The sequence below is a fragment of the Schistocerca gregaria genome, chromosome 5, assembly GCF_023897955.1.
Source record: "Schistocerca gregaria isolate iqSchGreg1 chromosome 5, iqSchGreg1.2, whole genome shotgun sequence".
NCBI lineage: Eukaryota > Metazoa > Arthropoda > Insecta > Orthoptera > Acrididae > Schistocerca > Schistocerca gregaria.
The window spans coordinates 579,171,027-579,315,205 of NC_064924.1; the positions used below are offsets into that span (position 1 = coordinate 579,171,027).

At 41.2% G+C, this 144,179-nt stretch overlaps 1 protein-coding gene across 1 annotated transcript; it reads left to right on the forward strand.

Moving 5' to 3' along the window:
- Positions 1-21,163: 21,163 nt before the first annotated feature.
- Positions 21,164-93,773, forward strand: LOC126273416 (odorant receptor 4-like). The gene is made up of 7 exons (XM_049976967.1): positions 21,164-21,421; positions 49,364-49,642; positions 74,680-74,954; positions 79,670-79,769; positions 82,648-82,752; positions 86,797-86,952; positions 93,717-93,773. The coding sequence occupies exons 1-7, from the start codon at positions 21,164-21,166 to the stop codon at positions 93,771-93,773; spliced, it is 1,230 nt and encodes a 409-aa protein (XP_049832924.1).
- The last annotated feature ends 50,406 nt before the right edge of the window (positions 93,774-144,179 follow it).

Here is a 144,179-nt window from a genome sequence, read left to right on the forward strand (position 1 = left end):
ATATGTTTCTCTCTTAACTTAAATTCCTTCTCCAAATTTTTCCTTGTTACCCTCTACTGCAGTAAGAAATTAACTTACGGACGATGAAATAGTTTGAACGCAGTATGAGGCAGAAAAAACTCGTTCTTCCAAGACCCTTGCTGTCCCTGACAGAACTACAATGTCATCGACGTTCTCAAAGTTTTTATTTGTTCTCTCTGAATCCTAATTCTTCCTCCAACTATTTCCTTATTTCCCTCTACTGCAGTACGAAGTTATCTTATGGCTGATGAAACTGTATGAGGCAGAAATATCTCTTGCAAGACAATTTCTATTACCATAAAACATAAATCACAGGATGTAGGGAAGATGTAGATCGACATTTTCATTTATACTCCTTTAGCCGCCTTATGTATTGTGGGGACGGGTACTTTATGTAGCTATGTCACTGCCCTCTCCCATGTTCGATGTGCGAATGGTTCGCATGAAGAACAAATTCCGGTAAGCCTCTGTGTGGGCTCGAAACCCTGAAAACGTTTCTCTATGGCCTTTTCGCGAGATACGCGTAGGAGGGAGCAATATGCTGGTCGACTCTTCTAGGAATTTACACAACCGGAAATTTGATAGTATACCATAACGCGATGCAGAACGCCTCAATTGCCTCGTCTGCCACTGGAGTTGATTGAACATCTCCGTGGAGCTTTCGTGATTACTATTTTGTGAGCCCGTAACGAAACGAGTTCTTCTCCTTTGGTTCTCCTCTATTTCCTCTATCAGTCATGACAGGTACAGATAACATACTGACAAACAGTATTCAAGTATTTTTGATCGAACGAGAGCTTTGTGAGCAACATCTTTGTTGATGGGCTGCATCTCTTGAGGATTCTTCCAATGTCTCTCAGTCTGGTGACTGCCTTACTCGTTGTCAATTTTAAAAGAAGGAATGATGATTGGATGTAATGTCCCGTCGACAACGACGTCATTAGAGACGAAGCACAAGCTCGGATTGGTTAAATGACGGGGAAAGAAATACGCCATGTCTTTTCAAAGGAACTGTCCCACAATTTTCCTGGATTGATTTAGGGAAATCAAGGGAAACCTGAACCTGGATGGCCGGACGCTCATGTGAACTTCTCATCCTCCCGAATGCAATTCCAGTGTGCTAACCAATGCGCCACCTGGCTAAGACAAGATATGTTACAGAAGTAGCTGTTTGCAGTGATTGTTCCGAAATTGTGTAATCATACAGTAAAGAGTCTTGTTCTTGTATTCACAACCCGTTAAAGTTGTTTATGTTGATAGTGAAGTGCCACTCCCTGCACCCATCGTCTTTCCTCTACAGGTCTTTCCACGTTTTGTTAAATTCTCTGATGTCACGACTTCCCTCTATGCAACTGAACCACTCTCGAAAAGCCTCTTCGATGTTCACACTTTATCTACTTGCTCATTTACGTATATTGTTTGGAGTATTTGTGCCATAACACTTCCTTGGGGTATGCCCAAAATCATTTTTAAACGTGAAGGCTTCTCTCCATTCACATGACATGCTGTGCTCTGTTTCTTAGAAACTCTTCAGTCAGCCCACTCAGATTTTCTGATATTCCATACGCACCTATTTTGTTCATTAGGTGGGAGTGTAGAACTGCGTAAAATGCTTTTCGGAAGTCAGGGATCACGGTAACTACTTGGGCGCCTCAATTCTTTGTCTCGTGAACGGACGAAGCGAGCTCGGTGTACAGTATCCATTTCAATTTATAGTTGTACTCAACCAGTTAGTTTTCGAAGAATATTACCGAATGCGAGGAAGAAATTCCTTTACGAACGTCGTTCCGGCGAGGCGTCCTCTTTTGCCGCACCAGGGGACCGTTTAGGTGGGCACTCTGCAGGCAAGCGCTTCGCAACCTCACACTCCCACGAACTCCTGCCGGAGTCCACTTCGCGTACCGCCTTTGATCTTGCGCAATACGAGCCGCAGCACGCATTCCACTACGCACAGAAAGAATGTCTTGCTTTTGCATGCGGAGACGACTATCGCGAGAAATTTTTACTGTGTGAACGGGCAGCCAGACTGCATTTGGTATCACGCTTGACAGAGTCTGGGATACGAAGGGAAAGAAGTCTACACAAATCCACTTCGAAAATTAAGTAGATACCTTGCAAACATAGATGACATTAGTTTTTTTTTCTTGCGTTTATTTAATGTCTATGTGGTTTTATTATGCTGGTAAAATGGTTGTTTGTCCTCACTTGTCATTTCTTATGATTCTATTAGTGACTATGAAATCATTTGCTTCAGTTGAAAACGTAAGTTCTACCTATGTTGTCACACTCTTTTGAACGAATACATTTCTCTTTTTAACTCTGATAGTACCTCGTAACAGCCTTTTAGATGAAGGAATGCGCTATAAATATAAAATACTCCTATTTGAATTAAATATTTCTGAATGTACCTTTGTGAAATTGATGACTGATGTATTGGACCAGGAATTACAGACAAGGTGACTGTTTATGTAGACAATATACCACTGGCAACTCCCACGTGGGAAGAACTTACCGCTCTATTGGACGGGGTGCTATAGGAAAAGGAGGTATGCAATTGAAGTTAGAGAAGTCTGAGTGTGGTACAGACAAAATAAAATTCTTTGCAGGGAAAGTATGTTGCCTGATCCTTCAAAATTATGAGCCATGGAAAAGTTTGAATCACCCAGGAATAAAAAGCAGCTCAGGCAAATCAACGATTTATTAGCGTTTTAACGCCATTTTGTAAAGATCACTTGTTTAATACACCTTGTTAAAGACGAGCTTCCCCCCTGAGTTCGGACTGAACAGTGCTTGTCAGATTTTGAAGAATTAAAAGACTGTTTGACGCGTAGTCCGCTACTACATATTTCAAATTTTTCAAAATATTGTTTCATATCACTTGACGCAAATGGTTACGGGGTTGCAATAGAAGTGTTTCAGACTGAAACAAAAGGCCACCAAGAGGAACAGAAAACAACTGCGTCTACGAGTCGTTCACTCAAAATTACGGAATTTCTTTACCAGGGGCACTGACTGTTTAGCTTGGTATACAGAAGCATTATTTGTTAGGTCACAATGTGGTAATATATTGAGATCACAGGGTATCACATTCCTATTCATGGTAGATTAAGGATCATTTGTACCTGAAGTAGAACATTCTAATAATAGAACTCGACTACATTCATGATATAATATAGCTGTATCAAGTTTAGGAACTGTACTGTAAATAATAACTGTAATAATCTTAAAGAGGCACTTGAGAGGTCAAGTTCTACTGTTACTCCCATTCTAAAATTTCTAGCAGAAAAAGTTTAAATGCAGTGGAGCTAAAAGTTTTTCTGTAGCTGAACTCTATCTGTGTGAAAATGAGAAGATTGTAAACTGTTACACAACAGAGCCATTAATTATTACATGTCCGAAAAAGGAGCCATTCAAATACCTGTGCCTAGGGTGGTTGACGGCAGACGTTGTTTGGCGGTCCACTGCGCCCCTATGTAAATACAGCCAGAGAGACAGTGGTGGGACACACATTTTGCGCAGAGATAGCAAACTGTCCGCATCAGACAAACGCCCGCATGCGTTGTACCTCAGCTGACATCAGAGCTCGGCAGACAGGGATGAGTTTTCGTCAAAAGTAGGAAGAGAACTGTACACCTTCCTGGATCCCTTGGATTTCACGGAAGTAAGTGTATGTGTGCCACTCGTAATGGTGACAAAACAGAGTGGCAAGTGACTATATTATTTCCCACTTTTAAGGCGTGCAGTTAACGTTTGTCGATTAGAAGTCATTTTACTTGGAAATTTACATTAAAAGTGGTCTCTGAAGTTTTAATAGTGCTGTTTCTTGCTGGGATATCAGTTACAATACTAAGACCTATATCTTGTGTGTGTAAGCTCTTACAATATATTAGCAATGAGTTAAAACTCAAAACTTTTAAATATAGTCGTAGATCAGGACCTGCTGAGTAAGCAGCAAGTGGAAAGATTTTCCTTCAGTGATCACAAAGAGAAATGTGGACTTTCAGACTGGAAATTATGGTCAGTTTGCAATCCACCGCTTTCTGGCTCTTGTAGATTATAGAGGTAGGTGGAAAGGAAGTACTATCTTTTCATAATGACGTAATGCACTAACTACCATATGATTATTACCCACGATTTCACAATTTGGTCTGGCATTGCCTCATCTTTTTTAACTTTCGATTACCTATCCATAATGATAGAATGGGCTGTTGAAATTCGACAGACTTTTGTCAGGGGCTGTTCAGTCAAATAACAGGCCAACAAGTGGTGGTGCAAAAGGAGTCTCACCTGATAATGCCAATGAGAGGATTTTCAGTTTCGATCTTTTTCTTGCAACGGATGAACAGAGCATCTTAACTCTGGTACAATGAGCACTGTACTCATATCTGAGTCGACTGCAGAAAATACGAACGATGGCGACTGCTCCCACTTCACAAGAATGGCTGGTGCAGCTGTGGAGTGTGCAACTGCGGCAGCTATCCATGTATCATGTTGGCAGTCTTCCGTCCTTGGTAGCTTATTAATGCCCATTCAGGGCCAGTTTTCATCAAATTGAGTGTCTCAGGCTTAACAGACTTCCACCAACACCTTATACTTTAATGTCCGAATTACAAAGCTTATGTCAGTTATTGCATTCTGAATCGTTAAGTGTCTGTACCAGTTTCTATAGGGAAGACATTATCGCTAGCACTTAAATATTTGGCGGTCAATGGTTGCGTCAAAACATGCTAGGTGTCTAGGAATAAGCATTTCTTTGGGGGCTCCCATGTGGTTTGAGTCTACACCCTAAATTTCTACTGTCAACGTACATGACCAGTGAGATCAGTCAACAAATATGGAAAATAACTTACATGTAAACATTTCGTGGAGAGATAGACGAATGTGGTCAATGATCATGAAGATTGTAACTAAACGTATTTCAGTTAATTTCTTATCTTTAGTCTTTTGATCCTGTGCGTTCCACTTAGTGTTTCAGAGCGATCAACTCTCCTTTGTTGGCATTGCAGGTGCCGCCCTTTTGATGTGAATTACACTAAAGGGCGAAAGAAATTTGTAAACCTGCCTAATGTCGTGTAGGACGCCCGCGAGCACTCAGAAACGCCGCAACACGACGTGGCATGGACTCGACTAATGTCTGGGGTAGTGCTGGAGAGAACTGAAACCATAGATCGTGCAGGGCTGTCCGTAAATCCGTAAGAGTCAGGGAGGGTGGAGGTCTCTTCTGAACAGCACGATGCAAGCCATCCCTGATATGGTCAATAATGTTCGTGTCTGGGGAGTCTGGTGGCCAGCGGAGGTGTTTAAACTACGGAGAGTGTTTCTGTAGGTACTCTTTAGCAATTCTGGACGTGTGGGGGGTCACAATGTCCTACTAGAAACGCCCAATTCCGTCGAAATGCACAATGTACATGAATGGATGGAGGTGATCATTCAGGATGCTTACGTACGTCTCACCTTTAAGAATTGTATCTAGACGTACTCGGGGTCCCCTATCATACCAACTGCACAGAGCCTCCATCAACTTGAAAACTCCCCTGCTGACATTCAGGGTCCATGGATTCATGAAGTTTTTCTCCGTACCCGTACACGCCCATACGCTTAGTACAATTTGAAACGAGACTCGTCCGACTAGGCATATTTCCTGTCATCAAGAGGCTAATGTTGGTCTTGATGGGCCCAGACGAGGCATAAAACTTTGTGTCGTGCAGTCATCAAGGGCACACGAGCGGTCCTTCGGCTCCGAAAGCCATAACGATGATCTTTCTTTGAGTGGTTCGCACGCTGACACCTGTTGATGGACCCGCATAGAAACCTGGAGCAGTTTGCGGAAGGAATGCACTTCTGTCATACTGGACAATTCTCTTCAGCTGTAGATGGTCCCGTTCTTGCAATATCATTCTCCGGCCACAGCGATGCCGGTGATTTTATGTTTATCGGATTCGCATATCCCAACTTCATCGCTACCTCGGAGATGCTGTGCCCCATAGCTCGTGGCCCGACAATAACACATATAGTTCAAACTGACTTAAATCTTGATAACTGGTCGTTGTAGCAGAAGTAATCGGTCTAACAACTGCCCCTGACACTTGTTGCCTCATATAGGCTTTGCAGACCGTAGTGCTGTATTCTGCATGTTTAATTACTTTTGAATTTGAATACGCATGCCAGTACGAGTTTCTTTGGCGCTTGAGTGTAGAAGTGAGATGGGCGTCACAGTAATTCTGTCGGTAGTTGTTCGGCACGGTTTTGTACATACATTTGCTGTTATCATTGAACAAGTCACATAGAAACGCTGAGTCCTACACGCCGTTACCAACCCTGCAGGTGAGGAAACAGCCATAGTTCAACGAAGGTAACACACATAGGTCATACGGGCATTAGATTACGCGGAACAACACGAAAATCAAAATATCCACGGGTGTACTGCCGGTCTATAGTGTCCAACGGGCACAATATTTCGGCGATCAAACATGTCGTGAAGAAAAAGTACAATTTTTTACCACATGCTATTTATTTTGAAGATAACACTCGTAGAAAGAATGTAACGTTGCCACGAAATTACGCTACACATACCAGTAGTTTGAGAGGATATTCACTTACATAATCTTTGCTTATATATTTTGCAAGAAGCCGAACTATACAGTGAGCTCTTTATTACCTTCTGCTAAGCAGTGTTTTACTCAGTTTTGCTACGGACAGGAATCTCCTCTACTGGTTGTTACTTTAATACAGCTGAGCCGTAGTAAAAATTGGTGTTTTGAAGAGCGCGCCGGAGCGCCTAGTGTAAAGCAGTCGCCCTCCGTATCTGGCGGTGGCGCCGTCGCAACTTTAGTGTCTGCCTCTGGTGGAAAAGGGAAGAAGTTGCCTGTTCACGTGCATTTAAGGGTCCCTATCAGCTCGGCAGAGCGAGTCTGTCAGCCTGTGTTAGTCGTTCGGAGGCAGTTGGTCAGCCAAGGCAGTCTGTCAGTCTCGGCGAGTCGGTCAGTTGGTCAGCAGGGTCAGTGTGGGGCAGTCAGTGTCTGTCTGTCGTCCGGAGTGCTAGTATATGTGAGGCAGCCAGTCTGCTCGAGTTGTTCAGGCAATGGACATTGGTGATTGGATTGATGGGTAGGTCGGTTTCTTGCCGGGGCAGGGATGTCGGGTACCCTGAGGGCATGTTCCCTCTGCAGGGGTGGGTCCGACCGAGTGATCGTTTAGTCAATGTCGGTCTGCCGTCTGAAGTGCCGAGATGTCTGTCGTTCTGATAAACCTTTAAGCCGGTTGGATCGATCGGTTGGTCGGTCGCGCACTGAGACACAGTGACTTGTCCGTCGGTGCATGCGAGGTCGCCACATGGCAGACAGTGGGCCGCGTCGTATGGCAACTTTAGTGTCTGCCTCTGGTTGAAAAGGGAAAAAGTTGCCTGTTCACGTTCATTTAAGGGGCTCTATCTGCTCAGCAGAGCGAGTCCGACACGAGAGCAACAGGAGTCAACTCACGACATCGGTGTGGCAGGCGCGAGCTGCGACGCCGTGAGACGGGAGATCGGCGCGCCTTCCTGCGTCCGATGAAGCGGCTGCCAGCGGATGGTTCGGGAGGGCGTTTTGAGGGTGCTGCGCCAGGTCCTCGCCAGAAATCGCAGTTTATTAGAAGTGAAGTGACTGGAGACATGTGTGTCATTAACTTGTTGAATTCTACTTGTTTTCTTGATCAGTCTGTAATCCCCAGCTTGCTCGTCTGTCTCTCGTCCGCATTTGTTAGGCAGTCAGTGTCTGTCTATCTGTCTTTCTGTCTGCCGTACGTTAATAGCTGCCTCTGTCAGGTTTGTCGGATTCGGTGTTAACGAATTTAGAGAATTAAGATAAAGGCCGAATTGCTGAAATATGTTTTTATCTTGCCTATCATCTTGCGAGGCGGTATATGTGTAATGTAGAGCATGTTGTAAGGCTGAATTTCCTGGGGTTTTATTTAAATAGTCATTTTTATAATGTTGCTACCCTTCCAACGTAGGAGCCCTTTTAAAAACAAATTGCACTTTTAGTGGAAAAAAACTCTTAGTGTGAGTGTTTGTACCATTTCCATCCCTCTTTCGGGGTCCATAGTTTATGTGTTTGTGTGAGTTGTTAAAAATTTTTGTATAAAGTAATCTGGTGTGTTGCAGATTTCCACAAGTGTAGTTTGTAAGTGGTCGTTGTGAGCGGTCGTGACTGCGGCCGAGTTGAAAGGGAGCGGAAGCTTCTCAGATCGAAGGCCACCAATGTAAAATATATATATATATTTTATTCTGCCTCTGAATAATTGTAACTTGATATTTCGAGAGTGCTTTTCTGCTTATAATTTTAAAACTGTTTAGAAAAAGCTTTTAGGAATAAAATTCACATTTGTTAAGTTGTAACTTGATATTTCGAGGGTGCTTTTCTGCTTATAAATTTTAAATCTGTTTTTGAAAAGGCTTTATGAATAAAATTTCCATTGGTTGAAATCTAATTTCTTTACATCAGTTACTCCTGGGCAACTACTTCCACGCTCACATAGTGTGTTAATGTTCTTTATGAATCATTAGTAAACAAAGTAAATTCTGTAAGAAAAGATTTTGAAAGTTAATTTTCACGGTCAACAGCAACGTAAAGCTGTTATGCCATTTCGTTAAACATAATTACAAAATATCGCCGAATGTCGTTAGTTGGAATATTCACGCTAATCGTCTAACAAAACGGGGAAAAGATTCTTAATTGCACTGTACGGTGTCTTCTTGGTAACAATAGCCTATCGCATTCTGGTTTCGTTTCACTGCCGTGGACGCGATAATAATGCTGCTTCAGTTATGATGGGCGTGTAGTAGTTGAGGAGCCATTCCTTGCCGACGTTACACGATAATCACGTACTGCTGGCAGCGCTGAAGACAGGCTGTAATTACACGTTTCTGCGGAATGTCAGCACGTAGACTACTTCTGAATATTCGCAGAGAGATGTGAGGCTACGCGTGCTGTAATTGACATGTTGTATCTAACACAGAACGCCGTGCCGTATTCCACTGACGGTAATTACCACGGATACATTCGGCACCGATTCTTGGGTATATTTGCTGCTGTCATCGAACTGGGAGCATAGTAGCGGTGTATCGTAAGCTACGTTAGCAACCTCCAAGGTAGGGAATCAGCCATCTTTCTACCCATTTACGTATCTAAACTATTTTGGAATCGTGGAGTAAATAGTTGATTGGAATCTAAATTCTTATCTAAAGCGTTGTCAGTTACTTCACTAGGAGCAATCTAGATATCATAAAACTTAAAAATGGACGCAACAGAGTAGACAGTGATTTCGTCTTTGGTGTAGTATTAAATCTTCTGTCCTAACTTCACCATGTAGAGCATCACTTTCTGTCCTCAGTGAATTCAGGCAAATTACAGAACGTCTAAGAATAATGTATAACTCAAATCTACTGTTGTCTTGGACTTAGCTTCGTCCATAATCACGATGGGCTACTGAGCGCTGACTTCGAAATCAGGTTGAGAGAGGGAAGTAAGTGTGTTATGGTTTTTGAAATGAGGTACGTTTGTCGTACAACGAGTCTGAGACGCTAACGAGAATATTTAGTCGAATGTTTCTTGGATTATGGAAAGGATAGTGGACTACAGTGTTTGCGGATTATGATAATCGCAGTGTCTTTTAAATATGAAGTAAATACAAAAGATCTGCATATAGAAATTTTTTGTTTACTTAGAAGCTTCAATCAGGCCAACCACCTAATACATGTACTATGTGATCAAAATTATCAGGACAACTGCCAGGAATTTAAATTACAAGTTCGTGGCTCCCTCCATCGGTAATGCATTAAATCAATGTGGTGTTGGCCGACCCTTTGCCATGATGACAGTTCCACTCTAGCAGGCATACGTTCAGTCAGGTCCTGGAAGGTTTCTTTGGGAATGGCAGCCCATTCTTCACGGTGTGATACACTGAGAAGAAGTGTCGAAGTTGGTCGGTGAGGCCTGGCACGACGTCGGCGTTCCAAAACATCCCCGAGGTGTTCTATAGGATCCACGTCAGATCTCGGTGCACGCCAGTCCATTACAGGGATGTTACTGTCGTGTAACCACTCCGCCATAGGCTGTGCATTATGAACAGGTGTTCGATAGTGTTGAAAGATGCAATGGCAATCTCCGAATTGCTCTTCAACAGTGGGAAGCAGGAAGGTGCTCAAAACATCAATTGTATGCCTGTGCTCTGATAGTTAGAAGCAAAACAACAAGGGGGTTAAGAACCCTCCTAGAGAAACACGACCACACCATAACACCTCCGCCTCCGAATTTTACTGTTGGCACTACACACGCTGACAAATGACGTTCACCGGGCATTCGCCATACCCACACCCTGTCGTCTGATTGTCACACTGTGTAGCGTGACTCGTCACTCCACCCAACGTTTTTGCACTGTTCAATCGCCCAATGTTTACGCTCCTTACACCAAGAGATGCGTGTTTTGGCTTTACCAGGGTGGTGTGTGGCTTATGAGCAGCCACTCGACCATAAAATACAAATTTTCCTAACTCCCACCTAACTATCATAGTACTTGCAGTAGATCCTGATGCAGTTTGTAATTCCTGCCGAGCGGGATTAGCCGAGCGATCTAGGGCGCTGCAGTCATGGACTGTGCAGCTGGTCCTGGCGGAGGTTCGAGTCCTCCCTCGGGCATGGGTGTGTGTGTTTGTCCTTAGGATAATTTAGGTTAAGTAGTGCGTAAGCTTAGGGACTGATTACCTTAGCAGCTAAGTCCCACAAGATTTTACACATATTTGAACATTTGTTATTCCTGTGTGATGGCCTGGATTGATGTCTGCCTATTACACATTACGACCCTCTTCAACTGTCGGCGGTCTCTGTCAGTCCACAGACGAGGTCGGCCTGTACGCTTTTGTGCCGTACTTGTCCCTTCCCGTTTCCATGCTTTCTACCACATCGGAAACAGTGGGCATATGGATGTTTAAGAGTGTGAAAATCTCTCGTATAAACGTATTTTACAAGTGAATCTCAATCACCTGACCACGTGGTACCCGACAGCTGAGTAGTCAACGCGATGAAATGCCGTCAAAAGGGACCAGGGTTCTATTGCGGCTGGGTCGGAGATCGCTCAGGGCGTGGGTGTTCTCCTCATCATCCTATCATTCCCATCGACTCGCAAGTCGCCGAAGTGGCGTCAACTCTAAAGACATGCACCATGCGACTGGTCTACCCGACGGGAGGCCCTAGCCATACGACATTTCATTTCTACCTGACCACGTTCGAAGGCCTGCTGTGTCATCATGTCGAATGACTACTGACGTCACTGGAGTGTAGTACATGGCAGTAGGTTGCAACACAATCCACCTAATATGAATAAAGTATGTATTGGTGGTGTCCAGATACTTTTGATCACGTAGTGTAAGTATTGTGTGACAGAAGTATTCATAGAGTAATTAGTTTAAACTCACAAAAGAAATAAAGTACTGGCATGAATGTACTGCCTACATTATTAGTAAAATATAAACTTATTCCTAAGTTCCTTGATGGCTGACCTTCAGCTTTCAACGATGTGAGGAGTGGTTGGAATCTATGGTAAACTCTATTACCCCAATCCCAAAGATGGTGCGAAGCTGTTACAGTAAGGTGACACAATGGTAAGGCATCATAAAATATGAATTTCGGTGGAGGAATCTTCTTCAAAAAGCGGCTTTTATTCCTGATGGAAATTTTGCTTCATTTATTTTAGTAGGTATTTCTAGACAATGTAAGTAGTTAAGTACTGCTAGTTCTGGACGGGAGAGCAATATTATCTCAAGGTCATTGATAAGGGCTTCCAGTCTCCGGTTGCATACTTATATTAGTTATATTCAAGCCTAACCCCAGTCGCTTCCAACAGGAAATAATCACATATCCATGTGGCTCATCGAAAGTCATACCTACACACTTTAGATTATTTGCATTCAAAGTCATGACATGACATTATACCGATCATGTCGTCTTGTGCCATATAAAATTGGCGGGGAACCCCTCTTACCTGTCAGCCAATTAGAACAAACTAAAATGGCAGGAAAACCCTCCCATCTGATCTGGAACCAACAAGATTCGAGCTCCATAACCACTCCTCAGTCTTTATAAGTAGCTCAGTTGCATAGGCCTCTTCATTCGAGGTTTGTTATAAACATGTTTTAATAACAATAACTCCATAATAAAATAGTTTGGGAATAATTAGAATGATGTAATAAATTTACTAATGATTTATCAATAACAATAACTGTGGAATTCAGTTAGTTGACAATATTCTTAGATTTTTGTCAGCAGTTTCTTCTTTTGATGGTTTATTTACTGAGCTATCTCACTCTGATATCACATCTATAGCGGTTTATTTTCATTTTCTTGTGAATTTACAAAGCTTTTCGTTCCATATATGTATATGTTCCATATATACCATAATTTGCTAAACTGTTGTATAACTTACTTACATTGCTTTAATTATAAAGCCATTTTCTTTCTGAAAACTTGTATACAGTACTGTAAGGGATACTAAAAGCTTAAATTTTACGTTTCTTATTTTAACATGTTGTTCTTTATTCTATATTACAGCCACTTCCTGATCATTCTACATACAGTATTTACATCTTCATCATATGTCATTCTCTAAAAATTTTGTCATTTTCTTTCTGTAGGTGGGGAATGAGAACTAATAGCAACAGGTAAACAGAAACCATACATACGCACACATATACACACACATATTGTACAGTCAGGCAAGCATATTCACACATATGTAATTATCACAGGTACTTCATCCAAATATTCTTCTCACATATTCAACATTTTCAAATAAATAACCAGCTACACAATCGTTCAGTTACTACTGAGTGTACGGGAAGGATTAAATGTCTCCCCAACCCCCTCCGATGGACTATTGCCCATCATAACGTGTCAGTCCTGCTTCAGCTACAGCGCAGTACGTACCTCACGGATTTGCGATCGCAAAACTGCTTGGCGCGCAGTATGTGAAGCGGCGCCCGTATAGTTGGGAAGACCCATCTTTTATTCAGAAATGCCTGACGTACAACATTGAAGCAACGCCAGTATCCTGGAGCAGACCCATCTTGTATTCCTCAACTCCGTGAGCCTTTGACTCTGCACGATGCATTACCTCAGCCAACCTCTGGGTGTCACCTGCAGTAAAGCAATATGTATACATATTCGAGCTCAGCCCTACAAACTCCACAATCTTTTGTTGTGCAATTCCACAAGAATTATCAGTCACATATTGAGTTGTGTAGAATTTTTCCTGATTGTACTTAATTACTTAGTAAGGCTTGCAACCTTCCATACAGCGGATGGAGATCTCTGTAAAGGTACAAATTAACCTGGGATCGGTGAAGTTTTGCTTTGCAGACTTCTGCTTGAATCGATACTTATTGAGTGTGGAGAGGTTTGGAACATGTATACAAATACAGACAAGTTTCCTAAACTGCACTGAAACCTTGGCCGTCTCTACAGAGAACAGTCCTTCATTAAAGATGGTGGCCTTTGTGGAATTAGGCCTGACAATATAATATTTTACCCCAACACCCACTACCACACCCCCCCCCCCCCAGTAAAGTAAAATAATTTCGTTACATTCTATAATCTCTTCCATGTCTTCTTCTGAAAATTGAATTCTTCATTAAATAGGAGAAATCATTTTGGAAGTCAAGTGTCGCAGGAGCTCTTTGTTTTGTGTTTCCTTCGAACACTGATGCTGCTTGAAGAAGATGCTGCTGGTATTTCTAACACGTTTCATCCCCAAACTGAGACACAACTGGAGATTTCTGTTATGCAGAATATATCGCAGCTTATTTCCCGCCATTGTCAGCTGTTTTGGGTCAGAACCATTTCACAAGACTATATGCTACGGATCCAGTGAGAAGTCACCTTGCGGGTCATGCAAATGGGCAGGACGTGCCAGCTCTCCCTCCATAATCCATCACCAAACTCAAAGCCACATCATGGATCTTTTCCTAGAGTCCAATTATTTCCCTTTCGGACAATCATTGGAACACTCTCCAAATGGCAGACTTTTTCCATGGCATACACATCTACATGATGTTTACATTCAAGTGAAAGATGTTACTCAAATCGTCAGATGGCTTTTACTCCTTCTCAGTTATTCACCTCAGCTTACCTGTGCACACACTGCCCAAGTCCTCCATGAATCTCTCATCAAAGTAAAGCAACATGTCAACATTGGCTGAAACCTCCATATCCTTCTTAACATTGTGTCTCACGAAAGCCCTCTCATACAGTAATCTAAGGCAGGGTCTGTAGCATAAGTGCCAAGGCAAACATTGCAGAATTTCCCGAAACCGGCTGTAAGCAATCCCACATCGGTTATCATGTATAATCTTGCATATTCCGCAATATCAAAGATGTGTTACTTCTGCGAAACATTCACAACATGCTCAAACTGTACCTCAGTTACATCACTTAGGTTAGGTTAGGTTAGTGTTGTTGAACGTCCCGTCGACAACGAGGTCATTAGAGACGGGGCGCAAGCTCGGGTTAGGCAAGGATGGGGAAGGAAATCGGCCGTGCCCTTTCAAGGAAACCATCCTGGCATTTGTCTGAAACGATTTAGAGAAATCACGGAGAACCTTAATCAGGATGGCTGGAGACGGGATTGAACCGTCGTCCTCCTGAATGCGAGTCCACTGTGCTAACCACTGCGCCACCTCGCTCGGTAGTTACAGCAGTGCCTGCTACGTTAGAGGAGTATGTGGCTATGTCAGGTAATGTGGTTTCTTGGAGTAGCTCCAATGAATTCTAGTAATCATGTGGAAACACGCCTTTCTTTGTTACAAACATTTTTTTCGGAAGTGGTGTGTCCAAGAAGCACAGTGAATCGCGGAGTCAGCTTGTTATGTTTGGCGTGATTCACTTGGAAAATGAAATTTATATTCAAATAGTGTCAGGAATAAAACTGATCTTATCGTGTTTCAAGCGGAACTCCCTTAAAACTCTACGAGGAAGTGGGCATCATACCTGCTCAAATTATGGAAGCAGATGGGTATGTGTTCTAGTAGTTTGTACTAATATTGTAGTTGTGTGCATTGCGGACTGCAACACAGAACGTGCCCGTTAAATGAGAGTGGTCTATGCAAAGTGTTTGTGCTTATCTGTCCGATGGGAGTAAACAAGTAAGACATTATACTACCGGTTCATGTAAGGCATCATTCTCCCACCACTCAGTTACGGCAGTATCGTTGCGACAAATGAAGGCAGCTTCTAGTACAAGTTTCTTGAATGCACAGAACAATCATTTCACAGAAATATCATTGATGAATGACTCGCATTTGTTGCGACTGGAGTCATATTAGCACCCAAGTGGATGCCCTGCTGCACGCAGTACGTGCCATACCATAATGCGGTGTGAGAGGCATTGTTGTTGCCTTCAAAACGCACCACAGGAACTATGAGGCACTCTAACTCAACATATATAACTAAGGGGCATCGTTTTCAAATGGCGGTGGAATTTAGTTCAACACGGTTCAGAAAGTTTTCATGAATTATATGTAAGTTACGCACAAGAACCTTTCTCGTGAATGACATCAAAATCACATCAAAATAGTTACATTACTTCTTGAATCCACACTGAACGTGCAGACTCGAACGAGAACGGAAGTTCAATTTATATATTGAGAGATGTGTCGAAAGTTTGCAGTTCCCTCTGCCAGCTGTTGGAATTTTCTGGTTAGAGTATGTTCTAGTTCTATAGCAATTGTTTGCCATTACCTACCTTACTGACCTGCATACATTGGTATGGGTACTCAGTTATGCTTCACATAGGTATCTCTTGGTGTGTGTAGTTTATTTGTGTCTTCGAAATTCCTTCTCTCTCCCTCTCTCTCTCTCTCTCTCTCTCTCTCTCTCTCTCTCTCTCTCTCTCTCTCTCTCTCTCTCTCTCTCTCTCTCTCTCTCTCTCTCTCTCTCTCTCTCTCTCTCTCTCTCTCTCTCGCTGTGTGTGTGTGTGTGTGTATGTGTGTGTGTTCACTTCCATCTCACTTTAAGTATCACTGTCACTGCTGCCACTGCCACCACTGTCAGTGACAACAACCATCCATTGCCCATTAACTGCTCTCTCATCACTTCTGGCCCTCCGCCACAGTCATTCTGCCATCACAGTCTTTGTCACTATCGCTGTCATTTGTTTGCGATCAACACCACATCTGCTCTCTTCCCTGTTATCAGAGACATTTTGTTGCTGGCTGCCAAGATAATCATACAGGACTTCACCACAGCTTGCCACTGTCATTCTCAACGCCACTTTGGCATCCATCCATATAAGTCAGTTCCACCAGTGACAATCCACCATTATAGATCGACCCAAAACATCTGTCATCTATACCTCCCCATCTCCTGCTATCACTGTCACAACACGGAGCACATGATCCTACCAACACCCCTACATCTATCTTCCTCTGCCTAGAATATCCTCTCCCACCACCACAAGAATACTTGAAACTCTCTCCCTGTCTCACACCCCTACCTTTTTCCTTTCATCTACACATCACATGTCACCACATTTACCACTGGTGCCTATATCATAACCCAGGAAGCAACAATAACAACACATGATGTGTCAGTCAACCTTTCCATGTGTCTCACTGCACCAACCGATGTAAGCTCTGCTGAAGGGCATAACTCCCTGTTAACCTGCAGCAGTGGCATATCGCCTCACCCTCATCCTAAAACCAGCCTTCTCTCCAACAGCCAATAAGAAAACAACCATTAAGAAAACAACAAAATGCTAATATCATCTCCCCAATCCCCACTCATCCACACATAAGTTATTGAAAACTATGCCGGATGACATTCAGCACATGGACACCAGACTGTGCCTTCCAATATTTTCCCCTGTCATTCTTTTCGTCATCCTCTCCAGGCCAGATCTAACATTCCTCAAGCCAAAATTCATTGCTCTCAAAATAAAGAAATACCTTCCATACCTCCATGACCAAAAAATTACCCCAAAAGAAGATTCCATATGACTGACGTTGCTGAAGTGCAATTTTTAATGTGACGATTTCTACAAAATTCTTAGTGTCTCTGAACTTTCATAGTACCTCTCATCACCAGTCACCACACTCTGGGCCAAACAACCTCATCCTCCTCATTGCTCTACCATCCTAACTGCATAGATGGGCAAGATCGACCTCAAGATCACAGATGAGGAAGTGGCATCTGAAATGGAAAACCACCTAGATATATAAGTCCAGAAAGCCCCACAGTTCAATATCGACCTATGCCACATCTGCCTCATTCGTTTTTTTCCTGGATGTGTCTCCATTATGGATATTCTCCTTAAAGAGGGAATCCTTGTATGCCACCACTGCGATAAGATCGGACCTTCCAAGTACCTTCTTGAGTCCTACCGCTGCCAGAAACAATTCCATTCAAATTATTACATCACTGCAGTTTGTGGAAAACCACCCACTTGTTCACACTGTAGAGCATTCCATTTTCCTTAACAAAGCCTTACCTTTGCTTCCCCCCTTACGTGCAGCAACTGTGAAAACTCCCACCCAAACTATTCTGTGAAATGCAATGCCAAGCCGCAAACTACGAAACCTGATAAAGCCACTCACCCCAAAAACTTCCTCCACCTACTTCCCACTTCTAAAGATATCATAAAATTCATGAAAGTCACCCTCCAAAACATCCATCCAGTTTAACATCCACACACATTGAAACAGGTATCCCTTCGTGCCTGTTTCATCATTCATCTCAAACACACAAGCCACATACTGCAAGTATGAGGACCACTTCGTCTTCACCAGCCTCAACATCCTCGTGTAAGACTTTAAACCCCTGGAGTATTCACCCACACATTCTTATGCCTTATAATGGAGATAGAGAACTATAAATTCCAGTACCACAATGTCTGCTCTTTACCAAGCTATAGATGTCTTTAGATGCATACCCTGTCCCAGCACAATTTCCATGATTTCATTCTTAATGAAACGTTTCTCCAAAGCTGTGGCGCCAAAAGAGCTTCTCCCTATATCCTAACTGGCCAAACTTGGGGTCTACATCCTTCACCATCCACCTCGCTATATTATCTTGATATTACCAATCATCTCCTATGGAAATATAGCATAGATATCTGCCAGACCTAAGTTAATGTTCCTCCAAACCATGCTATTCATCTCGCTTTCCCCATCTGTCTATTCCCCCCCACTACCCCCCCCCCCCCCCCATCTTTCCCATACCAAGCCTCTTTCTATCTCCTGCATTATCCACACACCAGATAAGTGTGATCTCATTGTTTCACCTATCATCACCAACCCTTATATAGTGCCACAGCTTTATTAACAAATCCCACCATTCCTGCACATACACACACTTCATAACCTATCCCAACAGAAATTTAATTTACTCCCTCTTGCATTAAATTAATTTCAGTCCATTATTTATCTGTTCTACCAGCCACATCTTTACCAGCCACATCTTTCTCCACCTATTTCCACTCCACATCGGTCTCTCCCTCCCATCACCTCCTCTCCTTATATCTCGTCCTGTCAACCCATTCAACTCATTCTACCTTTCCCTCTTTTCCAGTACCGTCTCCCATTCCAAAAGCGTTAAAATTTTTGACTCTCAACTAACCTAACGTTTAATCATCCCACACCATATTTACTCAGGACAGCTCCTTCAGCTTTTTAGTCAAAGGGCATTGTTTCTTTCTAACGAAGTTCGCCATTCTGTTAGGTTTTGAATGCCTATTTTATCTTTTTTCTTTACCGGCCACATGTTTTATTTCCTTTTTAAGTTTGAAATGATGAAAACAGCATTGTATATTTGTAATCGCATCTACAGTATATCTCAGACCTATCAAGTTTTGCTTGCATAAATATCACTTGTAATGTCTTCATTTACTTCCTATAAATAGTCTAGGTTTGAAGAGCGGGATGTTGTACTGCTGACAACCCAATCAAGGAAAAGACAGTCCATCATACAGGCCATAGGTCTCATAGGTACTGATAAGACTACTGCCTGTGTTCAGAAACAACAGGTATCCGTCCATTGTGGTTGCACCTATGGTATCGCCCTCTGTGTTGTAAAGGTACATAAGCCACCCCACCTCGATAAGCTCCACAATTCAAGGGGCAATATCTATGTTACATGTGTAACCTATTTTGTTCCATCTGGTGCATAAGTAAATGTTGATGGCACACAAAGAAACGTATGGCCTCAGTTGGAGTGACCGTTAACTATCTGTATTTCTTTTGTGTTCTGTCATGTGATAACAGGATTTTCCTTTCTTATGGACTGCTAGATGATTGTTGAAGGCTATGTAAGTAAATAAAGAGTTATATCAACCAAGATATTATAGAAGTAAGAGTTACATTGAACGATAATTCTGTTGAAGGCTGTGGCACACTATATATACAGGTTTCTGGAACGTAGAACACTTAGTGAAATTCGGTAGTATTCAGCACCACCAGTTCGGCTATGTAAGAACATGAAATTTAATAGTCCATGAGGATTTCCAGAGAAATGCAGAAAGCAGAAACCAATTATTTTTTATCTGCTCACGATTAATCTGTATACTGGAGCTGTTATCAGTGTCAAACGTCTAGAAGTCAAACCCCTTTTGTAACTGAAGTGCCAAATGCAGATACAGCACACAGACACGTACTTAGAGTGTCTTGATGGTGAAAGATTTCTGACTCCCAATCTCCAGCTTGTGAGGAGAGGAGAGGCACTAATCCTCACTATCTGATTCCTAAACGTATTACCACAGCATCCAGCGTTAGTACATCTCTCCACAATGTCTCACGGAGTAGGAGGTTATAACAGTTTTGATTGTGGTAAGTTCGTCAAGCAGGGACGTGAAGCTCGGGAATTTTGATTTTGTTTGAGAGAAGTAGGTGGTCTCTCTTTGTCATGACTCTAAGCGCCGTTAATAGTGGTCAGACAAATTTGAGATACAACATTCCTTCTATACTAAAGAAGGAGGACAGGAGATGAAGGACGGAGAGACGAAAGGAGATGAGGGAATTCGAGTGAAGGGGATGGGGTAGGGAATGAGGAGAGGAGAGGAGAGGAGAGGAGAGGAGAGGAGAGGAGAGGAGAGGAGAGGAGAGGAGAGGAGAGGAGAGGAGAGGAGAGGAGAGGAGAGGAGAGGAGAGGAGAGGAGAGGAGAGGAGAGGAGAGGAGAGGAGAGGAGAGGAGAGGAGAGGAGAGGAGAGGAGAGGAGAGGAGAGGAGAGGAGAGGAGAGGAGAGGAGAGGAGAGGAGAGGAGAGGAGAGGAGAGGAGAGGAGAGGAGAGGAGAGGAGAGGAGAGGAGAGGAGAGGAGAGGAGAGGAGAGGAGAGGAGAGGAGAGGAGAGGAGAGGAGAGGAGAGGAGAGGAGAGGAGAGGAGAGGAGAGGAGAGGAGAGGAGAGGAGAGGAGAGGAGAGGAGAGGAGAGGAGAGGAGAGGAGAGGGGAGGGGAGGGGTGGGGAGGGGAGGGGAGGGGAGCTTGTGGAAAGCAGGAGGGAGAGGGCTTGGCAGGGAGCAGTGGAAGTACACCGGAGTGATGCAAGGGGAGTGTTGTGCAGGCATCTGGGAGAAAGGGTGAATGGGGCTAAATGAGCCAGCGGGATGGAGAAGGTATTGAGAGGGGGAAGGGAGAATACTTGGGGAGGAGGAGGGGTAGGGAGCAAGGGTGATGGGGCATGGCGAGGGGCCAGGGGAGCAAGAAATGGTGGTGTAGTGGAAATGGCGAAGGTAAGGGCTGTTATAGAGCTGGAGGAATGGTGGGGTAGCAGGAGAGGAAGTTGGTGGGAAAGCTGTAAGGTAGAATGGAGGGGTAGGGGAGAGAGAATGGGGAGAGCAGAAGAGGAGAAGTGATAGGGTATGAGAGAATAAAATAAGAGAGAAGAAAGCTTTTTCAAAGTAGGGTACATCCAGCAAACAATCCAACCCAACTTTATCATCCTCTACAAATGTCAATTATTTCGAAGTTATTTTGATACGTGTTTGGTTTTTTATTAACATTATGCATTATGGAATTTTGTTTGACTCTGTTTTGAATGTGAAAATAAAATGCATGGTATGGTATTTCTCCAGATCCATTTGCTGGAAGATCGCCCCAAACCTGTGTACTTCCAGCAGAGGTGAGGCATCATGAAGAGTGAAGAAGAAGATAACAGAAATGTGGCGATGGACTTCCTGGTCACCCTGATGCACGCGTGGGCCCTCGTGTCACGGTCGACCTCTGGGCCGTGGCTGCTTGTTCATCACTTCTATAAAGCCGTGGTATTCCTCTGTATGGGGTCGCTGCTCGTCTCTGAGCTCATCGCCATAGGAATCGGTGGCGACGACATGCTCACCCTGTCTCTGAACACCTGCGTCATGCTTTCAAACGCAGTCGCTATATACAAGGTAATGTGACTGTAAAATGGTGAAATTAATCTTTTATTAGAGATACAATGGGGTGCAGTAAAACATCTGAGTCGGTGTCCTACCATCCCATTTTGCTTTAGATTTTAAATTTGTCCTTCGATTATGCTTTGTAGCGAGGACAGATGTGTAAATGAATTTTTTATTTCTGAAACGAGTAATATTCAAGTAGACGTTGCTTCAGCACACTGCAGAATAATAACAAACTAGCTATATTAAGTACATTTACAGGTAAGAATTTACGTTTAAGTGAAACTTACAACAGAACAAAGTACATCCTATAACGGAGAACGAAGACCAGATAATTATAATTAAAGTGGACTGAAATTCTAACAGGGACGTACACTGTTAAGCCAAAACGTTATGGCTAGCACCCGCTGCGAAAATGAATGTGGCATAGTAATGTTGCGGGCATATGTTGCGATAAGGGCAGTATATAACGGAGCAGAGGCGGGTGAGGAAACATCATGGCGACATTACGAGTTGCAGATTGGGGAAATGTATGGCGTCCGCGATTATGAAAAAGGGCAGACCGTTATGGCGGAGCACATTGGAAACATCATCTTAGAAACGCCAGAACTGGTCGGCTGTTCGCATGCTGTGTAAGATGGTTGAAGGACGGTAAAAATCTCGAAAGTGAGACAAGTTGTTCGAAGTCCACGCCACAGCAAAGAAGCTGTAGATACAAGAAATGCCCTCTCTTTAAAGGAGGAAAGGAGGCGATCACTGGCATATCTGAAGAGAGTATACTAGTGGTGCAGGTACATACGTTTCGCAGCACGCTGCTCAACAAGGGTCTCCTCAGTGGGCAAAATCTACATGGTTCCATGTTAATCCAACGGGATTGCATTGGACACGACATCATCAAGATTCGAGGTACGGTCAATGGAATCGTGTTTCCGAGGTGGGTGAATCACTTTCCTCTTTACACATGGTGGACTTTCGTGCCCGGATATGCCGTACTACAGACGAACGGCTCCTCGAAACACATTATGGAAGCAACCCGGTGATAGCAGCAGCAATCTGTGTAGGACATTTACCTGGGCTTCCGTGAGACCTTGTGGCGATACGCCAAATAACATGATATTTAATAACTTTGCAAATATATAAAAATTGATTTCGCAACTGAGAAAAATTACAAAGAGTCAGTAATCAATCAATATGAACTGAAAATATAATAACAATCTGTTTATTGTGCCAAAATATCGCATGCTCTTCGTTTTTGTTTCTTCGTAGTGTAAGAAGCCATTTTGTGACAAGGAACTAAAACGTAAGTCTCATGTAACATGTAGCCTGAATATAATCAATTATTACTTAAAAGTGTTGCTAATGTTCATCTATACCAGCTCCTATATTCATGCAGTGGTAAATTTAAATTCTTTATGCAAATCTTTATAGGGGACTTTGGTGCAGCGGACAGTGCTATTGTTCTAAATGGTAACGGCCGAAAATCGTAATAGATATCTTAGTATACTCTAATTTTGACAAGAAAAAACAAATCTAACATGTAGATTTCTCTTGATAAGCGGTTCGATAAGCTGTCTTTCCTCTGAAACAATAACAGCATTCGATAATTCTAAATTCAGTATCTTTCTTTGATCCCCACCTTTGGACTTGCAAATATAATTGACAAATTGAACTTCTAAATATAAAAACACCATGCTGGGCTAAGTAACTGCTAGAAGTACCCCAACTGCGTCACTTACGAAAATAATTTTCACCTGTCAAATAGGGCCAATAACATTAACTCCAAATTTTCGTAATTTATAAATACCAATACATAAAGCACCACCATAATTTGTGGCAACATACTGACCCGCATGAGACTTGTGGACTACGTAAAATATTACTGTACACCAACTGCTCTCCCTTCATGCTTCCCTTCTTTCTTGACGACGGTGGAATCTTCCTGTAGAATAACGCTTAGTGTTTCAGAGCTAAACTTGTGGTGCAGTGATCTAAGGAACATGATAGTGAACGCACGATGTGCTGGGGAGACGGCCCATCCAGCCGGAGGTTCGAGTCCTCCCTCAGGCATGGGTGTGTGTTGTTCTTAGCATAGGTCAGTTTAAGTTAATTTAAGTAGCGTGTAAGTCTAGGGATCAATGACCTAAGCGGGGGACCAATGACCTAATCGGTTTGGGCCCTTAGCAATTCAGACACATTTCAGCATTTTTTTGGTGACGACAAAATTCATCTGTCGCCTGATGTCAACCGTATAGAGCTAATCCGTCATACTGTCGGATCACTGCTCTGAGCTCACTAATCACCGGACCATAATCTACCTGTATGTGAACTGCACTTTACGCCAGCGGAAATGTATTATGGTAAGAACTTGTAGAATCCCTGGAAGGGAGAATCACTGATGTGTGGAATTCCGAAGATGGACCAAATTGCTATTAAGCAAGGTCCTAATATTCTTGATAATTTGTGTATTTGCTTAACAACAAGAATTATGATGTGACAGTTTTGTTAATTACGTTGACAATTTGCATGGAGGTCTAATAAAGAATCCTGTATATAAGTTTTGGGATTGCGTCTCGTATTTCCGAAAATTTTTAAAAAAATTGCTGTGAGCACTATGGGACTTAATGAGGTCATTAGTATCCTAGAAATTCGAACTATTTAAACCTAACTAACCTAAGGACTTCACACAGATCAATGCTCGAGGCAGGATTCGAACCTGCTACCGTAGCGTTCGCGCGGTTCCAGACTGAAGCGCCTATACCCCCGCCGGCGAAACATTGCACTTGACAGTTCGCTTTTTTGTCTAGTTAGGTTGGCTATACTGTAATAGCGATGTTGCAACAGCAGCATCGATACACACAGCAGACGATACAGTTTTCCGTCCCGTCTCGTAAATGCAAGCGATTGAGCAATTACAATGTATATAAAAACTCGTTTTTAGTTGTACTACAATGACAGGAAGTAAACAACCGTATAATAATGCATGTAAAAGCATAACAATGCGCACCCATTCAATAACGGAGCAAAGAAATACAAAAAACAAGTATCTGACGACTGATACTTTAAAATCAATAGTGTACGTAGTTTACAACATAAATAATAACCGAATTTGCAATAAATAACCAATATTAGTAATTTTTCACTCACCAATTTACAGCGATAATGGCGCTATTCTATCCAGCTCGCCATCGTCACTGTTGTCCGATTCATCGCTAAAACCGTCTTCATCGTCGTCATCGGCAAGACTAATCATTAATTGTTCATGCCACTGATAATGCCTTCTATTGTCTCTGCTGCTCGTATAAGCTTCTCGACGTGCTCTACTTTTTTTCTCCTTGAGGCTGCATCCAGAGTCACAAGAGCTTCACGCAACAGCTTTTCCACCTCTGTTATTGTAAAGGACTTGTTGTTGTTCCTTACATACATGTTTACGTCACTCCATACTAACTCAGTAGAGTTGAAATGGCAGTGATATGGTGGCAGCCTTATTACAGTATGACCCTGCTCCTTGGCAGTTTCGTCTACTACGTATGTAGTTGTAGGCTTATTTTCTTTAACAAGAGAATATAACAGAACCTTTGTCATACCCATATCCGCTGCAATATTTCGAGCCTGTAACCTCTGCACCATAACTTCTTTCCGATCATTTGTAGTTGGGGCTTTGTTCTGTATCACCGAATGATATGGAGCATTGTCCATTACAATTGTTGTAGGGACAGGAAATTGTTTTAAAAGGTTCCTGAACCACTCAACAAATCGTGTGTGATCCATACCTTCATGGTAATCACCAGTCTTTTTTGATCTAAAAACTAAAAGTGCGTCAGGGACAAAACCACTGGAGGAGCCTGCATGGACCACAATTAATCTAGCTCCTCTTCCCGTCGGCTGATGGCCGCTACTGCTGGGTGTGTTATCCGTCCAACATTTACTGACAGCTTCCCCGGCATTAACCCACGTTTCGTCTAGCCAAATTATGGAATGAATGTCTCTGCCCACAATTTTGTGCAAGAAAATGCTACAAGCGGTAACAATATGTGCCCTCTCTAATAGTACTTTGCGTCCGTCTAGCGTTTTGTAACGGAAACCCATATTTTTAGCACAATTTTTAGTGATGTTTTACCACACCTGAAGAGTTCACTTTCTTTTAAAGAAATTAATAACTTAGCTACAGTCGGATACTCTTTTCTGCTCTAGTAAGCATAAACATGCCTACGAACTGCATCAGTCTGGAAAGAATCTAAATCTGTGATAGGACAAGGCCGCTTTTTCTTCTTTCCCGGGGTTGATAAAAATGTATTATTTGGTCCAGACAGCATGTATCATTACGGCTCACTTCAGTATCTTCCAAGTTTTGTAGTAATACTCCCTTACTTACTACCGTTCTTGCACTAATACCAAGAGTTTTCGACGTATGTTCCACCACTTTGTGGGCAGGAATTGATGGCTGTCCATGAATGCTTACGTAGTTTTTCTCCTGCTCGTAAAACTCACGAGTTCTGCGTAGCGACTCCAGTGCCTAGCTGTTTAGCGGCACCCCTCGACGCAAAGGATTGTCACTAGGTGAACGAAGTCTTTTCGGTGGCATTTTCCAAGTGCGTAAACTCACAACGTAAGAAATGTCACAACGATATAGCACCCAGTACAACGAAAACACGCGGTACACAACATACAACTCACGTTGTATACACATTCACTAAACAAAGCCGGCAACGCGGGAACTTTGACGTCACAGCATGTGAGTAACAGCAGTGCTCACTGCGCTGTGATTGGCTGGCGCCCCACGCTGAACGTCTAGCTCCTATCGTTCTTCACTTGTTACTCTGTTACGCTGCCAACTTCATACGCAAACGTCAAGTGCAATATTTCAGCGGCCCGGGTATAGAACCCTCTCGGTCACAACGGCCACTCGCATATTTTGAAGAAAATAATGAACTTAGTCCAGAATAACTGCAAGCAGACCTTTCTAGGAAGCAGAAATGCATAGTATGAAAAACAGAAAAAAACTATTATATTGGAATTGAAATACAAAATACGGATAAGATTTATTATATTTGGTAATCATATTTAAATACTGACATAATGAACAGATTCTTATTTAACAAAAATGTTACTAATTCCCTCGGATAGTAACACAATTAAGAGCAAAATTTTAGACAAATTGTACCGAAATATGCTGAGCTATTCTGAAACATTCGGCGTAGAATGACAGACACTACAGTTAAAATACTATAAACAATTATCAAGTAGAACACAATGTAACATTCGAAACCACTTGAAATACTTTAATTGCAACCTAAAATTCATCAAGCAGTAGATGTTAAAGTGCGTAGAGCTGTAGCCAGCCCGCGTCCCATTTTATTACTTAACTGTGTAGAAAAAGTAATATGATAGGCAGTTTTTGTTTTCTAGAAAGTAATGTATACGTAATATAGGGCTCAAGTCTCAATGGAATGTCCAGGTAAGGGCCAGAGATCGTTCAGCCATAGTCCTTTAGGCGAGTTGTCCGTTTCTCTGTTAAAGAGTATTAGCGCGCTAGGCCGTTGTGGCCGTGCGGTTCTAGGCGCCTCATTCTGGAACCGCGTGACCGCCACGGTCGCCGGTTGGAATCCTGCCTCGACGATGGATGTGTGTGATGTCCTTAGGTTAGTTAGGTTTAAGTAGTTCTATGTTCTAGGGGACTGATGACCACAGATGTTCACTCCCATAGTGCTCAGAGCCATTTGAACCAAGGATTAGCGCTTCTTCGAACTGACGGCCCTGGGCCAGTGTGGTCTGCCAGCCATGCCCCGCACATTGGTGAGACCACAATGTTTTCAACAGAGTATCTCAAATCTGCTGTTGGCTACCCGCTTATTGGGCAGGGGAAACTAGTCGGCAGGCGGCGAATGTGTACGACTCAGTGCACCTTGAGAAGATAAGATCGCTCCATAGCGTGAGAGAGGAAACTCCACCATTTCGACGAACTTTTCATCTTGCCGACGTCTCGCGTGGGGGCATTGTTAATAACAAAGTCCACGTTGAGTAGCGAAGAGAAAGGAAGGGATAAACGATTGATCGGCACTTGCAAACTATGGGATCGGTGGCTTACCATTCATTGGCAATCGCAGATTACCGAAAATGATCAGACTACTTAGCATAATGATCACACCAATTTTTACAAGAGAATTTACGTAGCCAGCGTCTGAGACGGTCGTTTAGGTTGATATACCACAAATTTTGATTAATTTAGGAGGGTACGGGCGGAGAGAACAAGTTGTTAGAGCGAAGAGAGTGAGGTTATTTGGACAAAGTGGCTGAAGGGACGCAAACTTGGCAGAGCATCGTTCCCTGTCATTGCATTTCACCTCTGCACTCTTTAACTTGTTTACAGTTTACATAGAAATGTGGTGCGCGAGCGACAATCTGCAGGGATTACGCACGCTCTGATATCACTTGATATTAGTCGGTCACGCGTTTTGGGCGTGGCTTTGTTGTTGGGCTTCATCGCATTCTTATTCACTACTATCACCAGATTCGCATGCTTAGCTGGGTGGTCGCCTTCAATGCAAGATTTTCTTCTTTCGGCGACTGGGTGTTGTGTTCTCCTCATTATCATTTCATCCCCATCACCGGCGCGCAATTTCCCAATGTGGCGTCGACTGAAATATTTCTTGCACTTTGCGGCCGAACTTCCCCGCCTCGGACCTCCCGACCAACGATGGCATATGCGCATTTCATTTGTTTTTTACCAAATAGTGGCAATTGCCACGATCAGAGCGACCCTGCAAATAATCCCGATTACACTCTGTGTGCAGCTGAGTTACCTGAGAAATTTTCTTTCCTTTATTACCTTCACTGCTCACCCTAACAGATTATCGTATCTATTTCCATCAACTCGGTTCTTACACTAGTTTCCCTTAAGAAAGAGAAAATGTTTACTTGTTTAGGTCTGGTGATAATCTCCACTCAACTCAGTTCTCAATAAGTCATAAGATTTGTAAACTCCTGTTTCATTACAGTAGACATTTATCCCCAATGCTGCTCTCATACTTACCATTTTCTTGTAAGACTCGCCGCTATGGTTCATATGTCAGCATCATCCATTTCTTCCTCGTCCTTGCGTTTACGACATTACCTTACATTTGCATCCTAGTGGGACGATTTGCATATCGAGTGGGGGTACTCGGTGCATATCAAAGGCTCGTTTAGTACAACATAGCCCTAGCCACAGAGGAGGCTTTTACTCTCACGTAAAGAGTGTTTCCTACAGGTCAAAACGAAGTAGCGGCTCAGCATGTTATGGTCTGAGGTGGAGATTTCAATTTACCAGATATAGACTGCGACACTCAAATGTTTAGGTCGGGAGATAGGGACAGAGCATCGAGTGACATTATACTGAGTCCGCTCTCCGAAAATTACCTCAAGCAATTAAACAGAGAACCGACTCGTGGAGGTAACATCTTGGACCTACTGACAACAAACAGCACCGAACTTTTCCATTCTGTAAGCGGAGAACAGGGAATCAGTGATCATAAACCGAGTGAGGTGGCGCAGTGGCTAGCACACTGGACTCGCATTCGGGAGGACGACGGTGCAATCCCGCGTCCGGCCATCCTGATTTAGGTTTTCCGTGATTTCCCTAAATCGCTCCAGGCAAATGCCGGGATGGTTCCTTTGAAAGGGCACTGCCGACTTCCTTCCCCGTCCTTCCCTATTCCGATGAGACCGATGACCTCGCTGTCTGGTCTCCTTCCCTAAGAAACAAGCCAAGTGATCATAAGGCCGTTGCAGCATCCCTTAATATGGAAGTAAACAGGAATATAAAAAAAGGGAGGAAGGTTTATCTGTTTAGCAACAGTAATAGAAGGCAGATTTCAGACTACCTACCAGATCACAACAAAAATTTCTGTTCCGACACTGACAATGTTGAGTGCTTATGGAAAAAGTTCAAGGCAATCGTAAAATGCGTTCTAGACAGGTACGTGCCGAGTAAAACTGTGAGGGACGGGAAAAACCCACCTTGGTTCAACAACAAAGTTAGGAAACTACTGCGAAAGCAAAGAGAGCTTCAGTGCATGTTTAAACGCAGCCAAAACCTCTCAAACAGAAGCTAAACGATGTCAGAATTAGCGTATGGAGGGTTGTGCGTAAAGCGTTCAGTGAATTCGAAAGTAGAATTCTATGTGCCGACTTGACTGAAAATCCTTGGAAGTTCTGGTCTTACGTGAAATCTGCAAGTGGCTCTAAAAAGCATATCCAGACACTCCGCGATGATGATTGCATTGAAACAGAGCATGACACTCATAAAGCTGAAATACTAAACACCTTTTTCCAAAGTGTTTCACTGAGGAAGACCGCACTACAGTTCCTTCTCAAAATCCTCGCACAAACGGAAAAATTACTGGCATCGAAATAACTGTCCAAGGAATAGAAAAGCAACTGAAATCACTCAACGGAGGAAAGTCCATTGGACCTGACGGGATACCAATTCGATTCTACACAGAGTACGGGAAAGAAATTGCCCCCCGTCTAACAGCTGTGTACCGCAAGTCTCTAGAGGAACGGAAGGTTCCAAATGATTGGAAAAGAGCACAGATAGTCCCAGTCTTCAAGAAGGGTCGTTGAGCAGATGTGCAAAACTATAGACATATCTGATGTCGATTTTTTGTAGAATCTTAGAACACGTTTTTTGCTTGCGTATCATGTCGTTTCTGGAAACCCAGAATCTACTCTGTAGGAATCAACATGGATTGCGGAAACAGCGATCGTGTGAGACTCAACTCGTTTTATTTGCTCATGAGACCCAGAAAATATTAGATGCAGGCTCCCAGGTAGGTGCCATTTTCATTGACATCCGGAAGGCGTTCGATACAGTTCCGCACTGTCACCTGAAGAACAAAGTAAGAGCCTACGGAATATCAGACCAGCTGTGTGGCTCGATTGAAGAGATTTTAGCAAACAGAACACAGCATGTTGTTCTCAATGGAGAGACGTCTACAGACGTTAAAGTAACCTCTGACGTGCCTCAGGGGAGTGTTATTGGACCACTGCTTTTCACAAATATATATATATATATATATATATATATATATATATATATATATATATATATATATGACCTAGTAGTGTCGGAAGTTGTATGCGGCTTTTCGCGGGTGATGCTGTAGTATACAGAGAAGTTACAGCATTAGAAAATTGTACCGAAATGCAGGAAGATCTGCAGCGAGATAGGCACTTGGTGCAGGGAGTGGCAACTGACCTTTAACATAGACAAATGTAATGTATGGCGAATACATAGAAAGAAGGATCCTTTATTGTGTGATTATATGATAGCGGCACAAACACTTGTAGCAGTTACTTATGTAAAATGTCTGGGAGTGAGCGTGCGGAACGATTTGAAGTGGAATGATCATATAAAATTAAAGGTTGGTAAGGCGGGTACCAGGTTGAGATTCATTGGGAGACTCCTTAGGAAATATAGTCCATCAACAAAGAAGGAGGCTTACAAAACACTCGTTAGACCTATACTCGAGTATTGCTCATCAGTGTGGGATCCTAACCAGGTCGGGTTGACGGAGGAGGTAGAGAAGATCCAAAGAAGAGCGGCGCGTTTCGTCACAGGGTTATTTGGTAAGCGTGATAGCGTTACGGAGATGGAGCAAACTCAAGTGGCAGACTTTGAAGGAGAGGTGCTCTGCATCGATGTAGCTTGCTGTCCAGGTTTCGAGGGTGTGTGTTTCTGGATGAAGTATCGAATCTCTTGCTTTCCCCTACTTATACCTCCCGAGGAGGTCACGAATGTAAAATTACAGAGACGTGAGCTCGCACGGAGGCTTTCCGTCAGTCGTTCTTCCCGCAAACCATACGCGACTGGAACAGGAAAGGCAGGTAATGACAGTGGCACGTAAAGTGCCCTCCGGCACACACCGATGGGTGGCTTGCAGAGTATAAATGTAGATGTAGATGTAGGTGTATGGATATTCATCTCGGTGAGTACTGTGTGATATTTAGTTTTGTAACACCTGCAAGTGCAAAGCAAATTCATTTTCACTAGAAGAACGGTGTACTAGGTAGCCAGTTGACGCTGATATCTCAGTGATCCATTTTCGCATCTATTCCGCCCCTGGTAGCCCCCGTTAAGTTACACATTTTTAGGATGTCTTTCAACCTTCTTTCTTAAATTACTAATATGCATCCGCGCATAGTTTTAGAATAGTACAAAAATTTGTATTGAGCTTCTTTGTATCAAATAAGACGGTATAATCTCATTTACACTGCTGGCAATTAAAATTGCTACACCATGAAGATGACGTGCTACAAACACGACACTTAACCGACAGGAAGAAGATGCTGTGATATGCAAATGATTAGCTTTTCAGAGCATTCACACAAGGTTGGCGCCGTTGGCGACACATACAACGTGCTCACAAGAGGAAAGTTTACAACCGATTTCTCATACACAAACAGCAGTTGACCGGTGTTGGCTGGTGAAATGTTGTGGTGATGCCTCGTGTAAGGAGAAGAAATGCGTACCATCACGTTTCCGACTTTAATAAATGTTGGATTGTAGCCTATCGTGATTGCGGTTTACCGTATTGCGACATTGCTGCACTTTGTTGGTCGAGATCCAATGACTATTAGCAGAATATGGAATCGGTGGGTTCAGGGAGGGTAATACGGAATTCCGTGCTGGCTCCCAACGGCGTCGTATGACTAGCACTCGAGATGACAGGCATTTTATCCGCATGGCTGTAACGGATCGTGCAGCCACGTCCCCATACCTGCGTCAACAGATGGGGACGTTTGCAAGACAAAAACCATCTGCACGAACAGATCGAGCGCGTTTGCAGCAGCATGGATTATCAGCTCGGAGAACATGGCTGCGGTTACCCTTGACGATGCATCACAGACTGGAGTGCCTGCGGTGGTGTACTCAACGACGAACCTGGGTGCACGAATGGCAAAACGTAATTACTTCGGATGAATCCAGGTTCTGTTTACAGCATCGTGATGGTCGCATCCGTGTTTGGCGACATCGCGGTGAACGCACATTGGAAGCGCGTATTCGTCATCGCCATCCTGGCGTATCACCCTGCTGTGCTGCTATGGGGTGTCATTGGTTACACGTCTCGTGATCGACGGCACTTTGAACAGTGGACGTTACATTCCAGATGTGTTACGACCCGTGGCTCTACCCTTAATTCGATACCTACGAAACCCTATGTTTCAGCAGGATATGCACGACCGCATGTTGCATTTCCTGTACGGGCCTTTCTGGATACAGAAACTGTTCGACTGCAGCCCTGGCAAGCACATTCTCCAGATCTGTCACCAATTGAAAACGTCTGGTCAAAAGTTGCCGAGCAACTGGCTCGTCACAATACGCCATTCACTACTCTTCATAAACTGTGGTGTCGCGAGTGAGCTGCGTGGACAACTTTATCTGTACACGCCATCCAAACTCTGTTTGACTGAATGTCCAGGCGTATCAAGGTCGTTCTTACGGACAGAGGTGGTTATTCTGGGTACTGATTTCTCAGGATCTATGCACCCACATTGCGTGAAAATGTAATCAAATGTCAGTTCTAGTATAATGTATTTGTCCAATGAATACCCGTTTATCTTCTGCATTTCTTCGTGGTGTTTCAATGTTATTGGCCATTAGTGTAGTAACATAGTAATAGTATAACAGTTTATGTAACAACATTAAAAATTTCTGGTTGAATTTGCCTCTTGTGATTTCCACCAATCATAGTCTTCTTCTCTGATATTAGTAAGGTTCGCCCCCATCATCTTTCCTTGCTGCGTAAGTCTCGAAGCAGTCCACTGTCACACCCTGCAAGAGTACTACGGCTTATGTGATAGCACTGAAGTGAAAATATTTTTTAAAAATGTAGTTCACCCACTACCATAAGTATAAAGTTCTGAAACAAACAGTAAAGTTTAACATGCATGCTCTTTTATCACATCAGCCAAACATTTGTCGATATTGTGTCAGCTATCGATGTGTCGGTACCAAAGTATAATGTGTACATTGTTCATTAAGACTTTCAGGTCAATGTCGTGTATGAATGAATCCAACTGGTACTGTATTTGTTCTCCGGGCATCCATAATTGTAGGTGGAAAAAGTGTAACGAGTCTTAAAGGAAAATTAGAGCTCTACGTACCATTATCAAGACGGTTCACCATTGACGCTTAAATTTGCCAATGATGCTGTCGTTTACCATCATATCAAGTCATCAGATGAACAATACAAATTGCAAACTATATGGTGCGATATACGGTAAAACACACAAATCTAAAGGCTGTAAATTCAACTACATAGTTATGGATTACAATTATGAAAAACTTAAGTTGGAACCATCACTTAGCTAATGTTATTGTCAAAATAAACGAAAAACTACCAGCACTGAGAAAATGATGAAGATCCATTAAAGGGACGGCCTACATTTCGACTGTACGTCCCCTCCGGGAGTACTACTAAGCGGTGTGTTTCAAATGGCTCTGAGCACTGTGGGACTTATCTTCTGAGGTCATCAGTCCCCTAGAGCTTACAACTACTTAAACCTAAGGACATAACACACATCCATGCCCGAGGCAGGATTCGAACCTGCGACCATAGCGGTTGCGAGGTTTTAGACTGTAGCGCCTATAAGCGCTCGGCCACTCCGGCCGGCGAGAGGTGTGGTGTGGGAACAGCATCGGATAGAATCAACAGAGGACATCCCAAAAGTTCAAAGAAGGGCACCTCATTTTCTACTATCGGGAAATAGGGGAACTGCAGCGAAGCCACACTGACTGTTAAACGATCAGTAGTTTCAAAATGTGAAAAAGTTTCTCAGACCCCGTTACGATTCCCAAATTTGTTTATTACCTCAATTATTTAATATTTCTACAAGTTTCGAAGTGTACACCTCAGTCTCAGTGCACGAAGATTTAACAAAGGTGCAAAGAGATGTTAAATTTATTCTGTACAGTCTTTTCATATGTAGTGGTCAACTTTGTTCATATGAAATGGCTGTCTTCTTTTGGAGTGTTCAGTTGCCATCATTGCTATGAAGATAAGTGAAAACCCCAAAAAAGACAGCCATTTCGTGTCAACAAGGATGACCACAACACATGAAGCACAGATAGAATAGAGCCAGTATCTACATGTAATTCTGTTAAAAGTTTTTATCTTGATTTTGTAACCTTAAGATGAGGTTTATATGTCGAAACATGTTGCATCTTTAAATAGTTTATGTTGTTAACAAAGTTAGCGACTTTGGAGGACACCGAAACACCTTTTTACACTCCTGCGAATCCTGGTTGGCTACAAGCATACATTTTAGAAAAAATAAGAAATTTCTTGACCGTCTAAAATTCAGACGAAATACCACGACATTTACATTCGTACAACAAAATTCAATTCGTGAATCCGTTTTCAAACCAGGAACCTCAAAAACAACAACAGACGCTCCTAATCACAAGATGAAATTTAGAAACTTTCCTTGCTTCACCTGGCTTCACTTTGCCGCATTCATGGATGATGGTGCAGATACTCCAGTCATAAAAACCCTACATCGGTTTATGAGAGTACTAAGGTTCCTACTTTGGTCGGTGGTAAAGTGACGAGACTACGACACTTGACACCTGATCGTAGTGCTTATACACTCCTGGAAATTGAAATAAGAACACCGTGAATTCATTGTCCCAGGAAGGGGAAACTTTGGGGTCAGATACATCACATGATCACACTGACAGAACCACAGGCACATAGACACAGGCAACAGAGCATGCACAATGTCGGCACTAGTACAGTGTATATCCACCTTTCGCAGCAATGCAGGCTGCTATTCTCCCATGGAGACGATCGTAGAGATGCTGGATGTAGTCCTGTGGAACGGCTTGCCATGCCATTTCCACCTGGCGCCTCAGTTGGACCAGCGTTCGTGCTGGACGTGCAGACCGCGTGAGACGACGCTTCATCCAGTCCCAAGCATGCTCAATGGGGGACAGATCCGGAGATCTTGCTGGCCAGGGTAGTTGACTTACACCTTCTAGAGCACGTTGGGTGGCACGGGATACATGCGGACGTGCATTGTCCTGTTGGAACAGCAAGTTCCCTTGCCGGTCTAGGAATGGTAGAACGATGGGTTCGATGACGGTTTGGATGTACCGTGCACTATTCAGTGTCCCCTCGACAGTCACCAGAGGTGTACGGCCAGTGTAGGAGATCGCTCCCCACACCATGATGCCGGGTGTTGGCCCTGTGTGCCTCGGTCGTATGCAGTCCTGATTGTGGCGCTCAGCTGCACGGCGCCAAACACGCATACGACCATCATTGGCACCAAGGCAGAAGCAACTCTCATCGCTGAAGACGACACGTCTCCATTCGTCCCTCCATTCACGCCTGTCGCGACACCACTGGAGACGGGCTGCACGATGTTGGGGCGTGAGCGGAAGACGGTCTAACGGTGTGCGGGACCGTAGCCCAGCTTCATGGAGACGGTTGCGAATGGTCCTCGCCGATACCCCAGGAGCAACAGTGTGCCTAATTTGCTGGGAAGTGGCGGTGCGGTCCCCTACGGCACTGCGTAGGATCCTACGGTCTTGGCGTGCATCCGTGCGTCGCTGCGGTCCGGTCCCAGGTCGACGGGCACGTGCACCTTCCGCCGACCACTGGCGACAACATCGATGTACTGTGGAGACCTCACGCCCCACGTGTTGAGCAATTCGGCGGTACGTCCACGCGGCCTCCCGCATGCCCACTATACGCCCTCGCTCAAAGTCCGTCAACTGCACATACGGTTCACGTCCACGCTGTCGCGGCATGCTACCAGTGTTAAAGACTGCGATGGAGCTCCGTATGCCACGGCAAACTGGCTGACACTGACGGCGGCGGTGCACAAATGCTGCGCAGCTAGCGCCATTCGACGGCCAACACCACGGTTCCTGGTGTGTCCGCTGTGCCGTGCGTGTGATCATTGCTTGTACAGCCCTCTCGCAGTGTCCGGAGCAAGTATGGTGGGTCTGACACACCGGTGTCAATGTGTTCTTTTTTCCATTTCCAGGAGTGTATTTGAACAGTCATCTTTCTCCGTGAGAGGATCACCAAAAAACCAGTGGAATGTGTTACGTTTTAATGCTCTGTGCTGCACAACACAATTTTAAAACATTTAATCGCGTGACCTACTACGCAAAGCAGACTCTCTGGAATGGCAGGTTAGCTAAGAGTTGTCACTTTCGTGGAATTAACCTCGAAAGATTTTGAATGATGTGTTGTGTATTGTTTGTGAATGCGTTGAGTACTATATCTATATTGGCGCATCAGAGGCTGAGTAACATCGTGGTGAAGGCCGGCACGGTAGCTCAGCGTGTTCTGTCAGAGAGCCCCTTGGCCTCTGTAATAAAAAACTGAGTGGAAGCATGAAAACACCGAACTTGAACAGGATGTCTTGCGACGTCCGTAACGACCGAACACAACGATCAATAACGAAAAAATGAAAAAAAAAGTATCCTTCCAAGACGCATGTGAGTAGCAAACGCGGAGTCGTTAATTGCCGAACAACTGAGCATCATAGAAACCTCCCATGCGTAGTTTGCGGGTGAAATTAGCGTTACCACAACGAGATAGGATCTTCTAGGTCGACTACCACCAAATCTCACTAACGAACAACAGAAGAATCTACTTGCCGTCCTTCAAGAGCTCTCTGAATGCTTCATTCAACACGTGAAAAGCAAATTAGACAAATCCACGGTGAAGCACCTGATTAGCAATGTAGACCATCAACCAATAAGCCAGACAGCATACCGTGTGTCAGCAACGGAACGTCGAATAATGCGCGACGAGGTAGAGAAGATGATGGAGAATGACATCATTCAGCCTTCGCAGAGCCCATGGTAATCACCAGTGGTCCTCATCACGAAGAAGGATGGCATTTGGTGCTTCTGTGTTGATTGCCAGAAGCTTAATATGATAACTAAAAAGGACATTTACCCTCTCCTACAAATTCACGATACACTAGATTGTCTGAAGTGGGCTACGTTTTTCTCAACCACGGACATGCACTAGGGACACTGGCAAATCGAAGTAGATGAGGCAGGTCGTGAGAAGACTGCATTCATCACCATGAGGGACTGTATGAGTTTCACGTAATGCCATTTGGTTTGTGTAATGCACTACCAACTTTCGAACGGATGGTGGATAGTCTTCTAAGGTACCTGAAGTGGACGATGTGTCTTTGTTATTTAGATAACATTATTCTGTTCTCAGAGACATTTGATGAACATACAAAAAGACTGATGGCCGTTCTTAAGCGTCTCCAGCAAGGCGGACTGAAACTTAATCCAAGAAAGTGTCTCATTGGAGCAAATGAAATCAAAGTACTTGGACACCCTGTGTCAAACAAATGTGTGCGGCCAGACGCAGAAAAGGTGAGATCTATATCGGAATTTCCTTTTACAATAAGTATTTGACATGTGAGAGACTTTCTCGGATTATGCTCTTATTACCGTCGTTTTATCAAAGACTTTTCTTTCAAATACAGGCCACTGCAAGAGAACAAGTGTTGATAAAAGCTGACGCTAAATTTATCTGGGGTGGTGTTCAACAAGATTCTTTCGAAGTGCTGCGAAAAGCCCTGTGCTTGGTCTGTGTGATGAGAAAGCATCTACAGAACTACACACAGATGCCAGCGGGTGTGGGATCTCTGCTGTTCTTGGTCCAAAATTTGGATTGAAAAGAGAAAATTATAGCCTAGGCTTCTAGGGAACTTACAAAAGCTGAGAGAAAGTACTCAACTACAGAAAGATAATGTCTTGGTGTGGTTTCGACTAGTTTCGACTGTATATCTATGGAAGAATATTCACAGTTTTTACAGACCATCATTCACTTTGTTGTTTGACAGGTCTTAAGGGTCCAACAGGACGATTCGCCAAGTGGGCACTATGCCAAGAGTTTGACATTACTGTAGTGGACAAAAGTGGAAGAAAACACCAAGATGCCCATTGTCTGTGCAATACCATCAAGACTTTGATGAACATAGTGACTGTCTCGCTGCCCTACAGGATCTCTCTGCTGAGCAGAAGAAGGACGCGAAGATTCTCAAATTATGCTTCCCTTTAATCGCTCAGATGCTGGGAAAGGACAATTTAAGGTAGTTAATGGATTACTATGCAAGAAAAGCTTTGATCCGTTTAGAAAGAGATGGCTACCAGTGATTCCTAAACGCATGCGCTTAGATGTTCCACAGAAATTCCATGACACATCTGAGACCGGACATTTGGGATTTATTAAGACGTATGATAGAATCCACAAGCGATTTTTCTGGTCGGGTTGATTTAGGAGAGTCCGTCACTATGTGACACTGTCTAGAGTGCCAGGGGAGAAAGGCAGTTCCTCAGAAACCACCTGGCCGACTTATACCAATTCCACCAGCCAAAAGGCCTTTCCAGCGTGTTGCGATTGACCTCCTCGGACGATTTTCAACGTCTGCTAGTGGCAATAGATGGATTACTGTTTGCACTGTTTAACTGACACGCTATGCCATTACCAAAGCCGTGATAACAGTCAAAGCATCTGAGGTAGCCAAATTTATCGTGGAAGACATTGTATTAAAACACGGTGCCCCAAGGTCATTAATTCCGGATGGAGGGAAAGTTTTTCAATCGAATCTTGTGACAGAGATAAATCGTCGGTGCAACAATACTCATCACATGACGACTGCCTGCCATCCGCCAATTAACGGGCTTACTGAACGCCTTAATAAGACCTTGGCCGACATGTTATCAATCTTCGTGATTGCTCAGCAGAGCAACTGGGATGAGGTGCTACCTTTACGACGTTTGCCTGCAACACCGCCAAACAAGACGCCGTATGATTTACGACATTTTTTCTGGTGCGTGGGCGTGAGGCCACTGCGACGATGGACACTGTGTTTCCGTTAGATCCTGATGACTTGGACAACGTCTGTATCGTCTAGGTGTTAACCAGAGCCGAGGAAGCTCGGCAGTTAGCTCGACTCCGCACGCTGCAGGCTCAAGAAAACGATCGCAGAAGGTATGAGGCGAACCACCGCCATTTGGTCTACCAGCCTTGTGACCTCGTTGTGATTTTCACTCCTGTTCAGAAGGTTGGTCTCTCTGAGAAACTCCTCAGGGGCTACTTTGGATCTTCTAAGGTTGTAAGACAGTTGTCTGGTGTTACTTATGAAGTTGAAGATTGCAACCCTGACACAAGACGACGAAAGATCAGTGATACGGTCCACGTTCTACGAATTAATTCCTATAAGGATCCATCAACCCTGCAAAGAAGATGACAAAGAGCGTAGCGGCAAAAGAAGTTTGTATGCACATAACCGTCAGGGTGAGAGTCGGAGTATGCAAGACCAATGACTCGTTCCCGGTCAAGTACGATGTAACACCGAGATGCTGTTCTCTTAAGCAGGGAGCAATGTTGCAGGAGGAAATGAGTAGTATCGTGGTGTGGTGGTTATGATATTAACTGTGGAATGGAGGGTCGTGAGTTCAAACCTCATATGAAGTACAAAATTTTAATTCATATATTCGGTTCGAGTACGTTCTACAAACATACGCAACTGTCAAGATTCATTGTACTGAAACGTTGTGCTCGGAGGTAGTTCGCCCCGATCTCTTGTATGTGCATATATATGTTAGCGAAGGTTTATTCCACACTTGCACATACAAGAGCTAGGGGCGACCTGCCTCCAGCCAGGACATACACACACACACACGCACACACACGCACACACACACACACACACACACACACACACACACATACCTGCATGTGTTCTGGCCGAAAGCAGTTCGCTCTGAGCTCTTGTATGTGCAAGTGCTGAATAAACCTTCATTAAGTGAAGTTAGTGTTCGTCATTCTTCTGATTACACCTACTTCTACGTGACAAAATTATCTCCTCTCTGCCCCGCATCGTGTGGACGTTTTTGTAAATACAGTACAGTATTAGCCATGTGTTGCTTCTGTGTTTATCAGAACGTCATTTCTGTTTTTGTTAAGACTGATATTCTACTTGTAATGTAATGTTCCTCAGTGACTTATGTACTTCTTTTATCAAGGCTTTTTTTGATTGGTGTGTTATGATCATTTTCCCTTGGTGTTTTCGGAGTCACTTTTAGTTCTTCCATGTGCTTGATTTAGTACAGGGAGTTGTTGTAAGACTGTATGGCATGTACGTGAATTTTGAAACTTTCTAGGAAAAGAAATAGGCGAGGGAGTAGCAAATAAAAAAAATCTTACTTCTTCTGCATCTGCAATATAACAGGAAAAATATATACTTACGTTAGTATGTATGTTGTTGTTGTTGTTGTGGTCTTCAGTCCTGAGACTGGTTTGATGCAGCTCTCCATGCTACTCTATCCTTTGCAAGCTTCTTCATCTCCCAGTACCTACTGAAACCTACATCCTTCTGAATCTGCTTAGTGTATTCATCTCTTGGTCTCCCTCGACGATTTTTACCTTCCACGCTGCCCTCCAATACTAAATTGGTGATCCCTTGATGCCTCAGAACATGTCCTACCTAACGATCCCTTCTTCTGGTCAAGTTGTGCCACAAACTTCTCTTCTCCCCAATCCTATTCAATACTTCCTCATTAGTTACGTGATCTACCCATCTAATCTTCAGCGTTCTTCTGTAGCACAACATTTCAAAAGCTTCTATTCTCTTCTTGTCCAAACTATTTATCGTCCATGTTTCACTCCCATACATGGCTACACTCCATACAAATACTATCAGAAATGACTTCCTGGCACTTAAATGTGTACTCGATGTTAACAAATTTATCATCTTCAGAAACGCTTTCCTTGCCATTGCCAGTCTACATTTTATATCCTCTCTACTTCGACCATCATCAGTTATTTTGCTCCCCAAATAGCAAAACTCATTTACTACTTTAAGTGTCTCGTTTCCTAATCTAATTCCCGCTACATCACTCGACTACATTCCATTATCCTCGTTTTGCTTTTGTTGATGTTCATCTTATATCCTCCTTTCAAGGCGCTGTCCATTCCGTTAAACTGCTCTTCCAAGTCCTTTGCTGTCTCTGACAGAATTAGAATGTCATCGGCAAACCTTACAGTTTTTATTTCTTCTCAACGGATTTTAATATCTACTCCGAATTTTTCTTTTGTTTCCTTCACTGCTTGCTCAATATACAGAATGAATAACATCGGGGAGAGGCTACAACCCTGTCTTACTCCCTTCCCAACCACTGCTTCCCTTTCATGTCTCTCGATTCTTATAACTGCCATCTGGTTTCTGTACAAATTGTAAATAGCTTTTCGCTCCCTGTATTTTACCCCAGCCACCTTCAGAATTTGAAAGAGAATATTTCAGTCAACATTGTCAAAAGTTTTCTCTAAGTCTACAAATGCTAGAAACGTAGGTTTGCCTTTCCTTAATCTTTGTTCTAGGATAAGTCGCAGGGTCAGTATTGTCTCACTTCTTCCCATATTTATACGGAATCCAAACTGATCTTCCCCGAGGGCAGCTTCTACCAGTTATTCCATTCGTCTGCAAAGAATTCGCGTTAGTATTTTGCAGCTGTGACTTATGAAACTGATAGTTCGGTAATTTTCACATCTGTCAACACCGGCTTTCTTTGGTATTGGAATTATTATATTTTTCTTGAAGTATGAGGATGTTTCGACTGTTTCATGCATCTTGCTCACCAGTTGGTAAAGATTTGTCAGGACTGGCTCTGCCAAGGCCGTCAATAGTTCCAAAGGAATGTCGTCTAATCCGGGGGCCTTGTTTCGACATAGGTCTTTCAGTGCTCTGTCAAACTCTTCACGCAGTATCGTATCTCACATTTCATCTTCATCTACATCCACTTCCATTTCCATAATATTGTCCTCAATTACATCGCCCTTATATAGACCCCCTTTATACTCCTTCCACCTTTCTGCTTCCCCTACTTTGTTAGAACTGGTTTTCCATCTAAGCTCTTGATGTTCATACAAGTGGTTCTCTTATCTCCAAAGGTCTCTTTAATTTTCCTGTAGGCAGTATCTATCTTACCCCTAGTGAGAGAAGCCTCTACATCCTTACATTTGTCCTCTCGCCATCTCTGCTTAGCCATTTTGCACTTCCTGTCGATCTCATTTTTGAGACGATTGTATTCCTTTTTGCCTGCTTCATTTATTGAATTTTTATATTTTCTCCTTTCATTAATTAAATTCAATATTTCTTCTGTTACCCAAGGATTTCTACTAGCCCTCGTCTTTTTACCTACTTGATCCTCTGCTGCCTTCACTACTTCATCCCTCAGAGCTACCCATTCTTCTTCTACTGTATTTCTTTCCCCCAATCCTGTCAATTGTTCCCTTATGCTCTCCCTTAAACTCTGTACAGCCTCTGGTTTAGTCAGTTTTTCCAGGTCCCATCTACTTAAATTCCCACCCTTTTGCAGTTTCTTCAGTTTTAATCTACAAGTCATAACCAATAGAATGTGGTCAGAGTCCACACCCCTTCCTAAATCTCTGTCTTACCATTATATAATCTATCGGAAACCTGTCAGTATCTCCAGGCTTCTTCCATGTATATAGCCTTCTTTTATAATTCTTGAACCAAGTGTTAGCTACGATTAAGTTATGCTCTGTGCAAAATTCTACCAGGCGGCTTCCTCTTTCATTTCTTAGCCCCAATCCGTATTCACCTACCACGTTTCCTCCTCTCCCTTTTCCTACTACCGAATTCCAGTCACCCATGAATATTAAATTTTCGTCAACCTTCACTATCTGAATAATTTCTCTTATTTCATCATACATTTCTTCAATATCTTCGTCATCTGCGGAGCTAGTTGGCATATAAACTTGTACTACTGTAGTAGGTGTGGGCATCGTATCTATCTTGGCCACAATAATGCGTTCACTATGCTGTTTGTAGTAGCTTACCCGCATTCCTATTTTCGTATTCATTATTAAACCTACTCCTGCATTACCCCTATCTGATTTTGTGTTTATAACCCTGTAGTCACCTGACCAGAAGTCTTGTTCCTCCTGCCAACGAACGTCACTAATTCATACTATATCTAACTTTAACCTATCCATTTCCCTTTTTAAATTTTCTAACCTACCTGCCCAATTAAGGGATCTGAAATTCCATGCTCCGATCCGTAAACTGCAGTTTTCTTTCTCCTTATAACGACATACTCTTGAGTAGTCCCCGCCCGGAGATCCGAATGGGGGACTGTTTTACCTCCGGAATATTTTACCCAAGAGGACGCCATCATCATTGAATCATACAGTAAAACTGCATGCCCTCGGGAAAAATTACTGCCGTAGTTTCCCCTTGCTTTCAGCTGTTCGCAGTACCAGCACAGCAAGGGCGTTTTGGTTATTGTTACAAGGCCAGATAAGTCAATCATCCAGACTGTTGCCCTTGCAACCACTGAAAAGGCTGCTGCCCCACTTCAGGAACCACACATTTGTCTGGCCTCTCAAGAGATAGCCCTCTGTTGTGGTGGCACCTACGGTACGGCTATCTGTATCGCTGAGGCACACAAGCCTCCCCACCAACCGTAAGGTCCATGGTTCATGGGGGGGGGGGGGGGCGGGAATATGTATGTATAGGGTATATAATTCTGTACACGGGTGCTATAGACCAATGTTGAAAATTAGGTGGACCGAGAAGGTAAGGAATGAGGAGGTTCTACGCAGAATCGGAGAGGAAACGAGTATGTGGAAAACACTGATAAGGAGAAGGGACAGGACGATAGGACATCTGCTAAGACATGAGGGAATGACTTCCATGGTACTAGAGGGAGCTGTAGAGGGCAAAAACTGTAGAGGAAGACAGAGATTGGAATACGTCAAGCAAATAATTGAGGACGTAGGTGGCAAGTGCTACTCTGAGATGAAGAGGTTAGCACAGGAAAGGAATTCATGGCGGGCCGCATCAAACCAGTCCGTAGACCGATGAAAAAAAAAAAGAGTTACCGTATCTTGCAGCAACAGTTGCTCCAATCTGGAGGAGGAGGAGATTAGCTTTTAACTTCCCGTCGACAACGAGATCTTTAGAGATGGACCACCACCTCAGATTATGGAAGGATGGGGAAGGGAATCGGCAGTGCCCTTTCTGAGGAACCATCCCGGCATTTGCCTGAAGCGATTTAGGCAAATCACGGAAAAATTAATCTGGACGGCCGGATGGGTGTGTGAACCGTCGTCCTCCAGAATGCGAGTCCAGTGTGCTAACCAGCACGCCACCTCGCTCGGTGTTCCAATCTGGTAGGCCAACCAGTCGAACTGTGCTAGGATGACAGAAACGATCTAGGTCATGTTGGGCCCTATAGCCGAGGTATTTAATGATTAATGATAACCACCGAATTTTGTAGCAACTGTTGCTCTTACCTGGTTGGACAACGAGTCGAACTGAGGTTGGATGTAAGAAATGATCTCGGTCATGTGGAGCACTACAGCCGATGCATTTTAACCGACAATAGTAACCATCTCAGCCGTATAATTAATCCACTGAGGTGATTTTCGTTAATCATTAAATTGACAGAAGCGCTTATGTCATTCGACGTTTCTTCCACTCCATGTCAGTGTTCGTCACTTGCACCGGCTGGAAAGTGGCGGTGAGGAAGTCTCTCTACAGCTCATGAGCAGACGTTTCCAAGTGGAGACATAGGCTATCCGGAAGACGTGCTGCCGATGCTAACAGTCGAACACCTCTGTATCGAGACAGGGCAGCTAATCTTGGACAACATGCGGTCTGCCGTTATCTTGTGGTAAGATAATGTCGCGGAGAATGGAACACCTACTGGCCTCAACCATAAATGCTGCGACTCTTGTCTACGTTAACCAGACGTGAAAGTGCTGTGCAGTCAGCGGCATCCCATATTCTTTCATGAGGTCCTGCTCCCAAATGAGGATGAAGCATGCGATCTGACAACGTCCATTCTCCTTGGAACTTCCACAGACAGTTACATCTATTGCGACGCTGTATCGGAACAGTTTCTCGTCTCTAAGAACTACATTCTGCCTCTCCTGAGTCCATTGTCTTTGTTGCTCCCATCATCGTAGGTGCGCTTCGCGAGGCGAAAAGCCACAGCAATTGTCCCTCTCCTGATAAACCATAGAACACCAAAAGTCGCCACGCTGCCAGTGATCATATCGTCTTTGTGTAAACGATGCAATTTCGTGACTCAGGGTAGAGGTGGTGGACAAAAGTATGAAAACATGGGAAGAAACGGATGCTTGAACATAGATGCAGATGGTGGCAAGAACAACAGGCTGCACTGATGCATTTGATTGTTAACGGCAACGTATAATGTCGCCTATATGTTGTGAGCGTCAGTAGTGGGCAGTGTTCTGTGTAGTTGTGAGTGACGTTGGAGCTAAGTGAATTCCAACGCCGGCAAATTGTTGCCTCTTACTCCGTGTGTGCTTCCATAAGCAAACTAGACGAAGTGTTCGGTGTTTGAACAGGCGCTCTGTGTAAGATATACGCCTTATACAAGGAAGGAGGAGAAAAATCATTCAATAAGTCACAACGGGGAAAATGTGTGTGTTCACTGTATTAAACATGGTTCAAAATGGTTGAAATGGCTCTGAGCACTATGGGGCTGAACGTCTGAGGTTATCAGTCCCCTAGACTTACATAAACCTAACTAACCTAAGGACTTCACACACACCCATGCCCGAGGCAGGATTAGAACTGGCGACCGTAGCAGCAGCGCAGTTCCGGACTGAAGTGCCTAGGACCACTCGGCCACAACGGCCGGCATTATACATGGGACGTGGAGCAATGGAAGAAAGTAATTTTGTCCGATGAATCTCGTTTCGCACTGTATACAACCTCTTGCAGATTTTGCATTGGAAGAGTGAAAGACGGAGAGGGTTTAGTGATTATTTCAACACCCATATCGTAGTCTTCCATTGTTACTCTTGGAGGTCGGAGTGCTGTCAAGAATTATGTGATCCTTTCGACTGACCAGATCCACTCCATGGTATAGTGGTTGTTACGCAATAGCAGTTCTGTATTCCAAGAAGCCAGGGCCCCTGTTCACATAGCTCGCATCGTCCAGGGAGGGTTTTTTGAACACAAGAATCAGTTTTCAGATTTTCTCGGCCCACCACAGCCACCAGATCTCCGTATCATTGTGTCTTTGTTTTCTAGTCTGGAGTGAACGACAAGTGATAGCTATCTATCTAGATTATAGTTACCTGTACTTTCCAATAGCTTGCAGGAAGAATGATATAAAAATAAGATTCCCTTGAAAACCATACAGGACGTGTGTTACCAAATGGTTAAAACGGCTCTAAGCACTATGCGACTTAACATCTGAGATCATCAGTCCCCTAGAACTTAGAAATACTTAAACCTAACTAACCTAAGGACATCACACACATCCATGCCCGAGGCAGGATTCGAACCTGCGACCGTAGCAGTAGCGCGGTTCCGGACTGAAGCGCCTAGAAACGCTCGGCACAGCGGCCGGTCATGTATTACCTATTCTGAAACGACTGGAAGCTGTTTTGAATGCCATCGGTTATCCCAGACCGTATTAGGCACGGTAATTCGTTGTGTTTGTGGTGTTTCCATACTTCAGGCCCCTCGTTTCCGCAGTACGTGACGCGTCTATAAGATCCCGCACGGTAAAGGAAACCTGGCGCCCCTCGCACGGTGCCATTGGAGCTCTGCAAATCGTTGAGTTTGGCTCTCCTGAACAAATCAATTCCATATTCATGAGATTCATGGGACGCTACTAATGTGAGCAACGATAACGTGAAACGATTACCTATATTCTCCACAGCGCACGATCTTGCCATGTCCGATGTAAAATGGCTGAGATTTCCTGGCTCTTGATGAGGCAGAACACGATCTTCTCACAGAAAAGTAACATTCAAAGACGATTTCAGAATGAGGAACACGGCTTGTAATACTTCGGCATATACGTATTGTTTATAGCTTTACTCATACGTACGTTATGCTTATGTTTTGAAATGCTAATTACTTACGGATACTAAGGCATGCTGAAGAGTAATATCTCCAAATCTTTAGTTCTTTTGTCTATATCGCTTGAGCTACTACATCTCATGTAGGCATATCGGTCTGCTTCCTCACGTCACTAGTGCATGCTATAACCATCTACCGATAGAGTCAGTGTTTGAGAAACAGCATGCTGTAGCCAAGTTTCGAATTCAAAGAGTTCGTCCGCTCATGAAAAACTCTCTCTTTTAGCATGACAGCACCAGACCACACATGACTGCCGGATCTGACGCCTTTGAGTCAACCTAATCAGTCACCCTCCATACAGCCCCAATGTGGCCAAGTCCAATTTTCGGATGAGTACAAAGCTTAGTGATGAAACGATGCAAGCAAAGGTGAGACTATGGTTCCATCAACAAAGTCAAACATTCTACAAAACACAATCAACAAATTGGTCTGTAGCTGATTATAGCGTGTTCGTCGCCACAGTGACTGTGTTGGTAAATAGTTATGTACACTTATGCTCATAAATTAACAATGTAGTGCCACACAACGTGACACGACACAAAACTGCCTCTAATAGCATAGGCACATAGGGAACACACACGAAGGAGATCTGTATGTCCACGGTATTGGTGATAAGTTTAGGGAACCGTCACGAAACACATGTGATACAAACCCCCACTGTTTCGTGCGTATGTACCCCTATGTCAATATGGGATTTGATCACCATGCAAACGTACACAGGCCACACAACGGGTTGGCATACTCTCCATCAGGTGGTCGAGCAGGTGGAGTATAGCCCCCCATTCTGGCACCAGTGCCTGTCGGAGCTCCTGAAGTGTCCTCTCTACCGAGAGCATCTCAGACGTGCTCGATGAGGTTCAGGTCTGGAGAACAGGCAGGCCACTCCATTCGCCTGATATCTTGTATTTCAAGGTACTCCTCCACTATAGCAGCTGGGTGGGGCGTTGTCATCCATCAGGAGGAAAGTGGGACACACTACACCCCTGAAAAGCTGCAAAATGACGTCCTGATGCACCTGATCTGCTCCAGTTCCTCGGTCAAAGATATGCAGTGGTGTACGTGCACCAATCACAATCCCAACCCACACCATCAAACCGCCCCATACAGCCCCTTTCGAGAACATTAAGGGGTTGGTGGGTTGGTACCTGTTTCCTGGTACACGCTTTGTGAAAACGCGGCGAGAATCACTGTTCAGACTACAACTGGACTCGTCCATGAACATAACCTGGGACCACTGTTCCAATGACCATGTACTGTGTTCTTGACACCTTTACGGTCTCTCCTGTGACAAGGGGTCAGTGTAATGCACCTTGCAGGTGTCCAGGCGAATAAACCATTTATGTTCAGTCGTCTGTAGAGTGTGTGTCTTGCGAGAACTGTTCCAGTGGTTGCGGTAAGGTCCCGAGCAAGGCTACCTGCGGTACGTTGTGGCAGTCTGCGGGCACTGATGGTGAGTTATCGGTTTTCTTGTGGTGTTGTGCACTGTGGACGTCCTGTACTGTTCGACAAGCCTCCAGTCGCCCTAGTATTCTACCCTTCGTAACGTCATGAATATATGTTCTTTGAGCCACTTTCTACATTCAGTCGCCATTAGCGCGTCTGAAAACGTCCGCACACTTACTAGCTGCACCGTAGTCTGACATGCACTTCTGCGTATGTGGACTGCTGCAAGCGCTACCGTGCGACGACCGCAGGTCAAATGCACCGCATGGTCACAGACCGAGGTGATTTCTACCCGAAAACTACCCATCAGAGTGTTTGTCGCCATGTATCAGCATTATCCTTAATTTGTGAGCATCAGTGTAGGCATGAAGAATAAGGATGATCGATATTAATGAAATTTGTTTTATTTATAAAACTTGAGGAGTTTCACTTAACAGATTCTGAGGCATTAACTACCAGCACGCCCTGGAGGGCACAGGCTGCGTTTGTTGCACGCCGCCTTCAGGAATCTGCGGTCTGACCTCACGGCTTCTTTTCTCGCTGGCCGCGCAGCTGGTGCTGTCGACAGTGTGGCCGGGGCGCTACCGCAGTCTGGTGGAGAACGTGGTGCGCGACCTGACCGACCACCTCAGCCACGACCCCTCGGGGCGCCGCCGCCTGGGGGCAGACTCCCGCACCGCCTACACGTTCACCATGGGCTTCGTCGTCTGCGGACACGTGACGGTCGCCTCCTGGTCCCTGCTGCCGCTGCTGCTCAAGCCCGTGGAGAAGCTTCGCCTGCCCCTCGTCGCCTGGACTCCGTTCGACTCCAGCTGCGGCATCGGATTTCTAGTCAGTAATGTACACTCTGCTGTCTACATCTACATCAACATCCATACTCCTCAAGCCACCTGACGGTGTGTGGCGGAGGGTACCTTGAGTACCTATATCGCTAGAATAGTCAAGACGTTGAGATATCATAAGGCAAAAATGTTAAAGTCAACTGGTGTTTGTTACACCTTAAATATCTCATAGTGCATACAGAGAAAAATTCTACTTTCGATAGGAAAACAGTCATACAGTAAAAAAAATGGAAAATTTGCACGGTCTGATATATAACGACAAGAAAAACGACCTGCTAACCTTACCTTGCCAGGCACTTGCCAATAAAAAATACGATCATCGTCAGTAAGTAGTCACATAAATGTAATTGTATAAGTGGTCGTATAAATATCAGGAAATGGCATTACAGTGTGATAAATCATAAAGTATGTCCATTCAATAAAGGGTTTAATATTGGAGATATGGTGATTGCCTCTGCTTTTTCTGGTTCTCAAAGTTTCGACATGTACTACATTGGGGTGTGGAATGCTGCGTATACAAGTTCAAATTTAATGTATCTACTCTTGGATAAATAGTGTGTGCGTACTAATATCTTCTCTCCAATGCGAAAGTGACGTCGTGTACAAACCTGTTTTTGCTGTCTTCTCCGGCGTTCTGCGGCACGTTTGATGTTGTTCAGCGCAATGTCAATTATATCATAGTGGCGTAGTCGACGAGATGTAGGAGAAGATACTAATTCATTTGTTGGGTGGTTCAACATTTTTCAATATAAGAGTCGGAGATAGCATAATAGATTCATTGGGTATGGAGTTAATTTCAACCTGGAATGAGTGTATGTGTGTATCCCAATCAATATGTTTGTTATGGCAGTATATTCTACATAGTTTACCAGTTGCTTTGATTAGTCGTTCAGAATCGTTCGAAGAACCGTTATACCTGGATATGTAGATCGGAGAAATGTTTCTAGCTCGTATCAAAATGGTTTAAATGGCTCTGAGCACTATGGCACTTAACAGGTGAGGTCATCAGTCCCCTAGAACTTAGAACTACTTAAACCTAACTAACCTAAGGACATCACAAACATCCATGCCCGAGTCAGGATTCGAACCTGCGACCGTAGCGGTCGCACCGTTCCATACTGTAGCGCCTAGAACCGCGAGGCCACACCGGCCGGCTAGCTCGTATCATACTTGTCCACATTGAAGATCGTAATTGTGGTACATTGTCGGAAATTACTTTCAACACATGCCCTACATAAAACTGAAAATTTTATAAATGCATGCTAAATAGATTTCGCAGTAGCTTTGCGTTACCGAGTGAGTGCAACAAATTTCGAAGTGAGTTCAACAGCGACAAAGATGGAACAAAGACCTCTATTAGATCTGGGAATCGGACCAAAAATATCTACAGCGGGCAATTGTCTCAATTTAATCGGTACAATGGGATGTAACGTAGAAATATGTGACGTAGTTTCTGATTTAGCTTTCTGGCACATTTTACATTACGGTAAAACTCGTCGAATATGTTTCTCCATGTTCGCAAAATAAGAGTTCTGTCTCAGTATTAAAAAAAAAGAAAAAACTGTTTCTGGCTCCATAATGTGTGTAACTTAAATGAGTATATCAAATTAATTTGTTAACAATTTCTTCAGGAATACATAATAACCAGTTATTGCTGCAGGGTGAGAGAGGGGAAACAGAATATTATTGCGTACAGTATAATGGTTTCTAATGGTAACGTTATCGCTATCTTGCCAAAGGTGTTTAATTTCTTTCCAAACGTTTTCTTTGCTCTGCTCTTGTGCTATGTCTCGTAACGACGACGAAATGAAATTTTCGAATGCTACTTGTTGAATGTACGTGATGCTAAAATTTTCTTGGCGGAAGTTGGTTACGATGTCTTGCTGATTGTTGCTGAGAGAACATATTTTGTGTACCGGGAATGTGAACAATTGTAAAATTAAATTCCTGTAAATAAAGTTTCCATCTGCTTAATCTGTCATGTGTAACTTTAGCGGAAAGTAAAAATTGTATAGCTGTATGACCTGTGTAAACCGTAGTATGTCTTCCATAAAGAAAATTCCTAAATCTGGTAAATGTCCATACAACATATAATGTTTGAAGTGCTGTAACAGAAAAATTGCGTTCAGCAGGTGACAGAATGCGACTTGCAAAGGCGATGTTTTTCATTACTATAATGCCGTCTTCTTCAATATCCTGAAAAATGTGTACGCCTAAAGCGGTGTTAGAGCTGTTGGTGGCAATGGAAAAATTTCTGGTAAGATCTGGGTGTGATAAAAGTGGTGCATTCAACAAGACGTGTTTGAGATTAACAAATTCAGACTGTGCCTGGCTGTTCCAGGACCAAATAGCGTTTTTATCCGTCAATTGGCATAATCTAGGGGTGTCTAAAGCAGAGTAATGAATAAATTTACGGAAAAATGTTAATTGAACACAGAAAGTTGCGTAGATGTTTCTTTGTCGTTGGAACAGTAATGTCACGTAGAGCCTGAAGTTTTTCCGTATCAGGCGCAATGCCTTCTGCTGAAATTACATGTCCAAGAAATTTTATAGAAGTTTCTCCTAAGTGTGATTTGCTAAGACTAACCGTTTGTCCTTGTGCACGAAAAGTTTGTAACAGTTGCTCAAGAATCAAATAGTGTTAAGAACAGTTAGCTTCTGCGATAAGGATGTCTTCTACATACGTTGTGATTCTGTCTTTAAGTTCTGTTGGAAGTATAGTACTCAAACCGCGAATAAATGCTGCTGAAGAAATTGTTAAACCGAACGGTAATTTGCAAAACTGGTAACAGTCACCAAAACAGAGAAATGCTATATACTGTCTGCAGTTCGGATGGAGCTGAATTTGCCAAAATCGCGATTTCAGATGTAATGTGGAATATATAGCAGTAGCATGAAATTTCTGTAGAAGTTCTTCTAGTGTCTGTAGGCGATCTGTTTCATTAATAATAATGTCGTTGACATGACGCGAATCAAGTACGAGGCGAAGTGAGCCATCCTTTTCCTTAACAATGTGGAGCGGGTTTATGCACGGACTAACTGCGGGTTCAGTAATACCTTGGACAAGCATAGCTTGTAATTCTTCTTAACTTGTTCTCTGTGAAAATATAGAATGGGATAATGTTTGGCTTTAAACGTGTCACTGTTTAACTTGAAATTCATACATAAAACCGGACATAGTGCCAGGAAAATTGTCAAAAACTGGAGACTCCTGTAAAAGAATATTACCTAGTTGAGTACGTTCGTCCTCTCTATTCGCACTGCTCAGTTTAACATTATCAGAAATCATTTGTATAATGTTATAGTCGGCTTCGTCCGGTGTATTGTAGTTGTGAACATACGTATCTATAAAAAATGTGTAATGACAGTCTATATTACGTGATGCAGAAATGACCTCTGTCCGATTAACTGTTTCTTCTTCTGCGGATAAATTGTGCTGAAATTCTAATGCCAGTTGTACATTTTCATCCTTTAACATTAAATAGGAGTTTTGAAAGTCAATAATTGCGCCGTGTTGTTCCAAAAAATTCGTACCTAAAATAACGTCTGTTGTCAATAAGGGAACAATCCAAAAATTTGAGTAGAACGTATGTCCTGCAATACAAAATGATAATTGTGTCTGTAATTTTACATCTACTCCTTTACTAGATACTGCTCCGTTTACTTTAGTTTTGCCTAATGGTAACGTAGGATAGGTGTTCTCTTTGTTACATTCGTTGAATGTTTCTTCATTTATAACTGACATAGGTGATCCAGAATCAATTACTGCTGAATATGTGGATGATCCAATCTTTACTTCAATGACAGGGTGGGAAATGTTTTTTTTTTTTAATAACTGGTTTTTCATGCAAAAGTGTGTGTCGGATGTCGTCAACAGTAATAACATTTTCGTGAGCAAGAGTCTGTGTGTCAAAAAGCATTGCTTACGTTGCTGGAATATTCAATCTGTATCGTATCTAGTCAAATTCTATCTGACGTGCTGTTATTTGTGGGAGGATGCTGTGGCATCCCGACTATTTGTACTGTTCTGTTATTTCTTCCTGACGTAATAGGTTCGGGATTATACCGACCGTTTGGTTCATTCATGATAATCGGTTGTTGTGATTGATTCTGCTGCTGGTAAGACATATTATAATTAAACGTACGCTGAAAACTGTGCTCTTTACTTTTACGTCTGTCATAATAATCGTTGCTATACAGATGATTGCGGTAGGAGTTGAAATGGAGTGTTTCCTGTACGTAGTGATTTCCTTGTTGCTGTGCGTTACTATTTGGTGAAGCCGACGCTGTACGTGGAGGCGGCGAAACATTAAAGCTTGGTTGACCTTGCAAACTACATTGTTGGTTGGGTATGCTAACCGACTGAATTTGTTGATGTTGTGGGGAAAAGCCCCTATTGTTACCAAACTGTCTTTGCTGTTGCTGATAATTATGAGGATACTGATAATTAAAATTTTATCTATTATTAAAGCTATGGTGGTTGTCATTCCTAGACCGACTATCACTGGTGGTTGTCATTCCTAAACCATCTATCACCTTTTTTATTAAAATAGCGTGGCTGATCTTAACTGCCGTATGCTTGTTGGCCTTGGTTATCATGTGAAAAATTCTTGTTTATGAAGGAATATTCTGATTGCTGAACTTCCAAAAGCTGTAACAGATCTCTAAATGCGGAAATATTTTCTTCCTGCTGTACTGAAAAAAGTGATACTCTTAACGATCGTGGTAATTTAGAAATACATAGTTGGATAAGTGTTGATTCACTGTATGGGTCACTTAAGTATTGGTTTTGTTGGACAATGTGTTAAAAAAATTGCGTGACAGTGGATAAATTTGAGTTCTCATAATTTGCTAAGCTAATTAATTGCTCCTTGATTCCGCGCTGTGTCGTCTTCGACCAATACGCTGATAGACAAGCATTCTGAAATTCTTCTACCGATTAGCATTGTCTCGCGATCGGTCTCATACGAGATGCCGTTTCGCCTTCCAAAAAACTGCAAATAAATTCAAGTTTGTGTGTTACGGGCCAAGTTGGCGGAAAAGCAAAGCTAAATTGTTGTATCCAATCCAAGGGGTGAATCCGTGTTCTGCCATTCTTAAATACCTTAATATAATCAATATTATCGTCTCTGTATGTCTGAACAGGTTCAGGATTGTATGATAATCTGTTTGTCTGTGACTGTTCAGAATCTACGTCACGTACTCTCTGTAAATTACGTAAATTATACTGGCTGTGTAAGTGTGAGAAATGTTCGGAAGGTGGCGTATGCTGTGTCGTGTTAAAGGCTGAAACATTTTTCCCCTCTGTCACTTCGTGCTCTAAAGACGACAATTTACTACGTAATGTACTAATGGTCGAGCCTATCTCACTGATCGTCTGCTCTATGTTTTGGAATTCGGGTGTTTGATTGAAAGAAACTGGTGACGTATCGTCTGATTTGGTGTCATTGTTATTTTCGATAACGTCAATACGAGTGGCCAATTGATCATATTTATCAGTCAATGCTTTTACCTGATCGTTATTTTTAGTGTCACAAGCATTAATACGTTTTTGCATTTTAGGTGTGGTTTTGTTTAATTTCTTAACGTCTGCTTTAATGGCACTAGGATCTTGTATTAATTCCAGTTGTTAATGTCTGCTGGTCATTGTCTGAAAGTCTACTGTGTGTGTGTCCGTTTTTGTTTTAAGATCGGAGATTTCATCATGCAATTCGGTGTTCAACTGTTTGATGGTATTGATTTCGTCTGATGCTGTAGCAATGTTTGTGTCTGCTTATGTTTTTGCTTTCGTAAATAACTTAAGCTTGTCTTCCTGTCTCTGTGTAGTAATTGTTTCCATGACCTATTTCTTTACTTTATTCTGTTCCTGTACAAATTTACGGTAACAGGCTACACTGTTTTGTAGGTGGTGATTAAAACTTTCGTCAATTAGGCTGTTGTGTTCGTCAAATTTATTGTCTGCTTTCGCATCCAGTGTGCGTGAAAGTTCTGCTGACATTAATTTAAGCTCGTCGTGTAACTGTGTTGCCTTTTCTGAACATTGTTTAGCAACTGCACTAATTTCACCTCTAAGTACATTTGTTGTGTCTGCATGCGTATTATGTAATTCCTGTGCAACAGATCTAATTTCTTCACTACTATTCCTAGCAAGAGCCTTAATTATCTCACGTAATTGTTCTTTAGTATCATGACATTGCACGGCAAGGGCTGCAGTCTGTTCATTAATCTGTTTAAAGTTCTCATTAATTTTTTTGTTCGACCTGTCGTGTTTTTCATTCGACTGTTTGAAACTTTCATTAAGGTTGTTGTGTATTTCATTTAACTGTTTGAGATTTTCATTTAGTTGTTTGTTCGATTCTTTAAGGTTGTCGTGTTTTTCATTCAACTGTTTGAGATTTTCATTAATTTGTCTATAATTGTTGTCTTGTTTCTCATTGAATTGTATCAATAATGCTACAACTTGATCCATGCCAAAATTACCGACCCTATTCTCTGTACTATGTGATGGTGTCTCTGCATGTGTCACGTTTTGTGTAACCATTTGGTCATCGTCTGATTCACGAAAAGATTTGCTAATCGCACGCGGTCTGTTGGTCACTACATCGGAATCAAATAAATCTGACGTGTTTTGTGTTTATTGTTCACCTTCGATAGAAACATTTATCTGTTCACTGCGTAAATTTTGCAAATTACATGTGTCAAACTGGGCAGCGTTCATTGTATAGGAACGTGCCGCGTCATGAATTGTCGTTAAATTAAGTGTGGACATGACTGAATTTGTCTGTTCATCGTTTAGATTAGAATCATTACTGGTGGTCGGAACGCACTGATTATCTGTAATTGGTGGAATATCATTATGAAACTGAGAATCGTTACTATTATCTGTCAAATTATTCAAGTCGGCTTTTTCACTCACTGCGCATGGCGATGTATTGTTAGCAGTTTTTAGCGGCATTTTCACAGGTCAAAGTAAGCACAAAATCAAACAAAGGCAAAGCAAAATTGAACAAATACAATAACAACAAAGAGCAATAAATTTCCGATGATCTGTGAAAGAAAGAGTGACAAATCAGTAAATGCGTTGCGTCAGGTGCAATCTACATTTAAAATTAAGCAAATAAGGGCAGATATATAACTGACTACTTCTCAGAAATTATATAACTGACTACTTCTCAGAAATTCACAACAATACGATCCTGGCCGGTTGTCGACAAGTGTAACCTCCCCAACAGTTAAAAAAAAATTAATAATGTATATCATTCACATTTAGAGTAACTAGCCAACAGTAAAAATATGTATGGCATTGACATTTAGTGCAACGTGTCAACAGTTTATTATTCCGTAACCTACCAATAATAATTTGACTAATTTCTCTATAAAATTGTGACTCATAGATAACCTTTCAATAACTGACTGAGAATTTAAACTGGTAAATTTGGACGTCAGCAGTGCTGCGTCATGGCCTCGAACGATCATTCTGAATAAATTGAAAATTCTTGCCTCAATAAGGTCGCCGGATAACACATATATATCTGCTCCTATAAGAATTTTTCTGTCACATCCCCAGTGTAATGCTGGTCGATAGATTCGTCATGTATAAAAACAAACAACTGATTTTTCTTTACAATAATCGGGATAAACATGGATTGGAGAAATTAGTAAAGTGTTTAAGCTGAGATGAATGATTGTCAAGAGTTAATTTTTTTAGGAAAGATTATTATTAACAGATTTTTTAAAAACATTTTACATGGGAATTGACGTAACAAAAGTACATATGCGCGAGGCTGCTTTTACCTTACACTACAACGCTTAGGCTCCCCCATCGCTCCCCACGACCAGCCTAGCCAACTCCACACACACGACTGCTAGCAACTACTACTCCTACTGACATACAGTTGCTACTGCAGTCAAAACTGCTCTCTGGTCTGAGATTCTCTTATAGCTTACAATCGCAGGTATCGCGTGAGCAATCAATCGAAATTACATCTGCTAGAATGCGATAGCAACAAATTCCTTAATCATGGACCTCTTACAATGGTTCCATTTTAAATCCCTCCTAATGCCTGCCAGTTGCTGACCTGCTATATTGTAGCTAAATTATAAAAGATCTTTCTTTCTATGTATTCGCAGCACATTACATGTGTCTACACTGAGAATCAATTGCTATTCCCTGCACCGTGAGTCAATTCGTTGCAGATCCTCCTGAATTTCAGTACAATTTTCCATTGTTACAACCTCTCAATATACTACAGCATCATCCGCAAAAAGCCTCAGTGAACTTCCGATGTTATCCACAAGGTCATTTATATATATTTTGAATAGTAACGGTCCTACGACATTCCCCTGCGCCACACCTAAAATCACTCTTACTTCAGAAGACTTCTCTCCATTGAGAACGACATGCTGATTTCTGTTATCTAGGAACTCTTCAATCTAATCACTCAATTGGTCTGATAGTCCCTATGCTCTTACTTTGTTCATTACACGACTGTGGGGAAATGTGCGGAAGTCAAGAAACACAGCATCTACCTGGGAACCCGTCTCCATGGCCCTCTGAGCCTCGTGGACGAATACCGCAATCTGGGTTTCACTCGATTGTCTTTTTCTAATCCAAAGCTGATTCCTACAGTGTGGATTTCTAGCCTCCGGAAAAGTCATTATGCTCGAACATAATACGTGTTCCAAACTTCTACAACTGATCGACGTTAGAGATATAGGTGTATAGTTCTGCACATCTCTTCGACGTCCCTTCTCGAAAACGAGGATGACCGGTGCCGTTTTACAATATCTTGTAACGCTACGCTCTTCTAGAGACCTACGGCACACCGCTGCAAAAAGGTGGGCAAGTTCCTTTGCGTACTCTGTGTAAAATCGAACTGGTATCCCATCATATCCAGCTGCCTTTCCTCTTTTGAGCGATTTTAATTGTTTTGCTATCCATCTGTCATCTATTTCGATATCTACGTCTGCCTTAGGGCCGTTTCAGACTTGTTCAGAATTCGTCTAAACGCTTAGCTTCCCATTCGCTTTATGGTCACGCACTGTCCCCAGTGCGGTCTGAATGAGCGCTACATTTAAGTAGCCATAAAGTTGCATTCAGAACTTTCAGTGCAACAGATCAAGTTGTACACGAAAGGTCATGCTAATGCCACACACAAATATATATTCAAATAATTTTAACGTTTACCTTTACGGAAAAAGGCATTTAAACTTAAAATTAGACAAAATGATCATAATATTACATGCTAATGTTGTTGCTACGGATACTCAAAAAGTCTGTACTCCAAATTTTACTGTTTGCTATATTTTTATTGCTCATTACACATTCTAAAAATAATAAAAACATACAATTTATCGAAAAAACATTTAACAAAAGAAAATTATGCTAGTACTTTTTTAATCTTTAGTTTCCTTCTCAGAGGTCTTCTATGCACTCAACTGGAAATTTTTGTAGGGATTTCATGTCACAACTGCTTGTTGCAACAAATATAAAGTGCCGTTCTCTTGTTATCTGGCTCACAGTGAAACGTCCCCTTAGAAAAATTAATGAATTTTTGTGCTGATAAACCTCTTACATTATTTGCTTTTCAAACAGCTTAGCAAAACTGAACGTACTCAGACATTACTCTCTTTACTTATTCTGATCAACACTAAACTGACACACAATATTTTTAGCGCAACCCAATCTGACTTTGAATAGTCCCTACAAAAGAATGGCCCTGACTAACATTAACCTATACATTTAACAAATCACTTACCTCACAAAAAGTTTCCTTACTCGAACTACTGCAATGCGAGCACCAGTACTGTCAGCTAAATAAAAGATTCCGCCACGAGCCCTATTCCAAGGTTAGGCAAGCCGACGGTGGTCTACAATGGTAGGGCGATATTAATGTGAAATAGTATGATTTAATTTAATATGTGCAGTCCCCCTTTTGTTACTGAGCCAGACCAAGCTTCAGTATAGGCTGATAATGGGCTTTGCGACCAATCTACGAACAGTTTGTACTGTTCAAACTGAAATGCGATAGGGAGCTGGTGTTGAGTTTAAAGGTTCTAAGCCATATTAAATCTATTAACGATTCTAAAAGCACTAATGAACTTATTTTTTAAAAGCAAACATCCAAGAGGACCGTTAACTGAACAAACTAAATTTCAATAACCAACTGATGCCAAACACCTCCAAAGGGCAACAGTATAAAATCACTTCCTTTTTGGAAATAATATTAAATGAATTTAAGAAAATACATTTACATTACCAGCAGCAAAACATATGATCAAATGCTTACGTCACAAATATCGAACATCGGCTGTTGCCAGTAATTATCAAAAGCCATTACTATCGAAGCAGCCTAAATGACTGACAAAGGTGGTTCAAATTTATGATAATAGATGCGGTGGCAGATGCGAGGCATATACGAATAATCCCTCCTTCACTACTAACGTAGGACGGCGGTTGCCGCTACTACAGTACTAGAAACCTTCATTAAAAATTTCAGTCATGATACTCAGGCATCTTTAACAAGATCACAGTTAACAAGAGATACAATCACCTACCCTGTAACACAGAGACAACAGGTCATTTATTTAATAAAAATTAACATACTAAAAATGCAACACTTCTTCTTTATTTTATGTATTTACTTTTTTGTAGATACAAACAATTTAGTAAACAGCTAGCCCGTGATACTAGCCAACAGGTAACTTCAGAGATACGTCAGAAATAAGGTAGCTAGATTAAACAGTTTTCACTGACTATAAAGAACAATTCGTAAATCTGAGGAATTACAGCTGCAGTCTATACCTTTAGACTCTAAAATTGGATTTCGAATAGTGACAGCCACAAACCCACACACACTGACAGGAATTGAAAGTAGTACCAGCATCCAATCATCGTCGCCCGTTGTTGGGGTCTTGCCCATTCGTCTGGTATAGGGTGCCTAAGGGATGCTGCATCCTCTGAATGCTATACAACAAGACAAGCAAGTAACATTGGTAGTTTTATTCCTATAAACCAGATTGACAATACTTAACTCTGGAGTTACATCGATGGTCCAAATGACATGCAAACAGTAACAGTCTTAGCTATAGACAAAGTCGTTTCTGAAGAAGAGAAATTTGTTAATATCGAGTACAGATTTAAGTGTCAGGAAGTGGTTTCTGAAAGTATTTGTATGGAGTGTAGCCATGTTCGGAAGTGGAACATGGACGATAAATAGCTCCGACAAGAAGAGAATAGAAGCTTTCGAAATGTGGTGCTACAGAAGAATGCTGAAGATTAGATGGGTAGATCAAATAACTAATGAGGCGGTACTGAATAGAATTGGGGAAGAGTTTGTGGTACAACTTGACTAGAAGAAAGGATCGGTCGGTAGGACATTTTCTGTGGCATCGGGGCATCACAAATTTAGTATTGGAGGGCAGCGTTGGGGGTAAAAATCGTAGAGGGAGACCAAGAGGTAAATACACTAAGCAGGTTCAGAAGGATCTAGGTTTCAGTAAATACTGGGAGATGAAGCTTGCACAGGATAGAGTAGCATGGAGAGTTGCATCAAACCAGTCTCAGGACTGAAGACCGCAACAACAACAACAACAACAACAACAACACACAGACAAAGTCCAAGTAAGCACTTGATGCGGATCGCTACAATCTGTTCTGCGAGTGCCGGTCTACCACTGTCCACTAATGTCAGGCCGCAGTTGGCAGGAGCGGCGCTTGTATTCACTTCTTGCAGTGGTAGTTCCCTGCGCGGCACGGGTCGTGTCAGCCGGTTTTGGGCAGACGCTTCCTCACCGCCTTCTCTGGTCTGGCGTTCTTCTTCTTCGTTTCGGCGCTTGTGGTACGCCAAATTGAAATTACACTCCTTTCTACGTCATCCGTGTTCACATAGTCACCTTCACTCTTCATTTGATGTCTTTTCTGATTGTCCTTTGTATTTACGCCAGCTACAGTTTTGGTATCAACACATGCCAAGTGCATTTCTCGAAGTTATCTCCTCCAAATTTGTCTTGAGGCTCTGTTAATTGTTTTAAGTTTTCCTTCTCATCTATCACCTCCTTCTGTAACATATTTTTCTATTTCTCTTTACGTATCTCTCAATCTTTTACTCTACTGTCAATTTGAGTCTATTGTAATTCGGCAATGCAAAGTTCCACTACGACTTTCAACTTCGTAATCCCTCCCTCATGGCTGTTAAGTCTTTCATTCTGTTTCTACTGCGTGCCTGTTATTTCCTCAAAAGATTTTTCAGTAGTCGTCATTACTGAGGTTCGTTCTTGAAAAAATTATTCGCTTTTTTTCCCCTTACGTAGTCCCTCCGGTAGCCGCCCAGTTTTATTATTATTTGTTTTTGTTCTTCACCCTGTTTGATACCCGTCATTAGTTGGAACAGTAAATGTAAATGGCCTGGCTGTACTCCGGTATTCGCCGTGCAGTTCCCGTGCGTGTCTCCAGCTGGCTCTGTAGGTCAGAGTATCGTAAAAATAAGGGCTGGAGGCGGTCTTCTGCGTGTTCACCGCCGCCGGTCCCCTGTCGGGTTAACTGCACGTGCGCCCGCTCCGCCAGCTGCGTACCTCGCATCGTCTCACCTCCTTCGGTACTCTCTCTCTTTTTTCCGCTTCTGCGGTCGTATCCACTTGCACCGTCGCCTGCGTTTCGTGTGTAACGCCCACTGCTAGCATTTCGCGTGAGTTATCGCTCCCCCGCAATATCGAAAGGCCATAGTCTTCCGCGTCCGCTTTCGTTGCACTTCTCCTCTCCGTCCTTGCTACTGTCTCTGGCATTCGTTCTGGCGGCTACATTTGTTTTTCTCTTCATTTTCTGTTGCGCCTAATGGGTGTCTTTTTTGTGCCCATCCGAGCCGAGCCCGTCGCACGATTCGAATATATGCTGCTCTGTTGATATGTTACACGAAACTTGTGCTGTCCGTTCTACCTGTCCACGTGTTCCTCCACGTGTCGTGTTCTGTGTGCCGCGTTGGCTTTGCCACGTCACGCTTACCTGTTTCGTCGAATTACGCTCCTACATTTCTCGAGAACTACAGTAACTTTTTTAATATTCCGTTCTTCTAAACGTACCTCATCCTCTTCATTCTTTTTCCTGTCATGTAATTTATTGTCTCGTTCTCATTACTGTTAATTTAAATGTCGCACAAACAAGCGAAAGTATCTCTGTCTTTACTTTCTTGTCCTCTTACATGCATTGTCTTCCTATGTACACACTCACTCGTTCCCCACATAATTAGTCCCACAAACATCCCTTTAATTTTACACAATATAACTACGCACACTTCTAAGTGCAGTTCATTCAAATTCAACACTGTTCAACGCCGTTTACGTGACTAGAACGCGTATCTCATTTATGATCTCATTACACAAAGCACATTGTTTATATTTTAAAACAGTACTGGTACTGTTAGTATCCTCATATGCTTGATACTGTTCTAAGTGCCTACATATGTAATTTCTCGGAATATCTCACTGTTCAAATAATGGAAATTTAGTAAGAAGTTTTACTGTTCTAACTCCTGTCGATTTACTCCTTTCTGAAGCATAGCATGGTTACCAATTATAAATACCTACACATGTTTCTTCATGCTTAAGATACTGCTAGTTCTAACGTCGCTGTATGATAAGTTGTTAAAGGCTGTACGCAATGGAATGTTTTATTGGCTTGTCTGACACTGGTTTTGATGACATCTGACTACTTTTCTGCCGGCCGCTGTGGCCGTGCGGTTCTAGCCCTGCAGTCCGGAACCGCGGGGCTGCTACGGTCGCAGGTTCGAATCCTGCCTCGGACATGGGTGTGTGTGATGTACTTAGGTTAGTTAGGTTTAAGTAGTTTTAAGTTATAGGGGACTTATGACCTAAGATGTTGAGTCCCATAGTGCTCAGAGACATTTGAACCATTTTTTTACTACTTTTCTGAACTGCACTTACTTGCCAATGAAGGTTGATTATCGTCACTGTGTCACGATAAAAATTTATGTGTAATAGTTATAATCCCTTTCGTCTGGAGAATTGTGTTGTGCAGTGAAAGGTTACCATTTGCTGACACGGTGTGCTAATGATCTGCATAATTCTTATTTGCACTAAAATTACTTGTCAAAGGACTGGGGTGAAAAATATAAGATCTATTGGCGGTCACTTCGTTTATCTTTCTGATTTCACTTTAGTTATTACATCATGTGTTCCTGAGATATTTATACAAGATTTAATAGGCTTTCCTTCCATTATTCAAAAATATACTTGTTCACGTGACCAGAATCGCACATTATTCCATTCCCATTGTCTCTGTATTATTGCTCCGTGTTAATCATTCTTAATCTGCCACCTCCTTCATATCTATTCAATTGGTAAGTCTGTGACTCCCTCCTATGTGCTCTCATACCCTCTCTGTTTGTTTTTCGCTGTCTACCTGAAGCGTGCGTTGCCTGTCGATATACAGGGTGGTCAGAAACGGTCTGAAAAGGTTTCAAACGTGCTGAAGGGTAGGTTGCACTGTGAAATAGCTGTTGACAAAAAGAAATTGGTATGTTGCGCTATTTTGGAGTTAATTATCATTTAAGTTAGCCAATCAGGCTGGACAAACGCAATGTCTCTGACATGCAAAGAACTTATAATATGGCCCTCATGTTACTACATGGCTACTACTCTGTTTATCTTCCTGTACATGTGCAGGAAAAAACGGAACGTTTACACTATCACTTTGTGGTCCGTCCGTCTGTCCGCCTGTCTGTCCAACATTTTCTCCGGTAGAGGTAAACACGTAAAGCTGATATATACGTCACACGCTAAGGTGTACTTACCCTTAGTGGTGTAAGAAACAGAAGCTTCTAAGGCAATCCCGTCAGAAGAAACGACTTTTTATGTCACATACACTAAGTGATCAAAAGTATCCGGACACCAGCAAATACATACGTTTTTCATATTAGGTGCATTGTGCTGCCACCTACTGCTAGGTACTCCATATCAGCAACTCCAGTAGTCATTAGGCAACTTGAGAGAGCAGAATGGGGCGCTCCGCGGAACTCGCGGACTTCGAACATGGTAAGTTGATTGGGTGCCACATGTGTCATGCGTCTGTACGCGATATTTCCACACTCCTAAACCTCCTTAGGTCCACTGTTTCCGATGTGATAGTGAAGCAGAAACGTGAAGGGACAAATACAGCACAAAAGCGTACAGGCCGCCCTCGTCTGTGGACTGACAGAGACCGCCGACAGTTGGAGAGGGTCGTATTGTGGAACAGCCAGACGTCTATGCAGGCCATCACACAGGAATTCCAGACTGCATCAGGATACACTGCAAGTACTATGACAGTTAGGCGGGAAGTGAGAAAACTTGGATTTCATGCTCGAGCCGCTGCTAATAAGCCACACATCACGCCGATAAATGTCAAACGACGCCTCGCTTGGTGTAAGGAGCGTAAACGTTTTACGATTGAACAGTGGAAAAACGTTGTGTGGAGTAACGATCACAGTACACAATGAGGCTATCCGATGGCAGGGTGTGAGTACTGCGAATGCCCGGGGGAACTTCATCTCTCATCGTGTACAGTGCTAACAGTAAAATTCAGAGGCGGTGGTATTATGGCGTGGTAGTGTTTTTCATGGAGAGGGCTTGCACCCGTTGTTGTTTTGCGTGCCACTATCACAATACAACCCATCATTGATGTTTTAAGCACATTCTTGCGTCCCACTGACGAAGAGCAATTCTGGGATGGCGAGTGCCACTTTGAACACGATCGGGCACTTGTCCATAGTGCACGGCCTGTTGTGGAGTGGTTACAAGCCAATAATCCATGTAATACACTGACCTGCGCAGAGTCCTGACCTAAATCCTACAGGACACCTTTGGGATGTTTTGGAAAGCCGATTCGTACCAGGCCTCACCGATCGACATCATACCCCTCCTCAGTGCAGCACTCCGCGGAGAATGGGCTGCCATTCCCCAAGAAGTCTTCCAGCACCAATTTCAACGTATACATGCTAGAGTGGCAGCTGTCGTCAAGGCTAAGGGGGGGGGGGGCATCACCATTTTGAGTTCCACCATTACCGATGAAGGGCGCCAAGCTAAGTGTCAGGATATTTTTGATGAAATAATGTATTTTTTTAAGAACCGCAAATTCACTCATTCAAACCTGTGGGCTACTTCCCGTCGACCTAAAACCATGGAATATGGCAAGAAGCAAGAATTCACAGGAAATTCAAAGGAAAGAAACCGAAAATTGTGTATTTGTAATTGTATCACACCAAAAAACCTTTTCTTCATTGTTATCACAATATATGTCTCTCTGTTCGTCTGCTACGGTCCGCCCCCTTTTTTTTCTTTTTTTTCAAGAACGGATACATGTATCAAGTTAAAATCTATGTTAGATACTAAGGACTATGGCCCCTTAGCGGTATAATAAACGTTAGCTTCTGAGTTAGTGTGGTCAAAAGATACGGCCAAATTTGATCAACACAAACACAGTCGTTAACATCTATAGCATGGCCGATCATGGGGTGCCAAACTTCACGTGTGCAGTGTGTGCGGGCCACGTGTACGCCAAGGCCCGACCTGTCACTTGGTTTCGCTCGGTACTTCTCGGAACCACCCTGAACAAAGCGACTTGTCATTGAGTATTGTGTTGCGGCATTTTCGATCGGCACAACTCGCTGAGTTAGTCGGAATTGGGCTGTTAATGATCTTCCCAGGTATTAAGGACTTTCACAGATGCAGTGACTTTTTGCACAAAAGGAGGCAGACTAGCAATCTATCGCCTCAGTCCTTTAAAACGAATGGGAATGACGGAAGGGGGCGATGAGTCTTCTCAGTTATCGTCAGCGACAGGTACAGCGTATTTGCTATAAAACGCCATTACAGTAACGTGTAGGAACAATTTAAAGATTTAGTTGATAAAGGAAGAGCAAAAAATTACGGCGACTGACAGGAATCAACGTTCCGTACATCAAGAATTAATTTGCGCTAAATTAGCATGCCTTGGGCAGGGGAAGAAATTAGTAGAACGATCAGTAAGATTTCTGAGGTGTCGTGCACTATTACTTTGTCAGTTGCAACAGTTTTCAGTGAAACTGAAAGAAGAGTAAGGGACTTCATATGTTTCTGCAAAGAACGTTGATCAAGGGGCATGCCTGGAAAGATTTTTTCGATTTGAAACTCGCTTTGTTGAACTTATAAAGGAAAAATTTGTGCAGGAACGAAAATTAGAACATTCAGAATATAAAGCAGGCTCCGAATTTTAAATGTGCTTGACTGTACGCTGTCCATGGTAAGATATTTCCAGGTACCATCTTTCTTAATTGATATGGTTGCGATTAAAAGAAAATCCCGTTTCAGAATGGACGCTTTCTGATAAAGACAATCCAGTTCCCTATGTTACTTGGCGTTAAAGGAAACGCGAGGATTTAGAAATTCATTGCGTCCTTGAGAGAATTAAAAGGCTAGTTATATAAAGATTTCGTGCCCACTATCAACCTTATATCCTATTCCGGGATGTTTTCGAGATCGTTTGCGTTTTCAGTTGAAAGCTCCCTTATGTATGTGCGGTTGTACCTGATTGACCTGCAAGATAATTCCAGTTTTAATGACAAATCTTTTCACATTAAAACTGTCCTGGACATCTACATTGCTTTTGCCAGGTAGAGTTTCCAAGTGTCCATAATGAGGTGTCAAAACTCTAGAATCCTCTGATCAATATATTTGTGTGAAAGAACTTTTTCCTCGATTATGAAACTAAATGAGCCACGATTACATGGACAACCTGAATGCGAAACTATGTGATCTGCAGCTGCCCGTATGCCGCCAGCTAGTATCAGATAAAAATCATATTATGTCTTTGGAGCACATAAAATAGTTTAATACTACTCCAACTTTTATCGTTTGCGACCTTTGGTAATGAGAAATGTGAACTATAAAACTAAATTGTATGTAGTGCGAATGCACTGCCATTTAAATGCGGCCCGTTAGCGGTTTTCCCCTGTTCTCCGCTCTCGTACTCAGAGTGGTATGGCGGTGAGGGAAATATGAAGCGAGGGTGAGCGCTTGGGTTCTTTGGCCTCGGCATTGCTCGCGAGCCAAAAATTGGCGACCCCTGACCTGCAGGATATATTCTGTTGAAGGATCGTGAAATCTACAAAAGCAAGGTTTCGCAGTACAAGTAAAGGGAAAAACAGCAAAAAATTGTTAATTTATAATTGTATCTTAAGAATAAATATATACTTCATTTGTGAGACCATAGTGTCTGCAGTTGCTTCACAATTCTTGAAGGTATTTATGTTCTGTCATCGCAACTACAAAAATGCGCGATTTTTTTCACCAGACGCGTTTCGCTTTATTGAGGTAAAGTATCGTCAGTGGTCTGTAATTAAATTATTTTCATTTTCAATTGCCTTTAGATCGAAAAACAGTTCGTTAAGAATATGTTGATTTGTACTTATGGTGACTTTCTCCTGATTTCTTGTTTCTTCGGGAAATGCCATATGGTAGCACATCGTTGCTTTTCTGCGTTAGACACTGATAATTTTGGTCTAATATTAAGCTGTTCTGCTGCACTATGCATTTCTTATGTTTTTCGCAACACACTTTTGTGCCCATCACTGTATTCTGTTTATTTTCATACTTCTAAGTATGTGTAGCTGTTTTTGTTTCCTAGTGTAGCCAATATGAACTTTCCACTCCCTCCCCTTTTACCAACTATCTTTTTTATTTATTTATTAATGTACGTGTGTAATGCTATTTAATTATGTTTCTTTGTATTTAAATACTGTGTAAGATTAGGGAAGAGTAGTGATGGAGGAATTTTTTTTCGGTATAGAGAAGGGTGAAACGACGAAACCGTGATGAATGGGCATAAGTGTATAGCCGTGTGATTTACGGGAAAAGGAGTAGGGCAAGAAGTGAAATAAAATTGTGAGTGTGTGTGTGTGTGTGAGTGTGTGTGTATGTGTACCGCGGGGAGGGGGGGGGGGGGAAGGGAGGGTGGTGTCAGGTGAAGAATAGAAAAGGTTCTTTTCTTTTTCATGTATTTCATAATTTTTTTTAATATAGTGTCTGGTTTCCAATATTAATTTGGTCATTGAACCGCTGTTTATTTTGTGTTATGCTTTGATGCTTTTTGTCTGTGAAAACTTTTTGGAAAGGGAGGACGTGTCTGCCTTTACTGATATTTATAATATTCATATTTGTTTCAATATTGCCTCGGATATGGTGTTCTATTTCAGATGAACTGCAAATGTTGAATGGATTGTACTGTATTTAAATAATCTGATGTGTTCCTTATATCTTGTGCCGAATATCCTCCCAATCATCCCAATGTACAGCGTTCCACAAACTCTGCAATTGAGATGATAAATTCCAGGTGGTTTGTACCTGTATGGTTTTGATTTCAGTTTTGTGATGTGCATCTGCATTGAGTTGTTTGTTTTGTAAGCAATGTTAACTATTTGTTTTTGGAATGTATTACCTATTTTATGCGTGAATTTATTGTGCTAAGTCGTTTTATGCCATTTCTTGTTGTAGTACAATTTGTATGAGTCGCTGTAGTTTTTTTCTCTTTATTTGTTTTGTTTCGTTTGTATATCATTGTTTCCTTGTGTCCACTTTTAATGCTATTTTTTTACAATGTCTGGCGCTTTCTTGTAATCAGAAGTGTTTAGGGGGATCCTGTTCAGCCTAACATGCACCTGATTGCTGCTTGTTGGCGGCTATGCGGGTATTACGAGGTTGCATTTATTTGTTTTGAGTTTTGTGTAGCACATAGAACTACTTAAACCCAACTAACGTAAGGACATCACACGTATCCATGCCCGAGGCAGGATTAAAACCTGCGACCGTAGCGGTAGCGCGATTCCAGACTGTAGCGCCTATAACCGCTCGGCCAAAAGTTGAGTGAGTTATCTTGTTCTTCTTCTGCAGTGAAGTTTATGTTTTTCTTTATAGTATTTATGTCTAAATGTAGTTAATGCATTCTGTGGTTAGGCTCATCCACCATGCATATTATGTTATCCACGTATCTATATCAGTACATGTTGTAGCTTTTCTTTGTTATTATGTCTGCAAATATTAATTTGGTATATGATTCTTGAAATTATTGGGTAATTTTCCTGAAACAGGAGAGCCCACGGATAAATCCTCTTCTTGTATGTAAATTCTTGATTGAATTCAAAATAATGGCTACAAAAATGAAGAATTTATGTCTCCTTCTTAAGGATTTCCAGTTGTCCTTTAATACCACTACAAATTCAACAAATTCACACATGAATTAGGTTGTTGTTGTAGTGGTCTTCAATCCCGAGACTGGTTTGATGCAGCTCCCCTTGCTAGTCTATCCTGCGCAAGCTTCTTCATCTCCCAGTACCTACTGCAACTTACATCCTTCTGAAGCTGCTTACTGTATTCATATTTTGGTCTCCCTTGACGATTTTTACCCTCCACGCCACCCTCCAATAATAAATTGGTGATCCCTTGATGCCTGAGAACATGCCCTACAAATCGATCCCTTCTTCTGGTCAAGTTGTGCCACAAACTTCTCTTTCCCCCAATCCTATTCAATACTTCCTCATTAGTTATGTGATCTACCCATCTAATCTTCAGCATTATTCTGTAGCACAACATTTCAAAAGCTTCTACTCTCTTCTTGTCCAAACTGTTTATCGTTCATCTTTCACTACCACACATGCCTATACTCCATACAAATACTTTCAGAAACGACTTCCTGACACTCAAATCTATACTCGATGTTAACAAATTCTCTTCTTCAGAAACGCTTTCCTTGCTATTGCCAGTCTACATTTTATATCTTCTCTACTTCCACCATCATCAGTTATCTTGCTCCCCCAATAGCAAAACTACTTTAGTACCTTAAGTGTCTCATTTCCTAATCTAATTACCTCAGCGTCATCCGACTTAATTCGACTACATTCCATTATCCTCGTTTTGCTTTTGTTGATGTTCATCATATATCCTCCTTTCAAGACACTGTCCATTCCGTTCAATCGCTCTTCCAAGTCCTTTGCTGTCACTGATAGAATTACAATGTCATCGGCGAACCTCAAAGTTTTTAATTCTTCTCCATAGATTTTAATACCTACTCCTAATTTTTCTTTTGTTTCCTTTACTGCTTGCTCAATATACAAGTTGAATAACATCGGGGAGAGGCTACAACCTTGTCTCACGCTCTTCCCAACCACTGCTTCCCTTTCATACCCCTCGACTCTTATAACTGCCATCTGGCTTCTCTACAAATAGCAGATAGCCTTTCGCTCCCTGTATTTTACCCCTGCCACCTTTAGAATTAGAAATAGAATATTACAGTCGACATTGTCAAAGGCTTTCTCTAAGTCTACAAATGCTAGAAACGTAAGTTTGCCTTTCCTTAATCTTCCTTCTAAGATAAGTCATAAGGTCAGTATTGCCTCATGTGTTCCAATATTTCTACAGAATCCGAACTGATCTTCCCCGAGGGCACCTTCTACCAGTTTTTCTATTCGTCTGTAAAGAATTCACGTTAGTATTTTGCAGCTGTGGCTTATTAAACTGATAGTTCGGTAATTTTCACATCTGCCAACACCTGGAATTATTCTATTCTTCTTGAAGTCTAAAGGAATTTCGTCTGTCTCATACATCTTGCTCACCAGATGGTAGGGTTTTGTCAGGACTGGCTCTCCCAAGGCTATCAGTAGTTCCAATGGAATGTTGTCTACTGCAGGGGCCTTGTTTCGAGTCAGGTCTTTCAGTGCTCTATCAAACTCTTCACCCAGTATCGTATCTCCAATTTCATCTTCATCTACATCCTCTACCATTTCCATAATATTGTCCTCAAGTCTATCGCCCTTTTATAGACCCGCTATATACTCCTTCCACCTTTCTGCTTTCCCATTTTTGCTTACAACTGGGTTTCCATCTGAGCTCTTGATATTCATACAAGTGGTTCTCTTGTATCCAAAGGTCTCCTTAACTTTCCTGTAAGCAGTATCTATTTTACCCCTAGCGAGATAAGCCTCTACATCCTTACATTTGTCCTCTAGCCATCCCTGCTTAGCCATTTTGCGCTTCCTGTCGTTCTCATTTTTGAGACGTTTGTATTCCTTTTTGCCTGCTTCATTTACTGCGTTTATATATTTTTTCCTTTCATCAATTAAATTCAATATTTCTTCTGTTACCCAAGGATTTCTACTAGCCCTCGTCTTTTTACCTACTTGATCCCCTGCTGCCTTCACTACTTCATCACTCAAAGCTACCTATTCTTCTTCTACTGTATTTCTTTCCCCAATTACTGTCAATTTTTCCCTTATGCTCTCCCTGAAACTCTGTACAACCTTTCAGTTTATCCAGGTCCCATCTCCATAAATTCCCACCCTTTTGCAGTTTCTTCAGTTTTAATCTACAGGTCAAAACCAATAGATTGTGGTCAGAGTCCTCATCTGCCACTGGAAACGTATTACAATTTAAAACCTGGTTCCTAAATCTCCGTCTTGCCATTATATAATCTATCTGATAACTTTTAGTATCTCCAGGCTTCTTCCATGTATACAACCTTCTTTCATGATTCTTAAACCAAGTGTTAGCTATGAATAAGTCGTGCTCTGTGAAAAATTCTACCAGGCTGCTTCCTCTTTCATTTCTTAGCCCCAATCCATAGTCATCTACTACGTTTCCTCTCTCCCTTTTCTTACACTCGAATTCCAGTCACCCATGACTATTAAATTTTCGTCTCCCTTCACTACCTGAATAATATCTTTTGTCTCATCATAGGTTCCATCAATTTCTTCATAATTTGCAGTGCTAGTTGGGGTATAAACTTGTACTACTGTAGGAGGCATGGGCTTTGTGTCTATCTTGGCCACAATAAGGCGTTCACTATGATGTTGGTAGTAGCTTACTCGTACTCCTAACTTTTTATTCATTATTAAACCTACTCCTGCATTACCCCTATTTGATTTTGTATTTATAACCCTGTATTCACCTGACCAGAAGTCTTGTTCCTCCTGACACTGAACGTCACAAATTCCCACTATATCTAACCTTAACCTATCCATTTACCTTTTTAAATTTTCTAACCAACCTGCCATATTAAGGGATCTGACATTCCACGCTCCAATCAGTAGAACGCCAGTTTTCTTTCTCCTGATAACGACATCCTCTTGAGTAGTTCCCGCCTGGAGATCCGAATTGGGGGACTATTTTACCTCTGGAATATGTTACCCAAGAGGAAGCCATCATAATTTAATCAGAGAGTAAAGCTGCATGCCCTCGGGAAAAATTACGGCCGTAGTTTCCCCTTACTTTCAGCTGTTCTCAGTACCAACACAGCAAGGCCGTTTTGGTTATTGTTAGAAGGCCAGATCGGTGAATCATCCATACTGGTGCCCTTACAACTACTGAAAAGGCTGCTGCCCCTCTTTAGGAACCACATGTTTGTCTGGCCTCTCAACAGATACCCCTCCGTTGTGGTTGTACCTACGGTATGGCTATCTTTATCACTGAGGCACGCAAGCCTCCCCACCAACGGCAAGGTCCATGGTTCATGGGGGGGGGGGGGGATGAATTAGGTAACATAATCATAAAACAAGACACAAACATTGCTTAAAGAATAAACAACTGAATACAGAAGCACATCCCAAAACTGAAATCAAAACCAGACAGATACAAACAATCTGGTATCTATGATCTCAGTTGTAGAGATTGTGGATACCTGTACACCGAAATGACTGTCTGGACATTCTGCACAAGATATAAAGAACGCATCAGAACATTTAAATAGAGGAAAAAACAGTCAACATTTGCACATCATCTGAAACAATAACACCATGGACCAAACAACAATGAAACAGATAAAAATATCACAAAAAACAGTAAAGACTGACGCCTCCTCCCCTTTCAAGAAAATTTTCACATGCAAAAATCATTAACACAAAATAAACATTGGTTCAATGACCAAATAAATATGGGAAACGTGACTCTATATAAAGTAGTTGATGAAATTACATGAAATTGAAAAGAGCCACTTCCATCCTTCACTCCATTCCACCTTTGCACACCCCCTTCCGCAATACACTCACAGTTTCATTTCACTTCTTGCCCAACACCTTTCGCTGTAACTCACACTCCATCACACTTCTGTACACTTATGTTCATTCATCATTGTTTCGTGGTTTCGCCCTCCCCTCTGCTGAAGAAAAATTCCTGCTTCATTTCTTCCCTACTCTCACAGAGTATTTAAATACACACAAACATAATTAAATAGAAAATTACACTTACATTAGCAAATAAAAAAGATTGTAATTAAAAGTCAAGTTGAAATGTGATGTTGGCAACACTGCAAAACATAAACTGCAACACATGCTTAGAAATACGAAAACAACAGAATACAGTGGTGTGCACAGAAGTGTCTAGTGGATAATATAAGAAATGCATAAAGCTGCATAACAACTAAATATTAGACCAAAAGTATCAGTGTCCCACGCAGAAAAGCAACAATGTCCTAAGTAGAAAGCATTTCCCGATGTAAGCGAGAAATCAAGCGAAAATCAACGTAAGGTCATATCAACATATTTTTAATGAACTGTATTTCGATCTAAAAGCGAATCAAAATGTAAATAATTCAATTACAGACCACTGATGACACTTTACGTCAATAAAGCGGAATGTGTCTGGTGAAAAAATATCACGCAGCATTTTTGTAGTTGCGATGACAGAACAAAACAGAACAAAAACACCCTCAGAAATATATATATATATATATATATATATATATATATATATATATATATATATATATATCTTTCCCTTTTCGTTATCTAGCAGCAAACTAGAAATTAAAACATTCTTTTAAGTCTTGGAATCACTGGGACTGACATGTTGCCTGTATCATTGTCGATAACAGGCAGCTTTATGAACTGTATATATACATAACCAACTTTGTGCGCAACCCCGGTGTGTGACTTCTAACCGCACTTGGCCATTTTATTTTAAATAATTCTCTACTGCTGTAACGGAATGTCGTGTAGGAATTTGGTGTTGCAGGTAACGTACGTGTACCAGTTTACGTGCACCTTGTTCATGGCGTGGACGTCTGGAGCGACTGATCTCATCTGTGTGAACGTCGTCATGCAGCTGTGCAGCCACCTGGAAATTCTCTGCTGCCACCTGCAGCGAGTCGGCGGCCAGTGCTGCAGCGACGTGGGTAGCAGCTGTGACCACGGATACCTCGGGAAGAGCGCCGAGAAACCCGCTCCAGATAAAGACGACCTCCGCGATCAGCTGCGACGCTGCATTCGCTACCACCAGGAGATCATTAGGTATAGTCATTAGAGTCTATAAGCTGAGACACTTTTAAAAGATTCTTTTGGCTTTTATTGTGTGATCTATTGCAGCCCCATACTGAAAGACCAATCACAAAGTATTCGTACATACTTTGTAGTTACACAAATGATAATTGCATTTACTGGATAGAGGCCTGCTTGTTATTCAAAACACTTTCTTTTTTCGTTACGACACAAACATACGACGGTTGGAGCTTAAATAGTGGCAAAGTTTTATTCACAACCGATATAAAAAGTTACAGGTTTGTACCTGTTACTGTCCTTCAAAATAGTCACCATCGTTGTGTGGAGTTGCCAGTTATTGGAAGACTTAGTATACCGTTAGCAAAGCCCGTTCTGTTGATGGCACGAATGGAGCGGTATACTGCTGTCGAATCTCTGGAACAGTTCTAAAGTGAATGCCACAAAGTGTATCCTTCATCTACAGAATCAAACCAAAGTCAGAAGGAGTTAAGTCCGGGGAGTACGGTGGGTGGTGTAATACTTCCTAATGCCATCGACCGAGCAGAGCTGCCACAGCTGCTGAGCCCACGCAGATATACATCATGGGTGTGTGAGATTTGAAAATGTCACTGGTTGCCTACAATTTCATCTGATTGAACATCTGTGCCTGGGTTTCAGGCACAATCTGCTTAATTTGAGACTCAGGTGTTAATGTAATAGAGTTGCAGGGGGTACCAAGTGGACTGAGTCATGAATGCGGATTTGGACTGAGGAGGGAGGTGTGCTAGTGCAGTCCATGCAGTTGTGCAAAGCCACAGCGCTAGTGGCTCATAGTGGTTGGTTGTCATACTCTTAGAAAATCTCAGATTTTATGGAACTGAAGGCTATACCCACAGCTGGTTTGAATCATACTTAGCGAACGGGAAGCAAAAAGTTGTGCTGAATAACACAAATAATGTTGGGAGCGTGGTAAATTCTAGTGAATGGAGAATTATCACAAAGGAAGTCCCCCAGGGTTCAATTTAGGGTCCCCTGCTGTTCCTTATTCATATGAATGACGTCTCACCTAATGTTCAGCAACCAGAAGTAGTTCATTCTGCAGATGACACGACTGTTATAATAAACCGATTAGAGAAAAAGCTGCTGAAGATATTGTTAAGGATGTCTTTCAAAGAATTGTTAAGTGGTTTTCAGATAATGGACTCTCACTTCATTTTGAAAAAATGACTGTATCTAGTTCTCGACAGCGAATAGTCATACTGACAATTGATGTAGCATATTAACAGGGTTCAGACAACTGGGTAGATTTGTCCAAATTTTTCGGTATTCACATTGATGACTACTTGAACTGGACATGCATAATAATGAGATTCTCAAACAATTAGGTTCAACTTCTTTCACTCATCGTATAATCGCTAGTCTTGGTAATAAACAGATCAGCCTCCTAACATATTTTGCATTTTTCCACTCAATAATGTCTTATGGAATAGTTTTGTGTGGCAAAGTATTGATTGCACAAAAGAGAGCAATGAGAATAATTAGTGGTGTTCACCCAAGGACGTCATGTAGGCACCTATTCAAGGAATTAGGTATTTTAACTGCACCATCAGAGTACTTATATTCGCTAAAGAAATTCGTTACAAATAATCAATCTCATTTCGCGGGAAACTGTGATCTTCTACATTGGCAGTAGAGGGAAAAATGACCTTTCCTATCCGTTATTGAAGCTGTAAGTTGCCAAAAATCAGTACATTACTTAGCAACAAAACTGTTTAATCATTTACCAAACAACATAAAGTGTCTGGCAGGTAGCACATCACGTTTTAAATGTAGCTTAAAATCATTTCTTTTGGATAGCTCCTTCTATTCCATGGACGAGTTTCTGTTTCAGAACTGGTAAAAGAAAATTGTAACTCTAAACGTAGTTGCATGTGTATAACTAAGAATTTCAGTAATATTAATATTTGCACTATTCATGTGTATATATATCTTGTAATCTGACATGTTCCACATCGTATCGATAAAATAATCGTAAAAACGATCTTTGGAACATGACATCACTAAACTAAGCTACCTAGTGATCCGGAGACACAGATTCGAGTCCTGCCATCAGTAGATATTTTCGTTCTTCGCTTGAGGCTATATATGTGCATTTTAAATTGATCTTGGTATACAGAAAAATACCTAGAGTGATGGCAAACAGCAGCTGCAATATTCTTATTCGAGAACAGAAATATGGTAATCAGTTGTGTCCGTTTTAGCATACTACTGCATTGAGGTACAGACCGGATACCTTGTAAATCTTTCATAAGGAAGGAATGTGTGTCTGCATCGATGTTCGATGTAATGCGGGGGGGGGGGGGGAAGGGAGAGGGGGATCCCTTACGTGATTATTTCTGTAGGCAGAAATGATCATTCCATATGGCACAGCACCAAAACGACCAATAATCAGGACACGGACACTAACATTCCTAGTAGACATCAGCAGCTCTATTGTCCCAGCTTGTAGTATGGCCACTATTTGAGTATGAGGCATACTTTTTTGTCGATCCCCTCTGTTCCCCTGGGAGACTCCAGCTTACTCTCTTGTAATCGAGTTCTCCTTAACTAATGCCTCTGTCAACAGTGAAACCGATTAGCCCACTGCAACTCGACGATCTTGGCCATTTCCACCTCTAGTGTGATGGCCAGTCACTGCCCGTCCTAATGATCTCTCATCACAGCCCATCCTCAATCCTCGTTCAAGAACTTCCACAGTCCATGACAACATATTCAGAACAAAATCATATCCTACTACAATATTAAACACTCCAAGGATACCGTAATTGCTTCTTCAGTAAAATGTTAAAACAGTCCAATGACGTCTCTATCCATCCTTCTTTTCTAAGAAAAGTTCCCTCTACATGATCTGATCTCATGATGTCACATGAATTTTAGCATTTTTCAGTTTCACATGCAACAGGTAGCCTCGCTTCTCAGGTCTCGGAGCCGTGAAACAGCTGTGCCAAAGAATAGGTACTAATTCTGTACCATCTTCATGTTTTTGGACAACTGAGGGCTCTTTTCGTAGTAAAGGCAACGCTCCAGCCTCCCACGGACACGTTCTTTCTTCCATCCTATAGTTGTCGGCTCAGCTGGCCAGACTGGAAACATCCAATAAAATCGAACAGTAGATGCAGGCTGCCAGGGAGGCGCCTGGGTACGGAACGTCTAGCCCGACAATGCTTCGCTCTCCACCTGTGACATGGCTGGCACTATTTCCACGTGTGCCTGTGTCCTAGTTGCATAAAAAGGCCCAAATTTTTCTGCCGTGCCCTAAATCGCCTTTCATGAGGCCATTATGTATGCAATTCTCAAGCTGTATTAAAAAAGCTAGTAATATTCCTAGCATCAGGTTACATGTAAAAACGCTGCTTAAGGCAAGATGTCAGCACATACAGTCATTCCAGTCACACCTAGTTTCTGAACCTTTTATTGCTAGATCCTGCCTCCGTTTAGGCGAATTAATTATCATGTAGAATGAAAAGAGACAAGCCGACTTGCATGCGGCTGTTCAGTAGAAAAATTATGGTGAGAAATAACGGAGATCCTTTTGATAAAACTAAACAAAGTTTACCAAAATGTTTCTGATGTGTCTGAAAAGGAAAAAAAATGGCTCTGAGCACTATGGGACTTAACTTCTGTGGTCATCAGTCTCCTACACTTAGAACTACTTAAACCTAACTAACCTAAGGATATCACACACATCGATGCCCGAGGCAGGATTCCAACCTGCGACCGTAGCGGTCAAGCGGTTCCGGACTGTAGCTCCTAGAATCACCCCAGCCGACCTGAAAAGGAAAGAGTGCAGCATGTGTGGAGCTATGTCACTGAGTCATAAACTAATTTTAAGAAAGGCTTTTAAAACGTAATGGTGCCTCGGAGAGCAATGGAGAAACTCATACTATGAATTGCTAGAAAAAAACTGCAAAGGGAAGGAATTTAACAAGCTACATGTTCGAGATTAATGCCTAATAATATCTCTAATTCAGGTAAACTATTGATACGATTAGCATTTTTAAGGAAGTGACTTCAGGGTCTGCATACGACCAAGAAAGTCACAATGACCTAACGGGAGATGTATAGGTTTCATCTTAATGCACTCAGCGTCACAATGTAAGCTTATCACCTAAGATGGTAATGCAAAGGCGTAGGAAAGACATTTACCTAGCTTTAGATACGATTTGCCTGACACGCATGGTTGTGCTGTTTGTTAATGTACTTAATGAACGAGTTTCCATCCTTTTCCATGGTTCATATAACTTTAGGCTTGGTGGAATAAGGAGACCTAAGTAACAATAACATGATTGTAGTTCTGTTATTCATATGGTGGATGAACGGGTGAATGCAGTGAACCTGTCTGACATATAATGCATACAGAGCTATAAAAAGATGAACCACAAATTCTGTTTTATTTGTATTTATAAATTTTAAAAAATACGATTGCTTTTTTCTTATTCAAGAAAAATACTGTTGCTACGATTTGGTTTATAGCTTTAGAAAACGCCCTTCAACGTGATACTAATGAGCACACTTCCTCTCAGATGACATGTGTAAAACTGTTATTAAGATATAGTCATACTTCTGTTGTTACAATCTATATACGGGAATAGTTTTACAATATACTATATTGTTTTGATCGATTCAATATTTTTTTACTTTTCCAATAGTGTACCGACAAGATGGTTTTTTGTTTGCTCATGGCTCAGTGTGGCTCGCGAAATGGACAGCCTGCTGTGGTCGATTGTGTTGAGCCAATGCCTTTGCGGAATGACAGTCTTGTGTCTGCTGTTATTTCAGATGGCTTTGGTGAGTACCACTCAATTAAAATATCAAACATTAAGAAATACATTCTGATGTCTTACTTGATAACACGAAACTCCCTTTGGTGTTGTATACCCATCATTCATTTGCAGTAATTTCGAAGTAGGACAAACTAAATAAGACATGAGTCGACCTGCATGTTACCTAAAGAAACAATTGTCAGTATCTGATATTATTTATCTGTATTGCCATTCTTTCACAGATTTGACGTTGTCATCCATCGTACCTTAACATATCTACTACTCTCTATATCTGTCATAATTTATGGAACTGCTTCAGGCTGAGTGTGGTATTCTGTGTGAATAAATTTTCACTGTCGTCACCATTGTGTTAACTTGTTGTATACTGTGTTCAAAAAAAATATTCTTGGGATAAAAACGTGAATGGTTGAGCTTAGAGTCCCGTCGAGTCGTATACATAGGGTACAGTCCACATGACACACGTAAACAGGTGTGAACTGGTTGAAAGAAGCATTCTGGCATTTAGTTTAACCCACTATATCTATACCTTAGTGTATAAGAGTGAGATAACATAGAGAACGAAAAGATCTTTAAAATTTTCAGTTAAGACATGTAGGGTGTTTCAGTAAATGTGTTTGCCTCTGTAACCTACGAAGTAATAGGCGACGGATATATTTATTGTGGTAGGTCACCATTAGAAACGTTACACTAGCTGTGGAGCTATGAATATAGTTTATTGTGTTATTATCCAAAGAGTTACAGAAAAAAGAAACAATTTTTAAAGGAAACAATAGTTGTTCGTATCATGCACTGGAATCGGTTAACACCAGCTGTGTATACATGACTTTAAATTACTTTACTGTCACTTTTACTTTGATAGCTACAACCCTTCAAAGTTTCAGGGGCAGGTATCACACACGCTGCGCATAACGCAATGCGCCTTCTAAATGTAGTGTGGCCGAGTTGTAACGTCGCCGGGGTCAAGGAGCGAGAAGCTTCCTCGATTGGCTGTTAGACTACCGACTGTCGCCGCACACGGCCGTATACCCGACAGTTCGTGCCACACGAACAAACGGGACTAAATATACCACAGTTACTGACATCGGATGAAGATGGCATACACGAACTACGAGTACGTTGATATATAGCTGATGCTCGGCGAGTGCCGACACGATGCCACTGAAACAGCCATGGCGTACGCGGTGAGCTATCCTAGGCGAAGAGCTCCGGCTGCCATTACGTTCTTACGTGCCGAGCAACGACTTCGGGAAACAGGCAGCTTAGTCAAGCACCACAGTAACAGAGGAAGAACTGCAAGAAGTGTGGAGAAGGAGGTGTTTGTTTTATCTCCAGTACACCACGATCCTCGTGTCAGCTTACGAGCCGTTGCGGCAGTCGCTGGTGTCAGTCTCACATCTGTGTGGCTTATAGTATAAGGCCACTGGTTTCATCCGTACAGCCTGTCACTGACCCAGAAGCTGCATGAGAACGATATCCGTGCAAGAGTTACATTCTCTGAATGGGCCATTCGTAATTTCACCCTGGAGTCTTCACAAGGTGTTATGGTCTCTGATGAATCTACGTTCACAAATTATAGTGCAGTGAATCACCGTAATGTGCACTTCCGGGATGCAGACAATCCTCGGTGGTTACGACCTGTCGACCGTCAACGTAGGTGGTCTGTTAACGTATGGTGTGGAATCCTTGGGGATGAAATCATCGGTCCACACTACTTCCCAGGTACACTGATAGGTGAGTTATATCGCGCGTTTATAGTCGACAGTTTAGGTGGTCTCCTTGAACATGCGTGTCTAAACCCGATATGTGGATGGAGCACGATGGTCACCCACCTCATTCTGCGCGTGATGTTGTGGAAGAACTAAACAACAGGTTTGTAGGAAGGTGATTGGGGGACATTGGTCCTCATTCACGGCCCACAAGGTCGCTCAATTTAACACCATTGCATTTCTTTTTGTGGGGATATCGAAAGGATCATGGTTATGTCAATGAGCCCACATCCCCAGATCATCTAAAACGGCGCATCGAGGACACATGTTGCTCTGTGACACCGGCGATGTTACCTAACGTTCGCTGATCCTTTGTAAGGCTCATTGCATTGTGCATTCAGGAATATGCACATACATTTAAACGTCTCATTTTCATCAACTTCCCACCCCTAGAACATCCACCACCCACCAAACAGCCATATATTATGTACAGCGTGTGGTATCTGCGCCTGAAATTTTGAAGTGTTGTAGTTCCCAAACAAAAGGTGATAGGAATGTAATTTAAATATATGTAAACACAGCTGGTGTTCAAAAATGGTTGTAATGGCTCTGAGCACTATGGGACTCAACTGGTGTGGTCATCAGTCCCCAAGAACTTAGAACTACCTAAACTTAACTAACCTAAGGACATCACACACATCCATGCCCGAGGCAGGATTCGAACCTGCGACCGGAGCAGTCGCACGGTTCCGGATTGCGCGCCCAGAACCGCGAGACCACGGTGGCCGGACAGCTGGTGTTACTGATTCCAGTGCATGAAAGAAACAACTACTGTTCCATTAAAAATTGTATCTTTTTGCTGCAACTCTTTGGATAATAACACAATGAACTATGTTCATAGCTTCGCAGACAGTGTAACGTTTCTTGTGGTGACTTATCGCAATAAATATTTCCGTCTCCTATTACATCGTAACTTACAGGTGGCAACCACAGTTAATGAAGCACCCTGTATCTTATAACTTGAAGAGCAAAGAACTAAGTAACAACTCTGTTTAAGAACTAAAAACAAAACATAAATATTCGTGTTGCATGTATGGTGTAAACACACAATGACACTCCTATTAAGTATATCTTTCAAACCCTATGTGATTTGTTGTATTATGTTTGTTTGGACAGTATACGTTGACTATCGAGACAATTGCCAAGTACCTGAGCTATATGGCGTCGATACTTCTCCAGATCTTCTGCTACTGTTGGTTCGGAGACAATCTAAGTTCAAAGGTATGAAATAATAATGTACCCAAGCCACTTGATAACCGCGTATTCTTCTGATCCTTATTTATGCAGCTCATCCATCACAGAGAAGAGTAGTCAAATATATCAATCAATCTTAACTACACGTGTTATAGGTATGAGAACTGTGCACAAATTGTAATGTAAATACTTTAGGTATACTTTACATTATTTATTAAACTCAAATTTTGTCTATAGGAAATACTTTTAATTTCTCTTTAAGAGCAAGATTGATTTGTGTGTGAATCTACTCTGCATGAAGTAATACGAAAGAGGTTATGAGAGATATACGGCTCTCTGCCCCAATAACATTGCTTAACAGATTGCTCTGTGACCTGTTGATCGCAATGCGAAAGCACTGCAGGAAATTTCAATACCGTAAAGAATGAGGGATGTCGTTTTTATGACTGTCATTTGAGTTAATGCGCCTGGCAGTATCTAGACACGTGTTGTTGAAATACTTCACAGTTTTTAACGATACAAGGTACATACAGATTAAAATAGAGCGAAACCACTTTTTAAACAAAGGAGATCGTGGTAGCAACTGAGTTCAATATGAGAAGCTGGCTTCTTCCGAAAAATGGGTCTATTTGGTACGTTTACACCTTCCAACTGAACAACTATATCTGTGTGTTATGCATCTACTTCGGCTATGTGTCTACTTAATCGGGTTATCGGTGCTCTGTATTACTTTCAAGGTATCTAGCACTTCTTTTCGTTTTGGATCCCAGCAGTACACATCAGCAAAACAGAAACATTCTCAGCATAGATACCCATTGCTTCTATCAGACTCTGCGACTAGCTAATACACACTCAGCCCTACTTAACACTTTGTTCGATGCAAGAAAATTGTGAAGCACTTCCTCAGATCCTGTCGGTAACATTCTCGTAAAAATTAACAAGTATGACAAATTAGCACTGTAAAACAATGAAGCGGAGCACATTGCTGCTTCTGTTAATCTCCCCACTCTTTTCGTAGCTGTAATATAATATATTCTTACTAAGTAGTGCTACAATATAATATGACTGCACTATTTGTAACGTTTCTTGCTCTGAACGACCACGAGACCCGGAAGACAGCAAACACCACTGACCAAATTGATACTGTGTTCTTTATGTGGAAGGGGATCGATATCGTTTCGACTTGTTACCAAGTGAATATTAGTGATTACAGTTCTTGTAAACCATATACTTCTTTGATGAAATAAATTTCTCCCAGCCTAGAATATATGACTAGCTCAGATAATAGAGTTCCCAGCAAGCAAAGCACAACATATGGCTCCTATCCGTGCGAGGTTTTCGGAATTAAACTTAAGTTAAAGTGTATGCCAGTGGTGTGATTTCACGGTGCATGTATTCGTCAATAAACTAGCGGTTTTTATCCATTGTTTTTCAGTGTTTCCTCCGCGACGGTTTTACTTTCGTAAAATGAAGAACAAACCGCCTTCAGTCACAAGTTGTGTTTATTTAGTGCACTATGTATTTCGAGCCCTGGAGGCACATCTTCAGGTGCCTTTTAGTGATTTACATCAGTTTTTTTTAGTCGTTTGCCTGTTGATATTACATTTTTGTGTTAAAACATGGTATATTGTAGATATAAGTTTAACAGCGTTAATAATATGAAACTAACCTTCAGTTTAACATTGCATGATGTTTTCTTCTATTGTGCAGTTGGTATACACAATAATTGGACAGGATAGTTGCCGAATAATCACTCGAAACAACTGCGTGCACTAAATATCTAGGAGACCACAAACAAACCGAAAGAACCACATAAAATCAGTCACGGGAGAAGCAAATATCAGACTGAATTTCATTAAAGGAATGCTCAGACATGAAAAGGATAAGATTACAAAACCAGCGCTCGTCCGATATTGAAGTACTGTCACTCCGTCTGTGAAGCTATTATACATTCTTTTGATATTAATGCAACCATCTCACTTCTATACAGTTATCAAAGCTGCTAAACGCATATGTTGACAAAGGTTTCGCGTCGTGGGAGCACTCTTTCCCACAAACCCATTTACGAATATTTTCACACCCGGACATTTAATGTAGCATTCCTTACATTAATAAAACTACTTTCTTTTGCAATGCTTCATTGTCATATCACCACACCTTTATCAGTAACCAAGTTATGCAACAGTTTGAAGGTTCTGCTGTCGATGGTAGAGAGAAACGCTTTTGCTGCTGTGATGTACTATATATCCATCGTCAAAGGGATTTATGTCCTTTTTCTTTCCTACACGCAGTAGGACGTGTTGATTTTCCCAATGTTATATGGATCTTGCTTAATGCGTCCATGTTTGAATTATTAGTGTACCGTTGTTAAGTATTCACTCCGTATCTGGTTTCGTTCCTTATACGAAGGGAATGCAGATGCAAGTGGATGTACTTCGTTGTCGCGGTGTCATCTCGTAGGTAACGCAAGGTGTTTCCCATTCCAAACATCTTTCTACTGACGCTTCCTTGAAATGGATTACGAAATCTAAATAAGGGTTTTTGTCGTACTCCTAACTGACCGTAGAATTTGTTTCTTTCACCAGCATGCCAGCCAATTCATTCCATGAAAGCTACAGTTGGGTTAGTAACTTCAGTTCCTCTCCTCCAAATACCAGACCTGCCGGATTATCTAGTGATATTGTTTATGATAGTTTAATACTTCTAGTATTGCTAAAAGGTCTGCAAATACGTTTACAGGATGTGTACCTTAGGCCAGCCAAAACAGCTGACAATTCTGCTGCATTATTCTTTTTTTTTGGAAGAAATTTAGATCGTTCCGTACCCCATGTGGAGGATATGATGCACAATCAAAATACGAATCGTCTTTTGATTCGTCTGTATAGAGGATGAAGAATAGTTAGCACACTCACAGCGCGATTCCTCACATACTAGCAATACAAAGACTTCTGTTACAAAATTTCGTCTTGCACGTATTTCCGGCAGTAAATAGACGTTAAAGATAGGCCATATGGCAACGCCGTAATCACATGTACAGTGTCTCCGTCAGCATATTGCATTAGCACAGTGCTGTTGGTGCAATGAATGCCTTTTGGGTTGGTATCGAGAAGCTCGACGGTTCCATTCTGGGTCGAGGCGTATTCGCTTTCATTTGCCAATTTCAATTTTCCATATAGTACTGCAGTATACACTGTTTCTTAAGCTACTTGCTTCAGACTTTTACGTACTATACTTTTATACATCATTTGTAAAGCACTTTGCTAGCCCTGCTGGGGATTTAAGGTCACTAGGAAATGTAATGGACCTGAGCGTGCCAAGACTAAAAACAGCCGGTACTAATCGATGGGACTATTCGGGGACGCTACACAGAAAACGGGCATGGAATCTAGCATATGCAGTGGTGTGGAACAATTTGGGTCCACAATGAGCAAAAGGCTTGTTTAAAGGCTGACCAGTGAAAACAATAGTACTTGATTTCCGTGTTCGTAGTATGTAAGCGCAAATGGTTTGTAGAAGATCCACCGCAATCGCTGTATGACAATTAGGTTACCATATATGATACCACGTAGACAACATGTAGGAAATAAAAGCAAATATGCCTCGACGGAGAAACGAACCCTCAGTCTCCTGCATGCTAACCCAAAACGCTATCCACCGCGCCAACAGCACAGTTGTACGCCGATACTTACCGTACAACTGATTACAGTGTTTTCAAATTGCCTATCTTTAAATCCATTCCTATCGGAAATATGTGCAGGATGAAACTTTGTGTTTCTAGTATATGAGAAATTTCCCTGTGAAGTCCGAGTGCGTGAATTTTCTTCACACTGTATATAAATGCTCCAAATCTTCTGTGACTCTTAGCCAGCAATACCGCGCTATTCTTTCCTTTAGCGAAGTACTCGGGTTTAGTGTGGTTAAGTTATACTTCGAAAGAGTATATGCGAAAGAAAGTAAGATACTGTCAGAATGCAGGTAGTTCCTGGAGCATCTTGTTGGACGCCGCGCTCTTAAGGCGTTAGGACTCCACAGTTGTCTGTGATGGTTGTGTGCAGTCTACTGTGCCGGCAGAGTTCTGACGTGGCGCGGGTGGCCTACAGCTGCGCCTGGACCAGGGGCTCAGCAGGGTTCGGGCGGTCGCTGTGCATCCTGATGGCCCGCGCCCAGAAGCCGCTCATCGTGTCCGGCGGCAGCTTCTACGTCCTCTCCAGGGAAGCCTTCATCAGGGTCAGTTCCCTCACAGGCGCATCTTAATGTAACTGATTGCTTACGAGATTTGCTGCCATCTCCAGGTGACTGCTGTTAAATGATGGACTGTTCGGCACCTAAACTCGCCCCACCGCAGTAGATATTTCAACTGCAGATGGACCTAGAGGTAGCCCTGCCATTTCCGGTGATAGGTAAATGGGACGTAGGCTTCAAAACCGTGCCTACAGGAATCGTACACAAGCTGAGTCACATTTACCTGCCTTCAGTTGCCCCATGACATGTTACTTCTGTCCGTTCAACATTAAAACCGGTCCCAAGACAATGTTGTGCAATAGCTCATATTCAGTTCTCTCACACCATATGTTGGTCAGGCTATCGGGACGTTGGAGGAGAGTATACTGAGTACAAGAGTCGTACAAAGTTACTACGAGCAAATCAATTGTTGCAAAACACTGTCTTGGCAGTTGCCATCCTATGGAATATAAGACAGATTCAGGCATGCCCTTACAGCTATTACGATAGTCTCATTAAGCGAGCAGTGGAAATGAAATTACCAAATAACATGATAAATAGAGGTGGAGGTTTTTCTTTAAATTCTGTGTGAAATCCTGCTCTCTTTCTTGTCAAATAACCGATTGAGAGAATTAATGTTTTCCCACTCTTTGCTTAGTAATTTTCACAATCGATAACTACTGGCGTAGCTCATTTTTGGTTGTATGGTGGCGTTAGTGTGTACAGTGTGTGTGCATGTGTGCATGTGTGTGTGTGTGTGTGTGTGTGTGTGTGTGTGTGTGTGTGTGTGTGTGTGTGTGTGTGTGTATCTGTGTGTGAGTAGAGAGAGAGAAATATCTTTTGGGAACTGGTCTGCAAACCGAAGTTTTAAATTTGCTTGCACAGTGCTTACATTCTGCAGTTCTGCCTTGAAAATGACGAGATGGTCACCTGTCGAAATATAGTCGATTGTCGACGACGTCACCCGCCTGCCTTCCAGTAAGATATTTGGTAATTAACGGTTACTATGAAGTTCGTTATGGTCGTTTTAAACCATGGTACAGTACTGATATATCAGAAAAAGGACAGAGAGTCGTAATGGTATTGATTGGTTGGGCTTCCTGTTTCCATATCAGGCAGCATTGTTTCAAAACAGCAAAAGCGCGGCGGTCTGACACTATTGTGTAAAGGTCGTTAAACACGATGTCATATCTTCAGGTTCCTGAGGAAGCAAAGTTCATGATAGTGTAGAACCACTAACAATAGCAGACCAAGCAAAACAAATGGCATAATGAGGAAGTCTAATACATGTTGCAAAGTTTGCAGAGGTAATTAAAGGCAATTTCTTGTTATATAAATTGCAGGTATTGCTGATATAGCGCCTGTACCTGAGAAAACTGTAGGATTATTGTACATCACGGGTGGTGTTGATATAGCGCCTGTAATAGAGAAATTGAGAAGATTATTGTGCAGAAGAGATGGAGCTGATAACAGCGCTTATAGCTGGGTCAGTGTTACCTTTTAGAGAAAGAGACGTTAATGAAGAATGAAAACAATAACAGGTTATAAGATTTCATATAGTTTCCCCAGTCACAATGTCTTGAGACCATGGGCAAAGCTAAGTTAATATGGATCTCCTGCTACTGTGAATAAGCTTCTCCATATTGCTAAAATATTAGAATATGGAGCAAATGGGCAATGCGGTAACGGCCAAGTTCACACAAGCCATTATCATTAAATAATACTGAAGTTTTGTTTGCTTAGGTCAGTTTTATTCCCTATAGATTAAGGCAGGATTTGGCCCATAGTGAAGTATTACAGTAAACTTGTAGATGATGATACGTGGAGTAGTAGATACGACGAAGTCACACGGTGGTGCTAAAAGTCAACCCGAAACGGCACACAAATGAGAAACAGTTAGAACAAAGGACACCGTTAACTATGAACAAACAATCTGTGTTTTGTACGTTTAGTGTCGTGCAGCTTGTAGAAATTGAGAAGCATCGTAAATTTTTGGACAAAAACTGCTTCTTGGTAATATTTTATTTCGCCGGACTATTTTCGGGCGTTGCCTATCATCAGAGGTATATGTGTTAAACAAAAGACAGATATTTTGTGTAATGTACTCGTAAGTTGCTTACAGTGTATATTGTACTCTTTTGTGCACATGAGATTTTTAAATTCATTACTTGTGCTGGTCATTGAACCACGTGCTCAGCAGATGCGACTGTCTCTGGATTGTTATAACACGCATGAAATGATAAATTGTATATGTATAAAACGGTACAATATAAAATGTACATGACTTATTACAGGAAATATGTGTCTTTTATGTGATACAGATACTGGCGATTATGGACAATTCTCGAAATTAGTCCGGTAAAATGAGATACTACCACAAATCAGCTTTTTCTGAATAGCTAATTAATAACATGATATATTTACAAACACACACTACATAAAGCCAACTGTTAGCAAGGTAGAAAGAAGTTAAGTAGTGAAAAAGGATCACACGTCACAATGAGGAAAGTTAAAATTATAAGGTGTAAAGACTAGGAAACGAATTGGTGCCCACGTTGCAGCACAAATTTCAGTTCAATCTGACGACGGATATGTTATTAGGAAGGAGGAACCGAAAGGGACTGAAAATAAAACAAAACTTTGAGCGTAAGACGGAGCCAGATCAGTAACCACGCCACAGCCAGAATCAGCTGGTGCTGACCACTGAACTGCGTGATCAGCAGAGAAGATGCTCCCTGCGTCATCACACCACATGTACCGCTACAGGTCCAGCACCCACGAAATGCTACGGCCACGGTCCGGTACCAGTTAAAACAATCGCTCTTTAACTCATTTCCAGATCTTTCAGCACGACGCACACAAACAGCAGCTATTGTGACGTCAGCAGGGAGCTGCATCGTTTAAACCAGAGTGACACAGCCCGTCATCACAGAACAGTTGGGGCAGTACGGGACGCCCAGTCTGTGATGGCGAGTGCCGTGCAGAAGAAGCAGCCGTATTTTGCTCAACTCTGGACTTTGCCGCTTCTGGAGAGTGTGTCGCAAAGGCTCCGCAGAGGCTTAAAAGCAGGATTTCTACCAGCAGAGGTACGAAACTACCGCAGCAGAACCGCCGACACATTTACGTAGGAGTATGAGCTTCTTGCAACGCAGCAGCAGGGCAGCGGAGCGTACGATAACGAACCAGAGACGCTGTGTCGGTGAATTCACGTTGCCCGCCATCTTCTCTTGCACTTTCTAAATGCCATAAGTGCCTTGATAGTAATTAAACAACAGTAAAAACGGTTTTGTACTTTCAACATTGCAGCCCAGTCAGCAATCGTGATAATCTAATATATGAGAAACTATCAGCCTAAATTGCGGAAACGAAACCAACGTTTACCTAGATGTCAGCTCAAATAATTCAGCCTTCTCCATAAGATATACCGGAATCTATGTCTAAGAGGGCTTGGTCTAGAAATAAAACAGCGTGAATAAGCGTAGTCACATTTTAAAAAATGCAATACATAAGTACTAAGTCAATACCAAGACTTAAGCACTGGATTGCGCCTCGTTTCCATGGACACCATGCGGTGGCCCTCCGGAGCTCACGTGAAACTAATTAGGACTAGATAACGTGCAGAAAATCAGCATGGCGGGGAAATGGAGCCACAGGTGACAAGATGAAGTTTGGGATTTAATTCCTTTTACATTTTTTTTGTAGTTGCAATCCAGAGACGACTTCATCCTTGTCCATTTATGGCATGCACATGGGCATATTAGCAGCTATATTTTATTTGTTTTTAATTCTTCCCTGTGAAGAACATGCCGTTTCCCATGTCAAGTGTCCATAATATTTTCCTGTTTGTCTTTTCGGGTTAAGCACGTTTTATCATATCATATCTATTTACCAATAGCCTTTAATATAAGAGGCAATAATTCTCTTTTGTAGCGCATAGTGAAATTTACCTCTGTCGGTCGATAGAGTATAAGGGCGATGAAAGGGCGTTGCACGGCCGTTCACGCAATTACCATATTTTTACACGTAAAACAATTTGACCTATGCTGGTCATTTGCTACTACATAGCGATAAAGTGGCGTTGTTCGTTCACTCACGCGTTATTTTTAGTAATAAAATAAAAAATTAATCTTGATAACACACTTCATTCAGTGCATGCCAGCAATAAGGTGCATATCTACATCAACTCATAAAAATACCTCTTCAACCCTCTGTGTACAGGTTAACCGAGATTATTTTGGTATTGCTATTACATACTACAGTTTCGCTGTTTTATGTCCTATGTCATCTTTTATTAATAACAATGGGTTAGTTAGGCAGCATTCGTTGTGAATTGTCCGATATATTCTGAAACTATAAGTCGCGGTAGCGTGTTTGCACTTATATAAATCCATGCATATATCGTTACACTTTAGTCAGAGACTTTATGTTTAAGATTTTCAACCTTTCTATAAGCTATTTGTTTTAAGATATGCGTTGGCCTTTTATCTTTGGCAGTCATGGTCTCAGTTAGTCATGAGCAATGTTCCCCGCCATGTTGATTTGTAGCGCGTTATCTTGTCCTACTTTCTTTTACTTGAGTTCCCGAGGCCCACTGCACGCCTTCCATTGAGACGAGGCGCACGCCAGAGCTTAAGTTAAGTCTTGTTGTTGACTAAGTACTTATGTAGCGCATTTTTAAAATGTGACTATGCCCGTTCAGGCTCTTTTGATTTATTTCTAGACCATGCCCTCTTAAACAAATTATAGTTTCAGGCATATCTTCTGAAGAAGGCTCAATTATGTGGGATGAATTCTAGGTACAGGTTGGTTTCATTACCACAATCAGGCTGATAGTGTCTTTTATAATAAAAAAAGCTATTCTCTCGCACTTTCTGCCATTTTCTGCTGAGAACCGCCGCCCACACCCAGCCATGCTCTCGTTCCTTTATGCAGACCATGTCATGGACTGTAAGATTAGTAAGATGTTCTATCCGTTCTTTCCTTACTGGGTTTCTGCTCTGAAGGATGCAGTAGAAATTCGACTTGGGCTGAATATGACAAAGCGAATCCTATCTTAGCAAGCTGTAATACCCTGTGTTTGATGCCCTGAGACCTGAGCATGAAGCTGAATGTGGTCCTGAGCATGAAGCTGAATGTGGTCCTAGAACCGGAATGCTTCTTCTCCATAACAATGCCGCATTCCCTCACCATCACTGAGAGTCGCAGTAGAACAGAGCAAGTAAATCGAAGACAACTATTTTAATGTTGGGTGCTGTGTGACGTTGAAAGTGGCGAGAGGGAGAGGTTAAAAGAAAACGGCGGACTTGGATATGGGAAAAGTTCCCTTTCTAAATCTGCGGAAGACGGCTATCTAGTAGAATTTCCAGCTCGTTGACTTCGCCGTGAGCTCTGACGACATCCTGCAGTGCCCAAGAAAATTTCGGCCCTTGCGTGATCCTATCTTGCCCATTGGATGGCGTCTGTTGGAATTTATAACGATTTCAAAATATGAATAAAAGATGCTAAACTAGTGTGGAGTGAGGTTCAAGCTCATGATCGGTATGCAGAAGCAGATATAAGAGCCTGTCGAGAGAGAAGGGTTATTGGAATGCGACACTTGTTCCTGGATCTCCATGAGCAACTGACTTGCCAGACTTCCTAATCAACAGTTTTAGTATAGTGACGTCTTAAAACGACGGCGAGATGATGTATGCCAGTTACTTTGCTCTGTTAGTGCTATGTCACCTTCTCAATGTTCACTGCAATGCGCAGATGTTTCAACGTAAATGATCTGTGTAAGATTCAAATTGTGCTTAATAAAAGTAATTCAAACTGTGCTGCAAATAGAGAATGCGTTTAGTAATAACGTCTGATCTTACCGTGACTTTGGTTTATTTATTCCAAGTTGGAATCTGGTAGCACCTCGGTGTTATAATAATTCCTGCTCATGTTGTGCACCCGTTATATGCTCTGTGTAGAAAGATGCGTTGTGTGACATACCAAAGAGATAAAAGCATAAAATTGGCAACAATTGTGATAGAGCAATACAATGCTGATCTCGGTCCACTGGGTTCTGAAGATGACGGAATCTTTACACACCAGCCAGCTCAATAACTGCATTACCCATACCCTGTAAAGCTAATCATAACTTATACCTTTGCAGGTTACAGACAATAGTTTAACATGTCACCACAGAGGACCATTACATCATTCCCCAGCACTCACATGAAGATGCTAGCAAGTATCGTTGCCTAAGATTAATATAAAAATGAAACAACGATTGGACCAGCAGAACACTAGAAGAGTAATTTAAAAATGGGCTTAAGAGCCAATATATTAGCTCCTGATATTGTTTGTTAACTTATCTCAAATTATATTGATTTGTTTCATAATTATAATAGATAATCCTATATCATAAGAATTACACATAAATTTAATAGATCTGTTAATAAGATATCCGGTAATGTGAAACATTTCCCATTGGCAGCTCAAAATAAAATCGCAGAGACGGCTAGGGTACACAGTCCGTACGTTTCATCCAACCAACGAACACTAAAAAGAACATATGTAGTCGTCTCAGACTGATATATACCTAACACATGATGTTTTCTCAGTAACACCTTTTACGCACATGTGCAACACTAATTCTTATCAAGATCGTGGCTAACGTAACGTTGTATCACTGAATAGCAAAAATTACATTGAAATAAGATCAAATCACGCTTACATATAGCCTATAGTTTCTCTAATGCGTTTAAAACAGAACTGATAAGATCTGTTTTGCTTTTCAGATACTGAATGCTTCGTACAGCTACTTTGCTGTCCTGTACAGCATGAGCGATGAATGAAGGTAGACATCTGGGAATAGCAGATGATTTCTCACGTCTGTTCGTAATATGCTACACACAAATGGATCCACATATAGACACACATAGTAAATTACACGCATAAGCAAGCACACACACACAGACACAGTTATGCATATCAAAATAATTGAAAACATTCTCCATTTCCAAATGAATTTCAAAATAAAACTCTCCTGGTGGACGTAGTGTCTGTATATCTGATCCACAAAATTATATGAAACACAGAGGATACAAATGACTTCTAAGAATACCGTGGGTACAATTCCGAGCTGTTCGAAAATTATGAGGCTTGAAGTTACGTAAGAACTGTGAGAAGTATAGCTGTTCCTCTGATTAGATCGTTCATAAACTGTGCTCTGCTTACCTAGAAAATCTAGGCATGTACGTACGTTGGTTTGAATACAATGCCGTCTCTGTGTATATACTGACAAAACCAGGTTAATGTGGAGTCAACGCTTCATATAATTCTCTCGATGATTAGTAGCAAGTAATACAATCGGTAGAAACTGTTGCGACACAGTGGAACTCATGTGTTCGTTTCGAGCTGATATTGTGACTATATTGAAGAGAATTCAAACTGTGGCACAACTTAGTTAAGCCAGGTTTTCACTTAGAATCATAGCAAATTTTGGGGAGAAAGAAACCATAAAATAGACATATTTTGCTTATTTTCATTCAGTAACGTCATCAGGAATAATGATTTTGGGTATCTCATCTTTAAGAAAGAAAGGCTTCGTTGCCCTAATCCGTTCTGCAAGAATAATATGTTTTGCTCAGCCACGATCATCTTGTAGACACATATTTAATGAATTGGGCATTTTGACTACTGCTTCACAGTATACTTGTACCCTCATGAAGTTTGTTGTAAATAATTCGCTATAGTTCAAAAGGAATAATGAGGTAAAAATTACAAAACTGGAAGATAAAATGACATTCTTTACTCTACATTAAGGTAGTCTTTAGCACGGAAAACGGAGCACAACACTGTAACAAAACTTTTTAACAATTACCCAGCGATATAAAATGTCAAAAAGAGAGCAAGGTAAAATTTTAAAATCAATTGAATAAGTTTCTCCTTGAGAACTCCTTTTCCGTAGAAGAATTTGTGTGTTTGAACGTGTAAAAGGCGGTGGGTAGGAATTGCTAACTCAATCTGTATATCTTGTTTTGATTTCAAAGAAAAAATAATTATATGGTGATGTTGAGAGTACAAATAGATGTACAAATTGATTTGCAGTGTGAATGTAAAATGACTCTTTCCCCGTCGTGATGATTTATTGTGCAAAATGATCCATGAAACATGAAAGAAACTAACTAACTAACTGTTTTAAGAACTCTCGCTACAAAATACATTTTGGTAAGGAGATCGCTCCATTCCGTTTATACTGCTATACTGTGTTCGTTATACTAAATTAAATTTTATTGGCAAAATTTTATGTAAATAAATAATGATTTTGATATTGAACTAGAAAGATATTTCTTTCGGCGTTTCGCTCTGACATGGAACCGTCATAACACAACACGAATGTTTTTCCCTGCACACTTAATTAGCAGACCGTTTTATGCCAAAGAAAACATATTTTTGAATGATGTACAACGTAAAAAAGTTTCGGATTATAGAAACGTATTATGTATTTTTAAATTCTCGAAAACAGTTTTTATATAAGCGTTGTATAGTAAGAATACTGACACTGCGTCTGAAGCAGTAAAAAGAACATAAGGGTCCCCATTTACTAGTACTTTTACTACACAAAGATTCATCATATATGCAATATGCCATGTTTCGGACTTAATACTAATCGTTTCGATTCACTCCTAATAGGATTTTGTGTGTACTGGTCAGCATCCGCTGCATACTTCTTAGAGGACGTCATTTCTCTGCGTAGGCTGTTTTTTATTTTGGTATACCCTATGTCATCATTTAGCTTTCAGTTCATTTCGTCCCTTCGTGCATTATAAAGCTACTGCAGTGTCTCAGCCTAAAATTACGTAAAGTACTACGTTTTATGAACGTGTAATTAATGTCTCTGATCAAGTGGCGTATATCTGCTGCAACAAAGATGTGGTCCCTTTATTTACATCTCTGCAATACGTTTACTCGCTGCTGTGATCTGACGAAATAATGCTTACTTAATCATCAGAAGTCCGTCATACAATGATCCTGTGAAACGCTGTTAGTTGTTACGGAAAAATAGCGCGCCATTTCTGTAGACTGAATTTAGGGAAATTAAATTTCAGTGCAACTTGGTAAGCATCACAAAAAATACTGATATTATGTTTCATTTTCTGCAAGACACTAGGTTCAGGTGGGGTAAAAACAAAGTCGGTTTAATTTGTTACTGTTTTCTAAACAATCTGTAATAGCTGCCTTGAGAATTACAACACAAAATGTTATCTCTGTGAGCGTAATCATCTCTTTTGCCTTATTTTCATTTTGATAAAGGTATAATTTCATATACCTATTTATTAGGCATTCAGATAATGCGATGTAATGAGAAGAGACAGAAATATTGGAAATGGTGATCAGTAAATACAAGTTTCAGTATTTTGTTAATTCTTCATCTGTTAACCAGCTAAATTACTATCAAATGTGAAAATTTAAAAATTTTAAAATTAGAAATATCGTTTTCTTTTTTAATTAATGCGGAGAGATTTCGAATGATGGAGAGTAAGAATAATGTCATGAAATTATTCAATGACATACAACAGACACAAGGTAGACAAATAAATTTCTAAGACAGGCTCATCGGTGGTGGAGCTAGCCAAACGAAGTTCGAAATGGAACATTAGCCATGCACCAGCTTCTACTTGTATCTGAATGTTCTCTAATACTATCAGTATAGAAAATTCAGCTAGTAAAATAAATACCTCTGTCAGCATCGAAAATTTAGCTAGTAGACTTAATAGCTCTCACTAGTAGTGTAGTTATATTTATTACTTAAAGCATTTTAAAGGCATATAATGGACTGTAAATGTTCGGTTATACAGAACTCTAACAGACTCTTTCGCTACATTAGACGGAAAAACCTGTATATATTCGTAAGTTAAAATTATATAAATTAATTTATGCAAAAAAACATGATTTTTATTCTATCTATTGTGGATGAGGGTGGCTAGGATTGAAAAACAGCAAAATGTGGTTGCATACGAATCAGGTAATACTGATTATAACACAGATATGCAAGAATCATCGGTTCAGATAACTGAACTCGTCGATCAGATTGCAGAAACGTATCACGCAGACGCAACTTCATCAACGCAAATAACGATGACAGATGAGGTTGCTGAAGTTACCAAAGCACCGAGAGGGGTGGCCGAAATAATCCAGAGATTAAATAAATAGCACTTAATTTGACGAGGGCAGCAATACTACCCACAAAGGTGTCAGCTGGCGTAGAACATTTCTAAACTGACTTCTGAGAAAGACAAACTGATGAAATAATTACCACAAAATTTATTGAATGGGGAGGAAAGGCTAACGAACAACTTAAATTATATCAATAGAGAAACTAAAAATAAATTAAAATAAACACTGAATATCGTCTTGACTGACGTTTAGGTTGAATAATAAGCCAGTGTATGGGGAGTCCAGACAGAACTTAAATCATTAACGGATCAATGCTATTTCGGAACACATAAAATAAGTTAAAGAAGAAATTGCTGATGTGTGGGAGAAAGTGAGGGGTATGGAGACACTCGGGCGTGGCACTGACGGAATGTGTCAGTCTGTCGCGAGCTACAATACAACAATACAACAAAACAGTTTCGTTACAAGCCAGCACCTTATGTCGATTCGAACAAACATATGGAAAAGGTGCTCCAAAATTCTAACATCTTAACAGCTTAAAAAATTCCAATACGACATGGCCTTATTACTACCTCATAAGCGATTCATAGATCCAGTAGTTTCGAAATGTACTGCTACATTCATGGACTCATGGACAGATGGACAGAGGATCAGATTCATCAGAGGACGTACATAAGTAGGCTACTGACGCAGAAGAATCTTGTGAGAGTGATGAAGATTTCGAGCCTTTTGTACTTGCAAAATATTGGTCAAGGGATTTTCGGGACAGACTTTGAATGGAAGTATTCAGTCTGTCCTGATATAGCACAAGCGAAGGGAATCTGAGGAAACTTCGAAATGTCCAGCAATAAAACCAAATACTGGGAAGAGGCAATTTGAAACAGAGGTGTGTTACGTAGACCTAAGACCAATTAGCATAATGAATTAAGGGAAAGTCTTGTCATTATACCAGAAACCAGTCTGGGTGAATTGAGCTTAATTCTGGATTCTATTGACATTTTACAAGGTGAGAGGAACGACCCTGCATCTATAACAAACTTTCGTAAACCGACATGGGTCATAACACAGTCATTTTGAATCTTACCATCATGCTGGGGGTGATGTATGATTTTAGGTCATCTGTCTTTGGCACTCGAGAAGCTATATTTAGGTTTATCATGGCGATGATGGTCAAGCAGGTGCCTTTTAGGCCTATGGCAGGCATAAACTGACCAAGATGTCTGGCTAAGGTTGCAGAAATGGTGTTAGTACACGCTTCAGGTGTTTACATGAACGTTCTCAAGAGCAATGACTCTGGTTTACAACTTGAGTAGTGGGATCCACTTAATGTAAGTGTAAACCACAGACGCGGCTGGTAACCTCAAGCTATTACTTGTTATTCTAGTCAATTACCAGAATGAATAACCACACCAGCTTATCACTCTATTATGGTGCTAACAGTGATGTCTAAATACGCTATTAAAACCACGGATCGCCGGCCGCTGTGGCCGAGCGGTTCTACGCGCTTCAGTTAGGAACCGCGCCGCTGCTAAGGTTGCAGGTACGAATCCTTCCTCGGGCATGGATGTGTTTGATATCCTTAGGTTAGTTAGGTTTAAGTAGTTCTAAGTCTAGGTGACTGATGACCTCAGATGTTAAGTCCTGAGTGCTTAGAGCCATTTGAACCATCAAACCATGGATCTTGAAAGGAGCCAGTTAGTACCGCTTTTATCGAATCCCTTGCTTCATTCACATCTTATAATGGAAATGACAACCGTGCACAGGTACACTTAGGCATACGTATGAAGGACACCTCCAGTACCATTCTAGAGGTAAATTCAGCCTCGTTTTACTAGCTGTTTTTTGTGTACCAGATTAATTCAGTCTTCTCACTAATTTCTGCTGTCAGTTGGAATTCATCATAGGTGCTGCTTTCGAAGTACGTCAGGGCGAACTTTGCTTTTGTGTCAAACTTTGCTCCGGTTTTCGGTTGACGATCTCTATATACTGCATTTTGGCCTGTTTTTAGTCCTCCTATATCGTCCCACCTTGCCAGAAGAAAGTGGCAGCTATGGAAAGGTAACCAGTACAATGCCAATTTTCAATACGCAACCGTATGACAAATCGTAGAGAAGAGTAGCAAAACAATTCAGAATTTGACCGTCGTGCTTTGTAGATGAGGGTGGAAAACGTTAATGCCCCTTCTATCATCTCCAAATAGGAAAATTACAGGTACCATTTAAGCTTTAGAATGCTTGTTGCTTGCACAGTTGGGAGCAGTAACAGTTATGTGAACATGCTCCATTACAATAAAGGGATTGTTGCACTTGATGAATTAAGTTACAGAACCCAGTATCTTGTCATCGACGGTGAATGTTCATCAGAGGCGAGGGTACCTTCAAGAGTCCCTAAGGGGGGACCGCTGTTGCTCTCTATATACATACATGATTTGACGAACAGAGTGTTGCTTGCCGTTGTTTGCTGATGATGCTGTGGTGATCGGTAAGGTGTTGCGGTAGAGTGAATACACATATAAGATGACGTAGACAAAATTTGTAGCTGGTGCGATAATTGGCAGCTAGCTCTAAATGTGTAAAAATGTAAGTTAATGCGGATGAGTAAGAAAAACAAGTCCATTATGTTCGGATGCCATCTGCTTGACATCTTGCAAAACGATGTCAAACGGAACGAGCGTGTGAGGAGTGTGATAGGGAAGAGGAATGGTCGACTTGGGTTTATTGGGGCAATATAAGGAAGTGTGGTTCATCTAGAACGCAAGTGCGAACTATTCTTGGGTACAGTTACCGTGTTTTGGATCCATACTAGGTCAGATTAAAGGAAGACATCGAACCAATTCAGGGATTTGTTACGGTAGGTTAGAACAACAAGCAAGTGTTGGGGAGGTGTTACGGGATCTGAAATGGGACTCCCTGGAAGGAAGGAGACGGTATTTTCAAGGAACAATTTTAAGAATCGGCATCTGAAGCTGGCTGAAGAACGACTCAGAGGTGTGTAGACAGTCGTTTGTCCGTTGCTGTATTTTGGAGTAAAGCAGGAAAGGAAATGACAAGTAACACATCAAAAATATGTGAAAGGGATCTGACAAATGTCTCTCAGTATAAAGAGGTAAAGCGATAACTAGAAACAACTACTACAATTACGGTGAAGAAGTGACTGCAATCATAGCATATGAAAATGTAGTCACTTGTATAGCCCAATGAAGCCCTTTTGACCTATGTCTTAATTGCAAAGGTTAGTAAACGTTTCTCATGGACTATGGATAGTACAATAATCCTGGAAATAATATCTACTCCTTTAGCCACTTCTTAGTTATATTTAATTAGCACGATGCTTTTAGCCAGCATGCTTTCATCATCACGTGCATTATAGCTACACGCACATTTCACTTGTATGAACTGTGAAGAGGTTACAGTAACGTACCTGGCCGGCAGCTAGCAGACGCATAATCCAAATCCTCACACATTATGACTGAAACAAATGACACTGCCACGCTGATGACACTCTGCCGCCTGTCTGCAAAAACTAGCCAACGTTGTAAGCTGCAGCAGTTCCTGGAACTAGCCTAGTTTTTTGTTCGAGGTGTTATATATTATGCCTATGCTCGTAGTCTTCCAGTGAGCCGCTCGTCGTTGGAATGCAATCGAAGCCTCTCGTTGCCCAAGTTTTACAACGCCTTACATGTGAATGCTTAATTGATGAGTTTAACAGTAGCACAACTAATACCATTTTCACTTTGTGACAAAACGGTAATAACACTTCTTGCCAGGAATATATTTGCCGAAAGATTTCTTGGCAGTCTGTCTTTGAACGCCGTGTGCACCGCGGCTCTCCAAGTCACGTTTCCAGGATACCGCCAATGACTGTGCTTCCCCACCTTTTATCGGAAATGTCAGTTACGGATCATCCCTCTGGATAGTACGAAGTTAATTAATGTTATTGAATGATGCTCTACGAAAAATATCTATGATTTACATATCACGCTCGACAGCAATGAAGGCAGACGACCCGTTTTAATATGATCAATACTGTATTACACTAATATGTAACACATGATGTAACTCTACTGGAGCCTTATATTGACGATGAGTAGAAAGTCATCAATTTGCACGAAATATTATGTGAACGGAAATAATTTTCTTGCTTTCTTATTTTCGCGACCGAGTCAGGATTGAATGTCTAATGGGCACCAATATTGTTCGAACTATCAATTCAGACTACGTAAAATTAAATAGCAAGCGGGACCTGAATAATCATTAGGAGTTCGCAGTGATTTCGTTGAGGCAGCCTTAATGGAGACAAAACAGACATAGCCCAAGCCAGTGATTCGTCCTCATACATTCAGACTCATCCGCATTCCACGGCTAAATTTTTCAATAACATATCAAGGATCTTAATAATATATAAAATAAAACAATATGTAAATGTTGAAATAAAATTGTGCAATTACTCCCACTCACAGAAACTTACATTGGTACAAGCGTCATAACAGATCGTAGAAAGAGGAAAAAAGGTGAAGAGGGAAACTGCAAGGGAAACATGTCAGACAAGACTGATATTGCCCTGTAAACATAAATTGCTTACTAACCTAATTACTCCACATTTTGCATACTATGACAGTATGTTCCATGTATACGAGTTTGTTTTTCACCCCAAATAACACATTTATAGGCAGAATACTACGCATGTTGTAAGAGAAATAGTTTCATTGAAGTAAAGGAAAAAAGAAGAAATTACTAATAATTGTTGTAATCAGTATGAGTCAAATTTAATTTCATAGTTTTATGAAACGAAAATGCCTCATTACTTTGTTTAGTGTTACGATTAATGATTCATATTTCATTTGTTTTCCTTTTAGAAGACACCGTTCATGCTATATTTTTGTTTGGAAACCATAAGACTTTGTCAATCGACTCTGGTGTAATGTATTTTACTATCGTTGTTGGATTTCATATTGTAAACTATGCAAATATCTTGCAGTGCTTCCTCTATAGCAGTATATGGACACTGCACATTTTGAGGTCCATGTATGGATTTAGGCAGAACTCAACGCTGATTCAAAGTCATATTTAAGCTATTGAATTAGATTTAAACAAAGAAAACAAAACAAAAAAATTAAAGATTTCCCAGACAGATACGTGCTAAGTGACGAACAAATCTCATCTCCGTACCTTTTGCGGTGAGTCTAAGCTCCTCAGGGCTCTTCGTGTAGTGAAAGAGCTTGGAATTCGCTAAGGAGATATCTGTGACCATTAACACAGCTTACTGTGAGTCGTGCTTGTTAGGAGACTTACTGCATTAAGGGGTCTTCAGGTTTAGTTATATATTTCTTCTAGCAGTTTGCAGCTCCATTGAAAACGAAAAATGAAAACGTAGAGTACACTTATCTGCTCTGCGATAAGAACTAACACACGCCGCCATTGGATGGCACGACACGGTCGGATATTTGGAGTTAACGAGACGCTGTTGGGAGCATGTCTCTCTCATCGCAATATTAGTCTTTGTGTCTCACAACGCAACGTTAAAGGTAAGAACAGTTATTATTATTTGAAGTACGGCATTCCTGTTGCTCAAAAATTAAATTTTTTGTCTCATATTACATGAGGATTAAGTAGCGTAAGTCATCGAAGTGAAAAAGGCATGCCAAGTGAATTAAGCGGAACAATTGATTATCACTTGCGGAACTAAATGCACTATCACAGTTATGTTAAATATTCGTGACGTTGTTGTCAGTTCTTAGCTGTGCTAGGGGCAGCTATGCAGTGAAAAGTTTGTCATGCTCGTCTTATATCTCTCAGAGGAAAGGTGTGACCACGTTTGGTCTTTATGCAGCGTTATTTCTAGATCCTTTCTAGCGTCACCTCTCATGCTATCTACATTTAACGAATTCAATTAGATTTATTCTACAGTTCCCCAGTTTTGAAGTTTTATGGCATGTAAGGAGACTGTCAACGCGGCTGTTATATAATTCCATGTTCAGGAATTGCAAATCTGTTGATATTAGTTTTCAGTCCTGCATCGTACAGCTTGTGGAATTTTGAGGTATCTAATTTTCAAACGTGATTAAGAATTGGCAAAATATAAGAATAATAAACCTCAATTAAGAATTTGCAACGAAAACTTATGTAAGTTGAATAAAAATTTATTGGACGATTCAGAAGGAAAGAAACTGAGCACTGTGTTCATTAACACTAGTTTCTTAAACGTACAGAATATGCTATTCAGCTCTTTCATAGGCCTTTCTTCTTGATAAACATACATATAATGGATGCCTTGTAATTGCTTTCATAACGTTTACAAATTGTTTGGTCCCAAAATGATGGAAATAATCGAAATCCATGTCAGTGATTGTTCCTTTGAATCTTTCCAGTGACTTATTTTATGTGTTGCAGCTTGGTATTCGTTTATCAGACCATAATGGTTGCTCCCCCTAGGTACTGTATGAGGTAGCCAGATGGTCTACGAATTGTATCCGAAATGGAATGATACAAGGGATACTTACTGTTGGCTACCAGGTATTTCCATATCACTTCACATAGATGTGTCAAAAACGGACGATGAAACCCCAATTTATGCATTGGCGTAACTTATTTGGACAGAAGCAGAGATAAATTAACCAACATGCCCGGCTATTTAGAACATTATAACAGCAGCTGACCCAGTGGTAAAACATGGTGGTGGTCACATATTCGTAGCCATCTGTTGTAGTGCCTGAGTCCATTCTACGTATTAGTTCTACAAACAATACACAATAACAAGCATTCCTCTGTGGTCACAGTGTTACATCAGCGGGAATTGTTGCATATTTCTGCCTGCATCATCAGTCTCTCATAATAGTCTTTTTTATTGGGCTTCCCCTCTTGCCCTGGAAACGACATATCGACGTAATGTGCTAATTGATCATAGCCAAACATCCAACATTCAATCCTTCCATATTTACGGGTCATGTGCATCCGTACCAAACAGGAATCAGAAAAGTGCTTGCGATTGAATGAATAACAATAAAAATTATATATATGAAGACAGTAACTGTTCTCGAAAGAACAGAATACTGTTGATGACCGTGCAGCTTTTCCCTGGAATAAATGATGACTAACTGAAACCCTCAGCTGCCAACAGGTGTTGTTAATTTACCTAGATGTGGACAGCTGAAAATGTATGCCCCGACTGGGACTCGAACCCGGGATCTCCTGCTTACATGGCAGAAGCTTTGTCCATCTGAGCCACCGAGGACAAAGAGAAATGGCGCGACTGCAGCGACTTATCCCTTGCACGCTTCCCGTGATACATTCCTAACTGTCCACAATTCTACATATGTAATGTACCTGATAGATATTTGCCCATCCACTCATTACTCACGCACGCTTTGGCGATTCCCTTAAGAATTTGGCCAACCTGTGCGCATTCGCACAGAGGAAGGTCAATGGCTGGGTAGCCTATAACTATATATATATATATATATATATATATATATATATATATATATATATATATATATATATATATATATATATATATGAAGACAGTAACTGTTCTTGAAAGAACAGAATACTGTTGATAACCGTGCAGCTTCTCCCTGGAATAAATGATGACTAACTGAAACCCGCAGCTGCCGACAGGTGTGGTTGACATACCTCGATGTGGACAGCTGAAAATGGATGGGCAATTGTCTATAAGGTACATTACATATGTAGAATTGTGGTCAGTTGGGAATGTGAGTCTCACGGGAAGCGTGCAAGAGATAAGTTCCTGCAGTCGCGCTATTCATCTGTGTCCTCGGTAGCTCAGATGGATGGATCGTCTTCCATGTAAGCAGGAGATCCCGGGTTCGAGTCCCAGCCGGGGAACACATTTTCAGCTGTCCACATCGAGGTATATCAACAACACCTGTCGGCAGCTGAGGGTTTCATTTAGTCGTCATTAATAAAAATATTATCAGTTAAGAAAATAATAAATGAAGATTTTAGCACTACAGAAGATGATTGCTGATTAAGAACAGAAAAAAATAAAACCAGGCTGATCATTCAGCTGACGCAATACCAAATTTTGTTAGTACTTTCTTACCGAATTGCGTTCTAGCTATTTGCAATGAAAAAAAACTTTATAGGTGCACACTGGTAGGCCAACGAAATCTGAAACAGCAACTACCCTTGCCTTACATCACGAGACGAACGTCGCTTCAACGATCTAACACACCACGGCTTTGCTTAGCTCTTTGCCGTTGCTCTGGTGGTTGTTAATGCAGACACTTCGCAACATCAAAATCAAAACCAGTAGAAATTTAAGCCTGGAATAAGCTTCCTAGGATACAAGCTTACCTTTATGATCTCAGTGACGTATCAAAATGATGACTTTTCAGACTGCTTCATCAGTTCGAAAAGTCAATATTAGAGTTTAGAAGAATCACTCAATAGCGAACTTGAAAGTGAGTGAAGCATCCGGTCCGCCAAACATCTTCAGAAATGTTTCCAAGCCTCAAGTGCCCTAAAATATGAAGAAATTCATGAACATCTCAAAGTATCCTCAGTGCTCCCCGCCCGATTGGCCGTACGGTCTAACGCACGGCTTTCCAGGCGGGAAGGAGCGCCTGGTAACCGGCACGAATGCGCCCGGCGGATTTCTGTCGAGGTCCGGTGAACCGGCCAGTCTGTGGGTGGTTTTTAGGAGGTTTTCTATCTGCCTCGGGAAATGCGGGCTGGTTCCCCCTATTCCGCCTCAGTTACACTATGTCGGCGGTTGCTGCGCAAACAAGTTCTCCACGTACGCTTGCACCACCATTTCTCTACCACGCAAACAGAGGGGTTAAACACGTCTGGTGTGAGACGTTCCCTGGGGGGTCCACCGAGGACCGAACCCCACAATAACCCTGGGTTCGGTGTGGGGCGACGGAGGGGTGAAGTGGACTGCGGTAGTTGTCGTGGGGTTGTGGACCACTGCGGCTGCGGCGTGGCCGGAGCCTCTTCACCGTTTCTAGGTCCCCGGTTAACATGCAATATAACACAATACAATCCTCAGTGCTAACCACAGCCTGTTCCAGATAGCTCTCAGTGAAACTGCGCTGCGAGGCGCCAGTCTAAGAGATGGCATCAAACTATATCGTTTGACCTGTGGCGAAGGCTTATTTTAACAAAATAAAAAAGGAAGTGTGAAAAGTGGCGTTGTTCAAAATATCACCTTATAGTTAGCACTGTATTTACGCACAGTCCTGTGTCACACACAGCTAGAATATCAGAGATAACCACAAAAATATGAAAACAATACAGATATAAGACTAATACATCAGTGAAACGAAGTAATGTATGAAATTGTGGATTCACAGGAGAAACTGAATGTATGACTGTCGAAGCAGAATGAAAACAGAAGAAATATACAATATTGCATGAACAAATACTCTGTCATAATCAATTACTGTAATGTTGTAAATTCTTGACTATGCTATTGGGACGAAGGATCTGTTTTAGTAGATGAAATCCTTCCGAATCTACTACTCTATGGCACCTAAAGGCTTTATTGGTAGAAAACTACCGGCATATTCTAATGGGATTTAGTATCGAGGTGTACTCGTTAAAATACCTTGGTACTTTAGGTGCATTCAGTTTCTAGGTAAAATTAATTTCCATCCCTCTCTTCATGATGTACAGAATTGATTCCGAGCTTCTCTCACTTTCTTTGCCTCATTGATATCGTAAAGCGTTAGTCGCCTGGCAATCAGATGATAAAGCAGACTTGCAGAAACCTCTTTAACTTTGTATAGCGTCAGATCGTTTCTGCTTGCAAGTGGCTCTTTACAGATATTCGAAAATTAAAAAAGTCTGAAATTTGGAGAGCACAGTGGCTCGTCCTAGACTAGATGTTCCGATTTGATCACGCACGATTCCAGCTACGTAAAGTCATTCTTCTTGCCATTAACGTAATCGAGTGTTTTCAGTGTCGCACACGTTGATTGATAGCTATGTTGCCTGTGTTTTGCAGCTGTGAGATTGATTTATCCTCCTAAAATCTATTAACTTCTACTTGTCATTTCGGTGAAATATCCCAAATAATCCCCACTTAAGGTATCAGTAAAGTTTTAAAAATTTCGGAAATTATTATTTATCCTGTTATCCTGATAACGTATAGTAAATAGTACATGCGTGGTTCAGTTATTACTTATTTTAATTAAGATTCAAATGCTGCAGTGTAAAAGTGCTTTATGAGAAACATCGTCTCAAATTGTATTAACTCAACCAATGGATTACATTGGGTTTGACCCATTTTTGTATGGTTTCCATACCGATCTTTATGCTGTGAGGCCAGAATATAACAAAACCCATTAGCTGACAACGTCAATAGTTTCTAAAGCATAGCTATTGCTTCCAATCGTATTCATTCCCCTGCAGTGCGTGTTTCAACTCATATTGTGACCAAAGTTAAATCTATGTAAAATAGTCTTGTAATTTTGCTGAGTTGGCCATACTAACAACTGGTGTACATTTTTCGACAGTGCTACACGTTGATTAATGACTGTTATTTTGTGAATTTTGTGCAGTGGTGCAGCTTCTTCGACTACAGAGGAGACAAAAAGAACCATTCTCGTCAACTTAAATCTGAGGCCAGGTACATAAAAATATAGTGTAGAAAAGAACACTGAGATTGTATATCTTCCTACAAATGTAAACGAGATCTTATAAAAACACTAATGAAAATTTAAACCCTGTAATTTAATGCAGTGCTGATTTAACATTCGGGTTTATGACTCACTTCCAGGTTTTTCTTTTTTTGGTTGGAACTCCGACAAAAATCCTAATATGACCGTGTTCACACGACAATGCCACCTCAGAATAAGTTGTTTCCATTGATGTAATATACCTGCTCATTTCCCACTAAATGGCAAAAATTAAGTATTTGGAGTTATCGGCAAAAGTGTGATTCATTTCCTTCACGAAAGAGAAACCACCTAACAACTTAAAAAAATTATCGTTAAGTATATCACTGGAATAAATAGAGTTTTTGGACAAGTGTATGCAAAAGTTTTTGCCATACTGTTTGGATTCGTGGCGAGTCGACTAAATATAATTTATATATCACTTATGGATGGTGGAGAATGTAAAGAACTCATAGTATGTCGTCACAAGAAAGAGAAATTTGAAGTAAAGATAGATAATTCCTTTAAAGTCAGTACCAACATTACACTGCTTTTTTTTTAATTTGCGGTGTCGCATTTACACGGTCATGATTTCGGCTTTAAGATGCCATTATCAAGCGCTTTAATGTTATACAGTGCCTAAGATGGCATACTGTCGTATTTAAAACACACTATTAGACACATTGACTAAGGGTCAATATTTCTGGTAAAAGCCTTGCTTTGTTTTATCACTGAGTGTACCATCATGACTTATTACCACTGTGGCCCACATTATGAACAAAATTATTAAAGATAGATAAGGTTATTAGTTATATTTTGCACATAAGGACTAGGGAGAGCCATTGTTCTAGGAAGAAGTGCCAACAATTGTACACTTCTTCAGAGCCAAGCATCAGTAAGCTGTCCACAATTTATAATTCAAGTGTATCAAGTCAATATCAAGTAAAAGCTGGTTCTGTTAAAAATATTAAGCTTAAAATGTTACTTAGGTATCCAAACAACTGCCTCACATACCTGTAGCTTTTGCCTTAACATATCTCATAGGTTGGCTACAGCTGCCCAAAATAAAAAACCACATAGTCTGACAAATTTGAGTGCTTGTAGATAAGGGTAAAGCTTTCCTTCAAATTATGAGAGAAACGCTCCATAATTCAGCAACCATATGTTTGTATATGTATGCGGCTTACAAGTCCTTCCAAAACTATCAATCAGTCATGCACAAAATTTCACGTCAAACAACCTATGACACTCTATGTAACAGACGTGGATAATAAAAAACGACACTTTTGTGTCTGAAGAGAAAATGAAGTAGAGAAGTTCTGTCGAGATTGCTTCAGGTGTCTGTCATTACCTGGAAAGGTTGAGTTGCCTACTGAGAATGGCAGCTTGACGATTTTTGTAGCTGACTTTGGAGGGGAAAACGAAATAGCTATGTAGTAAATGCTTTGTCTTTTTATACTTAAGAAAGTTCCTGTGAAACTTAGGAACATAACACTTTTTTTCACTAAGAGGCCACTCATTTTTTCCAGCTGACACAGTTTTAGGAGTTTTAGAAATCTAAGATACTGACACAAAGATTACATAACTTTTATAAATCTGTAGCTTCAGTTCACGTTTTAGTTAAGAGAAATGAAAACTTATCGCCGTAGTGATGCATTCAAGGGGTTCAACGCAATGCTAAATAAAGGGAAACCTATGTACTGTGTTGCTGGACCATCTGTAACTTCACCACACATTAGAATGGGTGACGCAAGGAAGACTGAATAATTTCCTACATAAAACTTCTGGAGTTGATTGGAAGAATATAGGAATTTACATTTTAATGCTAACATCATCGATGCCACTGCTACAGGACCTGGCAGTGAGGAAGGAGTTGGTATGTAAGCTTGTAAAAGGATTGGAAAATTTAGTAAGAAAGATTCTACAAATCAAAATTTTTACCACGAGATTTATAATATTGGGTAATATTGTTGTTTAATAATGAGACAAAAAGCATTATTGTAACACAATATACTTTTAAAGATGTAACGCAGAAAGACATTGTGAATTCGATGTAAAGGGATTAATGTGTATATTGTTACTATGTAATAAAATGGTTTTCGAAGTCGATTCGGAACAAAAAGGTCGTTATGAACACTCATTACATCACAATTTTCTATGAAAACTTTAATTTTATGTTAACACAGAGAGGTATTCTGTAACAATAACAAATATTTATGCTTCATTATGTATTTACTTTATTAATCGCATCTTATTTGTATTATTTACGAATTATTGAATCAAAGCATATTGAGTCCAGCAGATTTTCCTTACGTCTGAAAAACACAATTGCAAATTGATTTCGCTTTTTTGTGTTCCTAGAAGTATACCTAAAATACATATTCACATTTTAAGCTTTGTGAAAAATTTGCTTGGTTAGATATATTTACCTTTTTGCCTTTTCTGTAAAATGGGATGTTTGGACATAATACAATTTGAAACGATGCACCTCTTCTGGTATGATACATTTGGAATGAAACACACAAAACATTGGAGCAACATTCCACAACATTTATTATTCGTTTCAAAAAACCGGCTCCGGCTCTTATGCCATCGTTGGGTACAAAGATACAATGTGTAACTTATGTTCAAGGCCAGGGAATTCTTCGACTCCTATGATTCGGATCTGTAATATTATCAGCGTTATTGGAAAGAAAGAAGTGATCTAAAATAGCTGAAACACAGAAATTGGCGTATTACTACTTCTTGTAACGCTTACACTGCTAGATGAAAAAAATGAAGTATCTTAAAGGTCAAGGTCATTATTTGAGAAGTGGAGCGGTAGATAATTCATCATTGTTGGAGTATATGATAAAGAATTCACATCAGATGAAGCATACGTGTCACGACTAAGGTTGCTTAAACGGTTGCATCAATACACAATGCACCCTGCTCTGGCGGTGACGAAGACATGTATTACGATTTCAATTTAGTGAAAATTGATCATTAACACATATTATATACAATACAGAAGATATAATGAGGTAATTATCAAGTAAATGAGGTAATTATCAAGTGAGTAATATAACAAAGCAACGAAAACTGCCAGTTTGGCTGCTGTAATTATAAAGAATAGATTACTAACCTAAAATATTCTGTGAATAAATAAATAATTGCTGGAGAAATTGGCCAGAACTAAACAGTAACACGAATTTGAGTAACATACAAAAAAACCATCCACAGGACACCTAAAAGTTTTGCACTTCTGCTGTTCCCGCACTAGACATTAAATACAAAGTGGTACTGAAAAGTAATGCCTCCTAATTTCTTATGTAAAATCCCTAAAACATTTTTAAATAAAGAAAATATTACTGACATTCAACACTTTTCTTCTTCATGACTACGTATGTTCAATCCACTGCAACTAATTGGCTGCGAACTGTGGCGGGTAACATGGCGGTCGTTAACGTAACTACGACTGTGAGTGAGAAATAGCGTTCTGCAATCGACTTTCGAATCCGCTGAGTTCGTCCGTACTTGGCGCATCCTCTGCTTCAGCATACAAATGTTAGATCACACACGAGCGCAGCGGCATCTGCCACAGTCCGACGCCTTGGGGTCATTGGCATCGATGTTCCTCTGTCCAGTGCCAAATTGGCCCCATAGGACTTCCATTCGTTTCCAGAAATTAAAGAACACCATCGAGGATATCACTTGGAAAGTGATGAAACGGTAAAAACAGAGGTGAGGTTATGGCTCCATCAACGAAATGAAACATACTACAGTGATGGTATCATGAAAGTGGTGTCTCGATGGCAGAAATCTGTTCGTCGCCTTGGTAGCTATGTTCAGAAATAAATATGTTGGCATAAAGGGTAAGGATTTAAATGTTAATAACGTTTGTCGTACTTTAAAAGGTGTAAGAGTTTTCACTTATAAAAATAGGAGACATTAATGTTCAGCACGCCTTCGTATATCTTGCAAGGCTAGAAATAGGATGTATGACTTGGAAACGACCAGAATGTGGGGGAATATTCTGGATTAACAGTTGTTGTTCATCGAATTGATTGTATGCCTCTCCGCCGAACTAAAATGTTTTCAGTAGCGCATGAAAGGTCGATATAAGTGGATGCTTCATTCCTTATTTCAACTTATTGATTTTACGGGGAATCTAATGGTCTTCACATTGTACTCTAATGAAACACTGTTAAGAAATCCTTCTCGTTTCCGAGAGGTGTGTTGTGAGATTGCAGCTGCCCTCCGCTCTTCAATGCGTCAAAACCTCAGTATGCTAATTAGTGTTGTTCTAGTTCTTCTTCTTCAGTTGAAGCCTGTTTCTTCTTGACTGAAGCCATCTGTTTCACGTTGTTCAACATTTGTCTTTCCTTTATTTGTTTCTGAGTCATCAGTCTTCTGACTGGTTTGATGCGGCCCGCCACGAATTCCTCTCGTGTGCTAACCACTTCAGTTCAGAGTAGCACTTGCAACCTACGCCCTTTATTATGTGCTGGATATATTCCCGTCTCTGTCTTCCTCTACAATTTTTGACTTCTACAGTTTCCTCTAGTACCATGGAAGTGATTACCTCATGTTTAACAGCTGTCCTATCATCGTGTTCCTTCTCCTTATCAGTGTTTTCCACGTATTCCTTCTCTCTCCGAATCTGCACAGAACCTCCACATTACATACCTAATCAAAACTTCAACATTCGACTGTAGCATCACATCTCAAATATTTCGATTCTTTTCTGTTCCGGTTTTTCCGCAGTCCATGTTTCACTACCATAAAATGCTGTACTCCAAACGCACATTCTCAGAAATTTCTTCCTCAAATGAAGGCCGATATTTGATATCAGTAGACTTCTCTTGGCCTGGAATGCCCTTATTGCCATTGATAGTCTGATTATGATGTCCCCCTAGCTCCGTCCCTCACTCGTTGTTTACTGTAGCAGAATTTCTTAACTTTGACTACTTCGTGACCATCGATCCGCATAGTAAGATTCGTGCTGTTCTCATTTCTACTACTTCTAATTACCTTCGTCTTGCTTCGATTTATTCCCAGTCCATATCCTGTACTCGTTAGACTGTTCATTTCATTCAGCAGATCATGTAATTATTATTCAGTTGCAGTCAGAACAGCAATGTCATCAGCGAATCGTATCATTGATATCCTTTCACCTTGAATTTTAATTCCACTCCTGAACCTTTCTTTTATTTCCGTCATTGCTTTCTCGATGTACATATTGAGCTGTAGGGGCGAAACACTACATCCTTGTCTTACACCCTATCTAATACGAGCACTTCGTTCTTGGCTGTCCACTCTTAATGTTCCCTCTTGGCTGTTGCACGTATTGTATATGACAGGTCTCTCCCTATAGCTTACCCCTATTTTTCTCAAAATTTTGAACACCTTGCATCGTTTTACCTTGTCAAACGCCTTTTCCAAGTAGACAAATCCTATGAAAGTGTCTTGATTTTTCTTTGGTCTTGCTTACATTATTAACCGCAATGTCAGAATTGCCTCTCTCGTGCCTTTACCTTTCCTAAAGCCAAACTGATCGTAATTAGCGCATCCTCAATTTTAATTTCCATTGTTCTGTATATTATTCTTGAAAGCAACTTGGATGCTCGAGCTGTTAAGCTGATTGTGCGATAATCCTCGCACTTGTCAGCTCTTGCAGTCTTCGGAATTGTGTGGATGATGTTTTCCTGAAAGTCAGATACTTTCGCCAGACTCAAACATTCTACACACCAAACAGAAATGTCGTTTTGTTGCCACTTGTCCCAACGATTTTAGAAATTCTGATGGAATTTTATCTACCCCTTCTGCCTTATTTCATCTTAATTCCTCCAAAGCTCTTTTAAATTCTGATTCTATTACCGGGTGCCCTACTTCTTCTAAATCGACTCCTGTTTCTTCTTCTATCACATCAGCCAATTCTTCCCTATCATAGAGGTTTTCAATGTTTTGTTTCCACCTATCAGCTCTCTCACCTGTATTCAGCAGTGGAATTCCCGTTGCATCCTTAAAGTGAACATCCTTTTTTTTAATGTCACTGAAGGTTGTTTTGATTTTCCTGTATCCTGAGTCAATCCTACCGCAATCATTTCTTTTTCGATTTCTTCACATTTATCATGCCCCCATTTCGTCTTAGCTTCCTTGAACTTCCTTTGCATTTGATTCCACAGCGGCTTGTATTTCTGTACACCTGAGTCTCCCGGAATGTTACTGTTCTTCCTCCTTTCATTGATTAATTGAAGTATTTCTTCTGGTACTCATGGTTTCTTCATAGTTACCTTCTTTGTACCTATGTTTTCGTTCCCAACTTCTGTTATCGCCCTTCTTAGGGATGTCCAATCCTCTTCAACGACACCGCCTACTGAGATATTCCTAACTGCTGTATCTATATACTTACATAACTTCAAGCTTATCTAGACATTTCTTAGTACTTCCGTATCCCACTTCTTTGCGTTTTGATTCCTCCTGACTAATGTCTTAAACTTCAGTCTACTCTTCATCAGTACTATGTTGTGATTTGAGTCTATATCTGCTCCTAGGTACGCCTTAAATTCGGTATCTGAGTTCGGAATCTCTGTCTGACCATGATGTTATCTAACTGAAATCCTTCCGTATCACCCGGCCTTTCCCATGTGTACCTCCTCCTCTTGTGATTCCTGAACAGAGTATTCGCTATTACTAGCTCACGTTTGCTACAGAACTCAATTAACCTTTCTCCTGACTCATTCGTTGTCCCATGCCCATATTCAACTGTAACCTTCTCTTCTACTCGTTCCCCTACAACTGCATTCCAGTCGCCCATGACTATTAGATTTCATATCCCTTTACATATTGTATTATCCTTTCAATATCCACATACACTTTCTCTGTCTCTTCATCTTCAGCTTGCGTCGTCGGAATATGTACCTGAACTGTCGTTGCCGATGTTGGTTTGCTGTCGATCCCGATATGAATAACTCTATCAGTGAACTTTTCACAGTAACACACTCTCTGCCCTATCTTCCTAGTCCAGTTATACCATTTTCTGCTGCTGTTGATGTTACCCTATACTCATCTGACCAGTAATCCTTCTATTTGTTCCATTTCACTTCTCTGACCTCTACTATGTCTAGATTGAGCTTTTTCATTTCTCTTTTCAGATCTTCTAGCTCCCCTACCACGTTCAAGCTTCTGACTTTCCACGAGCCGACTCGTAGAACTTCATTGTTCACTCTTTCTTTCGTGGTATCCTCCGCCTTGGCAGTCCCCTCCCAAAGACCCGAATGGGGTACTATTCCGGAATCCGTTGCTAAATTAGAGATCATCAAGTTACTTCTTCAATTACAGGCCGTATCTCCTGTGGATACACGCTACGTGACTTTAATGCAGTGGTTTTCATTGCCCTCTGCATCCTCATGCCGTTGATCTTTGTAGATTCTTCCTCCATTTGGATCAGTTTCACACCCCAGGGACAATTGAGTGCCCTGAACCTACGCACACTCCTCCGCCCTCTTTGACAATGCCATAGGCAGAAAGAGGGTGATTTCTTATGCCGGAAGTATTCGGCCGCCAATGCTGATTTTTAATCAAAATTTGAGTAGTGGCGGGATTCGAACCCAGGACCGAAGACGATTTGATTATGAATGAAAGACGCTACGCCAAGACCATGGGTAACAATTTGCGTTTCCTGTAGCTCTATAATTGATTACTTGCTCAAGTAATCTGTCTCCCCCCACTCTCTTGATGAGTTGTTTCCACTTTATGCATCCGTGTTTTGGTTTTCCTTTCACGTTTACAGTCATATTAAATTCTCCTCATATAATATTGCTTTGTATTCGATCTTAAAAATGTTAACTTTCCATTATGTGTCGTCTTCAGCCGATTGTATCCCCCTTTTCTCTCTTACCGTGAATGTCCTACATGTTCCACCATATATCAGAATAGAGATACCGATTACTTTCTAAAAAGTCTTGTATCCTCCTGCGTGTTGTACCACAGTGTTCATTTTATCGAGACACATGACATTTGAAACTTATTTACTTTATTGGTGACGTTTTCATATTTATAAGTAACGTCGCTGCCTAACACCTGAAATTGTGAAACCTGTTCTGTTGATTATTCACCTAGTACTAATTTGGAACGTACTATGTATTTCACCCTCGAGGCCATTACGTTACCTTTTTTTACTAAAATTTGTTGATGATAATACGTACACAAGTGACATGAGAAATTTTTTGTAACTGGATTTTTCTTTCGGTTTACTGATGTCTATTATTTAGTACTGCAGTGTACCATCGGGGAATGAATTAGTGCTGGGTAATGCATATTTTAAAATGAATAGTGTTAGAACTCAATCTGAAAGAGTTAAAAACCCAGAACAACTAGCTAATTGTCTAGATTATACACAACCTTGCCTAACATCCCATTAAATCTGCGGCGTAGCATTAGCAGCTGATTCAGTATAATTTGACTGCAAAATCAAATACTGCCAGCTTGCAGGTTTTCATCTAGGAATCAAAGAAGGAAAGAAGATGAGTTAGAAAGATGCACACCACATTTCCCGAAGTTGTATTAGTTGCTCCAGCATTCTCGTCGCTTCCGTGGTCTCGAAAAGTTCGTTACGTGTCCTGTCAGTCTAGGGAGAAGCCTGCTCTAGGCATCTGCCAGGTGAAATGCCCGTTTTCTGTGGAACAGCGAAATTTCACTTTCATTTCAGCGGAATATCAAGCTACCCACTTATTTGTCGAGAACGATGGAACATCAATGAAATGTGAACAGCATCAGCACGTGTACGAAAGTCAACCCTGCTTGTTATTGTATGGCACGTTGATGAATACTCTACAGCGTAGCTTGTAACAGGTACCATTCGAGCACAGGGCAAGGATAATCGGTCTAAATCATTGATTACTCTGTAACAGTGACCATCTGTGTGTTTGTCTGTGTGATAAAAATCAGAGTGTATTGTAAATAAGACCAACATATTTCGCACAGCTTGTGCCAAACGGTTGTCCACTGTGCATGACGCTGCTGCACACTCATTGCATTCGCCGCTACTTTCTGCGATAAATGTTCACTTAACTGAAGATTGTGTGTTTGTTGGACAGCTGGGGATCCACTGTAATCGCAGTCTGTTTTATTATATGTTATTCCTTATTTTTTGAGTACTAGTCTTCTGACTGGTTTGATGCGGGCCGCCTCGAATTCCTCTACTGTGCCAACCTCTTCCTCTCAGAGTAGCACTTGCAACCTACGTCCTCAGTTACTTACTCTAGGTATCCTAATCTCTGTCTTCGTATAAAGATTTTAACCGGTACAACCGCCTCTAGTACCAAGGTAGTTATTCCGAGGTGTCTTAGCGGATATCATGTCGGCTTGTCCGTTCTTCTTGTCTTTTCCATATATTCCTTACCTCGCAGATTCTCCGTAGAACGTCCATTTAATTTTCAACACCACATCTCAGATGCCTCAATCCTCTTCTGTTCCGGGTTTGCCACAGTCAGTGTCTCACTGCCACACAATGCTGTGCTCCAAACGTACATTCTCAGAAACCTCTTACTCAAATTAAGACCTATGTCTGAAAGTAGTAGACTTCTTTTGGCCAGGAATGCTCGTTCTGGAAGTGGTAATCCAGTTTTTAAGTCCTCCGTGTGCTGTCCGTCATTGTTTATTTTGCTGCCTATGTAGCAGATATCTCTAACATGTTCTACTTAGTGATCACCAAACCTGATTTTAAGTTTCTTGCTGTTCCCATTTTTGTTACTTCTCATTACTCTCGCCTTTCTTCAGTTTATTCTCAATTCATATTTTGTACATATTAACCTGTTCATTCCATTCAACAGATCCTGGAATTGCTCACATCTTTTATTGGCTCTAAGCACTATGGGACTAAACATCTGAGGTCATCAGTCCCCTAGAACTTAGAACGACCTAAACCTAATCAACCTAAGGACTACACACACATCCGTGCCCGAAGCAGGATTCGAACCTGCTGCCGTAGCAGTCACGCGGTTCCGGACTGAGCGCCTTAACCACGAGACCACCGCGGCCGGCGCTCACATCTTTCACTAAGGATAGCAATGTCATCAGCGAATGGGTTACACTGATATCCTTTCACCGTGAATTTCAATTCCATTCTTGAACCTTTCTTTTATTTCCGTCATTGCCTCTTCGACATAAATATTTAACAGCAGCGGCGAAAGACCACATCCCTACTTTGCACAATTTTTAATCCCTTGTGACGTCGTGAGTCAATGGGCGATAACAATTATTGCAGTAAGCTACACTGTAGTACAGCCCGCAGTATTGGAGCCAGAGACTGTGAAGAACACCGCAGGTTTTGTCCTGCCTGTGAGTTCTGCCTGTCTCACTTCAAGCCACTGACTATTCATGCCACCTATGAACCTAAATAAATCATATTAATTATTATTCAATCATTTCAAAATCGGTACAATACTTTTTGTTAACCAGGAGGAGATTATAGAAAAATTTCAACACTGTAATCATCTAGTATTGGAGATAAAAAAATAGCGAAAAAAGTCAAGAACTGACACTTAGGCAACTAAAGTAAGTTAGGAAATATAGTAGTTTATCTTTTGGTGTAATTGGAAAACGTAAACAGAACGCTCAGTATGCAGAATTAATTAACTGAGATTTTCATATTAAAACTTAATTAGTTTTCATTTTCGTAATATGAAACTCAAGAAAAATTGTTATTTGTGTCTAATATTGTTGTGGAAATGAATGTGAGAAAATGAGAGTGTGTACGTGGGAAATTCATCAGATTTAAATATTGCATTACATACTATCTTAAGTAACCTCCAAGAGCTACACAAGCCTGTCATGGCAAAATGATCCTAGGGAATTTAACCATTTTGCTGATGACGTATGTCTAGGTGTGATTGCTATTATAACAGAGCAACCAGAAAGTCAGCTGGAGTAAAATCTGTATCTAAAGAATATTTCCAAAATTAATCTATTTTTGTTTTCGTGTATTAAACATTACTTTAATATTTGCATGTCCGATTGACGCAAAAATGTCAGTATATAAGGATTGGTGCAGGTTAGGTTTGGTGCGACTATGATCATGAGAGAGCATTCTGATTGGCAGTCAGTAAGGTCAGACAATCAGAACTGAGACGGTTCCCGCTGGTTATCTGATAGTTATATTGGGAGTGCGGCTGCAAGACTAGTCGTTCGCTAGCTTTGAACATGGACGTTCATGTTAGTAGTGCCAGTCAAAATAATGTGTAAAATGACCGAATAAGTGGCATCTCGCGTCTAGATAGTGTGGCCGTAATGGCAGTGGCATTTACAGATAGTTTTGTGAGGTCAGGAAGTTTTGGAACGGTTTTTCTGGAATAATATTCGTGTGTGAAAATATGGCCTTCATCGTAGCTGCGTGACGTGTTTCAGTATTCAACAAGTGAGCATTTTTGGCGAGCAATCTCTTTTTTTAGAAATCCATAGGAAGGACCGAATGTAATAACTCAAATTAGTGGTGAAACCAATGTCTGTCAAAATGTTGTTTAATTCGAGTCGGGTCTGGACATATTTCTAGCTGCTGTGCGTATAAAATATGTGTGTTAATTGTGAACTGGAAGAAAACAGCCAACAGCTTAAATGTGAACTAAATAGTACAGTTTCTTTGGCTATAAGGACAAAATACAAATTTAAATAAAAGTATTTGTGTGGAAATTTCGGACATTACTTTCCAGAAGCTAATCCATTTTCTTACTGCCCGATAAAATTAAATGACAGTTTTTCTACGGACCTTTCTTTCATTACTAGTGTGGGGCGGCCTTAATAATTTTAGATATTAGATGGTGTTTCTTTTATCAACGCTCCATTTGCGTCATCTTGTAAGTATCTACACTGCTCAGTGATGGGACATCGAGCAGACACCATTCTGAGGTAGGTGTATTTTAATGTACAGCTTGCACAGAGGACAAAACCCCACCTCGCTGCATCATGCACTTCTTTCTTGGTCTTCAACTTTGACCGTTTCCTCTTGGTTCTTGCAGATATTGCATATTACCCGTTTTTAACTTTAGACTGGTACTATTTCGCTCGAGATTTAGAACACCTATGTACATGTTACACTGGCATCCTGTTTTACCTATGAATATGTTCTGAATTTTCTTCAGTCTTGCTTCCGTTATCAACCTTTACTTCAGAACTGCTTCTCTGGTGCCTTAAGCTTTCCTAAAGCCAAACTGACCCTCATCTAACACATTCTCATGTTTTTCCATTCTTGTATATATTGTTCTTCTCAGCAACTTGGATGCGTGGCGTGTTAGTCTGCTTGTGCATTTGCTGCCACTTGCAATCTTGGGAGTTGTTAAGGTGATGTTTTTCCGAAAGTCTGATGGTATATCGCCAGTCTCATACATTCTACAACCACCGTGAATAATTGTTTTGTTACCACTTATCATAGTACCTATAATAATTACAGATAATATAACAGACGCATACAAGTGAGAGGTATACAGGGTTCTGGCTTAAGTATGGAAACACAGCATGCTTCAACATACATGTCGATGCTTGCCAAACCTGCCAGTGGCGTGTTGTATTTGACAACAAACGGCACCTGCGAAACGTCGTCCATACGTTGCAAGTCTCATTCGTGGTTGGAAGAGTGTTTTGTGTAGTTGTGAGTGCATTATGTCGGAGCTAAGTGAATAAGAAAGTGAACAAATTAATGGTGGTCGTATGATGGGCGCTTCCGTAACCAAGGGGAGCTTTACGTATAAGATTTAGACTGTTTACATCAAAAGCGGAGAAATATCATCCACTATATCAGAAATCAGACGCAAGTGTGTGTTACGTGAGCGTGACTCAAGATAACTTTCAGGAAGAATAAGACGAAGACAGCTGTGAAAGCCACACTGGAATTGAGTATCTCACTAGCGAACCCCGTCATCACGAAAACGACATTAAAGGATCTCCAGAAGCAAGCAGTTTCAGGGCGTGCTGGAATTCTGAAACTACTCATCGGTAGTACAAATGCCTGTAATAGTAAAACGTGTGGCTGATGCCATAAAACGTGGAATTCTAAGCAATGGAGAAAAGTCAATTGATAGCGTGAATCTTCTTTCACACAATTTCCAACTTTTATACCAGTTTGCGTCGTGAAAGAAAAATACGTCGGTGGTACTACTATGATTTGAGCAGCTGTACAGTGGTATACCATGGTCCTAAAGGTCATTCTGCAAAGTCACATTACTGTAATGAGTTATGTGACCTTCTTGGTTGATCTGGTTCATCCAGTGGAGCAAAGTTTGTTGCCCTACCATGACGCTGTGTTCCGAGATGATAGAACTCCTGTTCACACAGGTTCCATAACCCAGAACGGATTGTGTGGGTGGGAGGGTGAGTTTTCACATCTCCGCTGGGCCTCACAGTTACTAGATCTCAATGTTATTGTTTTTGTAGTCTACTTTGGAGAGATGTGTGCGTTATGGCTGCTCACATTTGCGACCGTTACCTGAACTTGCCACTGTTAGTCAGGAAGAATAGCATTAAATACCCTCGAAGACCATACAGAACCTGCATTATCCATTCCGAAAGGTCAGGAAACTGATCTGAATGGCAATGGCTTTCTTACACGGTATTAGGTGAGGTAGTATATTGTGTCTGTGGATTCCCAAATTTTTGTGGACCATCAGTAGTGTGTATAGGTGTTACAAATGGAATGAGGAAATTCTTGATGGTGGAATTCAAAAGAGCAATTACTGATATTAAGAGGCAAAACATTTCTCATCATCATTCATTTACTTGTGTAAGCGTCTTAGTCAGCAACATTACAACCAGTTGATCGATGGCAAATTTAGCAATGAACTTGTTTGATAGGACTTAAATTTAACACATCTCAATTACTTAATAGTCAGTATTACTGAAAGCAGTAAACAATTTGCTAGCAATATGTAGCAAAAGGTTCTTACATCCGAAAAGCGATGAGTAAAACGGAAAGACAATGAAAGTGGATGATGTCTATTAGAGAAAATCCTTGCCGAGGACAGCTCGCTTACTTGTTCCGCTTCCCAGTTTATCCTGCTCGAAAATGTCAGAGCATTAAACAGCTGCGTCTCTCTGAAACGCGACATTCCTCACCGGAGTAAGTACGCTAGAGCGTAAAGCGGGTGCTGAATGTCGGTGAGCGTAAAATTACAAGTCGTCAGCCATTTCCAGGAAGGATTCCGGCGGGGAGAACTATTCAGGAGAAACAGAGAGGCGAACGACCGCGTTTCGCGTAGCGAGCAGGCTAGCCCGCGCAGCACATCACCCACTCTTATTGTAACGGGCGGCTCGTCCGCGCTTTCACGTATGCAGTCGTGAACTGGAGCCACGCTTAGCATTCAGTTGGCGCGCTACGGTGACAGTGAGGGGATAGGTTGGGCGGGAGGGGGGGGGAAGGGTGTTAGAGGGAGAGGGCAGGGAGGAGTGCCAGACGCAGTCAGTTCTCACCACCCCCACTCAATTATGACGGAGCGAAATCTGTCGCAGCAGAGAGCGAGCGAGAGGCGAATCTCCACACAGTGGAGAGTATTGTTCCCGTAGCGTCTGGTTTCTCCCCCGAGCGGGCGCATAAGGCCCAGGTACGGCATGAGGCCTGTCCACCGCGTTCTCTTGCCCATTACGTGTTGGCCAATTAGAAGCGCCGCTGGCTGCTCGTTATGGGTGCAGCTTCGGCGGCAGAGCCAGCCCTCGCCGTCGCGCGGAATGAACTCGGCCGTAATCAGAGTTCCTTGGAGATACGTGACTGCCAACCGTGGCGCCGTTCGTACGCCGGTCTCGTCGCCCACGTCCAATTGTCACCGAGAAGAACTTTTCTCGGCTTGTCGGCGCGCTGTCCAGAATAGAAATCAGACTTTCGTGGCTCCCCAGGGAACAGTCTGCTTAGTGTGTTGGCGGAAGTGGAAACAGTGAAATTGTTCGCAGGATTCTCTGGCTATGTAATATCCTAATTTTGTCTCCCTCGCTCCTTAAACATGAGAGCCCATGAAATGTGAAGCTACGTCATTAACATTACCGACCGCATTGCACTGCATACTACTTACCGCATTGGTCTGTTCAGAATAGCAGCAGACAGAAGTGCCAACAACTATAGTCAGGTAGCACTAGTCAGCCGTTACTAAGGACCAAAATTCATACAGAATTCTTTTCTGATATGTCGAAGTTCCTCAGCCGAGAACGAATATTGCCACATATCTTCAGCAGTAAGACTTACATAAACTCACAATACAAATCATTAATTACGCTATAGCGCAGGATGTGGGTGGAGTGGGATTCGGACTGGTGTTACGCTGTTGACGGCTCAGTTTTGTAAAGAATTTATTAGACACAAAATAAAAGGTGTAAATGGTAATAAGCGTTTGGCGTCATTGGCCGGGAGGCCCCTTGCGGGGCCTTGGTGCAGGTCTTATTACATTCGACGCCACATTGGGCGACCTGCGCGCCGAATGGAGATGAAATGATGATGCAGACAACACAACACATAGACCCTAAACGGAGAAAATCTCGACCGAGCCGGGAATCGAGCCCGGGCCGTAGGACGGCAAACCGTCACTCTGACCACTCAGCTATCGGGGCTGACCAAATAAAAGTTGTCTACAATACTGTTCTTCACAATACAGAAAGGTAGCTAACAGAACTTAATATACAATCTTCAACTCTCCACAGAGGGTAAGTTGAGATAGAATACTTACGTGACAGTCCGCTTGCTTAGCTGAGTGGTGACGCATTTGCCACCTATGCAGCGGCCCAAGGTTCGATTCCCGGCGCGGCTGGAGATTTCCTTCGCTTGTGGCCTAGGTGTTGAGTTGTCCTCATCATCCATTCATCTTCATCCCCACTCACTCACTCGCTCACTTAAACCACGGACTGAACATCTAGTCCGATGGGACAGGAGTCTAAGCAGCGAAGACAATGGTGGTAAGGATGGCCTTTGCTACGGATGGTCCTCAGGCTACTTTCGAAGATTTTCGAAGTAGGCGATGGCGGCTGCTTATGAGACACAAGGGTTTACTTCTTAGGAATAAAAGGCTTGTCTTCTTATTTTCCCGACCGAACAACATTTTAATAGCTCAAGTGTGCCAATTGTATTCTCCAGACTTCGTGAGTTAATGACAAGGAAGCTCTATGAATTTACTACAATTCCTAGTTACCGCAGTGAGATGGCCATAATGGCGGCTAAGCAGTATCGGCCCAAGACCCCAAGCAAGTTACTTCCATTATTTGAATATCTGTCATTGTAGGACGTGACGTTGTCACTGGAGTATCTGTCTTTGTCTGTGAGTAAGTTCTGAAGTAACGAAATACCTAAATGAAAAGTCACTAAAGGGTTTATAGGAAGTGCTATCAGCTACATCACAAGGTGAGATCTCCACAGCCATAGAGCTGTAGATCGGTGACGTATTCAACTGTCCTAATGTGTTGCATTTACCCAAGTTGCTGTGAATTCGAAGTAATACCTGCAGTCTGCGGATATATGTTTGGAATTTTAATAGTTGCATAATCAGACCCACGGTCGTTCAAATTTCGTGAGTCAAACCACCAACTGGTAATTTTCATCTCTGTTCCTCTGTATGATAATTATCCAGTATAGCTTTAAAGTTCTTTTCTTTCTATGCTTCCTTACAATAGTTTCAAGAAACTATTTGATTTAATATCAGTAGAATTAAAATCGAGTCAATGTAATTACTTACTTAAAAGACTGTTCGTTTTCGGTATAGCAATTTCTGCCACAATAAATATATTTCTGACTATTTTTACTTTGTTTAATCGGTACCCCTCTGTCTGTGTTACCGAGTCTGTCAATCGAAACAGAATAATGTTCGTGTTTAAAATGGGAACAGATCACTAAACATCTAAAACATTTACTCAAAATTGCACTACTCTTGAAGGACATCCCAACATTTCGTATGAATGTTATCTTTGGGGGTATTTTTTATGATATGAATTTCACCTGTACAGCATCATATGTAAGTAGCCAGCAACCACGAAATGTGAATATACAAACTTTTTTTCTTACACGCCTAATTACATCGTAATACAAAAGGTTTAATACAGGGTTACCTCTGCTTCAGTATGTGTAGGCTGCTACAATATGTTAACGACGGATGGTTTCCGATCGAACCTCCACAAGAAAGCGAATTGTCGATAATGGACGTGGTTATACGTTGTGAAATGTTAATAGTAAATAGTTTTTTAAAAGCACTAAAGCTTATTTAGTTACACAACATTCTCTGTCACATAGAATCATTTTAAGATTTCAGTTTTCTTTTAGTAACGTATATCAATTTCATGTCAGTGATAAATCAAATACTAAGTGCACGAGATCAGTCTCAGCATGAAATATTACCCACAAATGGACGTTAATGAATACAGAAACCATGAGGATTACAGAGGTAGTGGACACATTGTCGGAGCATACGCTCACCGGGATAATTTCTAGTTGGTTTCGTACACAATTCTCTTCGTTATCAGTGGTTAAATTTTTAATATAAGCATTTTTAAAGCTACAGAAATAAAATGTAGATTTTGGGAACAAAGACAATGTATCGCAAAACAAATAAGTGGAAAAGTTTTTAACTATTTCTCTAGAACACCATGGCTGGAAGAAACCGTGTCGTGTCAACATCTTTCATTGACACCTCCAGTCCTGACAATTCGCCACCATAAGTGATTGTTTGCCATCAAATAGCGAAAATGTTGAAAACGACATTATGCTACAACATTTTCTGTTGTGCCCGATACCACAGACAATCTTTCCTTCACTTTGAAAAGCGGCAATATCGTAAGTTCAATCGAAGTGGATTGGTGAAATATTTTTGGTTAGCACACTCACCCAAGAATAAAGTGCCTTCTGTATGTACTATGCATTCTACACGAAAACAAATTCGGATGAAGGTACGCATCAGAATGTTGGAACCCTGTAATTTCCAAGTTTTCGGCCCGTAAGTATGTTCTTGAATATTTCAAGTTCCATGAAGGCAATGCTTACCATAATCCTGCTGCAATAGATGTTGACAATTTCGTTCATATGATGATGATCAACACAAAAGAAATAAGTCAAGGTCAGGTTTAGTGGAGTAGGTGAAATGAAAATAGAAAACACATTGTCCATGTCATCGAGGTGGTGATTCTCTGTGGACTTTAGGAGATTGCGATAATGGGACACATGGACAAGGGAACTTCGGGTCTTTTGATATAGACGCATGAAATGGCAAGAAGAAGTATAACTTTCGCACCATTCTAAAATATTGTCAAAATGGGACGAAAACTTACGAGCAAATCTGGAAGGAACTTGTAAACGTGACAAGTACTTTAGTGCCTATACGCTAAATCGGATAATCAGTTGCTTCTATAATCATCTCCTGGGAAGGATCGTTCAGCGCATTAATGATGCCAGTGGTTTTCCGACACTTGCCTGATGAAAATGCTGACGCTCCTGAAAAAGACAAACTCTTTATTCCTGCGAGTTATATTTACCCGGATCTTAAGATCTGTGAAGATTTCCTACAATTTGTTTCAGAGTTCATAATGTTACTGACTTGAAATTAGCTGAAACTATAAATGAAAAGTTGGTAAAATTTGGTCTTGATGTGTTATTTTCAAAAAGATAGGGCATGACGGTGCTCCAACCGTGTCGGTGAAAGCTCTTAGGGTTTATGCATTGATACAACAGGACAACCATTTAGCTATGTGTTCTGTTAACGCAACCAATAATTTCAATTTGGTAGTCACAGACACATGCATCATTCAACTTATGAGGAATTCGCTAGCAAGATTGGAAGCAGCACGCCATTTCTTTGAGGAACCAAAACGTGAGCAAATATTAAATAATGTACTCGTATAGTTAACCTTTGTTCGGGTCAGAAGTTTGAAACGTACCGCATCACTAGACAGAATTAGCGTCTTCGCAGTGCACAAGACTTGAAGGAATTAAATGGTAGGGTTGCGTCGGGTCTGAGGAGGATTCATGAATTTCACAGCTGGAGCACATTTCACAATGCCATTAGTCTGTTAGCAGCTACCACCAAGAGAGATGTTGTCATCTGTTTGGTTACATTATCTGAACTGTTTTCGCTGCTTTAGTCCATGTCTCGTCAACTTCAGCACCAAGATATTGCTTTTGCAGAATTAATCAACATTGGCAGGGATCTAAAAAGTGAACTGCAGGAAGTGGAGGGAAATGAAGACTATAGTTTCCAGCCGGATTTTCGTATAAGCTAAGAAATTAGCTTCATCCAGTGGAGTTGAAATCATTCAGGATACCTATGATGAGGTTTAGGGATATTACAAAGTTTTTGTGTTCATACCCTTTCTGAAAGCCTTCATTATTTCAAGGCAGGACCAGTTGTTGACACATAGTAATATTTATAACAGCTTAAATGTTTTCTACCACGAGATCGACTAGTCACTGATTTAACGACCACCATGGCTGACCTGGAACTGTATCATCAACGTCTGACTCGACTGAGAGTTACTTCAAGCCGCAGTGGAAACCTGTCTGTCTGCGGCCGTATTGTGTTTTGGTTTCCACAGCTCTTGGCAACTCTGCTGGTAACAATGGCCACGTATGAATGCAGTTTCTCAACCCTTAAGAGAATCAGTACATACATAAGGAATATAACTAACGAGGCGCGTCTGAATAGGCTCACCATGATGACCGTTCATAGGAATGGAAGCGTTGATGTCCAGACTGTGAGAAGTGCTATGTCAAAACCAAGAGGCAACCGTTTTCTTTTTGTACTTAAAGTTCTCTCTTAGCAACTGGATTATATTTTATTAAAATTATTTAGAGTTCATAACTCTATAAAACAGATTTCGTGATGTAATTCATAACTTCAAAAAATGGTTTTCGTAATGTCATTAGTGTACTACTTGAGCAAATGTAAACCAACGACACATTTTATTTTTATAACATTGGACATTAAACTAACACAGATCAGTAACATTAATTTTCAATTTGAGCTACTGTAGAATGAAAGACGTAGCAGCCCTCTCTCTCAAAACTACATTGTAAATACACCAACGGATATGTGTATTCACTAGGATTAGTATCACCGAATGAGACATGGCAAAATATATCTCTTATGGCTACTTCATTCTTTTTCCTATCGAAGATGCTCATAAAAGAGTACACATAGAATAAGTAATGTTATTTGTTTTTAAGTACCCGGCATTTCTATTTTGTTTATGCGTCTTAACAGAACATAGCTAGGAGGAGGAAAAGTAAAGAGCGAAATGACATGGGAATTATGTCAGAAAAAATAGGGATATTGCTTTACAAAGGTAACTTTTTCACTGATCCTACTCCTCCACTCTTTAAGCATAATGGGAAAATTGACTTTCCTTTTGTGGATATGGTGACTAACTTTGCATAATTTTTTTTTTCATTTGGACACGAGTACCTTTTTATGATGCAATCACACCCGGTTTTGGCCTTCAAAGGCTATCTGCAGATGTTGTGGGGTACGCGTTGACAATGCTGAACAGGTGTTCATCAAATGCGGACCACATCATCTGGAGACGCCCGTTGAAGTTCGAAACTTGTTATGATTGTATCATAAAAAGTGATTATGTCAAAAATAACTAAATAAAACTTTAGAATTATGATTCATGATCTACATACATGAGTCTTTTCTTCATTGCAGACTATTATATTTGTTCCTAGAAAAAATAATTTTACTTAGACAAGAAAGAAATGATAGAATACTATTATGACATTATACTGCCCCCTTGACTAACTTAAGGAAGCGGCGATATTTACTTGATGAAACCAAACTCAGATATATTCCACTAACTCCAGATGTCGATAAATAGTAAATAGATAGTATCTTAAATAGAAAAAAATTCAAATAAATGTTTATCTGTCAGTGGAAATGAAGTACAACCCATGCGTTGCACAAATAAATACAGACAAGAAAATAATACTGTTCTTCATTACGTTGAACTATCAGTTGGTTCAATAGCTTTTCAATATTCAACAGTTTCATCAGCTACGCAATTATCACAAGTGACAGTTGTACACTAGAATTAGCAATGTTTTATTATTCAATCCATAGCACCAAATCACAGATGGGTGGGCTACTTTGCATTCTTTCCTTTAAACAGGATCGGTTGAAAACTGATTGATTATACCTCTCGTGTGTATTGTAAATGGGAGCTTCAACTGAGTAGGAGCCTTAATGTACGCGTTACGGGCGGTCGACCCCGTACATCGTACAGCAGACGCGGTGGTTTGATTCTTTAGGACACAACATCGGAAGCCAGGACCATCCAAGAACATTCTTCGAAATTGAGGACAGTGTACCTAGAGGCCGTTAAGGTCAGGGTCCTAGGAGATAACATCGACGTCCACATTTGCAAGGTTTCATGTAAAAGTGGACAGCTGGGAATTGGAAAAGTTTGCGCACATAAGATGCTTCTTTGTGCGACAAAAATGTTATTTTAGCTAGAATTATTTTCTTTTCTTCTCTTCCAATATTAATCGTTGTCATTTGCATCAACGTATGATTAGAAGGAATTCTCGTGAGTGTAACTTTGGACTGAAATATTGAATGGCTTTGACCGTTTACGCTTCAGCACGATTTATTTACAGAATACTGTAAACAGCTTTTAAATCGTCTCTATAGTTAATGATCTTTTATTTCTAAACACAGGCCCAGTACACATTGTCTCTGTGTACATCGTTTCCACGAACTCAATACACTTCTTACGTGTCCATTGAAAGTTAAAAATGCTGGTGTCTGAACCAGAACTCTAACAACAATTCAGTTTTGAGCTACCACACCGATCGACCTACAGTTCGAATCGCTCCATGATGCCTCACTGACCGGTGCGTGAACATAAAGCGTTGATTTATTGAAGATACCGGACGTGTGCGCTAGCAGTGATTTCGCAGCATTGGGCACTATTCACTGGACGAAGCCGAGATTCCTTCTGTGATTGTCACTGCCGTTCGTCTCCGCAACATCGCAGCACTAGTAAATGAAACGTACTTTCATAGTCATTTAGTTTTTTCAATGGGCGACATATTTATTTGATATTATCACCTATCACATTTTATTGATCATAAATAGTTCTACAAGTATATATCACAATTAATTGTTTAGACTGGATCAAATAAGTTTATTCTCTCCTTAACGCCTTGTTGACGGAAGACTTTATAAAATGGCTTTGAACACTATGGGACTTTACTTCTGAGGTCATCAGTCCCATAGAACTTAGAACTACTTAAACCTAACTAACCTACGGACATCACACACATCCATGCCCGAGGCAGAATTCGAAACTGCGACCGTGGCGGTCGTGCAGTTCCAGATTGTAGCGCCTAGAACCTCTCGGCCACCCCGGCGGCGGAACACTTTATACACATTCGTGTCTCATCCGCGAATAGTGTAACCACTAGTCATTTAAGAATTCATCTGATGCTTTTATACTACGTGCTTTTACACACTTGTACATGGTCAAAAATTTCTCTCTCTGTGCGGGGAGAGTGTGATAGAGCTGAGTGATAACATTTCGTGTCTCTGTGCTGGTCATAAAGAAACAAAGTATAATATATGCAGTGTTCTCGTTAACTGTACTCAGCAAGGCAGTGGCACTCATTCATTTATTGAAATGTAAATACAACGAATTGCTCACAAGTGAACTGTCTCATGACAAGCCCCACTGTTTGCAGAAATCAGTTTCATCGAAGAAATCAAGCAATGAAAAATCTAACCAAGGAGCTTACCAAACGATTCAGTAGAAAACAATCCAGTTATTCGGGGCCTGTACATACATTTCTGCAGCACCCATCATTTAATTATTTGTCCATGGAAGTAAGAAGGAAATATTAGTATAAATGTATTTTTATCTTGTTATTTCCAGCTGGAATTTCAAAGCCATAACGTTTGTCTTTCATTTATTCACGTATCAGATGGTAGCTTAATAACTATTCTGATGTGACACTACTTGAGTACTAAATACAAATATGTGTGTATAAGTTTACACAAATTCATGGAAGTAAGAGATCTGTTATCACGTGTTATTCAGCATTCTGCACTTCTTTCAAAATCTTAATCAGAATCCTGGTGGTAGCATCATATCATTATCTACTTATTAACACTAACTGATAAATTTCTAATCATCTATTACATACAGGAATGAAGGCTAGGTTACACGGTCAACGTATCTGTCACCTCATCAGACCATCACATGGCCAAGACTATCCATTATTATGTGATGATTTCACACTTGTTCTACATGATATTACAGTTTTATTTTTGTAGGAGGAGCATAGCTCATTCCTAGTTAATATGACAGCTGAAGCTATTTACACTTTAGTTACAATACTAACGCAAATTTTTTATGGTTAAAGTTCATTATAAATGCTTTTACAGCTTTCATTCATTAACGTAGCGTACCTATACACTACAGTAAGAAACTCCAGATCAGTTAGTAAATTCCATTTCATTAGCTGAATTATTTCCACTGCATTTAGCTGTTTAGTCATATCATCACGCGGTGAAAACCTCACTTTCAAAATGGTTCAAATGGCTGTGAGCCCTATGGGACTTAACTGCTGCGGTCATCAGTCCCCTGAAACTACGTGAATCAAACTAACCTAAGGACATCACAGGATTCGAACCTGCGACCGTAGCGGTCGCGCAGTTCCAGACTGTAGCGCCTAGAACCGATCGGCCACTCCGGCCGGCAAAACCTCACTTTAATCAACAGCATATCCACAGAATATTTTCACACAAAGGCTGTGGATGAACAGTGCTGGAAGATTTACGATCATAGATCTATGCTCGATTATACTTACTTATTCCGTTACGGAGCAAAGTTAATTTTTTATTATTATAGGCGTCTCCCGAAGCATCCCTTATCAATCCAGATCTATGGGGATAGTAATATTTATTTTGTAGTTAATATAGATGATACTGTTTTTTTATTATGTGAGTCAACATTTGCTTTGTGACATACATATTTCACAAAATTTCTTACACACTCTTTGCTCGCGTATCCGTTAAATTTGTTAGTATCCTCCGACCTCATGGGCCGTAATGCGGCCGGATGACACAGATATGGGTTTAGATAGTGGGACAAATCATGCCTGGGCGAGTGGAGATGAGGCAGGTTTGTTATATGTTTATTCCGTCGAAAAGCACACTGTGAGTCTGCTGATCCAGGCGACGGCGGCGCCAGCGAGACGTGACGCCTCCTGCCTTCTCCAGGCGGCGTGGCCGCCAGCTTGTACCGGCCGAGCCGGGATCCCCACACCTGCCCTTCAGAGCATGGCTAGCTGTTGCCTCAAGCGCAACTCGAGGCACTATGAAGGGCGCCAAAGGGAATCAGACAGTAGCCGTCGAAGTAGTAGAGTCTCAGCAGCTGCAGTCGCCCACCCACCTGTCACTGAGGCCAGCCTCGGGCCCGAAAGGCCGCGAGACTGTGCAGCGGCTCCGCTTTTGCAGGTGGCAGCTTGCAATCCGTTGGACGACGCCACCCAGCGACAGGAGGCAGGCCGGCCCCCCTGGTTCCAGCACCCGTACAGTGCCAAGTTTCGGTCCGCCTCGCCACTGCTGCAGCACGTCCATACAGTGGAGTTTGGTGGTTGATTTAGCGGGCCGGCTGGCCGCCAGAATTCATCAGCAGAGGGTCGTCGTGGTTGGCATGCAATTTAAACAATATTATCTCCAGTTCCAGACGCGGACAGAATCGCGATACGAGTGCTAGCCTTTGTCCTCTGGCCTCCGTTAGTTATACTCCCTTTCTTACAAGTGTTACATAGTTCTTCTAGAGGGGATGAGTGGAGTGTTCCTTAGTAATTACAACTTCACCTTTTGCTCATCTTCTTTGGCCTCCACATACAGGTGGCTTGGGTGCTGTTCTAACTACGCTGTACGGGCTTTTCATAGCACATCAGTACCCTCAGTTGCACCTTTTTACTCCACATCCGCCTTCACAGTTGGTTATAGTGTCCGCCAGAGATGCTTCTTCACAGAATCGTTTGCTTCATATCAACATGGCTAGCAGCCACTAGCCGATGTGTCCTTATCTTCAATCAACTGATCATAACTGCACAAAATTTTTGAGAATTCTCCCAATCCATGGCTATATTTTCCTATGGAGGGGAAAATTGCTTTCTTTGTGGTACATCGATTTCTTTGCCTCTCCAAAAATTCCATAATCGCAAGGAAAATGGCATACTCCCTGAAAGACTGATACCGTTCTGCTTTGTGTATATTTGAACTAAGCCCTTTCTAAACTCTTGAAATGTTCCAGCCCCTTCTAAGAATTTCACCTTAGGAAATCCATCCATCCGTGCTAAATTCCTAAACACCTCCCTAAATGATTAAACGTCCTCAGTTCATTTACCAGAGAAAGCAGCTGTCAATTACTCTACCTTTTCGAATAATATGTTAACTACCTGCGCTTCTGATACACTTTGTGTCTCTGATTCTGTCAAGGCCTTGCCCTTATTGGCACTCGTTTTGAAACACTAACAATTACGAGATTCACAAACAAAAAACTCTTATGTCTAGTCATCAACCATTAAGATTCTTGGTACGTGATAGGCATATGCCCATAAAACTAACCAAAATTTATTTTTATTTTCTGGCATGAAATTCTCAACGATTGAAAAACGTATAATAGATCTTAGTATGTGGTGAGATAATTTGTGGCATATGATCAAGTTTAAACATGATTGAAATGACGAACAGCTGAAGCAGAGTCTCGAAAAGATATGGAGACCATTCAGCCCACTTTTGAAAAACACTACTGACATTGATTCTTTGTGTTGTGCTGAACGACCGTCTAAATTAAACATCATATATCTGACAGGATCTAGTAAGTCATGATCTCCATTACTTCTAAAGTGCTACAGAATTCATAGGACGTCAGTGCCCTGTGTTGCACCTTTTTACTCCACATCCGCCTTCAGACTTGCTTATAGTGCCCACCAGAGTTGCTTCCTTACAGAACCGTTCGCTTAATAGCAACGTGGCTAGCAAAATTCATCTTACAAGGAATGTGTGAAGCGTCTTTTCCATGACGAAGACAGTCTGACATATAAAATTGTATTTCTTGACTCAGCATAGTGTAGGCTGTAGGTTCAGATATTGTGCTCAAAAGGCGATACCCCTTCTTTCACATTAATTAAAGGGTCTGGAGTCCGGGAGGTGCAGGGAGCAACTGAAAGGCGCCAGTGAGGCAGCTTGGAATTCCAAATTACTTTGTTGTGGCTTCTCGCCAGGATTCATTAGAGACAGCGTCGTGTTGCTGTGGCATTCCGTGGTCTTCTGTGTGCAAGCTTCCTGCAACGCTGAGAAGGCATGGCACAGGCAGAGTGATGGCACCTTCTGCAACTGCTTCTTCCAGCGACGACTCCGGTTCAGGCAGCTACGATTGGCTGTGGCCACGTCTGCAGCGGCATGTTTTGCGTCCCTCATACTGCCAAGCGGAGGGAGGGGGGGGGGGGGGGGTGGTAACGTAACGGCTGTTACAAAATGAGTCGTATTGACGGACAGCGCGCTACATCCCTCGGTGAGGGGAAAGAGGGGATGGGGGGAGGGGGCAATGTGATCGTGGCCCTCCAACCCGTGATGTCAGGGCAGACTGCCCTGACATAGAGTTGAACTGCGGTCCTGGAACACGAATCTTCCTGGCTGCACAAGAGTCCTGTGGTAATAGGGCTACGATATTCACACAGGTGACTTTTAGTATAACATGGATAGGTATTTATTCGCTCCCTGACTGCGCTTACTTGAGCGTCGCTATACCTTACCTGTGTGGGGAGGCTTTCTCCTTCTTATGCTGTGTCACCTGTTACCACCCTCACCAGACAGCCTCGCCTAATGATGTTGCCACGGCTGTGCTATTTTTGACTGACGCTGCTGCAATCTACTTCCTACATTTGTCTTTTCTAGCCGAATATGCCGGGTTTTCCACTTCAAATAAAATCCGGTTACGTTCTTGCAGTTACATAAAAGCTTTCATATACTTCCCAAAGTAAACATTTCACTTAACATTTTTATCTTTTCACAAACCGGTTCACTTGTAGATCTCTCTCACTAACAATATTATTAGTTCTTGGGTGTGAAGGTTTCTGTACAGCCTTTCGTACCATCCATCATCAGCCGCTAAACATATCGTACGATATCCCCTACTGAATTTTTCCTACATTTCTTCGACTCGTCTATTGCTGCTCGCGCATTTTCTCAAGTAAATGCCTTTGACCACACTTCATTTCTCTGCTCTGTCTTCCTTTTATACATTTACAGTCCTTATGTGCTGTAAATAAGATACGCTTCAACATAAAGTACGCTAAGTAGCTTTAACTCCTCTTCGTCACACCTTGCCGTTACAACAATGCTTATCGTTCAATCATATATGATTTATCTTTATACTGTCAAGATCATGTACTTATTATTTTATAATTCTTCACAGTAGCGTAAGTCCATTGCAAGTACTGCCTCTTACCTGGTTTCGTCCCTCTCGCTTAGAAACACAGAGTACATTAATATCAACTCGGCATAGCAAGTAAGTCAATTTACAATAAATGTTGCATTACATACATTTCACGAAAAAAATTAATAAACTGTTCTTATTGGCGGGAAAAATATGTCAACAAACACAAAATACATGTACAAAAAACTAGTCAATAAGAAAAGAGAGAATAACATCTAACTAGAAAGGTAAGTGAAAACTGTTTCAGGCTTCAGTGATGGCTTGTAATGCAAAAAAGGTTGCAGATACTTGGGGATCTCCTGATTATAGTATCTCAAAATTTCATTAGCAAATTTTCTACTATAAAAACTAATATTCGTTTTTAATTGTGCACCAGCACACACACATTTAACAAATTAAAACATGACCATATTACAAGCAAGCCTATCGATCGAGGAGTGGTGACGATGAAGGAACACACGGAAGTGTAGAAACTTTACTCATAATTGTTTGTAGGCGATTCCTAAAGGAACGGTCGCTTCGATCTACGATTGGGGAGCAATCCACGAGCTGCGGCCGTGGATACAGAATCCTACTAATCTTAAATCAAAAAGTTGCTAGAAAATGGCCAGAAAAGCTGTCCTACTTGTAGCCATTCTCTCATTACCTTTTTCACTGAAATGCCAAATTCAAACAGTTGCACCTCTTTCTGAACAACTCTACTGAAATATTATTAAAGTATGCGATAAGACAGGTAGTGACACTGGACACAAATAACACTTTTGTTGAGTGCATGTATGAAGGAGGTTCTCTTGATTCCAGAGTTTACATTCTTGTCAGGTAGCCTTTCCTTGCGAGAGCGAGTGTGTTGAACATTGGCCGAGGGAGGTGTGTGTACTGGTGTGGAGGCTTAGTTTAGGAATGCAGTGGTTGTAGCCTGCAATCTTTTAAAGAAGGTAATGTCAAGACGTGTGCGTTACCCTCGCAGAAAATGGAATATCGTGTGTAGGAAACATATTGATGTTTGATTTGTGAATTTCGCAACGTGCTTTACTCGATTATTATGGCACTGTTCTATCAATCTCTTGTATATTCATGCCCTTGAGAATTAAACACACCAGTATTTAACACTCTTCGCCTTCGAATATTAAAGACAAACTCAGTCTAAATAGTTCATTCTATGAATGTTTGTAGATCTGTCTAAAGAACTAATTTCAGTAGCTTTATGATCCGTATTTACAGTAACAATGATCAGTAATGCAGTTCTTTCCTCATTTATTTTATTGCATTAATTAATATACTACTAAAATAAAATAGTTCGACAATGTGCCTCCACATCCCACTTAAAAGTTTTAAGACGGACTAAATCCAACTCGAATTACAGTTCGCGCTATCCGACTGTTAAACGTGTATTAAGCTGGCGCGTAATAGTGTTGCATTGCATGTGCGAGGGTTATTAGAATATTTTTATTTCAGCTTCCAGTGACGGAATGCAGTTATAAGATACGGCTTAGTTATTCGTTGTCGCACAGGTAAGCTGGTTATAATTAGGGCTCAGAAATGAAAGTTGTTTAGGCACTTATGGTAGTGTGCTTACGTATGCAGATTTCATTCACATTCTGATGTTATTTAGTTTAGTGGCTCTGTGTTTTACTTTGGAGATCAAAATACTGAGGTTTTTCGCATATGGTAAATCAGATACGTACTTTTCACAGGGATTGCACAGAGTGCTCGAAACAATGCGCATAGATACTGCAAACACAAGAGCTTACATATAGCCACTAAGCAATTTAAAGCTATACAGTCTGGTTAAAGTATAAAGATTTCAATGATCTACAAAATTGATACTCCTATTTGTAAAGTTACACTTAAACGTTCACGCAGATAGTAGAAAACATACACTTTAAACTGAATGTTAGTTTCTTTCGTAACTTTAAACTATATTATCTAAAAGTGGACCATTGAAAAGATGAGAGATTCCAAGAACAAACAGTTATAATTGTACAAGAAAACATACAAACTCCTCGTCAAGGGTATTGATTTACGAATAAAATTCGCTATACTACAGTATATTTGGCAGAGGCTGAAAATTCGGCTTCAGTTTAAATACTTTATTTTCAGACGACCGATTTCAGACTGTTATAAGCCCATCCTCAAGTGTCGTAATGGAAATAGCAAAAGACGGGAGATAATTTTCACACGCCGCAACACATATAAAAAACGAAAAACAATTTTTTTTCTAAAAAGTTTTAAAAATTTCTACTTAATCACAAAAGCCGTCCCACACATACTAAGTATTATTTCGCTATTCGGCCGTCTAGAGTACAACACGGTCAAGTCAACCACATTCCTGCATTGCAATAGCCCTCTCCGTTCGGACGGTACCTACAGTTAGCAGGAAATGTAAATCATTGCCACCAGGGGCCACACACAGACAGAATCATCCTACGAAATTGGTAACATAAATGTTTCATCGCTATACTTGCAATTAAATGATAGGGTTGCGGTTTCAGTCGAACGGCATTCGACAATGAGCGAAGTATGAGAAACAAACCCTGCTGACGGCTATGGGTCTGGAAATAGAAATATCGGTACCATTCTTATGGCTTGACATACGCCTCGCTTCATCATCATAGTATTCCACGTCAAATTCATACCTTCCTTACGACCGGACGTAGTCATTTCCTATGCACATGTCTGAACACAAGAACATACTTTATACGCCAACCTGTCACACACACCCTACTACTAAGTAAAATACTTCAGCAATAACTGATAGCTAGCGATATGAAATGGTACTGACCTAAAATCGACAATGAGTGGACATGTCTCATTAGTTTTTCTTGTGAGTGCTGCCACTGTGTCTTACAAAGAGAGGTGTAACCATCTTACAGAACGCTATACGTTAAAAAACACAAAAAAAGCCATATTGCCATCACAAGCTGTCTTGGTTGTACAGGTGCACACACGTTTCCATGTAAAAAGCTGTACCGACTTTATAAATTCACGTATGGCATTTCCTACGACTGATGTGGTTTTTACAGACAAATATTGTGACACTGAATATAGTCCGTGATCGCCAGAGGGTATATTATAAAACCAGCAGTACAGTTACATGTCACTAAAGCTGCACCCTCGTAATAAAGTAAACGAATTTTGAAAGTGTTTCGGCTAAGGAGATATTTCACAAGTGTTTGCAACGCTTTCCTTCTCGTGGCATGTCAGAGGTTGTGCAATATATCCACTGATATATAGGCGATGATTGATTGAGAAGGATCACAGACAGTAGTAGATGGTCTGATGATTGAGGTCGTACGAAATGTACACTAGCTTTTCAGATCTCTAGTGCTACGCTTTCGATAGAAATGACGTCTATGATTTGGAATCAAGTGTTTCCATTCAACCACATACCGACGTTAGCCTCACAAACAGAAAAAAAACTAAACAAATAACAGGAAAGATATAATCATAATCAAACTCAATAAGAAAAACAATAATTAATATAAATAAATAAAGAACAATCCTATGGAGAAGTCCTTTAATGATTGCAGCCACCAATGAATCTTATTTCGGGCACCCTCATATCTCGAAATGAGCCACGTTCCTCGAACCTATCTGCTACAATAAAATTCTAATACGGTTTTAGGTAGCCCCTAAATCTATAACTACCACCTTCTGCAACCCGTGTAGAAACAGACGAAACTGAATTACTGCCACAGAATTATGTTCTGACCATTCGACGGAAATGAGGCCTGCTCCTGTAACACGAGGTAATATAAGAGACACTATGGGAAATGGGAGAAGACGTGAATTTTTTTGCTGCATTGTGGTGCTTCTCCAAACTACAAGCAGGTACTACAGGTCCACATCCATCAGGGCCGATTCGCGTCTATCATCCCAACATTCTATCATCATTATTCTGCCGATCGACTAGAGAAAAATTACAGACTTCCTTCGATACAGAACTGGATAAGACTTTTACCTCATCTCTCTCCTCCCACATATCGAAAACAAATACTGCACATATGCTGGCATCGAGCGCATGTGACGATCCTACTACATATACAGGTACTGATCCACAGCACGGACCAGTTTAAAGTTTTTTGGTCACCTGTACTGTTGGAGGATGAGCGAATCCCACAGACTACACTGTAAGTCGCAAGAAACGCTCCCTGTGACCCTATGTCGTTGTTTGAAACGTTGTATTTTCTGCAGTAACACGCTTTGTACACTGCCATACAGTTTGTTTTTCCGCCACGACTGGAAACTGGACATCGCACAGTGTAAATCATGTTGTTACAGCAGCTACCATAACACACTACACACACTGGTTGATTTTAAATAAAAGACAGTTACAACATAAGGAAACTGGAAGAGTTTGGTGGCATTGTGGAGAGTTTTCAAGCTGCTGTCTAAGAGTGAAAAAATGGTTCAAATGGCTCTGAGCACTATGGGACTTAACATCTATGGTCATCAGTCCCCTAGAGCTTAGAACTACTTAAACCTAACTAACCTAAGGACATCACACAACACCCAGCCATCACAAGGCAGAGAAAATCCCTGACCCCGCCGGGAATCGAATCCGGGAACCCGGGCGTGGGAAGCGAGAACGCTACCGCACGACCACCAGATGCGGGCTGTCGAAGAGTGATTGACTACCTCTACATTTAAACTCATCTGTCATAGCGACGGAATACCTGATGACACTGCGTTCCGGTTCGACGGATTCCTCGTATAATGTACGCGATCACTGTTTTGGTGCTATCCATCTCCAACTCCAACAAGTGAGGCCAGTCAATCATTATGTGGTTACCAAAAGATAAAAAGGTGGTGACAATGAATTCCTCAATAGCACAGCTGATTCCCAGTAGATAGGACGATCGAGAAGAGATCAAAAAATTTGCAAAGGAAAGCAGAAATTTAAGAAAAGTGATAAGGGTCCTTAGATTAGAAAGTAGATAGAGATAGTGTTGAAATTCAGATTTTGGTAATTAGGAAAGTGATAGAATGTGGTTTGTCTATGTACAATTTCGTTGTCCAGAGGAGTGAATGTTGCCATGATGTGAGGTGACAGGGAGCTAGAACAGTAAACTGTAATGATACTCCTTCGTCATACAGCAGTACAAACTAACGAGAATACTTAGTCTTCAGAGGTTTATGAGAGTAAATGGGATACACATTATACAAATAAAGGAAATAGAAAGATTCCAAAAAATTGTTCAAATGGCTCTGAGCACTATGGGACTTAACATCTGTGGTCATCAGTCTCCTAGAACGTAGAACTACTTAAACCTAACTAACCTAAGGACAACACACACATCCATACCCGAGGCAGGATTCGAACCTGCAACCGTAGCAGTCGCGCGGTTCCGGACTGAGCACCTAAAATCGCTAGACCACCGCTGCCGACAATAGAAAAATTTATGGTAGAGTTAGCGATATACGTGACGCGGAAAATTATCAGATAACACATAATCCACATTCACACGTTAACTATAAATTTCGAGATGATAGGCATGATAGACCAGACTGCCAAAATGGGAAAAATGAGCGAGGAGATGGATACATGGACATACAATTCTTGACAACACTCAACAGCAGTGTTCAAATCTGAAGGGACAACAATTGTGACATGGCCAAAGTTGTGATATACAATCTTTTGTAGAATAAAAGATTAATCAATGGAAGGAACGTGTATTAAATTAATGGATAGATAACAATGCCCACTGTAAAGGACACATACCAAAGCTCACTGTAAGAAGAGAAGAGTCCAGGAAGAAAATATTGCGAATAAAGAACGTGTGAAATAATTTAAGGAAGGATGTGTAAGTAATGAGAGAAGATATGCTTCAGACTGGGTACAGCTTTTATATTTAAGAAATAACCAGAGAAGATGAGAGATTTGAATAAGTATAAATATTTACATATAGCTATACACAGTGTAAGGAGAGAACTGTAAACAGTTAAGTATAAACGAAGACACTTTGTTAAGCAAGTAAAAGTCTTAAAATTTTATTAGAAGTGGAGATGAATGTAAATATGTCTTTAGCCTCTTGGGAGCCATCTTTTAACAAGGTCAGAGGGAAAGTGTGGTTTTGCGTTTGTGACAAGAGATAATACAGAATGTATTTTTTGAGATAATTGACGCAGTCTTCTATCAAAACTGCAAAGTTCTTTTAATGACTGTTACGAGAACTCTTCTTGCCATTTATACACTATCTTGAGATATTTCCGTAGGTGGCATAAATCTCGACAAAATATGATGTTCTAATGCGAAATAATGGAGAGAAATATTTTGCAATGTAATGTAGAATGAACAGATTCAAAGATTCTTAATCCAAAGTCGTTTATTACCATTAGAATACTTTGTAACAAACAAGGCAATGCTATGAGAGAACAGGATACCAGTAGATACATAGGCACTTAGCCTGAAAGTAAATGAAATAAATTTAAAGTACAGATGTATATAAAAGAGATCTAATTTCTTTGTTCTATACAGACAACTCATTTGTGGTGGAAGGCATTGTCAGGCCACACAGTGCCCTGACGTCAGTAATTTTTCATCTTCTTCATTTTTATCAGGTAATTAGTGACGAATGCATGCAGGAACAGGAAAACCTAGATTCTAAAGCTTCTTGTTTTGTTTTTAAAATTAAGTCACGAACTGTGGCTGGCAAAATATTGCACTCAGAAAAAGCATACTCTGTGACTACAACATCAAATTAAGATAGTACATAGATACAACATTAACCAACAGAGAGCAGCACCGTAGCCAGAGATAACAATAGCAGTCTCCTTGAAAAGAGCTACGCGGAGAAATGATGAGAGCTATGAAGATAAATATAAAAAGAAAACAAGAGAATGAGACACCACATGCGTTTGTGTTTCATGTCTGAAAGCAAGTGACTTCCATGAATAATAAAAGATATTGTTTTTATTTGGAACAAAGAGAAATTTTCTTAACATTCTTCCCACCCCCTAGCCCTATGGCAAAGGGAAAAACATAGTGTAGTCACAAGTTTTTCTTTCAAGAAAATGGTTTAAAACTCGGCAATAAGCAGCTCATTAAGAGGGTGGAACCAGAACTCTTTTATGCTCTTTACAAGTCACCATTCGTCTACTAAAATATTGAAAATACTCCTTACCACAAACCCCGCCCCCCGTACCAAACCCTCCCTCCCCCTACCAAAGAAACTGTCATATGGGCGCCATTAACTAGAAGAGCAAACAAAAATATGTTTCAGCATATACTTCCCATACGTAAAGGTGGGCTACAAACGATGGAACGAAGTGAATGTTAGTGTGGCTCTACAGCGTCTGAACCACCATTTGCAGTGTTAACTGCCAACAGAATGAGTAGCTGCAAGAGGCTGACTACGACACAGCACTTTCTGGGGGTACTGCCACTGATGGTTGGTGGTCAAACAGTAAATAAAAAAAGAAAAATTTTAGATTCTTTACTGGTTGTTTATGGTTTTATCTTAATAATTTGTCGTCACTTGTGTGCAGCACACATTGATATTTGAATTAAATATTATATTCGCAACAGTTTTGAGAAATTGCTGTACCAAGCTTCTGCTTTCACTGAAGTGTTTCCATCATTTATCAACAGAACGTATTCCTCTGGTGACTACTACTGTTTCCACTAATTACACACAAAAACAGGAAGAACCGTTAGGATCAACATATGTTTCGCTGTTAACATTAATTAAAGTTTCATTTTCTTACTAACACAAGCTAAACTTAATATTGTTAGTGTCTTTCTTATGACTGAACACACGCTGTTAGTGTACCAATGACAATGATTGATGAAGAACATACCCTTATCCGTGATATGACACTGAGATGCAACTACGAAGTCTTTGTTTTAGAAAATTATCTTGAATTCGATTAATAAACGATGTTTACATTTTACAATTTACTTTAACTTAAACATGTAAAAAAGCAAAGAACGTGCTACTGGGTTTCCACATTTTGAGTTTTTATGAAACAACCCCACTGTTATGTATAACTGCCATTGATGTTATTCGTACACATCTCCCACATTTTTGTCACTATACTCTGCCACACATTCATAAACCCCATGATGAAAATATTTCCCCAGGCATTACAGCGTGCGTTAACAGAGCCACATAAAAAGCGACCTGTCCCATAACACATTTCTTCCACTTTGCGTCGAGAGTCGCATCTCGCTCTGTCCCGCGGGATCTTTATGTGCCTTATAGTTGTGTTCTGACAACGGCAGTGTTTTCTCCACGACAATACTGCGCGTGAGCTTTCAGTGTCATAGCTAAATTAAATTTACATAAATTACTGTCTGTTGCTGTCAGCGATATACGCTTCAGGTAAACTTGGATATTAATAATGTTCTGCCAGCTAATACGTCTATAAATGATGAGGAGGATTCATTCATTATAAATCAGGACCTGAGTATATTTCATGTTTTTCCATTCATCTCCAAATTCAGTTCCCTCTCGTAACTGTCAATATTTCCTTTTGAACTTTATCTCATAAACGGCTTGCCATCTTTTTATTCCATCAGAATCACAACATTTTTCGTAAGCACTTAACATTCCTACGAAAAGTATTTGTTAAAATAAATTCCCCATCGCCAAAACGTTTCAGTACCTCTTCGTGTGTTATGAGGCCTGTCCATACGTTTTATACCGGTCTCCATCACCAAATCTCTTTCATATCAATTTTTTTCTGTCATATAATCTTTGGGCCTCGTTATGGATCTACATAGTACCACATCAAAGATATAAATTTACCCATCTCCTACAACCAATTATTAGTATCATAGACCACCAGAGCGTTTTGTAAATGCCTCTTTGAACACGGTAACCCGATTCAAATTTCACTGCTACAATAAGTGTTACATGCTATGAACCCTGCTAAGTAATTCTGCTGTTTGACCTTATCCTGATGGGCTGATCTCACTGTTCCATTTAAAGTATATTTTAGCGAGATGTTCACATGACCATTGTCTTTCCTTTATTAATGTTCATCTCACGTTATGCCCAATGTTTACTGAATATTATCA

Bases quoted from the DNA above. Each gene is read 5' to 3' on its own strand.
- LOC126273416 (XM_049976967.1), top strand. From the start codon at position 21,164: ATGAAGAGTGAAGAAGAAGATAACAGAAATGTGGCGATGGACTTCCTG. The intron at 49,643-74,679 runs GTCAGTAATGTA...TTGGTGTTGCAG, and splicing joins GCTGCGGCATCGGATTTCTA to GTAACGTACGTGTACCAGTT. The intron at 74,955-79,669 runs GTATAGTCATTA...CTCATGGCTCAG, and splicing joins TACCACCAGGAGATCATTAG to TGTGGCTCGCGAAATGGACA.